The 121,896-nt window shown below is 39.6% G+C and overlaps 1 protein-coding gene and 1 long non-coding RNA gene across 3 annotated transcripts in view; both read right to left on the bottom strand.

Moving 5' to 3' along the window:
- The window catches only part of LOC121944542, a 13,910-nt gene extending 7,761 nt beyond the window's left edge, over nt 1–6,149 (bottom strand). The window contains exons 1-7 of one of the 2 annotated variants that reach the window (XR_006105915.1): nt 5,938–6,149; nt 5,359–5,434; nt 4,468–4,536; nt 3,162–3,257; nt 2,416–2,596; nt 485–579; nt 86–156 (exon numbers count right to left, since the gene is read on the bottom strand). This is a non-coding gene — a long non-coding RNA (uncharacterized LOC121944542). The remainder of the gene's footprint in view (nt 1–85; nt 157–484; nt 580–2,415; nt 2,597–3,161; nt 3,258–4,467; nt 4,537–5,358; nt 5,435–5,937) is intronic. The other variant, XR_006105914.1, reaches the window with a different exon arrangement.
- A 46,331-nt stretch (nt 6,150–52,480) lies between these two features.
- Nucleotides 52,481–121,427, bottom strand: commd10 (COMM domain containing 10). The gene is made up of 7 exons (XM_042488431.1): nt 121,320–121,427; nt 119,591–119,681; nt 118,463–118,573; nt 117,189–117,344; nt 112,528–112,638; nt 52,935–52,994; nt 52,481–52,632 (listed from the first exon to the last, which is right to left on the bottom strand). The coding sequence occupies exons 1-7, from the start codon at nt 121,346–121,348 to the stop codon at nt 52,594–52,596; spliced, it is 597 nt and encodes a 198-aa protein (XP_042344365.1). The 5' UTR covers nt 121,349–121,427; the 3' UTR covers nt 52,481–52,593.
- Between the last annotated feature and the right edge of the window lie 469 nt (nt 121,428–121,896).

The following is a 121,896-nucleotide window of genomic DNA, read 5'->3' on the forward strand; positions in this document are numbered from 1 at the left end:
GAAATGTTTAGCTTCTCTTTTAGAGAGCTGTCATGTCATCCATCTTTATTTTGGCTGAAACCAACAACCCGACATTAAAACCCACCTCATGCAGTTGTTGCAGACTTCTCCGTCAAGCTCTTCTCTGTCACCTTTTCATGTGCAAAACGTGGTTTCCTTTAAAGAGAGATTTTCCAGAGGTCATTTTCCCAATAAACACAATAATCATGCCTAATCGCTGAGCAGCTTTTTCATTGGAACAGCTCTAAACACTTTTGCCCTCAGAACAGGTGGTAGTCTCTCTGAGACCCAAAATGTTCAATTTTACTTTGATAAATAAATCATCATAATCCACATTATAGACTCTCGTAATCCATGGCTTCTGGTTGTGGAATGATTTAACTGTCCACATATCGACCACCATATGGTCACTTCTCATAGCTCCCCTCCTTCACACTCCAGAGTCCTCTACTCCGTCAGATTGGCATATAAAAAAAAGAGTCACCTGGTTGTGTAGATGTGTGGTATCCTCTCACATGAGGAAATCTTTATCAGAAGAACTTCCCCGATGATCTTGACCCAGAACTTGTGACGGTGTGCCTGCAGTCATTAAAAACATGAGAGGAGGAGGAGGAGGTCAAAGGAGTAGTGTGTTAAAAGTCTCACCTCCCTCCCACCCTCTCAGGCCATTGTGACAGGGGACAGGAGTAACAACATGTTTGTGTGAAAGCTGCCACAGAGCTGTTAATTTGCTGACAGGGTTTTATCTATCCACTCTGAAAGAGGGAATCGACTTAGTCATCTTATTTTGCTTTTCCATTGTGCGGAAATGCAACATCTTAGCTACGTCACCTAAGAAGAGAGCTGCTTTGTTATGCTCTGTCTGGGTTTATTTTGGTCCTGTCCTTTCTCTTGATTTTATATAATCTTTCATTGTATATTTATTTTAGTACAGCCCTTGCCCTTGCTGTTGCGTCAAAGAGGTTTTTGTATGGCCTCCAGATTAACACAAGCGTGCAAAATTAATGAGTGTGCCATCAGCAATAGAGATTCATAAATGTTTACTTTTTACTCTTCTCCATAAGTGCTGATCATTTAGGAGAGATGGTAACGAATGTATGATGTTGAAAAATAAGCAAAGGATAAAAGGGGTCTGTTCATTATATTTGGCTGATGAAGTGGTTTCTACAAAACATTTATCGTCTTCACTGAAGACCATTTAAGGACAGATATTTTAAATGGACAAATACATTCTCGCAACAAGGGTACAAACAGTTGTACACTCTGAAAATGACTGTACATACGCATCTGACTTGGAACTTATGCAGCGCTACGCTGGGAGGTTTTACTTTGCATAGTGGAGCTTGAAGCTTAATGGCAATGTCACCATGCTAACATGCTCACAATGACACCTCAGGCATGCTGATGTTCAGCAGGTATTATGTTCACCATGTTCATTATGTGGAGCCCACGAGCAGATTCAGGCAGTCAACTAGAGCTGCACTGACTCACACACATGCATGCCTCACTCTCCATATTATCTGTCCGTCTGTCATCAGTCTTGCTTTCAATTTTTCCCAATGGCCACTCGTGGTATTGCTGTGAAAACATGGTCAATTATGACTCTTTCTTCTAAGAATTGTTGATCCATGGTGGTTTTCTATTGGTCAAGCTTTCCTGGAGCTGAGAGAGCAATTTAAAAGTCTGTGACATTGTCACAATGTAAAGTCTATGAGCCGAGCGGGAACTCACGGGAGGAGCCAGTGAGAGAAACACGACTGTGCCAAGGGCGTAAATATAAACGGTGCAGTTTTAGTTTCACCATCACTCCACAATATCTCATGTAAATAAACTCTAACTTTTGATGTGTAACTGTAACTGTTCTGCTGAGGCTGATGAAAATGTTAATATTGCAAGTATTTGATGAGAAGCAAACTATTAGATAAATCAAAACTTTGACCCTACAATTGAAAAGTTTGAAAATGACCCTTTGGTCATTTTCAAACTTTTTATTACAGTTCATCCTGTGGGAACATGAATTGAAGTTTCATGGCAATTCGTCATTGTTGAAATATCTTGAAAAAAAAATCCACAAATGACAAATGTCTTCAGGGGCACTAAAGGAAAAAGGCGATCACCATAGTCATTTGTTTTTTTCCTCTAGTGACCATGAATGTCTGTACAACAATTTGTGCCACTGGAGACAGATACTCCTACACCAAAGTGATGTACCGTCAGACTGGCACTGCCATCCCTGGAGCCATTCCACTATGTGCCCCAAACTATTTTTTCTTTCTTTTTCCTGCGATCAGCCACTGAATTTTAAAAAGTGCTAAATTCCAGACAGTTAAAAAGACAGAGACATCTATGGAATGAATTGCACCAGTGGTAACAAAAAATGGACCCACATTTGAAAATGAAAACATGTCAACTTACCAATGATAGTCATCATCCATCCATCTCACAGGCTGGTCATTCAACCAGGACCTTCACTGACGTGGCGCCTGATGGCTGCTGATAACTGTTGTCATGGGGGATTGTTTGGACTCGTTGGACAACAGTAAGGAGAGACGTGTTGCTTGGTGAGTGTGATCGCGCTTCTCTTTCAACAGCCACCCTGAAAACAAGAACATCTAACTGAGATCACAGAGGGATCTGTGAGCATGTTTTAACATTACCAGTTACCTCTGACACTGGGTGGGTCAGATCAAAGACAAATGTGGACACCACATTGACTGTGTCAGCCTGCTATGATACGTCGCTGCCATTAGAGAGAGCAAGACTTGTCTGTTAACAAATGCAAGCAATAGAGTACCCCTGGAATGAATCCTAAAACCCAGACATGAATAAGCATTTTAGCTCAGGTGTTTGATTAGAAGCCTTTAATAATGTCTGTGGCAAACACCCCATTAGCACATCTTGAAGCTTTATGTGTCTTAAAAAGGCAGTAAAAAGGCTGACAAGTGGCTAAATGAGACTATAGAACGTCATCAACCAAACTGCGCCAAACATGGCTTTATAGCCTTGTAGCAGCGGCGAGGCAACTGTAGTGTAGTTTGTTTTAGCCTAGCAATAGCTTTTTACTTCTGGTGGTTGCATAGGCTTCAAAAAATACTGATAGTGATGTTCATTCGTGAAGATTATCTTGCTGAACAAAACTTGTAAGTATAATAAATGTTTACCAAAGAGCTCATTTTCTGCAACAATCCAAAATCCAGTGGAAAATCCCATTGGCTTTTTGATGAGGGAACCAGGGCGCTGTTAGCTTCCGGGTCGGCCTACAGAAAAGAGCAGCAGTTTTTTCTAAATTAAAATCCAAAATGATGTTTACAACTGAATTCAATGAGGAACTAATATAGGGACGTCTCCACAAGTATTAACCAATTAAAGAAAACTGACCATGCTTGAGAAACATGATTTTTTACAATTTCTTGAGACAAACTTAACCACATAAGTAATTCAGTTCATGTAACAGCAGTGATTAGTCAAAATGTCTAGATTTAACTGAAGACAAAATAAACTTCTACTCCACATAGATCATAAATCCTTGAATAGAGAGACATACATATATATAATATCATTGCAATCGGTTGAGAAATGTAAACGTTATGATGCTTTTTATTCCAGAAAAAAACAGTGCTCCCCTGTTTACTTGCATTTGTTTTCAGGCAAGTCTTGCTCTCGTCGATATGGCTGCGATGCTGATGTAGCTACAATCGAGCAGTCAATAAAGCATCTGTGTTTCTATAGCCTTTCTATGGGTCAGATCACCCAGTGATGTTAACCTAGTTTCTCCAAACTATTTCATTAACGAGGATCATGAGTGTCTGACGGTTTTTATATTGCTTCAGATGTCTAAAAGCTTGAAGAGAAAACTGTCTGACCTCATAACACCTGTTGTTGTCTGAGGAGATTGTCTGGTTTGTGTGATTCAGACATGCTGGCCTGCATTAGATGGAAGTGAAAGACTTCATGTGATAATCATTTCTGTCTGTCTCTATATCTCACCAAACCTTTCACTTTCCTATCTACAATCAGCTCAAAAAGGACAGCCTTGACATGGAGATAGATAAATAAATACTGTATCAAGTTTATCTGAATCTGCAGCATAGGCAGGTGGAGGTGGATTATAAACACATTGCACATCATCTGTTTTTTTGTAGTGAAGCCAGATGTCAGCCTGTGTACAAAGTAAAACATCCATACAATAGTATTATCTGTGGCTCAGTGGAAAAATGGACCCAGAAGGTTGAATTATTTTAAATGTGTCCTCAGCAGCTCACATTTGAATGGAATTAGAGCTAATGGAAGAGACAAGCATCACCAGCTTTGTGTATCAAAACAGCAACAGGAGTGAGGAAAAAAATCACTGTACGTGGGAAGAACGGATGCTTGTATAACATCTTTGGCTCTGACACAGTCAAGCAGAGTCAGCCTCGGACTGAGGATTGAGGTTGCGCTGAAACACGCCCACAAGATTGCACTTACTTTAATGAAAGGAGAGGAGTGCAGAAGTCGTCGGATGTTGTTTGGCTCTAAGAATCTTGAGGTGAGCATCTGCAAGAGACGAGTGAACCCAAGTAGAGAGATGTCATATGATCACAGGTAAAGCCAGAGATATTATATTGCAGGTATATAGTGAAAGCAAAATCAGTGCACAATATAGAGTGCCCCAGGGATGATGTTTTTCTGTAGGCCAACGCAGGAGCTAACTTTGAGCTGGTTCACTCATCAAAAAGCCTATGGGATTTTTCCACTGGTTTTTGGATCATTGCAGAACATAAGCTCTGTGGTCAACAAACATTTCTGATAGATAAATGTTTTGATCAACAAGATAATTGTCACACATTAACACCACTATCAGGATTTTTTAATCCTAAATGTAAACCCCAAAAGGAAAAAGCTTTTTCTAGCCAAAAAAAAAAAAAAAAAAATCAAAAAACCGTTTCGTCACCACCGGGACAAGGCTTTAGAGCCGTGTTTGGTGTGGTTCAGCATTATGACGTTCTGTAGTTTCATTTAGCCACTTGTTAGCAACTGTCTGTAGCGAGGTCTTCATGCTAAGAGTTACTAATAGAGTGGAATAACTCAGGAGACTCCAGGGACTGAACAGGAGGAACTTGTAGACTGATGGGCAGAATTAAATGAAAACCCAGTACACAAGTGTGATGAAAAGGTACCAGGTATTACTGAGATCAACAGAAACAACAAAAACACAAAACAAAAGCAATTGAGCTGATCAGTTCAATTCCCTTCCACAACAAAAATGGGCCGTCCAAAAATACGTGTGTGTGTGTGTGTGTGTGTGTGGTTGCGCGGGTGTTAGATTGAGCAAGTGCAAAGTGAGGGGCTCAAACACTCAGTTGGGGTAAATCCTACCATGTAGGCATTAGAGTTGCGACTGGTTTGCTTCATCGATGGTTTTTCGGATTCCTCTCACTCGCCATCAAGGTTCCTTAGTGAAAAAAAAACAGCCTGTTAAAAACAGACGAGGTCAGCTTTAACATACATCGCTCTGTTTTCATTAACTAAAGACTTCCCAAATACCTCACAGCTGTGCTACTTAAAAACAAAACAATATTCAACTCCCAAAATATCAATTTTCTATCAAAATACGGTACTGTCACAGAACAATTATCTAAACAACAAACATGATTGACATATTTACGTTTTATAGCAAAACACTGCCACAACGTCATTTCCGGTTAGCAGACTAGTGTTAGCCAACATGCTAACTAAACCAGCGTTAGCCGCTAGGCTAAAGAAGCCGGCGGTAGCCGCTAACGCAGTTTTTATCAATATATTACAGTCCCGGAGCACAGTATTCATACAAAACACCCTCTTTGCAATGTGTGGCTAGCAGTTAAATAACAACACGTGCAACCTTTACGAAGAGCAAAGCCAAGGCTAAATCATAAAGAGCAGCCTGCTAGCAACAATAGCGCTATCGCAACTCACCAGTTCAAAGATGCAGTTTTCTCTCGCGCTCTCTGCGCAATGGCTCCACGTCCAGGGACACATCTGTAGACCGGCATCAAGAGACAACCTATGCAGTGCATGTTTGAAAGCACTGAATGGCGTTAGTAAGCGGTCTACTATTTTCTGATAGCAGTGGCACTGTGCTCTCGCTGCTCTCGCGTCCATCCTTCAGTTTCCGATGCGTTCAAGAGCGTCTCCCCGCAGGCCTCCACTGTGAGGACACTTCCGGTGCAGGTTCCGCTCTCAAGTCACCTCCACTGTCAGAACAGGAAGTAACACAAAAAGTACAAAATAAATGCACGGAAAAAAATCAAAATAAAATCGTATAGACACAGGAGGCGATGTTTTCTTTGATGAATCTTTATTTAAATAGTCAACGATGTGACATGAAAACCATTATTCCTCAAGTGTAGATATTGATTTTACATTTTGATTTTGTCTATTCTGCTTATGTAGAATGTAACGTGGGGATTTATGCCAGTATAGCAACATATAAAGATTAAATCATTTTAAAAGTAAGTAAGTTATCTTATTTACATGCGCCCATACAGCCAAGAGACATTAGTTCATTAAAAAAAACATTTTGCACAATTGGACAATAATTGAACGATCTCTTTCTCTCTCTCACACACACACACACACTACCCATTCATAATTTCCAATTGGAGAATATACGACGGCATTTTACTGCAATCAGCTTAATTTAATATGAATTGATAACTGTGGGTATTTTATATGACACAAGAAGCTGATGTGTCTATTTGTACAGGTAATGGTGTAGTGTGGTCTAACTCCCGTGAGTGTCCTCTGTAACATCCACGGACAATAATAATACACAGACACGAGACTGTTGACGGAACCTTTAGTTGCGCCGACATGAGCAATCGAGCCCTGATCACTAGATCACAATGGCCCTAGTCTACAGAGCATCGAGTGCTCGATCAAAGTATATCATAACCTGTCGATCTACTAAAGATCAACAGGTTCACTGAACGTATAGCCAACACATATCGACTAATTGTGTCATATAAAATAGCCAGTTATCAATTCATATTAAATCAAGGGGATTGCAGTAAAATGTCGTCTTATATTCCTCAAAGGGAAATTATGAAGGAGTAGTGTGTATGTAAGAGAGATTGTTTAATTATTGTACAGCTGTTGAAAATGTTGTTGTTGTCGTTGTTATTGTTGTTGTTTTTTAATGAACTGATGTCTCTAGGCTATATGGATGGAGTTTATGTCCCATTTTGACCCAAAAAAATTAATAGCACATGTAAATGAGATAATGTTACCTTTAAAATTATTGAATCTTTATACTTTATGTTGCTACAATGGCATAAATAACCACGTTATGTTCTACGCAAACAAATTAGGCAAAATTAAAATGTAAAATCAATATATACATTAATGGATTTCATCTTACATAGTTGACTAATTAAGTAAAGATTCATCATAAAAAACATTGCTTCCACCATAAGTGTCCATTGTTTATTTATTGAAATGTTTATTTTAATTTTTTTTCCATGCATTTATTCTGTACATTTTGTGTTATTTCCTGTTCTGACAGTGGATGTGACTTGAGAGCGGAGCCTGCACCGAAGTGTCCTCACAGAGGAGGCCTGCAGGCAGACAACTCTCGCCCAATCTATGGCCCGATCCATTCTGCGGATGCCGATTTATAATAGATCCATGGCGCATGCCCAAGCAGTCCACCATCTTGGACAGCTATCTATGGCAGCCTCACTTGGACAAACAGGTGCATCAGTATAGTACTCAGTACTGTACTCAATCAGTACTCCTACCTAATGAGAAATTATGCTTGAAAATCGGTGTCCATTTTATGGGTGCTTTTGGAGGCTAGGGATAAAACACCTGTTTGTCAAGTGAGGCTGTCGTAGGTAGCTGTCCAAGATGGTGTACTGCCGGATCAGGCAGGCCGAACGGCTCGGGTACTGACACACCCTCAGCACGGCAGCCCATCATCAAACTAGTCTGTTGTTGCTACTGCCGGTTAAAGCCCTGTGGCTGCTCTGATTGGTCGCCATAGTCTCATGGTATTTTTTGCACAAGATTAGACAGGTAAAGTCACATAATGACACTGTAAATTTGGCCTGGGTTATATGTCTTTTTTAAGACACTTAAAAGCTTCAAAGTCTTGCTGTCTCCAATAGCAGCAACATAGACTTCTGGGTTTTAGGACTCATTACTGAGGTTTTCTATTGTGATGTGATGCAGATTACTCAGTTTGCTGCCAGCAAGTACTGTATGCACATAAAAGTTGAATTTCATAGCTCAGATTTATTGAGCATATGAAAAAATGATGTGGTAGAATACAAGATGATTGTCTCCACATTCAGAATTATGGATGCTTTTGAAGATGAGTCACTCCTATTTTTCTATTCTTCTTAAGTATATGTGCATATGGGACAGTTTTAGTTTGTGTCAGTCAACAGTTTTCTTGAACCACAGGACTGTGTAAGCACTTCCTCTCTGCCAGATGAGCCTCCTCCCATATCTTCACACATTACAGCCTCTCTGTGGTATCAGCCCAGCATTCGGTCTGTGAGTGAATGCAGGCGTAGCTGTGTGTAGTGGTGGCTGTCGTCCTAAACTGCAGTTCTGATATGAAAAAAAGGGGATATCTTACTGAGGCACAGATGTGGCCACTGAAAGCAGTCTCTGTGCTCCCCAGAGGAATAGTTTTTAGAAAATCCTGCAGAAGTATTGCAGCACTAAGAAATGTGAGAAGAAGCTGGCTAAGCACTTGATAGCAGGTGTGGAGAGGGTACAGAAGTTACAGAGAGACCCATTTAACAACAAATTACTGAGCTTCCTGTTATATACAATAAACATCGATAATGACTTTATTTTTATCACACCTTTCCAGAAAAGATGCAGCTCTAAGTGCTTTGAGTAAAATGATTAGATAGTAAAAGAGGCATCACAACCACAATTATCAACCTATTTACAATGAATGGGCTAAAGAATGGATAGTGTAAGAGCTACTACACTAACGGACAGATGTATTGCTGTTTTCAAGCATTCAGTTTTACATTAAAAGCTTCATCAGAAGTTGGTCGACGTTCAATAGCCAAGGTGCCGGCTGAATGTTCAGTTGCATTATTCAAAGCTCAATGTTTATGGTTATTTTGTTGTAAACATTTTTGCCTTGTGCTGCCACAGGGACTGAGCTATAAATGTTGTGGAAGGCCCATAGTACAGAAAGCAAAAGTTAGGAGGTAGATTTATTAGTCTTAGTTTAAAAAATGAAATTACAATTCATCCTTGATCCTGCTACATCTTTGGAGTTGATTAAAATCACCAGCTACTATGAAATTTCAAACCAAGTGCTTGGGCATGTTGCTGCTGATGGCATCATACAATTCCTGAAGTGCATTTTTTTCAATTTGCATTGGAGTCTTGTGTCCTGTCGGCTCTGAACAAGGTCCACCCATCCAGTGCAATTGCTTGATCCAGAATGTTAGGGGTTAACCATGTCTCTGTGAAGATGTGCGCAGAGCAGTCTCTGATTTCCCATTGCTGAGTGATTTATGTAATTTTTTAAATATATTTCTTTAATTTAATATTAAGCATCTAACAGTTTAACACGTTTTTTGTTGTTGTTGGGTTTTTTTTTTTTCATTTTTGGGCAGGGGATTGTTGTTGTATTTGTGATTGTATAGTTCCGCTGTGGGAAACTTTAATTAAAAACAGTTTGATAAAAATAAATAAATAGACTGTTGATGCCATGGGACTAAACAGTGTGTAAGATTGAACACATACACCCATAGGTTTTAACAAATGCCAGCGTTTTAGACCACTATTCAGAGCATTTTGTATGTATGTACCCTTTATATAGTAATGTAAGATGACCTAGAATTTACTTTGATATATCATTGGGGTGTTTTTGTATATTGTCTGCGAACTATTGTCTTTTTCAGTGTTTATCTTCAACTTAATTTGGGTCCTCTTGCCGGTTTACTTAATCGGGAGATTATTCAGAGTTCAGTTTTGTCTCTGTAATTAGCATCACAGACGGGATATTTGAAGCGATATACAACAGAACTTCTGTGGCTACAAAGTATGGAAGTAAGTCACTATTTTTGCCTTTTTCCCAACATTAAGAAACGAAAAAACTTGAAAAGTTTCATGCTGTGATTTGATATCAAAATACTTTTGACTTTTGGAGATTTTTTTAAGAATTAGATTTTTGACATGGTGCCATTGGATTTCTTGATTCTTCTACTCTCACATGATAGCAGTATCATCACTCTAGCTTCAAAACTCAGGCCCCAACAGCCTCTGAAAGTCAGTTATGTCGGCTGAGGACGTCGGTGACCTAGCAGAGTGGAAGAGGTTGAAGTAGCACCATCACTATCATGCAATTTTGGCATCTTACAGTCGCTGCTGATTGGTTCTGGGTGTGTGTGTGTGTGTTTGGTGTCAGCGTGTCTGAGCTGGCTCAGTGTCCTCTGCTCTCATATCAGCTGGGATGAAGAGCTGTGTACAATCCATCAGCTCACAGCTGTGACTTACAGCCTGCTGGCTGGTCAAGGTCGCCTGACACACACAGTCTCTCACGCACACACATGCCGTCCTTGCCTATACATCCTCATGACACATGCAGCATGTCTGTGTTGTAACTGTGCATCACTGAATCCTGACATGGCAAAACAAAACACACGTGACAAAACTCATTCCCCTTCATGACAATTCAAAGAAACTAAATCATGTAAATTTGAGTTGAAGGAAATCACCTCTGGGATGTCCTGTTGGCACGCTGATTTATGCACCAGTAACATTAAAGGTCATGGGGTCACATGTGGTTAATGATTCATTTATTTCCCTGTTTCTCTTGTGTGTGCTCATTCTCCACCATATGTTGTCTAACAAAGCATAAAAATAGCTGTGGAAAAGTAGATGAACATGTCCTACTTTGAAGCAAACAGCTGCATGTTTTGTTTGGTTGTGAGAATGTTTAATGTGTCGTCTTTTTTCTGGAGTCAGAGGACACAATCACCTTTCAAGAGGCCACTAAAGATTAAGTGATCTCAAGTGAAACGGATAATATTCAGTCAGAGCATGTATTCCCGCTGCATAAAAACAGAGGAATAGCTGAATCCAGTCTGAGGATGCCCCCAGTCTGAACAAATTGATTGCTTGTCATAATGTCCGTCCAATTAATTTACCTTTCACAGCTGAGGCTTTGTGGAGAGGTTGGCTAATTGCTGCTCCCTCCATCAGAGCCATCACAGCGCTCTGCAGAGAGGAAAGCCAAACACTGAGCCAGAGTAGGAGCGGCCATCTGGAGAGACTTTTTTAACAGGATGGTCAAATAGTGGGGCAGTGGCGTTTTCACAAACACTGATATGAAATAAGTCCCCAAAGTTCCATGCTGCTCGATAACTTGGCTGTAGGCCTCCTCTCAAGAGGCCAGCATCATATTTGCCAGGACAAATTAAGCCCTTTTTAAAGATTTATGTGTAAAAATTTCAAAAGCTGAAAAACTTTTTCTTTAAAGGAAAAAAGGATAAAACAACACAACCTGAACTGCGCTTGAACTGTTCTTAACTTTGAATGTACAACTGATTTAATTGAGTTCGATACTTCTAAGCTGTTATAATTGTCTGTTTCACAGGAAAAACAGATGGCAATTCGATTCTAGCACTAAAATAGTTCTCATTTATGCTATTTGTTTGCTTTTGTGAACACCTGGAATGCGAGGGCAGTTCAAATGTACTCCGTTTAGAGATTTTAACGCATAATGAGGCATGTTCTAAAAATAAAATCACCGCTATTTTCCCTCACACATGCAGGTTCACCTTTATCCCTGCCCATGCTGACGTTGTGTGGTCCTTGGTGGGGCACACACACCCTGCTGTTGTTGCCATGATGCTGCGTCTCTATATTTAATTCAGACCTCACAACTCTGTGTTGGTAATAATTGCAAGGATTACCTGCAGCCATAATCACATGATGTGTGACGAGGAGAAGGTAAAGCACGAGCCATCTGGTCTGCCTGGGTGCGGCTGAGCCAACACACACACACCGGCACATATTGTATGTATAAGGGCCAGAAGGCAATACACAAACACACACACACACACACACACAAACACTGTTAAAAAGGAAGGCATACCTAGACAACAGGCAGGAGCAGCATTATCCTGATTTAACCCGTATTAACTCGTAAATTAACCTGTAAATGCACTTTGAAAACATGTACATCATGCCAATAAATCAAGCTGATGGTGACAGTTTTTTAAAAATCTATTAAATAATTGGCTTCTGTTTATTCAATGTCGTGCATTAACATCTCAAATTCAGGGACTAACTAGAGGGGCACTCAGAGAGCGCAGACCTCTGCCAAGGCTAAGTGCCCTATGTTGCAATGATGAAGGTGCAATAAACCACATTAGATCATTAATATAGCAGCAAACAACAATTTGCTATGTAAACATATTTTAGAGTAATGGCATCTTGAGCAAAGAATGAAGTCACACTCACTCATATCCCCACTTGCTAGCTAATCACTGCAGCTCTGCTGTGTGCTGTAAACCAATGAGCGTGGGAGAGCAGTTCTTATATGAAGATTACTGCGGTGGGGGGAAACACAGAGCGACCAATGTTTGCACTGCCAGCCATCGCCATTTTGGCTCAGGCACCTCCACGTTTGCTTGTGACATCTGAGGTGAGAGTCCAAGAGCATAGGTTTAATTTCAACTTTGGAAAGGGGAGACATAGGAAACTAGGGGGTTGGGGGATCTTCCACCAGGAAATTTTAAGCCTAAAATGAAGCAAATTTTAATGCACCAATTTGCGTCTTTTCCTTATGGGGTCATGGTGTAAATGTCTTTGATTTTGTCAAAATAAAGAGTCCTCTACTACTTTCATGTTTTATTGGGGTAATCGAATGCACATAGTTTAAATATTGAGGGGAACATGTCCCCTAAGCCCCCCACCCCCACGAAATCTACACCTATGTGAGTGAAATGAATGAAAACTTTAATGGGTTCTTTCAGTGACCATGCTATACCTTTCCACCAAGTTTCATGAAAATTAAGCTGGTTGTTTTCTGTAATCCTGCAGACAAATAAAAGACATGCAAACAAATAACACAGAATACATGATTTCCTTGGTAGAGGTAACAATAATGTCCTGATTTCATCTATATACACTGTAAATCAGCGGTAAAACCTACAGAGAAAGTGCGCTCTTTGCATTCTTTATTTATTAAATTAATCTTTTTCTTTAATGTCTTCTTTTTTGTATTCTGTCTTCATTTTAATTTACCCTGGCATGAATACGATTCTTATGAAATACCCAAGATTTAAGCCTAAAATTGTAAGTGTTGGCTCTCTAATACCCTTACTGTTCAAACTCCAACATATACCACACATTATGCATATACTGTAGTAACATAAACATAAAGATAGCAGCCTGTAAATGTCCTTCAGTGCTCGTTTTTCTCGCCCTTCACCCCTTAACAGTATCTACCTCCTTTGTCTCTTCCTCCCTCCTTACCTTCCCCCACCACTGTTGCATCATCTCACATCTTCTCTCCTCTCCACGCCCCTGCACCCTGCTATCAAATCGTTGCATCTCTCTCCCCCTCCTGCCTATCAGCCCAGCCACCAACCTGTCACTTAAAGCTCAGAGCTATGGGACACAGCTGCCGGATATCTCTAACCTCTATGCATACATATACACACACAGACACACACACATGAGATTGTCCCCTGCTGCCTCTCTGGACTATAATCAGTGGGGTCTCAGCTGCTGGTCTGACCGTCTCTTCTCCGAGGGCTGCAGAGATCAGTCGGTCCTCCAGGGGAATGAGTTCTACTGTGTGTGTATTTCTGAATTTTCAAACATTTGGGGACAAATTTGGAATTTAAACCAGTTGATTGGGGACGGCTTGTCTAATTAGTGACAAAACTGGTGCCCTTAATTTGTTTTCAGTGCAGCTGCATTCAATGAGAGCTTAAACTGTTTCGACCTGTGGGACATCAGTGAGTGTAAGCAGCTGAACAAAATGGTTTTACAACAATGTGCAATGATGTTTGATCTCACATCAGACCGCCCGGCTGACTCAATGAAGTGTGTGTGGCAGGTAATAAATTAACCACATCTCATGACCTTGCCTTGCTAAATTTATGTAAATTTTGCTTTTTATACTGTGCAGTGAGTCGATTAATAAACTGTCACTGATTTAACCAAATGGATCAACACAATGTAACTCAATGAATGCTGTCTTTAGGGGCACATTATCAAAAACACAATAAATCAATATAGAACAGACATAAGAAAATAAACATAAAGAATGGTGTAAATGCCGAAATAACACATTTTCAATGATTGTTATCGCCCCATTCACACTGGAAAAATCACCTCCAACACTCTTTTGCTCTTAATGGGAAAGATTAGAATCAGTATTCTCAGCCGGGTCAAATGCACCTTCTGCAGTAGTTTTGGGTATTTATCATTTCCAGCTGTGATTGGTTTTGATCGACAGTAATGGAAATACAACACCCAGGTGGATGTGCTCATTTTAGTCCCTTTGCTGGTACAATGTAATGATATGCCCCACAAAATACCGTACATCTCCATCCAAGCAGCGCTCAAACATGATTCGAAGTTTGTTTCTTCTACCTGGTTCTTGTCCCCTTTATTTTTATGATTTGTCTTGTTCTTATTTTATACAATCTTTTGGCGATCTATGTATCCTTATCGGTTTTTTTTTCTTGTTCTGTCATCACTTAAGTGCACAATAAAAAAATTAACCATTGAATAACAAAATTCTAAACTTAGTCGGCACTAAATTTGAATAAGTAAGAACTATATTTTTTAAAAAGTTACCACCATAACATTTTTACCAGCCTCCATGATGCTTTCTACAGTTTACTAACTTGTTTTCATGCCTGTCAATGATGTCAAACGTGACAAAACAAAAACAAAAACAAAACCATAAAGGCATATTCATCTCCTGCAGAGATGTGTACACGTTCTGGTACTCGCAATGGAAGAGAACTCTCTTGCCTATTTTAAACAATTGTTTGTGCTACTTAAAAACCCATACATGACTAAATTTTGGTGGAAAAAAGGTTTACCTTTAATTTGAACCCATATTAACTTATTTTTTGGCCCAGAAGCAGAAACAGCACCACAATACAACTCTGACAAATTGTCCCCTTTCATTCATTTGGAGTCGTGTTTCTGGCTACCTGATGAATGAAGGTTCAATATTCACTGTCTTTTAGCGCTGTATTTAGTTCTGTTTCTGCAAATTCCTTGTGCATGAAAACCTACTTGGCAATAAACCAGATTCTGGTTTTCTTTTTTAGCTCTACCAACTCCTGAGAAAAATATTTAGCCTTTTGGCTGCAAAATGATCCACCAGTTTTTCCACCAACTGTGTCTGTCTGCCATTTGGTGCTGAGCAGGTACTGTTCAGTGCTTTTTTCCTTTTCTTTTTTTTTTTTACAAAGAAATCCATGCCTGCTGCAGCAGAAAAGCAGTGAGATTAAACTAAAACAGTAAATGAGCTGAAAGATTATGTTTCGTAGAGCAGATTTGGTTGTCAATCCTCTGAGGTTTCATTGCGATGAGCGACCCGTTTCTCATACAAGTAGTGATGGTTCTTTGTTGATATATTAATAGGAAAAATAAGCTTTTTTAAGATAAATTTGTAATAAATGTGTCATCTAAGAAGCACATGAGAAGCAGGGTGTAGGGGGGTGTAGGGGGGAGTATCTGTCAGTTATGGATCGGTCAGCGTCTATTTTCACTTCCCTACACTAGCATGTATGCAATGGTTAGGTCCACAGAGAATTAATTTATAGGTCAGTGCAATGCCCCCAAAGGAGACTTAAACCAACAGTATATTTGTATCTGTATGTGTGATTGTGTGTCTGTGTGCAAAAGCAGCTCGATAATCGGTGTGTGTTTATGTGTGTGTACCGGATATTTGTCAGCCCAACCATCATGTGTGAACATGTGCCAGCTGTTGTGCATATGCTGTGCTGTATGTGCCTGTGTTTGTGTGTGTGTGTTCTCGAAAGCCCTGAAGGTCAGCACTGAGGTGATTATACTTCAGCTGCATCCAGGTTTGGAGCACAATCTGCTGCACTTCCACATTGATTTCCTGTCACTCCAGATGGAAATTCATACTGTACTGAACTCCCCTCTCTCTCTCTCTCTCCCTCTCTCTCAAACACACACACACACACACACACACAAACTAATCATCCTCAAACTGATGAATGATTCCAAAGTTAGCGGTTAAAAGGTGAGGGATCAGGCTGTGTTTTTGACAGGTCACTGATGGTTTCAGTGAGCGGTTGGAAATGTATTCTCTGGGATCTGGACGAACTGTCAAATGGGGTTATAGGAAAAGGTTTCATCTGGAATTTTAATTCTCAAATTTAAAACGCCCGACATGTTATTGAAATTCAAATGACCACCTCCCCAGTTTTCTCAATCTTACTGCATGAATATGAATGGAGTGATAGCCTCCATCTGATTCTTCCTTAATATGCATGAGAGGAGAAGACTTGATGAATAGCCTAAATCTGTGTACTGATCTCCATTTGCGATTATTGGACCAAGAAACCAATTGTTCCATAATGAGAAGCATTTACGCCGGCGCTGGATGGACTTTTAATGTTATATGGGTCTGGCCTTGTTACACAAGGGGTCAAGGGTCGCACATCTCGTGAAGGGAGCATCCGTCACACTTGACATTTTGCGTTGACCTCTGCAGCGAGTGGAAGCTGTGAGGGTGCTGACAGTTCATCAGCAAAGGTGCAACGAATGGAAACGCACTGAAACACAAGACAGGAAGCATGTTACATATACACACACACAAACACACACACATACACACATATTCACACACCCTTGCCAATTTCACCCCACACTTCCCCCATCCCACGCACACATTTAAAAAGCTTTTTATTTCAGGCAGTGATTGCTGGCTTTGAGCATTACTTGTGAATGGGGACTACCATTAAGGCTTGTTCATTGCTGTGCTAACAGCCCCGCTGCCAATGACAGGTCAGGGCTGCGGAGATGGAGTCACATGAGTGATGACATCAATGGCTGGTATTTATGCAAAAAGCTGCCACAAATGAAAACCATAATCTGGCGCAATGCCATGTGATGGATGTCAACCCACCACATTTGGCCTGTACTTTATATTTCTCTTTATTTTCTGATTATTGTATGACTCATTCCTACTTTCACAATCTTTAAAAGCAGCTGTGCCATTTTGGATTGAAGAAAGTCTTCTTTAGAACAAAATCAGTGTATTGAGCTGTATTTGTATAATTTTACTTTATTTTACAATGCATTTTAGAAGAAAATATTGTAATTTTTATTCCATTACATTAATCTGACAGCTAAATTAAGTAGGTACTCTGCAGATTAAGATGTTAAAAACAAATAAAGAGCATCTAAAATATGATGCATTGCTATAAAGTAAGTTATGTACTGTTGAATAAATTAAAAATAGCCTTTTCACTTCAGCAAGGTGCAACATTAAAATGCTGCTCTATAAACTCAGGATGGGTACTATAGGTTTATATACAACTAATTTTGAATAAGGACATGTAATGCCAAGCAAATGACATTTCCATTATAATAATAAGGAAATGTTGCTAACTAATATATCTGGCAAGTCACAAAAATGTTGACAAGATATTTCACTTGTTTTCTGCAACCACAGGTAATCTTGCAATACACATCACATCTACTTGCAGGGACATGCTCTTACTTCTGTAAAATTTGGAATTAAAATTGGAGTATTTACTTGTAACACAGTATTTTTCTCATTTTGGTATTACAGTACAACTTTTACTAAAGAGAATTATCTGAGTACTTCTCCCCTAATGCACACAATAGCAAATGTGTACTATAATTCTATTATCTGTTGTATCTATGCTGTAATTTGAAGTATTAACCAAAGAATGAGTTTAATAAGATAGATGAGTGCATTTGTGTCTGTGCAGAGAGTGCTGGATGAAAATCACCATTCCTCGAGCTTGTTTTTCCAGCTGCACGAATATTTTTTTGCTGTCTCCAATGCACGCACACACACACACATGCTCTCTCTCCCTCTTTCTCTCTGACACACACACACACATACACTTCCATAATTGATGTGGGAGATGAGGCTCCCAGGGGTCATCTCCTCTCTCTTCATCCCTCCCATTTTCCCCAGCTGTTCGTGGCTGTCTCCTGCTCACCTTCTCCTCTCCTCCTTCGTTACTCCTCTTCTTCTCCTACATCGTCTTTCATTTCACCCCTCCATCCCCTGCCTTTCATCTTGTCCACCCATTTACATGCCTGCTGGCCCTCATCCATTTAATGTGCTGACGGCGCTGGGGGTTACCAGCTTGGTTCCAGCAGAGCACTCATAGCGAGATGCCTTTCTTTTGCACCTCCTCTCCGCTTGCCCTCCTCCTGTGTGTCTCTGTATCTATATCTGTATCTCACTACAAATTCAACCCCCCAAACACACACACACACACATACATACACACAAAGCCTCACTTTGCAATTTGTGCACACTAACACACCTTGTGCTCTGCTTCTCTGTTGCTCTCTCCCCTCAGAGGCTTTTATCACAACGTACCTGGGTCCCTCTCCAGATGTTAAGTGTCTTCCTGGCTGGTGGAGATAGTAAGGAGAAAGGACGCACACGCACACACACACACACACACTGGATAGAGATGTACCATGGTGGGAGAAAAGCTGAATTACTCTGAGAACATCTAAACCCTTTTAATGAAAAGTCACACTTTTCCACACACTACGACATACATTCATATAAGCTGGTCACCCTTTGGTAATCTTATATTCTAATATACAGTACAGGCATTATATTTCGCCCCACATAACGAATTTACATACAGCATGTTCCAATTTATCAAACATGACACTTGTTCTAGGTAACTGTAGCACAATGTGACTTTATGTTGCATTAAATTCATTTTTAGTGGATTTATTAACTGGGTTACTGAAATGGAACGTGTTTTATTGCTGAAGGAAAAAAAAGCCTCTTCATAAAATCACTCCAACTGTCCTATGAAAGAGCAGGTCTTTAATACTCTTTGTGATACTGAAAAATATTTTGTTTTACAACCCATGCACAGACGCTAATCAAATGTCCTGATAAATGCAAATCTGTGTGAGACCAGAAATAAGTTTTGGGAGATGCAATAGCATCAAATTCGAAATTAAACTGATCAATTTTCAAGGGACAGGAGTGATTAAAATCATGCTATCATGACTTTTACAAAATGACTTTTTAAGGTCTCTAAAAAAAAAGCATGATTGGTAAAGTTCAGTAAGATAAGAAAACACTAAGACCCCTTTCCCACTGCAAAAAAAAATAAAACTCCCTAAAGCATCTCTCTTTTGTATTTAATGAGAAAGGTTACAGTCGGTATTCAGGCCCAGGTCAAACTCTGCAGTAGTCACAGGTTTTAATCAGCTCTGGCCCCAATCAGCAGTGATGGAAATAAGCAACAAATTCTCATCCCGGCTCGTCACATGGGACCTTTGTGGGACCCATCCACTGTCCCTTCTGCCCACCCTATAAGCATACTCATGCTACTTATATTATGTTGTTACCTGACGCCATCCTTTCACGTTGTATGTGCATGCGCCTGGTTCTGTCCGGCCATCAGCCGGAGTGTAATAAGAGTGGCAATAGTTCTTTCCAGGCGCGTTCTCATCTGACGCCATCCAGCTGCGTTCTGAGTGAAGTCAGAAGGCATCTGGCTTTTGGCATCATATTTGTATGCTAAAAGCACTGACACAGCAGTCGTATTTGACAAGTTTAGAGTGGGAATGGACTGAAATAATACACCCAGGTGGATGCACTAATTTTAGCCCCTTTACCAGCGAGTTACCATGATGCACTCCCACAAAATACCAAGTCCAAGCAGCGCTAAAAAAACATTGCTCCAAATTAGTCTGCACCAAGTTTGAAAGAGAGACTGAATAAGTTTGAGATATAAAAAGAAGTAACCACCAACATTTTCACCAACCTCAATGCTGCTTGCAGTTTACTAACCTGTTTTCCAGCCTGTCCGTGACTGCCAACATGACACACAAGTTTAAAAAATAACAGAAAGGCACACTTGTCTGCTGCAGAGCCGTGCACACAGCTCTGCTCTACTGGCAATGGGAAAGGAGACTATTGCCTACCTTTAGCAGGTCTTCCCATGTTTAAAAAACCTGAGCAAACATGCTAATTATGGTGAAAAAAAGGGGTATATAAAAGTCTCAAACCACCACAGAACGTTACTCATGTAGCTGATGGTGCCTGATTGGCACATGGAGTGTTACATGGGTCACGCTGTTGCCTAAGGAGGCTGTCTGGTGGCTCTGTCTGGTTAGGGTGCCTTGCAGGCAGGCCTGGAGCTGAGAGAGGGCCCCTGCTCCCTGGGGAACATCTGACCATCCTCCGATCATTAAACCAGCAGATGGCGAAGGACTAAGGACTGATTGGCATGGACTGCTCTATAAAATGTTCTCTGAAAACAACAGCATCATAAGTGAAAATACGGCTGTATAGAGGAGCAACAATGAATAAAACATTGGACCCTGACTCCTATTTGACTCCTCCGTGTTGACATTTTCTTCTATTTAGAAAAAAAACAAACAAACCACAAGCTCTTTGACACATGAATCACAGTCTACAGATAAAGAGGAGACTGGATGGATTTACATGCAGCAGATATACTGAGCTGATGGTATGTGGCAAGAGAGATAGACTATTTTGAGACATCTCTGCTTCAATACTAGACAACATGGGGGAAAGTGACAGGGAAGATGGGCAGAGACATAAAACAAAGTCTGTGGGCTGCAGCACCCAAGAGTGTATGTCTTTACATTGTACACAGAAAACATGGTCTGTTTTGTCAAAACAGGAAAAAAAATCACGCTGAGGTGAAAAGGAAGTGTTTACTTTTGTCTTCAGAAAGTTAGCAGTGTCTTTACTCAGCATGTCATAGAGCCATGAGAAGTGATGTGATCTGTTTTGTCAAAACAATAAAAACAAACACGGTCACGCTTCATTGCTTTACATAAACTATTAACACAGATGCAGTTCATTTAAGGATAATAGTATTGATTGGATATATGGTTAACAATGTGACAAGGGTGAGGGTTAACATTTTATGAGTGTAATTGCTTTCAAATGCTAATATGAACAAGGCTGATGTCAGAAATGCAAAATAGTTTTTCCATTCTCTCTCCTTTTCTTTAGTTTTTGATTAGGTCTATCCTCCAGCTATTCTGGCTGTGTTTATGTGTAATTTGGTCCTGCAAATGGTGTTCAGCTGTGCCCATTTTTCCACCATCATGCCCATCATTGACACAAACAAAATGCTTTTGGGTGTGATTTTAGGGATTATTATGAATACAGAATCAGAACTACAAGACATACAAACAAGTACTTAAAGTTTTTCTTCCAGCAGTTTTTCGCCATGCCAGCCGCAAGGCTCTGTGGATGCTTCTAGGGACCACTTTGGTCCAGACTGGATTTTTTCAACAACTATTGGATGGATTGTGTTAAATTTAGCACAGACTTTCATAGTACACAGAGGATGTATCCTGAGAACTGTAGTGATATGACTCTGAAGCCAAATTTGGATCCAGTTGTGGTTCCAAATTTGTGATGTTGGCATTTAGTACCACTTAAATACAGTCTGATACCTATGCAAGTGTGTTATAGACTATTATCTACTTTATGCCAAATTCAGAACATGTGGGTTGTCTGCACACTGCTCTCAACATGGAGGTGGATGAGCTGGCGACCAACAGCTAACAGTTCTAACTCCATAAACAGAGCTAATCATCGTCAACAGTGCTGACAGAGCTAACGGTCTTAACCAGGGGGAAAAAAGGGTCAGAGGTACACTTCTGCCACATCATCAGCCCCATATCAGCGTTAACCACCATATGACCGCAGTGCAAGGCAGCAGCAATGAGTTAGCCGGCGGGATACACACAGGCATTAAAATGCAGATCAGCTTACCACCTATCACAGAGAAGCTTGGTTAACAACCCACACCGAGGGAGCATGACTTAATTTTCTGCTCAGGACGTCATTGTTTCACTATATCTTTACAAAGCAAATAGTGGTTTGCTGCTATATTGATACTCTGAATGTCGCATACAGAATATTTTGAAGACTTATATCTAAGTGTAGAAAATGCCTTAGACAGAGACAGAGTCAAGGGGCAGGTGCTTTCGGGGCTCTAAAAGCTATGATAGAGGCTTTTAGAATGATTCAATCTAGTTACAATGCATTACACTGACCTCAAAGAAAGGAAAGGATTATGTTTATCTCATCATGACAACAGACTCTAGAGATTCATGCAAACAACAAAATAATTCACTGAAACAACTTCTGTACACTCAATCCAACAAGTTTCTTTGTCATCTTAATGAAGGTCAGAAAAACAAATTAACTTTACCTTAAGGGTCTTCTCAAATCAGCATGCCAATCTGGGAAACAGAATATCTGATGCTATTAGTAATGACCTATTCAAGAGATTGAATCTGAAAATTACAATGAGCCTGACTTGAATGGAAACTAAAGATCAGCATAGTTTTACATTCATGCAACTGTAAAATAAAGTCATTGTTATGGATAATTTTTGTCAAAAATGAAAAATCCTCAGTATTTTGGTTGCCTCTACAGTATGATATTATATCAGAGATCAAAATATCAACATAAATGTGAATGTTCTTAATGTTTTAACAATGAATGTTAAAACACATGTTTAAAGGAGCACTGTGTAGAATTTAGTTGCATAAATTAGTATTGCAGAATACAAGTAGCTAAAACTTCTCCCATGTGCCAAGCGTGAACTCCTGAATATGATTCCTTCAGTGTTCATTGTTCAGGAGGTTTTTACTGGAATCATAATTATCAGCAGAGGTCTCTTCCCTTTTCAAAACAAATGCACCAGTCGATTAAAACTAGTAAAAACACTGAATAAAGGAGTTTCATATTACAAATCAGTGTTTTGTAACTTTTTGTCTGTAACTACTTAAGATCCAGAGGCCTCTGCAGAGGTCCCTTCCACTCCAAAACAAATGGATACTGTGATTGAAACAGGTAAAACCACTGACTGAAGCAGTTTCACGCTAAAAAACTGTTTTTCCAACACTGTTTAGTTCATAGCAGTGGAGCTGCTAAATAGTGACCAGTGCAAAAATGCAATGACCTTATCTTGACCAGTCTTAGATTTGTCAGACGAGGTCAAACTCATCATAAGTTCTTTTTTTCCTCAGCAGTAGTATGAGTAGTTTGAGTCGATCCCGTCAGAGCTGATCAGATCGATGGATGAGAGGAGCAGCTGCTGCAGAGGTAGTGAAAGCAAAGTTTTGGATCCAGCGAAATGCACAATTCAGCTTCACTTTTACTGTGTCTGCCGTTCTGCTACCCCATCCCAAGGTACACTCTGCACTCTGAGAGGTGCAATAAATAACCAAGCTTTATATTTGTCCTCCTAATGAACAAAACAGCTCCAAAAATGTAAACTCAATACATGGTAGGAGATGTTTTAATCATGGCAGACGACTACAAAGTGTTGTGTGGTGCAACATGGTAATCTGAGAGCCTGCTTTGTAGACGTATGTAGAAATAAACAGCTTACTCTAAGGTAACAAAAACACAGCAATTCTTATTTTCAGTTCATTATACACTATAAAAAACATACTTATATCATTTTCCATATCTGCAGATATGTTCCCCTAAAATCCTTCATACAGGACCTTTAAGTGTGTCTGTTTGCATGTTGACACCAATGAGCTCCTCAACAACATTACCAGCTGACAGCCGAGTCTAAAACATATTGCAAACATACATACTGGCACAGCAGCATGTGCTCCCTCTGGGTTTAAAAACATGGCTCCTGCACATGCTGCACATTAGGCGATGGATCACACGATTACAGCAGTTCACACCGGTTGAATGGGTGGTAATCATGCATGTTGCAAAGTGTTTTTCATCATCATGAACCCTGTATTACTTGCACGCCACGCATCTGCTAAGCCTGAGAGAACAAATAGCTCGATCTGAAACATTTGATCAGACACACGCACTGCAGACACACAAATACACACACACACACACACACACACACACACACACACACACACAGACTCAGAGCGAGACTCAGTGATGTTTACTCCTCTGAGACAAGCTCATTTACAACAAGTGCAGAGCAGCTTTTACCATCTCTCACATAGTTCATGATCATGTAAATATTGTGACAAGTGTGTGAAGAGGACCACAGCACGGTAGCACTGATGGATGGGGTGAAGCCCAGAGAATCCTTCTTTCTATTTGATTAAGACAAACACACACAAACACAGCTTCTCTAACCACTAAATGGTCCTTTCACGTGTGATAAATCTGAAACAACCAAATGCAAAGGAAGTGATGACTTGATTATAGCTGACACCAGCTTGTGTTGTTTTGATCCAATGATGGAGAGGTGAAGTCGGCTTGATATAATTTAGTTCAAATAGCCATTTATCTTCCTCAATTTACCACCAGTTATCAGTGAGAATTTTGTACCTCCACTGCAGCTGCCATGCACCTAATTAATTAATTTTGCAAAGGTTGATGAAATGTTTTAGCTTCAACAAGTTAGTATGCTAAACTCTTTTTGAGAATCAACCACACCTGCAGGGTTTACTGAGATGAAAACAGTTGAGCTTGTTTTTATCTGACTCTCTGAGTGAAAACAGGTTAAAGGAGGTCAGACAGGTTAATGAAGGAGGCGGAAGACTGAGTGTGTCAGTGTGTATTTGTGTGTGTGTGCATGTGTGCCTGGAAAAATTTCCAATGTTGGCACCATATTTTTTTCCATCTCACTTCTGTGGTTTCAGTTTCATTCACTAAAGAGTTCTAAAGTTTGTCCCCTGACCACACAAATGCCAAAAACCAGATGGTAGAAGCTCCAAGTTGATCAGTTGAGTTGCTCTCAGATATTACTTTGTGCTCAAAGCATTTAGACTTTACAAGCAGAAGGCAACTAATATGCAGACATTTTTGCCTCTCAGGCAAAACACACAAGCTGCCCTCCAGCAGACACCACTCAAAGCTGAAAAAAGTCCCCAAACTGTTTTACATTTTTGAGAAAAGTTAATAATTAGCTGATTTTATTAACAAATTTCTTCTCTATCTATCATTGATAATGCATTAAAGGATTCTTTGTAGTAAACACAGAAACAACGCATTATTATTGAGTTAAAAGCTTAATTTTTGTCATTAAAAACACCGGTAAGAGTTTTTGGAAATTTTTTATAATATTTATCAACTAGAATTACTGCCTCTGCAAACCAGTCAAATCACAGTCACAGTTTATATCTGTGACTGTCCAGACTTATATGTTGCCATGAGAGTAGACAGTGCTTCAAATATGGATGTTACTGCAAAGAAGCTACAAATTCTAAAACGTGGATGCATTACACACATCTTTAACCCGTCAGCACAAAAGATCTAAATATTCAGCACAGTTTCAAGGTGCGCAAACAAGATTAGTGTCACCAATTCAGTTTCTGACCAAACATCTCCCTGTCTGTTCCTGAGTTATGTTACTGAATAATGTAAAGAGAATAGTTTTTACAGAACCTTATGGTGCCACAGTGAAGTAATCATTGAACTTTTGGATCTTTTTGGATATAAAATATCATAATTTTATCCTATTATTCCACGTTCCCACCAAAATTAGAGCATGCATGCAGGTTTTTCAGACACGGGTAAACACGCTAAATATTGTATTCCCACTGCCAGTAAACACTGCACGAGTCTGCCTTTCTGTCAGCTGTTGTGTGTATGTGGGTAGTTTGTCCATGCGATGTCACAGACAGGCAGGAGAACAGGTAAACAGTAGACAGCAGCAGGAACAGAGGCCTTTAAAAAACGTCTCAGTGTTTTCTTCTATTTCTGTATCCCTAACTTATTCAGTCTCTCTTTCAGGCTTTGTGCAGACTATTTTGGATCAGTGTTTTAGCACTGCTTTTGGAGGAAACGGACGGCAATTAGTGGCAGCGCATCACTGCATCTCGCTGGTTAAGGAGCTGAAATTACCGCATGCACCCAGGTGTTGCGTTCCCATCAATGCCAATCGGAGCCAGAGGTGATAAAAACCTGTGTCTAATGCAGAGTTATTCAACCCAGGTACGAATGCCGATTGTACGAATTCCCATTGCATTAAAAAGTCAGATGTTAACGGGTGTTAGTGGGTTTTTTGGCAGTGGGAATGAGGCTTTTAGACATTTGTGTGAAATTTTGTCTTCATATGAATTCTTGAGCCAAAAACATGTTTTGGCAGGTCACACTGACCTTTGAACAACAAAATGTAATCAGTTCATCGTCAAGTCCTGGTAGGTGTATTGAGATAAAGCATTCAAAAATGGAATGGATGGCCAAACAACCCAAAAAGATAAATCCTCCAACCATGGCTGTCGTTGACATGGAGGCATAAAAAGTATCAGGTCTTAAGCAAGTTGTGTGATTATTGGGCTGGAGCATTTTAATGCAGTGATTTATGTGTCTTTTTCAGGATACTAACATAATAACTGACAGTATTATAACCATTTTATTCCTTATCTATTTTTTAGATGATATACATTTGTGTAAATTAAGGAAACAACTTATTTATTCCTTACTTGTATAAACTTTGCCCTCAACTTTTGAAACTTTAACCTACGTCCTTGTGTCTGTGTCTTTGTCTGTGCCATCTCAACTAGCTCAGCATGCAGCAACAGTGGTCCTACCTAGTGTTGTTGTTAATCTCATTAGAGCACACACGCTTTTCTACCACACGGCAAACACACACCTCTTTAATCTGCCCCTCTGCCCAAAGGAGCCTCTCTCCTATACACACACACACACACTGAGAGACAGATGGTTAATTGCAAGCACACGACTACACATGCAACCTTACTGAAATCCCACGATGACACTAAAGCACTTACAGGTATTCAGTTGAGCACAGAGCACGGAATATCCATCACACACTCTGCAACACACTTATATATATATATATACACACACCCACACACACACACACACACACACACACACACACACACACAGACAACTTAATCCATGCTGTTGGCAAAAGAGTCTTGGAGCAGCTGCCTTGCTACACACGATGAAGTAGGCATCATCTGGCTGCTGAGAAAAGCCTGTCAGTTATCACACATTTGGATGAATGTACAATCCTGCACTTGCACACACACTAACCCACACATGCACATGTTACATACGCAGGCTCCCACAAGCACACACGTCACACAATTAATTATAAAGTGAGCCATACAGATTGAATGGAGGTGATCCGACAGCTCATCCTCTCCTCTCTCTGAGTAACAAACACTCGAGTTGCGCTGCAAAGAATACGGCCTCATGAATTGTTAACTATAACTCTATCAATAAACAAAAAGAGCATAAATAAACCACTAAGTTAGTTACAGCAAAACAACAGACTGGCAGGCAGGCGGGCCGAGAAAGGCGGCGAGTGTCCCCTTTGTCTGTGTGTTTTTGTGTCTGCCTGAGATATTCTGCACAACAATGCGTGCTATAATAATCTTGAGACATTGTTGATTATGGATGGGGTGCAGGGATTTAGGGGGTGATTTAAGGGAAAAAACATCGGGAAGGCAGGCTTGAAGGAGACAAAGGCAGTCTGGAGGACAGTGGATTCCTGTATGCTAAAGCGTATGGAGAAATGCGCAGCACCAATAGGATTTTCTCAGTGGAGTCCAAGGTACCGGGATTTGGGAAACAGGATTAGCTGCTGTGTAATAATGTGGATGTGATGGGGGGCAGCGTGCTCAGAAGAGTCAAGCCATGTGGTGTGTGTGTATGTGTGTGTGTGTGTGTGTTTATGTATGTGTGAATTGGGGGTTGAAGAGAGCAGTCAAAGGGATTAGAAAGGTCCCAAGAATGAGATGTTCTTCTCCCCTCTTTCTTTCCGAGTTTAAAGATTAGATTTTTTTTAGGGGTGACGGCTGTAACGAAACATGAACAGCGCTGGCTGGTTTAGCAGATGTGGGACCTCACTTACTCTTTCTCATTCATGAACACACACAAACAAATAAACACAATGTCACACACAGGCATAGTCCTCAGGAGAAGATGACTAAGCCTCTTCTGATTTGTATAATCGCTATTGTTTAGTTTATTATGAAATGAAAAATAACTTTGCCGTCTGACACAGTCAAAAAAGAAATGCATAAAACAATTAATCAAATGTTTCCAAATTAAACAATTCCCCCCCATAAAAGTCTTACTCATCAGCAGCATTTTAGTTAAGACCATTTAAATCAAGACCAACTTCAGGATGTCTACAACTATAAACATGTTAAATCTAAGACTTTTAAAGACTTCTATAATAACAAGAAAATGAAATTCAATAGAAAGTGAAAGGGTTAAAAGTAAAAGTAAGCACATGAAAAAAAAAAAAAGATTTGTCCAAATGAGGGAGCAAAAATAGTGGCATATCATATGTATCAGCATACATACATAACCCTTTTCTCCTGTTATCATTATACTTCATGTAACCCAACTTCCAACGCATGATTAAAAGCATTTAGGACCTAACCAATCTGAAGTTAAGACATTAAGACTTTTTAAGTACCTGCAGTCTTATTAAAGTTACGAGCAAGACCAGAGCATATCGAGACAGAGACAAGACCAAGGCTGAGGGAGTGAGACTGAGTCTAGACCAGAACAGTGTGAGTCCCACACTGCATGACACACTAACAATAAAACCTGGAACATGCAAACCCTAGGCAATCCTAAAATTGATTTAAAAAATCAATAATCCCATAAAAACCCCACAGAAAATAAAGATTTCTCTTCATTCACTTCTGTCATCGCCATACTGTATGTAAGTGCACCATGAGAAATGTCTTGACCAAATCATCAAAAAGCATTGCAGAGGTGGAGTTTTGTGTGGGAATTTTCTCTAGTTTTCTGTGAGCAAACAAATACAAACAAACACTAAGGAGCGGAAATCAAATTTACCATCTTGATTCAAAGCTTCTTGTTTGCACAGGTAATTTAGTGGTACACCTGCAGTTGTGGTGTTGACCTGCCTTGAAACAAAATCCAGAGTTATGACTGAGTAAAAATATGGTCGAGTCGAGACAAGACCTTCAAAAGTGGTCTGGAGACCAAGACCAGAGAATACTACAACGCTGCTCATCAGTAATTTGTCTTTTTGATTATTATGCTAAAAAACATTGTCCAACACTGAGACAGATTTTTCAAAACAAATAATTTTGCAGTCAGTCTTTTCACAGCGCGATAATTACTCATGTTTAACCCTTAAAGTATTTGTATATTTATTATTCAGTGAACTGAATTCTGGGCAACCAGGAACAACATGGCAACATTTATAGACAACATCTGAGGCATCCAGCCAGGTGTTTCACACAAAGCCTTAGGATTTCCGAACACGTCCGAGGATGCGACCACAGACAGGATGATAATGAGCGGGTACCTTTTTTTTTTTAAAATCAAAATCCTGTTTCTTCACCTGTAAAACTACCCGAGGCTCAAAATCCTGCTCAGTGGGGTTTAAAGTGAGGCAATAAAAGCCTGAAATTAAACAGAAAACTTCAGCACAGCCAGTCCTGTCATACACCATTATAGCCACAGCTGTTGTTATTCCTGCTGTCGTTCCTGTTGCATCAGCTTCTTTAAAACTGTGATTGTTCTGTAACAACTGATGCTTCTTTATAGCTTCCTATCATGACATGTGTGTAGTTGTACGGCTGTCAGGTTTTAAGCGAAAACCCCCTGTTGTAACTCCTGAGATTTTGCACATCAAGGTCTGGTTACAGGTCTGGGGGAGTATTGCATATGTGAAACATGTTTTATAAAGTACTCTGTGGCTCCAGAGGGAGCTTGGCAAAGTCTGATAAATTGTTGATAAAGTCTGAAAAACATCGGTTAGGACTTCAAGTTTAAACATGTAAACAAAACTCTGGTGGTGTGGAGTTAGAAAGTTAGAAACCTTTTTGACCAGATTCTCATACCTGCTTGACGATAGCAGCTCAAGGCTACATTAGCCACTACAAACATAACACTCCATCGTGAGTCTGACAATGTTACAGGAGTGTAATGCTAAATCAGTGAGGAATGTTTTAAGACTCTCCGGGTAATGTGCACTTCATACAAACTGAAGCAGAAACTGAAGACTCCATGTTGATGATCTCAGTGGCAGAAATCCCCTCAGTAACTCTAAAATCCTGATTTAACTAGAAATATATTAACTTATGGAAGCAATACACCGTCCACATGCTCATCCTTTTTTACTTTAAGTGCATTTAAAGCTCATTAGAGTTATTAATAAGAAAGGCTGGATCCTTCACTGATAAGTAGCACTTTTAGAACAGTTAATCTTAAAGCACTGGATACTTTAATACATTAATTCAGTACCTGAACACATACATTTTCATCCCGTTTTCATCCCCGGGGCTTCAAATACGACAGCTTGGTCAGTGACCTGGATGTGTGATACCAACATACTGTCTGTATAGGATGTGCAGGTCTTTGAACTAAGTCCAATGTATACCCATCCGAGGCGATGGCGTAGCATAATGAGAGAGAAAACCTGATGGGAGCAGTATCTGATGTAAGCATAAAGCCAACAACCAAGCTGCCATATCTGGCATGTTGGGAGCGTGCGTATTTTATTGTGGCACATGTCGCATCACTAATGAAACTTAAGACAGAAATGGCGAGTGTCTGGATACATTTTTTTTTTTTAAGATTTTGTTTGACTATTTGCCTTTATTTGATAGGATAGCTTGAGTGTGAAAGGGGGAGGGAGAGGGGATGACATGCAGCAAAGGGCCGAGGCTGGAATTGAACCCGCGGCTGCTGTGACAAGGACGTAACCTCTGTCCATGGGGCACCCGCTCCACCAAGTGAGCTACTGCGTGCCCTATCTGAATACATTTTGTCCGAAACAAATCTACTGTAGTACTGCAGGGTGTACATGGTCTCCCACTCCACCACTAATTTCAGATTGTGACATTTTTAGTAAAAACCTCCACTACTCTGTCCTGATGTCTCTTCCAGACAACACACACTGGTTTATTAAATTATTTTAATCTACAATGAAGGCTGAACTAACGAATTGTGAGTACTTACTCAACATATCAGAGGAATGTTATTTGTTTAGCTCTTGAACTTTGCATGTTACTACATTTACTTATTTACACTTATTACATTTTTCTATCTTCGTACACTGGAAACAACCAAGAAGTGGAGTGAAGTGTTGTAGAAGAATATAAATCTTAAAATATCAACTTACTCCCTGCCTCTCTTTTCATACTTTTGTTTACTATTGCCTCTGTTTTGAACAAAATATATTAAAGTAAGAGAAGTCGTGAGGACAGAATTTGATATTACAACATTTTCACCTTAAGATACCTGCAGCAAAAAAAAAACCCAACACACACAAGGAAAGTAAAACCAGATGAATGGGGAGGAATAAATAAAGGCATGTCAGTTTGTATTACTGTGGTCTACACAATAATAACATGGCTGTCGCTGTCCCTGGATTCACTCTACCTCTCCCCTCATCTGCGCTTCATTTAATGTCACTGCTGAAGAAACAGAGCCTTTTTCCAGACAGTAGATTTTGGGAGCTGAAGTACTGCAGGGCTGCACCACTGCCCTGCTGAACACAGATCCAGAGTGACAGGTTAGGAAGTGAATAGTTCTTCATTTCTGCTTACAGCCCTGACCTCTGATCTGTCATCTCATATCTACAGTATGTTGCCCGCACAAGCCTGCTCCTGTTCCAGATCACCTCTAGTTCAACTCTGTTGTCTGAGTAGCCCAAAATATATTTTTGCATGTTTTACCCGTTTTAAAAGGACCAGTGTGTAGGATTATTGGCATCAAGCAGCAAGGTTTGTCTGCTCTGGGCTACATTAAAAACATGGCAGTGCAATGGGAGTGTATGTTCCCAAGTTCAATATTCTGTTCATACTAATAAAATATTTTGTTTGGGCAGAATTAGTTTAATTATTTAATTAGTTAAATAATTCTAAACAATATATAAAAAACTGAGGGGGGGTTACAGTTGCTCTTCTTTATAAGCAACGGGAAATTATAAGAATACATAAAAACAATAAGAAGTATGCAAGAAAAGAGACTGCATTATGTATAATTCTGAAAAGAGGAAACTACAAGTTGGAAAAGTAAGAAAACAAGCAGGAGCAACTGCAACAGGCTGCTTGCTTGCTTCTCTGTTTTTCATCTTTGTTTTACTTCCCTGTCTGTCTTTTCTTTCTCACTTTTGGTCACTTAATTATTTGACTAATTCATACAATTTTTAATATAGGGATGAAATATGTTTGGGAGTGGTTTGCCATACAAAAAGAGAAACTACTGGGGCGCCCTGGTAGTTCACCGGATAGAGCACGTACGATTAAGGCCGAGTCCGGTGAGATTTCATGACTCTAAGAGACAAAATTTTAGTTCCCCTAACGTAGTCCATGTCATATTTAGCAAACACAGAGCTGGGGAACGTCTTTTTTACGTTTCCTTTATGTGCTGCGTAGAGCTTGGGTACATACGGGTCTCTGATAGCAGAGGGATATAGGAATAACCGGCGATGCAACAAAGCGGACTCCATTGAGGATGAACTGCTCCCTATGTAGATATAATCAGCTCATTCTAAGTTAATGAAACAACAACAATTTTTAGTTTCAAGCATATTATACACTATTAAAAACATAATTATGAATATTATATTACATTTCTGCCAACAGATCCCTCTAAATTCTATACACTGCATCTTTTAGTGCATTTTTAAAAATTATACTTTCATTTCATTGACATTATGGCCTCTTAAGGACCTTATTTTCCTAGTAGACTTCTTTGTGTTTACATTATTGTTAAGGTTATCTCACACTACCCTACTTTTTGCACTCTTTATATTAGCAATCTTCCCACTTTATATTACGACTGCTGCAAAGCAATTTCCCTCTGGATAAATAGAGTTTAATCCTATCTTATCTTATTTTGAACACACTATAGCAGTAGTTCCTAAAGTTTGTGTATTTATTTAATCTAAACTTTTAATAATGTTTGACCGAATGGAAAATCAGGCAATAGGTACACTAACATCACTGTTGCATTACTTTTCAAACATATCAAACTTGAAGAGAAATCATCACATTGAAACCCTAAATATTTGATTATGGTGTAGCTAAGATTGGTGACATGACAACTGTATAACATTAAAACTAACTACAACTAATGATTACATTTATTATACATTCATCTCTTGGTATTCCAGTAAATGTTTATTAATTAAATATCAGAAATTAGCGTCCAAAAGTGCAATCCCAATCAGCGAGTAGCTGAACTTTTCAAATTATTGCTTTTTGTTTGTTGGACCCATAACTCATATCCAAAATATATATAGCAAAGAAATATAAATCCTCACATTTGAGAGGCTGGAATAAAAAGTACAACATTTTTGCTTAATAAATGACTTAAAGAAACAATGTATTATCAAAACTATTATCAGAACTGCTCATCTCTCTCTCAGTTAAAAGATGGCTCAACTCTTCATGTCTGGACTAGGGATACATTGATCAAAACTAGGCTCTTAATTCAATACAGACTGTAAACACAATGATTCATCCTATGATTCAGTGCATTGGTTGCTGAGTTGATATATTTCCTGCTTATAAATAGCCACCGAGTTGTCTCATTCCTTCGGTAAAGCAGAGAACAAGGTCGAATGTGAGCATGATGTGTACTGTGCTTTCTGTGCTGGCCAGGCGGTGAAAACCTGGCCCAGAGCATAATACACACACAGAGGATTTATATGGATCTCTTAATTAAAGAGTCAACAACAAAATAAAAGGTCCGTCTTGACACCATCTAATCAGACTTGGCAAGTTCTACTGGAAGAGAATTCATCACATGACAGAAAACTTAATTCCCCATCCGTAACTGCAGGACATCTGTGCTGAATTGGCTGAATTGGTTTGTAACGCACCGTGTTCACTGAACTGGGGAGCAGAACTTCCCCATCAGGTCCGACACAAGACCAGCTCCGGCTACAAACTACCCAGAGGGCTGCAACAGTCAGTCATCTCTCTGTCCTACTTTCCCTCTTTTCATCCTCCTCCTCCTCTCATATCTTCCCACCCTCGAACTTCATCCCCCGTTTCACTCCTCCATCGCAGAAAGGGAAAGCAGCACTGGTTTGATTGCTTTAAAGTGCTATCGATAAAAATGAAAACACCACTTTCTGGATGTATCTGAGAAAATTCAGGAGTTTGAGCGTTGCTCTGGTGGGCTTGGATCATCGGATATCATAAATTATAGTTTGCCTCTGATAGGAGAGACATATATTCAGCTATCTACAGGATGGAGTTTCATAAGTGCAGTATTTGAATATGCAAAATGAAATGAAATGTAAACGTCTGCAAAGGACAGCCCAACCAAAATTGACAGATCTGGGTTTGAACATGCTGTAAAAGCAAACAAGATTCCAATTTTTCTGTTTCCTTATCTCCTCTCTCTATCATTGCAAGCTGACCAAAGCAAAAAGAATTGCAGGAAAGCCAATAAAGGCATAAGTGTTTTTTTACAAGCCTGCAAGGTGTAAAACTGGTGACTAAACATATTGTAGATTTCATGCCTGCATTTCATTTCTTCAGGTCTTAATTTACAGGCAGTTGGATGAGTGTGAGTGTGTGTGTGTGTGTGTGTGTGTGTGTGTGTGTGTGTGTGTGTGCGTGTGTGTGTATTTGGTAAAAGAGAGAAACAGGTGAGGGTGAATGAATAACATCACCCTCACTAAGATATGTGGACAGCAAAATCACTAAAGGAAGTCAAGAAAAAGGGCAAGAAAAATGTGCAGTCAAATGGTCGGACAAGTTTCAAAGTTTTGGTTTTTTTTTTGCCTATATTGCAGACAGTAGAGAGATGACAAAATAAATAACAATGTAGTTAAAATAAGAAAAAAAAAGAGGTTCTTAGGTTTGCTTCCTAAGGTTTGAGCGACAAAAGAATGTGGTTAGGATTAGGAAAAAGAATAATGGTTTGGCCTAAAATAACATTAACATTTGTTACTAACATGATGAAACATCATGTGACCTATGTTACGCGTGGTATGCTACACATACTTGCGCACTGTGTTGTTATTAAAACAACATGATTGATTTTATGGTTTATGGTTTTATACAAGACACAAACAGTAGGTTCCTGAATGAAAGTATGTTTCACCTATTTATCTGCCCTGAGCAAACTGTCTCGCTCTTTGTAAAACTGCAGTTGCTCAGAACGCTAAAGGGCTAAAACGCTGACGGTATCTGATGACTTAGGAGTGAGACTGGGTTAATTTTCCAAATGGCAGAAAAATTTGCTTGCAACAACTAAAGCGCGCAACAACTTAAGACACTCAGGTACACTATGTTCCGACAGTGTTTTTCTAAGGTCAGCGAATAATCCCGGTCTTGATTTAGTGTTTAAAAAAGTAAATAGTAACTTGAAGCACACAATGTGATTGTTTTTAGACATGTAAATGAAGTGCTCACCCAAGTGCTTTTGTTACCAAACACTAACCAGGGACAGGAGGCAAACCCCAGTCTCTGGTATCAAGGTCCTGCGCTCTACCAGCCCGTTTTCATTCCAATGTCATCAAATAGCGCTGCATTGACAGTGCTTTTGGCATCTGATCCCAAAGCCAAAAGGTACCTTTCATGTCTGCATGACACGCCCCTGGACAGAATCAGCTAAAACGTGGCCGGACAGACCCGGTTGTTGTTATTATATGCTGCTAGATGGCCGGACGGCACCTGCCACTTCAGCCTGATATGTCACACACCAGCGTCAGGTTAAAACATTGCCGGTAATGATACAATATAAGGCGCTCGAGAGCGCCTGTAGGGTGGGCGGGACCAACAAACCCCAGACCTTCAAGTGGGAGTCTGGCGCTTCCTGTCTGAATGTGATGGTTTTTTTGAACACCTGCAGCGTAATCCTGCCACGTGCATTTGTTGACATCAAAGTAAAGCCATCCCGGGACATCAATAGCAGACACAGAAGGATACCTTGTAATGTAATATGTGGATGCAGAGGTCCTCTGCAAAGCCGCAACATGTGATGGCTTGAAATGAGAACATGTTGGCTCTATACACCCATCTACCCTGACTGCCTCCCTACGACTTGCATACAAAACTGAAAGCACAAGTGTAGCACTTACCTTGCTGAATAAATGTTGGCAGGAAACATATTTCAGGCAGCAATAACATCTTTCTTCAAAACTGAAAAACCAATTTGTGGTATATAAATGTAATTTGTAGGACATAGCAGGACTGACTGTTTTTTGGAACAGCTTTTCAATGCAATACGGGGTTATTACAGTATTGACGATTTCAGTGCACTTTCGATTGCTTTTAGCTGTAACTAAAGTGGTAGCAATGTTGCTGTCTGTCCTGATCTCAGCAGTTACTTCGGTGGGAACAGCGTTATCATAAGTAGAAATAACGGCAGAAACTGAAAGTAAGATCAAAGTTGTGATAAAATGCGGCGTCACATTGTCTACAGCACCCATAAATATAAGGAGACATACAGAGGAAGAGACACAGGCAGACAGACAGACACAGAGACAGACAGCGAGGCAGACCAATAGAGACGGGTGCTGCAGGTGCAGGAACAGAAAGAAACACAGAGAGTGACAGACATTGACATACACAGGAGACGGGGAGGAAGAGAGAGAGAGGGAGGAACGGAGGAGGATGGTGAGCTCCCCGGGCTGTGAACCTGCCATGTGTAGAGGCATGCTGCACCATCTGTGTTGAGACTGTTTACGCAACACACCACTGCTGCAGACACCCTGCAGATACACACCCCGCACCACCTTGCCTAGGACATCACAGGGCAGGGCGGTGGCATGCTTCGCTTGGTGCAGAATTGAAAACAGCATCAAAAATAACAACTACAGCAAAAACAGGATGAAAACAAAACAGAGTCAGGGAAGGGCCAGACCACACGTCTGATACCAAACACAACATTTAGAAAGTTTTACATGAAAGAATAACATCAAACTTTAACTTCACGCAACAGCAATAACAGCTGTGCCAACAAAAATCAAACAGGATAGAATAGAGGGATAAAAATGAAAAGAAACATGGCAGCATGTTCGTGCCAGCGCTTGTTACCCTGCAACACAACACGACCCTAAACAGCAATGACAGCCATTGACTGTTCGCTGTCATGAGGCCCAGAATCACATGCAAACACTAATCATAACAAATTTGAATTCATCAGAACTGCAAACAATGAACCACGACACAGCCACCGCAGTGTCTGCCACAGCTACACGCTGAGAACAAAGAGAGGCAAGAAAGGACAAGACAGAGAGAACAAACAACAGAAGTGATGTCACATGTATTGACAGAGAAGGCAAGACATGATGAGGTTTGTGAGGAGGGAGGATACCGAGAGTGAGAGAAAGAGGCAGAGCAAGTGGGGTAAAAGGAAGGCCACGAAAGAATGACCGGGGAGACAGAGAGAGTCTAGTGCGTGGTGACAGTGCTGTCGTGTCTTGGCGGTGCCAGCTAGACTCCAGAGACGTCTTCAGCAGACACTGGCTGCTCAGAACGTGACCTCTTTGTGTGGAACCAGAACAGACCAAATGTCCAGAGAGAGTGGAATAGATAAGATAAAGATATAAAAGCATACGTTTTCCCAAAAGCAGTTTAGAAATATAAAAATATAATCAACTGACCTTTTTCCAAACCCCTCCCCCAAACAATCCCGGTCTCGCTCCCAACTCATCAAATACTGACTGGTTAGTGGCTCTCCGCATCAGATGCCAACACACCAAGGCACCCTTGAGCGGTGGTGTGAGACGCACTGGGCGGAAGCATTTTTTAATGTTCTGAGCAGCTGTCGATGTATAAAGAGCAAAAAAGTCGACAGTACTCGAGGGAGGGGACATGTTAGAGCCAAACTTTGGATTTTTACCCAGAAACCCACTGTTCATGTCCCGTTTGAAACCAAAACTCAGCAAAGTTATTTTAACAATGTGTACTAATAGGTGTAGCATGCTAGGGAGGTATGTCAAGTGATGTTACATTAGGTAAGTAAAATAATATTTTAAGCCAAAACTATGATCTCACCACTCATTCATGAGGAGAAATGTTTCTATTTGGATATAGATAGCATATGACAATTTTTGGGCTGCCCTGAACTTTTGATGGCAGAAGGTGCACGTCAGAGATTGTGCTAAAAATGCTTTTCACCACACTGAAAAGACTTTAGTTGACTTTAGCATGTAATAGACGTTTTAATTTTTATAATTTTTTTAACAGTGGAAATTTGGATTATTAACAAAAAATGCTGCTGTGATTCCGACTCAGTTTGGGCCTGGACAGAAAGTATTCAGGTACATTTAGGGATGGGCCTGACTTTTTTTTTTTGCCAAATCATAGCTCTACAACTCAAGAATGAAGTGGCATCGTTATCTCCATGTCCTCTACATGGATCATTGTCTGATGTCAGGATCATTTAGCACAAGGAATATGTGAAATGCAGCACTGCAGCGACAACACAACCTCAGAGCATGCACAGATACTAAAACTAAAGATAAAACTCCACTAGAGCCGATGACACATGCAGTATCAAGGCTTCTATATTCCCAGTGACTGATGCAGACCACAGCATGTCAGTATAACCTGCCCCAACAGTGTATATATAATACATCAGAGAGAATAAAAGTGAAAAAATAAACATTTTTTTATGGCACAGTAGCAAACTTAGTTCATTTGGGCCAGGTGCACTCTTACTGCGCCAAGGTCGAATCTATAATATCATAACGCAAGATCAAAACCGCAACTTGTTTATTGGAAAATCTGCCCATCTGGCCGAGCATCTCGGCTGGCAGCAGGATGAAAAGATGACTCAAAGAAATAATGTTGGGGAACGAGGGGAAAGCAAACGATGTGAATCATGAGTAAGGCCTGGCAGGTCCCGATTGGCTCCACAGTGGAAACCAGACCAGACTGAGCCAGACTAGGCTGGGTGCCCAGCGCTGCCACCTAGGGCAGCTGACCAACAGAGAGGCGCTAGTTGAATGAGTATGCCTATTCATTTTGCCAACTGTGCAGCCAGCTAGGCATGGAAGCAGAAACAGAGAGAGAGACAGAGAAAGATGAGAGTTTTAGGAAGACATCCTGGTCATTGCTGGAAGGGTTTGGAAGAGCAGAGACTTTAAAAAAATGAAAGCAGGAATGGAAAGGAGGATGGGAAGTTGGTCTGAGAGAGATAATGATGTATCTGCTTCGAACAATGGGGACAGCAGGACAGCAGCAGTGGAATGACCTCTGAATGACAGAGCCTGTGGTGGCGCTGCCTGTGCTTCTCACTGTAGTTAGAAAACCTTAACAACTTAAACTACAATACAGGTGCGTGCTTAGGCCCCTTTAACTATACATTCTGCATGCTTCGAATTACTGGCAAACAATTTTCAAAGCACACTTTACATTCACTGCAAGCCATTGTCATCAATTCATGTCAGAACAGTGAAACATAATTTAGTTGAAGCATTCAGTCTGCTATTCTGCCCTTAGTATGCATGTAGGTGCACAGCTATTTAGCTAGCTAAACAAACTGCCAAAAGTGGTTATAAACAGGCGCTGGGGTGTGAGGCTTTTACAGAAAGCAACTGTGAAACTGAAAACAGTAATAAACAAGTTCAAGGGACAACAAATTAGAAGAAGGACATATGTAATGAACAAAAGTTAGACCAAAGGTACCGTAAATATGAATTAGAAAATTGGAAACAGGTTTCACAGAAGTAAAAACTAACTGTCAAATAGGGCTGGGTAATTAACTGAGGTTGCATTTATATTATAATATAGGGCTTTATCATCTTAGAGCTTAGATATCATAATATCCTATGTTTTGTCTTTTTTTGGTTTTAAGGCTGCATTTAAGTAGAGTGATGTTGTTTTCTGAACTTACCAGACTTTGCTAGCTGTTGCATTATTTGTCTTTACTTAGTCATTATATCCACTTATATCCAAACCGCTTGCCCAGGCAATCTAGAACAACCTAATTCAACCACATAGCTTTTGTAATGTAAACACGAAAGCTTCCTGATGTGTCCACAACAAAGACTACATTATCCGTTGTGCGAAGTTTTGCATGACCATCCATTGTTTTAAAGAATGGAAGGAGATTTGAAAGAACCTGCTGACAACAATATCTCCGGCTGTACCGACACAACTGCTAACGTGACAAGCAAGCGGCTAGCAATTGTGTTGACATAACGTTAATAATCACGCACAGGCCCATTGACCTTCTAGTATAAGTGATGTAGGCAGTAATGAAATCTGAACACAAGTGGTCTGCTTGAGATGCATGAAGGACACGTGAACGGCGATGTGTCTCGGCTGTCCCAGCCTGTTCTCATTCTAAACTTGTCAAATACCTCCACTTTGTCAGTGATTTTAGCTTAGTGTGTGATGCCAAAAGGCACCTTGCACGTCCACATGTAACACCACTGGACAGCATCAGCCAAGTGCACAGCTGTGCAGAACCTGTGGCGTTGTTATCATACACAGGCGTATGATCAGACAGCACCAGGCACATCCACATGATGCGCCTGGTTTCAAAGTTTTGGGGGGGGGGGGTTTGCCTATATTGCAGACAGTAGAGAGATGACAAAATAAATAAGAATGTAGTTAAAATAAGAAAAAAAAGAGGTTCTTAGGTTTGCTTCCTAAGGTTTGAGCGACAAAAGAATGTGGTTAGGATTAGGAAAAAGAATAATGGTTTGGCCTAAAATAACATTAAATAACATTTGTTACTAACATAATGAAACATCATGTGACCTATGTTACGCGTGGTATGCTACACATACTTGCGCACTGTGTTGTTATTAAAACAACATGATTGACGTTCAAGATGAGAGCTGTAGTTCACTGAACTGTGATTCTATTTTATTTTTTAATTGAAAAACATCACATGTAATTCATGGCACAATTTATAAAAAATTAAATTTCTCTTTAAAAAGCTTATTTGTCTCTGCTGCTGCCATTTATTTATTGTCATGAAAGGCACACTTTGGATTATCATCATTATTATTTATGATTGATGTATTTGTCATTGTTTTATCCCATCAATATTTGTGTTTTTTTTCTTGTTTTAATGTTGTCTTCATGTTTTAACTTAGCTTTTATGTAAAGTTTTATTGCGTTTGTGTACAACTGTCAGCCTGACAGTAACCAAACATAGTTTCGCTGTACATCTACAATGACAAATTAAGTGTCTTATGTTGATTAACGTACATATTTTTTCCAAAATACAGTCCCATGAGGGACATCGTAAAGGGAGGGACTCCTCCACTCTATGAAATTATGCCAGTAGTGTTTGCTACCAGCAACAGAATGTTTAAGTGAAACTATGGAAACTCTGAGTTTTGAGTGTTTTTACGACCCAGATTCACGTCATACTTTATTTATAATGTCCGTCGCTCATTTTTGTCTCCTGAGTGTGATTTATTGAAACTCTTCCCAATGAATGCAGGACTTATTGGCTGCTGTCTCTAAAATGTAAGAAGTCAGATCTTCCTTGACAGCACCATATAACTTAAATGTTTCTTTGGCAAGAAATTAAAAGTGAATCATTGGCAAGTGTGATGTATCTCATGCAAGTTTCAAGCCTTTATAAGTTCATTTTTATATTGCACCATTAAGAATGAAAAAAAATGCTACCTGCAAGGCAGAAAACAAGTCAACAAACCCATGCTGTGGAAAATGGTTGGCAGTAAAATTAAGTATACATGATTTGAAGTTATCGGGTTAGAACAGTCATTTCATATTCCAGTGAAGAAAAAAAAACATTAGCATCCTGAACTCTTGCAATATGTTACAGTTTTATTGTTACAGTAATATCAATTTATTAGCTTTGCTTTTACTGACATTCAGTCTTAGTGCTTCGGCATAAGCTTGAACTCAAAAACCATTGCTGCAGCAGATCTGTTAGATGGACACGCAGCTCCTGGGGCAGAGAAAACAAAGACGTGGGCTAATTTTAGACATGCTGCAGCACAAAGCAAACGCCACCGAAAATTAGAAGCAGGCTTGTGCTTAATGAGATGACGACTGATGCTGGTGACATGTTTTGTAATTCGGTGAAATAGATTTGTGATACTGGCTGATGTCTCGTGGTCACATCTCCTAATGATAAAGACAACTAACTAAAAAAAACAACTTTATATATCGGAGCAATTAATATGATTTATAAGAGCTAAGATCAAGAAAAGTTGAGGGTCAGTGATAAAGAGTGGACAGTGAGGCTGAAGAGAACAGAGGCAGAGAGAGTTATAATAACCCCTGTCCAGAGGAACACTTTGAACCTGAAGATAGAGAGGAGAAAAGAAGCATTAAGTGCTGGGGGTAAAGTGTCTTTATCTGTACAGGAAGCGGCAGCAGCTGGGTCAAGAGGGGCTTGTGGCTGGGTAGAGTAGATAGTGAAGTTGGAAAGTTGTGGAAGAGTGTCGGTAGGATCACAGAGCTTTGAGAAAAGAAGACAAGTTTCCAAGAGAAGCAAGGTGTCCCTGTTCATTTCAAGAAAAATGAAACGAAATTCCATTCAAGTCAGCAACCCTTATATAAACATGCAGGGAAGACACAGGGGTTATAACTTTTTCTGTCTGTGCCCTGCAGCAAGAGGCAACTCTACAAGGATAATAACAGAGTGTAAAAATAAAAAAAAACAGAAACACGTAGTTGAAAAGAATACAATTTTAGAATAGAAAGGGGAAACTGATAATTTGCAAAACATTTGTTTGTGTGTAGACTGGCCACAGGTGTGTTATTGGGGCTGAAAGCAGAATGGTCATTTTGGCAGGAAAACAAATAGTGAGCAGTACTGAATATTTGATGCCGTTATTCTGCTGAAAATAAACAGCGGCGCAGAGAGATGAAAGCCAGAGGAATGATACGTGACCATTTTAGCCACTATCAAAACAAATACCAAAAAAAAAATCTGTTGTAAGTGTGTGGACAGACGTTTTCATGCAGTGCCAATTTTATGGCTGATGTTGTAGAGACAGTGTGTATGATAAAAAGTGTGTATGAAAAGGAATCAAAGGGAGAAGAGGTGTCACTGAAGAGCTTGAGTTAACAACGGCAGAGTTAACAGAGCAGCACAAGTGACTGAAGTGCAAAGTTCAAAAGAAAAATGAAGAGATTTCATGAAAAACTATCAACCTGTAACTAAAAATAAGAGAGTGGGTGTAATCTTTTTAGTCAAGCCTTGACAAAGCAAGGCAATGCTGCCCTAATGACATGACTTATAAAGCTGTGGCAAATCGAATGTTGGTAGAGGTGCAAGCTGTTTTTTAATTGGTGTTGTGTAGAAAACATCCATCTTAGGGTTTCATTTTGCTAATTTGCTAATGGCAACTTGAGGCTGGTTCCAGAGGTGTATCAAACTTTAAGGCAGAAATAAACATGTTTACAGCTTGAAAAAAAATGGTTTTGGTCTCTATAGCTTATTTTAATATTCATGACAACTGTACAGGGGGATGATTTTTTAAAAACTTGCCTCTTTACACTTTATTGAGGCTTAAAGTTAAGCATGATTGAGGGCAGGGCTGCTCTGAATGACAGGCTGTCTACAGAGAGTGTCCTTGGGTTCTCAGACCCACCCCTCACTCCTCCACAACTCGACCCCCTCACGCAAATATGCAAATATGGTCACTTCTGCCACCCCCCCAAAAAAGAAAACGAGATGGCAATGTCCAAAATGACGTACTTGAGGCTGTAAAACCAGAGTCCACAAACCAATTGGTGACGTCAAGGTAGCTACATTCATTATTTTTTACAGTCTACAGGCCAGACTGTCTCACCACAACAAACCACAGAGAAGCTCAGATTACAACACACACAGAGGGAGTGTGACATCACCCTCTGCTCAGGACGCAGATACTCCACTGTATCTTTAAAAAATAGTTAGTAAAAATAGTAAAAATAGTTGTTTGCTACTATATTAGTGCTGTTAAGGGATAGACAACCTTTAAAGAAGAACATCACCTAAATTAAGACTTCCATCATGTTATTTCCATGGTATAAAAGAGTTCAGTAAATATTTGTGAACATGAGCTACTCTCTCTCGTCAGAAACCAGAGAAGTAAGGCTCAAACTTACTGATGTAATCAAGTATAAAGTCTGCAGCTGCTCCATAGACAATGAATAGGAGACTGATTTTGTGCATCCACTGAACGTTTGTTTGCTTTTTTAATGCCAAAATGATTTTTAAATTCCTCTCGGGTGTCACTGAGAACATCTTTTTCAATTTATGTCTATGGAGCCGCTCGAGCCTTTATACTTGATGACCTCACAAATTTCAGTTAAAGCACTCTAGGTTTTGGATTTGTTCATGTTCAGACAAATTCTTGGACTCTTTTAGATGTAAGATGAATTCATTTAAAATGGGCATAGTTCCCCTTAAGGACTGACCACGTTTTTGATCCGCACCAGTTGGGCTGGGATCAGTTTTCATGTTAACGCTTTTTTTTAATGTTCATAGCTGGCAGCAGGCTGCTGGATTTGTCCCACAAAAAGCCTAAAATATGTCACAAACATGTTGCAGAGGTTTCTGATCAAAAGAGATGTCGGTATCCACTTTTTATTACTGTGCATCAAGGTTAGCAGTACCCCCATTTCTAACCCCAATTACTGCAGGGCCAACAGTTTCCAAACCTCCTCGGACAGGGCTGGTTGGGTGCCAAAAATGTTTCAATAATTTAGTTATCCAATTTAAAAAGTATTGCACACAGATTCTGTATTACAGGACTTATTATACATATAATCAAAAAAACAGCGTTTATAACCGGTCCAACCTGTTAACAAGCTTGGCTTACATGTCAATCATTTGATTTACAATGGCAGCCACATGGTACGCCTCTTCTGATTTCTTTTCAGTGGTTTCATTCGTTGCAAGATGCAAAGCACTGTTTCCCTGTAGGCTTCCATACATCCTTTCGGGCAACTGTCAAACATTCATATGAACTGGGAATAATGGGGAAATTGGATTCCCGTGAACCTCTGAAGCATGAAAATGTTTTACCTGAACTATTACCTTTATCTGGTTATTCACAAACTGCCTGACAGTTTTAGGAATGTGGGGAAGGTTTAGCAAGTTGGTCACATTTTCATTCAGTAAGAGTCCTATTGTAGCTCTGCTTTCTGATAGAGAGCACAGTGATAAATATTTTAATAACCAAGCACACATAAGAGACAATGGCATGCAAAACAGATTGTTCTCGAAACAACAGAGATTTATCGTGAGTAGCGCTGTGCTATTGTTCACTTTTATTAGCTGCTCTTTGCTTGCTCGTCCATTGTGAAGGGTTGTTCCTCATAAAAACAGACTGGTGCTATCTGTGCATCTTAACACTGTTGTTGGGACTCTTAGTTGTTGTTCATCTTTTACAGAAGACACTCATGATCGTGTCTCCTTTGTCATTCGAAAGTAGTGGTTGTCACACACGCACGAGACAAGCTGTGTTGCGCAGATGGAGAATACTGCATAAACACACACCAGCATGTACTTTGTCTATAGCCCACACACACTCTGATCCACACACACACGCACACACACACACAGTCATCACAAGCACTTATGAATGTGCTCACAAATGTACACTTTTGCTAATGGCAGAAGGCCTTGTCCACACTAATGTGGGTACAATTGAAAATAATCTGTTTGTGTGTCAGTTCACTGTTCACACTAAAACACCAAAACAGTTATAGGCAGAGGTGTTCACTAAAGTATGAACAAGTCCATTGTCACTGACTACATCGGTAGCTTTTGGCAGGAGTAGATCCATGTTCCAAGGGTTCTATGCTTGACCCATTGCAAGAGAAAGTATTTCATAAATGATATCCAGTAAACCCTGCCCATAGTGGAGCACAGCCATTCTGATCAACTGAAGCTGCAACACTAAACACAGAAGCCGCACTTGCTCGCACTGGCACCCAATTACTCAACTCTAGTTTTAGCTCTCTGTGCATGGCTCTTTGTAACTCCAAAAGATAAAAACTAAATAATATTGTGTAAAAACGAGCACAATCTGTTTTAAAATTACAAAAATGTATATCTAATTGGACCAGAGGAAATGCAAAGCAGCAGAGAAACCTTGTGGGTGGTTTTACATTTCACATTAAAATAAATCAATCAAAGCAATGCATCCTTTTGTTAAAACAATCCAGTTGATTATTTCAGTACCAATTAATATAGCCTAAATGGTTCCAAACCCTTCATAACCAATGTATTATCACTTGGCAAAACTCAGTAGACACACAATCAAGCTGGCGGCAACCACACTCTGCAGAAACAGAGTCTGTGTAGCAGGTACAAAAACTCTCCTCTGCTCAGCATACATGACATACCATGTCAGTGCCACATGTATTTCAACGGTTAGAAAGGGCTGAACACAAGGTAACGCAATGTGTTTGGCAAGAACTGACCATACAGCTGCACACATGACACTTGGATTATATAGCATGAGTTGTGATTTTTTGATAAAGGCTTTCTGTTGTTAAATTTCTACTTCCATTAATCAATAACTGTTGCCATATATTTTGGGATTCTTTATTCACCAGAGGCATGCCAGAAAAATGAAGTTTTCCTCTCCAATTGTGGGTAACATGGCATGGTCATTTAGGCAAATACAGAACCAAGAAACCCTTATTTTAGATTCCTATTATGTACTACAGAATATAGACCCAGGGAATACAGAAATGACTCTGCTTTGAGCAGTGGCGCTCCATATTGTTAACTTGGCCTTGATACATGTTTTTTTTTTTCATTACAAGGATTTAAAAGCCCACAAAAGCCACAGAAAAAAATCATACTCTGGTAAGTAAGTCATAAATAATAGGCAGCTGAGCTATTAACTGTATGTGCAGTGCTTGTATAGGTTAGTTTTGTACTAAACTAAGCAGGACAACTTAGAGCAAAAACAGACTGAATGTACCCACAAATGCCTTTGAAGGGGGATGCCTTCAATATCTATTGTATGTACTAAAGTAAAGTAAAAGTAGTACTAAGGTAAAATGATTGCTTAGCTTCAAGGGAAGAAAATGATTCATATTCTATGGTCACAAATGCTTGGACTGAACTGAACAAAATGAATGTATCAGCAAGGTAATTTTCTATTTTCACCTCAGTTACATCTCGTCTCCCTTCACTTTTAGTTTGAAAACTATAAAGCAGTGTAATTCCGTCATCACTTTGGTAAGGACAGAAGCTGGTTGGACAGGAAGACTATTTTAGCAAACACGCACGGGTACTGTGCTTGTTCTTCGACAATCAATCTATTTACTAAGATGGGATTGCCGCAGCCAGTGCATTTTCCAGCAGAGCTTGAGTAAAATTGTGTGGTGCTTTCACATGGAGTTCAACTTAGGTAAAATGCAAATTAGCAAGAATGACCACTTGCAAACAGTCGTGACAGTATAAGCAGATCACAGAGTTTAAAATTGCATCCAATTTTATGTAACCCTGTCCTGCTGAATAGGAAGCACCGTCAATTTCTTATTCGTATCCATTTTGCCTCAAACGAAACTGGCCAAATCCAGTGGTGGCCCCTGCGCAACCCCCAAGTCACTATGCCACTAAGCTTCAAATTTTCCATTTTCTGGTGTGACCAAGCACTTAACAGGGTGAAGCTATGTTATGTTGCCTCTGACTCTCTCTATGTTTACTCGATTTGAGTTTCTGTTTGGCTTAACAACAAGTGTTATCATGGATACAGCTTACTTCTAAAAGCTTTTCCATCCACAGTACATCATGAGACCCTGCAGGGGGTTTTCAGAAAATCAGTTTTCAATGGTGGAAAACACCTGCTTAACATAAAACACCAGAATGAGTAAAAGCAAAGACGTTCTCAAATATATCCACATCATTGTGGGCAGTGAACACTGGGTTCAATTGTTTGCTTGTGTTTGCATGGTAGAAGTCAGCTCTCAGTGTCTGTCATCTGTGGCCAAGCTCTGTCAGCCCTGTAGGACCGCAGCCACACACTGAGGTAAGTCCATTAGACACTTATTAAAGCTGGAAAAGCACAGCAACCCCCGACCAACCGCTCAGCAAAAGCCAGCGAGTATGTTTGTGTGGTGTCCAGCTGAACTTAGTTTGCCTCATCACACACACCAGAGCACGCAAACAGCTTTGACAAGTACATGCGGAGACAAACTCACCAGACATAAATACACAACCTCAGACACACACTCCCCCTATCGCTCTTGTTGGGACTCCGTGTGTTGTGTTCTGCCGGATCTCAGTGTGAGTCTCAGTGTGTGGGTCTCTTTTTTTTCCCCATCTTCTATTTTTTCCAGGCGGCCATCTCTGCTCGGCCTTGCCATCTGTTCTCCATGCTGTGGAACACGGCGCTCCCTCTGGCTGCAGGCGTTTTCAAATAGTGGCAAAAATTGTCAATTGGAGTAAAAAAAGAAGCACTCAGGACAGAAGTGGTTCAGTACGTGGCTTAGACTGTTTTTTGGGACAGCTTAGTCATCCAATGAGTCATTTTTTTAAACAAATGTAGTGTTTATGTGTCAATATGTTTTGTCCAAATTTTGCTTTTTAATGAAATTGTACGTGTATGTGTGCTCATATATCATTCATGTTTATTCTGAGTCAACAATAATGTAGGAGAAAACTAATATTTGTCTCTTTTTTCAGTACACCTTTGAATAATTTTAGTATCTGTAGGTGGCAGCTATAAGTAGTGTTGTGTTTTTATGTACCAATATATGCATACCGTTCAAGAAGGTTAAAGGGTTACTCTGAGTCTACCATAATGTAGGAGAAAATCAATGCTTGTCTCTTTTCTCAGTGTATTTATTACCTTTGGACATTTTGAGTGACTGAGCATGGCAGCTGTAAGTAATGCATGTCCAAATTTGTGCTTTTTCATGTACCTGTATTTGTGTATGAGCTTGTATGTATGTATATATATATATATATGTATATATATATATATATATATATATATATATATATATATATATATATATATATATATATATATATATATATATATATATATATATATATATATATATATATATATATATATATATATATATATATATATATATATATAAAAATGTTCAAAGATTACTCTGTGTGTACCATAATGTAGGAAAAAAATAATAATTGTCTGTTTTCTCATTGTAATACACTACCTTTGGATATTTTTAGAGACTCTGAGGGGGGCAGCTGCAAGTAATGAGTGTCCAAATTTGTGTTTTTTATGTACCTATATATGTTATGTGCTTGCATATTACTTGAAAATGTTCAAGGATTACTCTGAGTGTGCCATAATGTAGGTGAAAAATAATGATTTTCTCTTTTCTTAGTGTATTGTGCTACCTTTGGATATTTTTAGTATCTCTGAGGGTGGCAGCTGTAAGTAGTGTTCCCATAGTAAAGTAAGTGGTGAGTTCATCCATTTTACAAGGCAATGTGGAAGTGGGAGTGATTTTGTTGTTTGGCCTAGCCGGTATTTGGGTTTTTATATCCTCTCTACATGCCAATTATCCTATTAAGACAGCTTGCCACCTGCTAAGGTTAGACAATAAAACAATAAAAGTAACAGAACCGCATGGGAAAACTGTCTGCAATGACTCTGCTGACTGAGGGGCAAGTTTCTGAAAGGAAAATATAGTTTGTGAGGAAATTTCAAGAAAGCAAAGAGATAAGAAAGTGCTTAAATTATACAGTGGACCAAATCTGTATAATCTCATATTTCCTTTGATCTATCCATCCATCCATTCTACACTGCTTATCTGGGTCTGTGAAGCGGTGGCAGCGGGCTAAGAAAAGTAACCTTAATGTCCTTCCCCAAGACCTCAAGCTCATCCTGTGGGATATAATAATCTCTGCAGTGTGTTCTGCTTCTGGACGTGTCAAGAATACCTCCAAAATGAAACATTCAGGAAGCATCCTGATCAGATCCACAAATCACTGGCTCCTTAGAAAAAGCTGAGCTCTCCAACCTCTGCCTGTCAGCCCAGACACCCAGCGACAAAAAGTAAGCCCAGACATCCAGAACAGAAAGCTCATTTTGATCTCATTTTTTGAATCAATAATTGTCACCATAACATACACAGGTATAGTTTGTATCATAAGCCAAATGACAGGTAAATTGAGGTTCAGCTTCCTCTTCAAAACATAAAGCAGGTAAAACACCAGCAACCATCACTCCAGCTGCAATACAGCAATCTGCCACTTAAAACAAATGTTGCACAGGAATGTAAAGTAGAGCCCCTACCCTAATTTCTATCCCTCTACTTCTGGTGCCCTCACTTGGGCCACACCCATCTTCAAACTCTAGCTTCATTTTAATTTCAACTACACACCTGCAAAGTTTTGTGACTGCATCTTGCACAATTGTGGCACTATTGTGTTTAGAAAATCTGTCCACAGACTGACAGACAGGCGTATAAATACATGGAAAAATGCTCAGCTGCTGTGGTAGCTGAGCACACAAACACACAAGATAAAAACAGTACCAGCCGTCACAAAGATGTTGCAGCTGTTGATGCTGACCTTGCTAATGAACAACACCTTGAGATACTTGGAGCAGCAACTTGCTGCATAACCAAAGCGTGGTATTCGCCACTTTCCTGCAGAGACTCATGGCTTCAGACTTTGAGGTGCTGATGCTTATTACATCTTCCTCATAAATTTATCCTTGAGATGAGACTGAACTGGGGGGGCTGTGGCTCAGGAGATAGAGCGGGTCATCCCCCGGCTCCTCCAATTCTCATGCTCCAGTGTCCTCAACCTCAAATTTCTTCCAATGACTGTGCCATCGGCGTTTAACTGCATGTAAATGTTTAACTGAGTAGCAGGAAACACGTCGCATGATAGCCTCGGCCACCACGGTATGAATGTATGTGTGAATGGGTTTATGTGCCATGTTGTGTAAAAGCACAGCGGGTGTCGAAAAGGCTAGAAAGGCGCTAGACAAGTGCAGGTACATTTTTCATTCACTGCACCATCAAAACAGACTTTCTCCAACCACTGTAAAAATCACAAACAGAATCATGACAAGGTACAATCTTGCACTATTTATTGCATCATAAATGTACACGATAACTGATTTATAATCTGAAAAAGTCATGTAACAAATAGTAAGTCTGTGGGTAGGTGTAAATACAAATAAGTAAGCAGGTAAGGGTAAAATACACTGTCTCTGGTCAGCATTGGCTACTGCCAAAATATTTTCCTTAAATCGCCACACTACTATATTTTTGTGTTTTCTGATTGGTTTTATACATGTGAATGAACTGTTTTGGGTTTTTGTGTTTCCAGACCAGCTTGTCTTAAATTTGCCCTTGACGAAAAAATAAAGTACTTTGAATAAAACTTAAAAGTTTGTACAGAAGTAAGTATTGTACTAACAAATAAAAGTAAGTAAAAACTACACAGTAGAAAGTGAGCAGACTGGGGACTAACTGGTTTTCTGAGCTTGTAAATCTTTAAGTCCCAAACATTGTGGGTTACAAATTTAAAAAGTAAATTATTAAATTTGATAAAAAGCCCAGCATAATCCATCTAATCAGCAGACTAAGAGCAGAGCCATGGGGTGGATCTGACAGGGGTGGGTTTACTAAATCTGCATGGGGGGAAAACACCTGAGAGACTGGGAACGTCTCGAGCTTGAATTCAAAGAGCGGAAGAGAGAAAATATGCACAAACACATACACAACTAAGGACAGATGCACGAACAAGGACATATTCATGCACCTATCAGCACACAACACACACACACACACTGGAGGTCCACTGTGCCTCCCAGAACTCCCATCTGTTGAACCAGCAGTCCAGGTTGGTCTTAATGAGAAATAATGAGCCTTCACTAAATAACAACAGCTTGGATGGATTTCACCTCCACTTCAGATTTTATTAGAATGGCATGGACACTACTTCTTCCTCCTAGGTACAAAATTTGTTTCAACTCAAAAAACATTTGATTTCATATAATTTTACTTGTAAGGGTACAAATGAACTTTATAGATAATTGACGATTGGCTTATATAACTTTCATAAATTCATAGGGTGATCAAACACTGCAGGGTATAGAAAATGTTACGAAGAAAAGTGTTTTAGCACAATGTAAAATGGCAAAAGTAATTTTCCCACTATCTCCTTAATGAAGACATAAAAATATAGAGAACAATCAGATTTATCACACCGGCCTCTCCAAGTTATGGGCACAAACCTGCGTTAAAGGAGCTCAAAGGGTGAAGAAACTCCTCCCTTCAAAGTTTGACATTTTTCTCTAATAAATCAGAACAAGAATGGAACTGCTAGACCTCCAACAGCTGGCATAGCTGTGAGCAAAAACACTAGCTGTGTGTGTGTGTGTGTGTGTGTGTGTGTGTGTGTGTGTGTGTGTGTGTGTGTGTGTGTGTGAGTGAGTGAGTGAGTGAGTGAGTGAGTGAGAGAGTGAGAGAGAGAGAGCAGGAGAGACAGAAAGAGTGTGTTGTTTGTGGATGTACAAAGAGCACCAGGCATCAAGTCAGGGAATCCAACTGGCCTTGCACGATTTCAAGCTGGAAGAAAGAGGAGAAAAGGTTGAGTGTTTGGAAAAAAGAAGTACACAAAAGAGGTACACAAACACACAAATACACACACATAAAAAGGGAGAGAAAGTCAAAAAGAGAGAAAAAAAAGCTGTAAAATGTATCAAAGAGTGAGGGAGTCGGGCAGGCAGATGGATTTCGTCAGGCAGTGTCTGTCAATCAGGATGAAATGCAACATGGAAGATAGGTACTGAAACACGAAGACATGCATCATGACATAAAAGTGGACGCTTACATGTACTTACACACACTCACACACAGAAATAACAGACCTTGTTGTAGAAGTCAAGCAGCTGCTGGTGGTCAAACTCAGCGAAGACATTTTCCTGAACCTGCAGAGACACAAAGAGAGAGGGGCAGGGTTAGACGAGTGAGGGAGAGCAAACAGCCTTAAACAAATACGAAAAATAAGTTCAGAGAAGTCCGAGAACAACAGAGCAAGGGATTAAAAAGGCAGCAATAAAAGCATATGCGTAAGAGTAATGACCAAGACTTCTTCAGTCGGCTTTCTTGTGCTTTCTATAAAAACCTTCATTAATTATTACTGCTCTCTGGCCAGTACGTACTATCCTCTAAGTCATATCCATCAGAGCGTTTAAAAATACACCAAAGGCAAAGTCACTGTCCACAAACACACGGTGGGAAAACCCATCACTCTTTCTCTGTTCTGTTTGACTTTATGTTTAAAAGAGAGCAGCTGTATCATATGTAGCATGATGATAAAATATATGGTCTGAACACTATATGCAGTTCACCTGCAAAGCATGCAGTGTAATATACACTTGGGGAACTGTGTTACACTTGTTCCTGACAAATTTTAAACACACAGTCTCGCTCATCTGAATGATTTAGCACAGTGTTTCTCAAACTATTTTAGTGTCAAGGACTCATTACGTCATGGGCCTTCATTTGATAAGATTTAACGTCATGGACCTCCATCTGAAAAGAGTTTGGTTTTTAGATATAATTAAGATCAGAATTGTAGAGTTGTCACATCAGGCTCAATTAAATGGTGAAAATAATATATTCCCTATTTTTTTAGGGACCCCCTTGAACTCCTCCAAGGAAACCTGGAGGTCATTGGACCCCTGATTGAGAACTACTTAATTAGCATTCAAGGAAAATGAAAACCTAATAAGTGTCTTGTGGATTTTGAATCTAACTCTGAGTTGGAATGAGACGAGGGAAATAAAAAGCATTGAAAACAAGGTTTAGAAATGTTACATTGAATATCTGTAAGTATTTAAGATTTATAAAAAGGCCTTGAGCAAAAACAGGTCCTCTTTTTTCTGTTTTTCCTTTCTTTTCTCCATTTTTTTCCTCTTCTTATTAAAAAAAATGTCTTCCTTCCTTTAAATTGGAGCTACAGAAGTCAAGAATTCCAAGTATCTGCTGAAATTATATAACTTTTTAGCAAGATTTATTTCGACAGAGTGAAAAGAGACAAGAGAAAATAGTGCCCTTAATAAAGTCAGGAATTAAATCCATATTAATACAACTTTTTAATTAATACAATGAATAAGGAAGCTTGAGACTTGTGAAGTTGAGATCTGTAATTAAGATTTGCAAAGACTGCTTCAATTTTCTCTGTATTTCATAATTTGATATTTTTGAAGTTTGTTACATGTGTCCTAATGCTGTGTCAACTCTTGAATAACAGTTTCTTGTATAAGGATGTCTGTACTGTATCATTATGTGCCCACTCTTGGGTTCACCTGGGAGCTTTTCACTGTTTTTTTTTCTCCTTTCTCAAAGACTGTTGACTCGACAAACTATCGAGGGAGGCGAAGTCTTGCAGAAAAACATAAGAAACCAAGGGCAACCATCAATGGACTGCTGCTATCATCATCATCATCATCACCCCATCACAAACAAAAGCTGAACAATAATCCAGCACCATGAGTGGGCGTAATGGTGAGACACTTTATCAACACCCATCATTGAGAAAATAGCTATAATATGTGAAATGCTTTCTGGGTAACAGGATGAGAGTGGCAGTCTTGTAGCCACCTAAAGTGCACTCAATGCCGTCACACCGACTATTCATAATGGCACCAAACTCTTGACACAAAAACAGGAGGGCAGGAAGAAAGAAAGAAGGGATGAATGTCCGATTGTACACCAAATCTAACATAGACTCACGTTATTTTGAACACGTGCTGCCGTAAATTTGCTTTGCCGCGTTAATACATGCACACACAAGCTTTACTGCGCAGTTTAAAAGTTTAAAAGATACTTTTGGATTGATCTTTCAAGATAAATCATTAAAAAAAACTAAGAGACATGATGACAATTATTATCATTTATTGTCCGTATTTTGGACATGTGCCATTTTCAACTCCCCGACAGCAGGTATTTCTAAATGCTCTAAAAGCTTGAATTTATTTTATTTGTTTAATAAAATGTTATTGAATAAAGTATAAATGTTATCAGAAAACACATACATGTAGTTATGCTCCTTTTTTTAAATTGTTGTTGTTTTTTTTACAGTGATATGTCGGGCAGAGCGGTGTTACTTTTAAAGTTGTAAAGTTGAAAATATAACTATAGTATATAGCTCTATAGGACAACAATAATAATAATCATGAGTGAAATTTAACATTCAGATTCAGACATTTTATAAAAATTATTCTTTGAAACTGTTAGGTTGCAAAAACTTAATATGACCATTTACATTTTTTATTTTATTTGTTGAGCTTTGTCGTGATTAAAATCACCCTAAAATAGCGTTTTCTCGACACAGGCCCTCCCCTTCTCAGAGCTTCCAGTAACGAAATCCTCCCCACCCTCCACGTTCGTGTGGCTGCGGGTGAACATTGGAAACTTGCCCTAATTTCTCTGAAATGAATGAAGATGCTTGGTCAAAAGATGGAAAAGAAGGAAAAATTATGAAACTTATATTTTTGATTCAAGACCTAGAAGTATCTGTTTTAATCATTTACATCAAAAGGTCATGTGTCCTGTGATGTCCGCAATACAGTGGGTCTATACGTTACAGGTCTCCTCGCTGCAGTTTGGTGCTTAGAGACAAAATAGAGCTCTGGGGCTTAAATCTAACTGGCTGCTGGTTGGGTGGGTGGAGGGAGGCCAAGTGTCACTGCAAATTAATGACAGAGATGTTAATTCGAAGCAACGTTAAAAGTCCATAAAGAAGAGCAGAGAGGAAAACCGTTATCTCTCATCGAAGCCACCACACAAGAGCAGCTCCACAGCACATGAAGAATGTAGGACAGCCTTGAATTAAGCTATGTCGGAGGGAGCACTCCACACCACAGGTAATGAAACAAGTTATTAAAGTGTTGTTACTGAGCAAGACACAATGTACAGAAGATGCACATCAAAGTAGTTCTGCGAGGTGATAACTAATCTCTCAGAGTAAACAAGGATGTTGTTGGGAAATGATCTGATTTGAAATACAAATTGGGCATGCAGTTGAATCTGTTGAATGATCAACGCACCGTGTGCTTCCAACAGCACTGATCTGAGCCTCCACTCACTCACTCCATTGATCTTCACTGTGGCAAACACTATTATAATGAGGAGAAACCAGCGCTGCATAATCAGTTATTTGAGTTGATGGTCTTTGTTTGGGTCACAGTAACAACGCCCGCCGAGTTGGAAAAAGAAATAAACAGTTGTCAGCTAACTGAGCTGTTTCTGTTATTGTCTGACAGAGGTGAGACAGGGGGCAGACGAAAAATGCATTTTGAGCATGTGAAATATGATGTCGATCAAAACTATGGTACAATAAAGACAACAAACCCGACTGTAACGCTTCCTGTCTGTTACACAAGGGTTGAGGATGAAAGTGTGTTTGTGCTTATGTGGATGTGAGATTGACAGTGTGTGCTCTGACGAGAACTTCCAGGTAATGTCGGGTATGTGTATACGAAACAGAGAAGCATTGTTTTGTCTTGGGAACATATGCACAAGGGCGTGCGTTTGTGTGTGTGTGTGTGTGTGTGTGTGTGTGTGTGTGTGTGTGTGTGTGTGTGTGTGTTTGGCCCATCCCATTGTTCCTCAGGGTTGAGATTTTGCCAGGCAGTAACCCAACAAGGCTCTGACAGATCTAGGCTAACACTAATGGGGATAGGATGCATCATCCTCATCATCACAGCCCTATACTACCAGAATACACACACACACAAACACACACATGTCTTATCTGTCTCAATGCCAAAATCTTGTGTGTCAGGATACAGAAGACAGGATTAACCCATGAAGATGATCATGAATTCACTTGCATCTGCCATTCCATATGCACTACATGTTGGAAGTGTGTTTTGACAATATAGGCTACACACTGAGGGAGACCCTACACATGAGAGAGAATAAACTAACAAATAGAAAATCAACTGACAAAGGGAATCAAGGAAATTTCTCCAAAAGTATCTTTCAATAACTGTCAAAATGATGGGACTGAATATTCTGTTGCAGCTCTCAGTACAAGCTTAATAAACTTCGACAAGGTTACTTGTACAATTCCCAAGATGAGCCAACAAAGTCAGGGAGGGATAATTGTGAAAGAAGCTCTATATGGATTACAGCATTAACCCTCAGACACAAACTAGAGATACCACAATGTGAAAGAAATTCTGGTTTATTGCAACATAGGTATTCTGTTCATAGCCTTCATTTTTATTAGTAATAATAACACAAGACTTATCAAGATAGTTTCTGTGACAGCCAAAGACTGTATATAAAGATGGAAACCATGGCAGCTCCCCAAATGTGCAGCCAAAACATAACCCATAAACTTTGCCCCTTCCATGTTAGTGGATAGGACATAGACCAAACCTAAAACTCACAGTACATGTCATATAATTTTTGCTTCATTTTTGTACAGTGGGAGGAAGTGGAGATGATTGTTCATACGTACTTGGGTGATAACATAGCTAACAGGATGAAAAAGCATGAGCAATCAGGTATTTAACAAACCCCACAGTTAGCCAAATTTCTTTGAAAAACAAAACCGTTGAGACTGAAACGTCTGACCAATTATTGGCAGGACATTTTTTACAGATATTCATGGTCCCCAGAGGATAAAGCTTACTATCTTTGTATGTATTTCTATTTGTAGAGAATTTATGTCTTGTTAAACAGTCGTTTGGTTTATCAGCATTTAATCATTTTGCCACCTGAGCACAAGCAATATGTTAATCAAATTTGGTTGATAGCTGTCATGTCTCCTCAGGCTTCCTCCGTCCATGTGGACCAATGAATGATATTATATATTTACCACACTGACAATGAATATTTTGGTATCTTATGTGCCTGAAATTTAAATGTAAAAGCCTTGGTTAACCTGCTACACAACAGCTTTTCTGAATTTTTTTTGTTTCTCTCCTTTCGTGACATTTTCTTCCCCAAAAAGTTGGCATGGTAAACGTGAATGTAAACGTGTATCACATGCACAGCGCATTGCAAGATCTTAAATTAATGATACAAGGGACATATTTCACATTTTGTCAAAAATATTTGGGGATTTTTATGAATACATGTTCAACAAAAGCCAAAACAATGAATATTCAAAACTTTTCCAAAACAATTCCAAAGCATTCCCAGGCCTGGAACACAGTTTTTCTAATTTCATAACATTTCCAGGAATTTTACGACTGTGGACACCCTGACATGTTAAAACTAGAAATAGAAATGATGGTCTACACTTCAAGCAAAATTCAAGTCCCAGTACAATAAATAGGGGCAAAAGTAAAGTCTACTATGCTTGAAAGCTCAGAAAGCAGCTCATCTGGTGTCTGTCATCCATCAACAACCTCTAACTGCTCTACTGATGTTAAGAGGAGACCAATTTTATGCCAATTTTATGATTTTAAGCTTTAAGAGGTTCCTTGAGTGAACCAATAAATGTATCGCAATTGATAAAAAAATGACACCTCCAACGAGCGGCGCTTTTATCCCATCAGATGGTTACTGGTGTCAGTAATGTCAGTTTATATAAGACCACATGTGCGTGGCATCGAGCAGTGGTATTTTTCATACCACTGTGTGAATGGGGCTGGATGGACGCAAAAAGGCACTCTTCATCAATTATTTGCCTCAGTGCAATAAAGAACAGCTTGGATTTGAAATACTTGTCAAAGCAGTGCATTTTTTTTCTTTTTTTTGCTGAGTGCTTTATAGAAACTGCTTTTATCAAGTAAGAAATTCAAAGAAAGACAGGGAGGGAATAAGTAAAGGGAGAGGGAGTAAAAGATGACAAGGAGGGGAGATTGACAAAAACAAAGAGGGGAGGGGAGAAACAGATATGAGAGGAATGCGCTGCAAAGTGAACGACAGAGGAAAGGAGAAAGTGAAGAGACACAATGACAGAGAAGGGGAGCTTAAGTAAAAGAATGAAAAAATGTGATAGCCCAAGGGAGCTTTCATTGTAACAAACAACCAAAAGCATCTCAAACATCAAACTATAAAGAATTCTCTGACAGAGGGAATTTGTCTTATATCCAGAAATTTAACTTCAAACTTAATATAACAACAAAGCTGACTATAAATTCACAGAGAGAGAGAGAGAGAGAGAGAGAGAGAGAGAGGAATAAAAAATGGGACAACACTTTCTGTCAGTGTGAGACTGTCTGCCGGGTAAGGCAATCTTAAAATATGCATGGCAAAGTCCAAACGAGACAGACTAGAAGTGAAGCAAATCAGGCTCAAGTGTCGACAACAAGTGTCAATCAATCTTCTGCAGTATAGTCAGGCGTCATGTGTACTTGGGTGAAAGTTAGTGGGTGTGTTGGAGAAAGGTGGAGAAGTTTCTGAGCTGTACAGTATGTGTGCATAGACAGCTCCATGTAGATTAACATTAGAGGATTCAAAATACCGCTCTAAAAAAGTCTTATATCTCATTACATCTAAAAACTCTGCTCCACAGAACAAGGTACAATAACATGATTCATTTTTTAATCCCATGTTCTTTTATCATTGTTTTCTTTGCATCTCTCTTGCTTCCACACCTTTTATTTTATACTTAAAGGCTATTTTTCATCCTAGACCCTTTCCCCATGTTTTTGTGTCCAGTTGACTATAATGGAGACAACTATTTTTAAATTGGTCCAGTTCTGAGGGTAGCAAAACAGGCTGCAATGTAAAACCTACGGGAAATTGTGCACCTTCAATTAATATTACATTGAAATTACACTGAAAATGTTGTTAGACTTTCAACACTAATCTACACTTTCCGTACACAACTCTTGCAAACTCTCTTGAACTCTCATGAAAGCGTATTTCCTACTGCATAAAAAACCCAATTAGACCCGCTATTATCTGGCCTTTGTGTGTAACAGGAAAGGTAACAATTGGCATTCACACCTGGGTCAAATGACTCTGCCGTAGTCTGGTATCTATCTGCTCTGGCTCCAATTTGCTGATTGATGTAAACACAACACCCAGGTGAATGTGGTTATTTTAGCTCCTTAACCAGCGAGATGCAATGACACACCATCACAAAATACTGTCCATGTCCACCCAAGCAGCATTCTCAGGATTGGGTCATAATAACAAACAGATCACAAAAAGGGAGGCAAAAAGTTCCCTTTTCAAGGCACAAAAACATGGGAATTAGGGTCTGGGGTGAAAAGAAATCAAAAGTTTCCATTCATTCTGCTTATTTTGATATTGTGTCTTTAATCTCCCTCTCGTCTTTTCTTGTTCCTCTAAAGAACATTGTAACTTTGGTTCTGAAAAGTCCTGTATTGGTTATTTGCTTGCATGCATTTAGCAGATATAATTTTTTGCTAGTTGATGCTGACTCTCTCTTTCAGACTGTTACTAGCCCTACATTAAGAAAACACAAGGTGCTGTGTTGCTCAGGAGATAAAAAGGGGCCCAGGAAGATGTTTTTGAGTAATACATCAATGAATTTGTTGGCTTATCAGATATAAAAACACTGGACAGTGATTTGTTATACTATTTAAAAGTCTAACCAGAGAAAGATGCTGTTCATATTGCAAAGTAATTTATACATATACTTAATCGGGATGTGCTTAATTGCTGAATGTGCTCTGGTTTAAGACATTGCATTGCAGTAAATTTTGAGCTCAGTTCAACTTTTTTGTCAGATGAACCTGCATTGTTGTGTTCTCTCGATGTTTGGACCCCTGCTGGTCAACAGCTAAGTGGTGCAGCGACTACTTCATGATTATCCTCATCAACTTCCTACCCTTCAAACACAGTCGAATGTGTTTGTTGGAGCACCCCACCATGTCAGAAACAACACGAAAGCAGGTCCTTTTTAGTGGTGGAAAAGTGTTTTTCCTCTGTGCTACCTAAGTGCACAAGTGGGCACAGGCTGTTCTCACAAACTGTTGGTACGTTTTCCAACGAAAAGTAATGCTCTGAAATTCTTCCATGTCCCACGTATTTTGAAATGCTGTGATCACGTGACCAATGAGCTGACGGGAGTAAACAAGAAAGCAGTCCCGAGCAGTCTTGTAAAGAGGAAGGTTGGGGATGTGGAATGGGTCTGAAAATCTGAAATTCCCCCCCCGGGACTTCCCACCAGAAGACACGTGTTTGGATGGTGTGAACTTGAAGTCATTTTAAGGTCACCTCACCATGTTTCTTTTACCTAAACCTAACCATAGCATCTTTATTGTCTAAAGCTCACCTCCGTAACTGCACCTTAATTATGTAACTGTATGTTAAGGATGTAACGTGATTCATGGGGCGCTAATTCGTTTGATATCAGGCTCCTCTTTTGTGGAATCATCTTCCAGTTTCCATCCAAGAGGATGACACTGTCTCAACATTTAAGAATAGCCTTAAAACTTTTCTCTTTGATTAGGCTAACAGTTAGGGCTAGCTCGGGCTTGCCTTAGACCAGCCCCTAGTTACGCTGATATGAGCATATAGTCTGCTGGAGGGCTTTCTATGATACACTGAGCACACCTCTCTCTTCATTTGACAACATGCATGTCCTTTTACTGCATATCATTAACTTGATTTCTTCTCTGGAGCATTTGAGCTCGCTTGTCTCATAGATTTCTCAAATCACAGCTGTGCCTGGATCGTAGGTTGTGTTTGCTCTGATACTGTGGTCCTGCCTGACGCCCACTGCTACTGCTATTATTATTAGTCATACCGCAACTATTAATATACACATATGATAATTATTGTCACATAAGTATATATACAATAATATGTGCATGTAACATACATTCTGTCATAAACTACATTTATAAATCTGAAATCCTGAAAGAGGTATCCTCCTCAGTTGCTCTTCCTGAAGTTTCTACCATTCTTTTCCCCATTAAAGGTTTTGGGGGGTGGGGGTATGTCGTATGCTATAAAGCCCTCTGAAGCAAATTGTCATTTGTAATAATGGGCTTTATAAATCAAATTGACTTGACTTGAATTGACTTGATATCATATGAACTGTTGTGCATTCATTTTCATGGAATATCGTGCAAACCGTCCTGTGAGAATACTTTGGTTGACAGCAAAGAGCTTTTCACCATATCCAGAAATTACATTACATTCACTCCAAGCTCTAATTAGCAACAAAAAAAGCGTGTTTGTTCTTTTAGGCCTTGATAGATCCCAATTGGCATCACAAATGGCATGAATGTTTCAACACATGCATAAAATCCACAGATTTTGGCAACATTTAAAATTAAAATATTTGTGCTACCCCAACACACACTTCTTCCAAAGATACACAATACACTGCACTTTATCCCTGCTCGACAAATATGAATAAATATAAACGAGTTTGAGTGCAAGTTCAGAATTAAAACATGTTATCCTGCTTTTCTGCTTATTTTCACGTGACACAAGCACAGCATTAAATCCGCATCAAAAGAATGGGTAACTGTAATTTTTCCAGCTCAAGCACTCTGCAAAAAGAGGATGAGTTACATTACGGGTCCTCCGTGACTTTGCTACATTATATGTCTTCTGTGACTACGAGCTCTTTGACAGTTTGTCCAAACGCAGCGTCTCCGGCACTGCCTGGTCGGTGACTTTTGCCTGACAGGGAGGGATCTTGACAGTGAAAGACAAAGAGGCAGAAAGGGAGACGCCATGCACAGGAGGCTGAGCTGTCGGCTTTCGGCAACCCTTTATCCCTCAACACACTCATAATAAATGCATGTCTTTTCCTGCATGTTCTATTGTAATTTACACAGAAAAGCACACACTCTTCTATGTTTGTGGCTTCACCACATATTCCAACCATCGTTGATCAAAACAAAAAGTACAATACTTTTTGTTACACTCTTATGTTGCCATGGGTACATATATCTTTACAAAATACTGATGACTGAATGACTGCTGGTTTATCTTTCTATCTGGTCGATCAACTTTTCTGCAGGCTTGACGGCTTCTCTGTGTCTCGCTTAGCTTAAAGCAGCCATAATATTCGTGCCATTATAGTTTGTAAAGATATATTACAATACACACACGTCTGCCGACCTGTCTGCATGTTCTCCTCTCTGTCTTTGTGCCAGCACACATTCACAAGTTTCCCTGGCTGTCTGAGCAGCATTCTGCCATCTTGCTGAGGTATGATCAGTGGGGGTTGTTTTATGAAGACATGAGGAGAGTTGTCTGTCACTGGGCGTGCACGCAGGTGACAGCACAATTAAAACTGTGGCATGAATACACTGGGTAATATATTCAACAAACATTAATTATGGGAATAAAGTGGCATCTCATCACAAACACACATACATATATATATATATATATATATATATATATATATATATATATATATATATATATATATATATATGTCTTTTAAAAGCATTGTGCTTATTTAATGTCCGGTGGGAAACCATTTCATAAAGTTCCATTTTTATTTCTACACAATACAGCCAGTATCTTCAAAACTTAACTCAACGCAACTCACATCATAACAATCTATTTTAAAAAATAGCACTACAGGTAAGAGGAAAAATGTGTATTTTGACTCTGGGGGTGAACTGTCCCTTTAAGCAAACAACCATGACAAACCACACATCTGTAGCTCTGATGCAAAAAGAACTTACTAAGACATTACGGAAACATGGGCACACTTGTCTTGTATATAAAAGTATGTTTGGTGTGCTTGAGGATGCATGCGTTTGTTCAGCTGTATAACTGTCTGTCGCTAAAATCAGACACTGAAAAAGGCAGCTGTGCTGTCAAAACAGTCTTTTAATGTCTCAATAAAGATTTTCGGTATTTGCGTCAGTGCTACAGGTGTGCTGCCTCCTCTTTTATGTTGTAAGTGTTTCTGTCCATCTGTCTATACCTCATCAACACTGTTGAGGTTTGTCTGGTTTGTCTCCACCTGACGCACTGTGGTGGAGGAGGAGGAATTCAGATGGAGAACTGGAGACAGTTCAAAGATTCATCTAACGAGAATAACAAATCCAAAATTGTCCTAAGCATTATGCTGAGTTTAATAAATAGCTTTCTACTCATTATGGTACACTAATAAAACTAAATGTAATATAGCATGCATCTAATATCTTCTCCAACTATGTTTTACAAACAAGAAGGGAATGGCATTACAATACAGTTACAGTTTGGCGACTACTGACCCCCGAAATGTTCAAAATGACACAATCTATTAGAGCCAGCATTTCTCAAAATCAGGCGTGCTGCTGGCCACTTAGCCACTAAGCTGTTAAGACTGTGTATATGTACAGTTCAGACTAATGACTAATAATTTGATTTTCATGCACGCATCCAGTAGTAGGTGTTATGTCAATAAACCTTTGTATTGATCTAATTACAATTTTTAAATTTAATGTATTTGGTGTCTACACAGTTATTATATTTTTTTCCACATACAAATTAATATTAAATACATAGATCACTATTTTCCAGTGACAAAAAATTAGATCACTTTGCCCTAGTAGTAGATTTTGTGCCATATATTGGTTAGGAGAAGAATTAAGGGGATAGGGGCATCTTACCTCATCTTACCCTATATTTTTTAACATCAATATTCAGTTCCTCTTATGTGTCAGTTTCTTGGAATTATTTAGCAGCAAGCAGCTTTACACAAAACTGTAATGTTCCAGTCAACAACAACAACAACAAAAAAAATCAATGGTTCAGAAAACAACCATGTTTAATCTTCCCATGACCCTTTGGGCCCAGAGCTGTTCAAGAAAAAAAAACAGCTTTTAGAAGCCACATACGCACTTTGCATTGATGTTGAAAGGGGTGCACCATGAACTGGTATCCACATCCACAGCAGTGCCCTGTAGTCATCGCACAGTGACAGACACGGAACCTCAAAACGTCAGCCATTCACTAAAAAGCCTGTCGACTACAACAAATAAGAGCTGTCAAACCCAAACACTGGAAACTGTCAATCACCCCTGGTATTTATAACAGCAATGAGCACAAGCAGATATGTGCGCACACATGCAGGCCCACACAAACATATCCAGACATATCCCTATTCTCCCAAATATGAGAAGAGAAGAGAAGAGAAGAGAAGAGAAGAGAAGAGAAGAGAAGAGAAGAGAAGAGAAGAGGAAATAGAGCCCGACCGATTTATCCCGATATTAGCCTTTCACAGACATATCGAAGCATATTGGCATATATTTTTTACGGTATGCGCAAATAAGACAACTCTTTTACAGACCATATAATGCAGAAAGCAATGCTTGGGTGGTTTAGAAATGGTTTCATTATATAGTTAGTCCAGCAGAGTTCGTTCTGACTCCATTGCTTACACTGCTCTTAACACTCTGAAGCACATGTAGCAGAGCTAGCTCACACCGGAGCGGACGGTGGAGCAGGGAGTTTTCACGGTAAGCCACATTGAAATAAATACTGTTCAGTTAATAAACAATGGTCCCATCATTCTGAAAAATCTAAGGTCCCAGAGTGACTGAAGGAGAGGACTACTAACATGCTGACTTTATCGCTATTCAGCAGCGGCGTTATATTTAAAAAGCAACAAGAGACAGATTTAGCAACCTATTTAGATCAACAGGGAACAAGGAGGAAATATACTGCCATTTTTTACCATGCACGCTGCAGTCAGTAACCGCAGAACACCACTGTCAGCGGCCGACAGACCAGCGTCTCCCCTCTGTCTCTTCCTGCGCCAGGTGTGTGTGTGACGGTGATAGGCGAGGGGACACCCCGCTCGCACTGTGAATTCAGATGTGGTGAGTTTCCAGCCTGGTTATGTTGAAAGAAAAACTGATATCTGATGTTTGATTGCTTCCAACTCCCAAAAAGTGGAACAATATGTAAATATGCAGAGATCACAACAAAGCTGTAAGGCCATCTTAGGGACTGTTCTGTGGCTGTGGTGCTTCCTGACATTTTGGGGAATGTCCCATACTATAGTTCCACTATAACTCAAACAGAGTACTCGTCCACTGTCCTCTGTCCCCAGTGAGAGGGTCATTAGCACAATAGGGAACATTTATGATGACAAGAGGAGCTCCCTGGCAGGTGTAAATGCTGAGAAACTATGCGTCTTGTTTTAAAACCTATCCCTAATTGACTGGCAGTATTAAAATAGTCAACATTTGACTGATACTGATACTGACAGTACTGATGTTTATTTAGCTATTTATTTTATTTATTCTTTATTTAAATGATCAGCAAAGACCATACAGTACTGAAGTGTATTTTATTTTTATATCCTTTATTTGAATGGTCAGTGAAGAGTGATGCTGAACACATACAGTACGGATGTTTATCTTTATTTTTTATTCATTCTTTATTTTTGTTTGTGTGTAATGTTCGATAAGTAAATTGTTAAATAAAAGTTGTTTTATGTTTAAGAAATCAGCTTTTTCAGCATTTTTGCATAGTCATATCAGTGCAAAATCAGTGCACATTCCACATAGAAATTATCTATTTTAATTCCAGCTCAAAAATTCACTACATCAGTCAGTCGCCATATCAGTAATCAGTGAATTTTTTCTACTATAAAATCGGCATCGGTATCAGTCTCGAAAAATCACATATTGGTCGGGCTCTAAAGGAAAACCCTTCCTTTACAGGCCCCCAAAGGACCTCCAAAAACATGTGAAGGCACCAACATGTCACTCAATGTTTCTAATTGCTATGGTTTGGAGAAAACACTTGGGAACGAACAGGCCTAGTACATTCCATCAGTCTGAATATTTTATCCCTCGTAACTTTGCTTCCTTTTTCAACAGGCCTTTTGATAACGCTCTCATTCTATCTAAACTCTGAAAACCACAGGGAGTAAATAATAGCAGAGAGGAGAGGAGTGTACGCTGCTACCCAAGGGGAGAGAGTGGGAACTTTGACAACAATCAAAAGAAAAACAAGACAGGCAAAACAATAAACAAACCGGGCTTTTGCTTTGTTTTTTTGTGGAGAGAGAGGCTGAGAGGAGGCAGCAGGTTCCATGCCTGACAGGATGAATTCCTGAAAACACACCAGGACACACACGGAGCTAACTGTCCCACACACACACCCACACACAAAATTCTGCACATATACTGTGCACATATGGGCATGTGTATACACGATCTTCCAATAATAATCACACAAACACACACACACACACACACAGAGAAAGAGAGAGAGTCAAGAGTATAGGTGTATGCCATTTCACTTTTTCTTTTTACTTTTAGTAGGGACTGCGGCTGTCCTTGCAAAGTACGTACTGTTGCATGCAGTATGCACAAAATCGGGACATACTACTTCTTTTTAACACTTCATATATCTATTCCAACGGCGATACAATGCATCACCATTCACTGAGCTTGAAGGTATGTTTCTTAATACCGTCAAATGCAGGCATTCGACTTTCTATTAAACTCATTGTATGTTGTGCACAGCATGCATCACCAGAGCTCAGTCTCCCGTCCCTACTGGTGGAAAAGGCAGCTAAGCTGGAAGACACGGCAGCATCTAGTGGTGGCGGGATAAGTTACAGGACAGTAAACGGCTGGCGGCCAGCAACGAGAGACCGTGGGAAATAACGGCATATTTCTAACATCTAACTTGGTGAAGTAAGGATTTATTTCAACCAAACTGGAGCTTGTTATTGTTCGGACATTGTTGATTATAAACTGGGTGTTATTCAACACTATTAATAATAAAAGGTTATAATCACACCTATCAGAAGCCAGACATTTTATCTATTTCGTTCCCTATTTAAAGCTAAAACTATTCCAACTGTTTATTCATTTTCATTGGTATTTTAACTGTTTATCAACCAGCCTGCTTTTACCTAACTAGGTCACCATTTTATCCATTACTCTTAGCTATTTATTTCAACTGTTTATGTGTTACTTTTAGTTAATTATTTTAACTGTTTTTATTATTAACTATTTCTAGCTAACTATTTGAACTTCTCTGCTGTTCCTTGCTGACTAGTTTTCATGTACTCATAATTGCAATGTGTGATGTTGACACCTCAAAACTGACTCAGACTTTGGGCAGCCTACTGGTTTCTGTGAATTAGGCTACTAGCTAATTCTCTGAGCTTTCTAAACACACACACACGCACACAGATATTAATTGCTGCCTGCTATGACCTCCCTTCTGTTGCATACACCAAGCTTAGTCACAATTGCATCTTCATCTCTCTCTCATCTCGTCTCCATCTCTCATTGGCAAGATGCATCACCCTCTTTTGATTTATTCCTTTTCTTTATCTCTATAACTTCGCCTCAGCTCCTGTCTCCCCTTGCATTAAGTGACGCCTTGTTATAAACAGCCCATCAGTGAGCTGTCCATCCATAGCCTGGCTGTAGACTGGCATTTATTAAGAGTCAGCTTTGCCTGCAGTCTCCCTGCCTCTCTCAGCATCCCCACATGAATACAGAGAACCAATTAGAGGAGGAACAGGGCATATGTCTACATGCTCGGAGAGGATAGGCCACAAACACAAACAAACACCTAAACAGATATGGCAGACAGATGGAGGGATGGAAGGAGGAAGTGAGGGAGACAGAGGGAGAAAGAGGAGCGGGTTTAAATATATCTCCCTAATAGCTGAGCTACTTAAAAGAAGCTCCTTTGAGGAGCACTTTTAAATTAACAGTTAACTTTCACTGAAATGGGAACACTACCTACTGGGCTAAATGGATGCTGTAACAAAGGCAGAAAACAATGAGCGTGTTGTGAATAAAAGCAACATAAAAAACTTGCTTAATAAACAAACAGCACCTTTATTCAAAGCATTAAACTCAATGGGACGCCCTGCACAGTCAAATTGTGCAGCAAACTCCCATTCAACAATGATGAGGCTTGACATTTATGAGCAGCAGCAGGTAGCTACCACGGCTAAACAAATAACATCCGTGGTGGTGGGCTAAATAGGACGATGGCTAGTTTGCCTGTTGGTTTTGTCTCACACAGATGAAGTCACCTGTGTCCTGTCTATGCAGTTTGAGTGTTTGTGCTCATTCAGTATTTGTTTGTGTGTGCATATTGTCCATCCACCTCCGCAATCACAAACCACCACATCCTGTGTTGTGGTTGGGGACAATGGGAACATAACTAGGCTTCCACCAGAGCGTACTGCTCCCACGTCCGCCTCTTGAGTCATCACATGCTATGCAACAAGACACAGTACAACAGGAGTGACACATGATGATCCACATGTGTGGGATCCATTCATTTATTAATCACTGGGAGGAGACAGGAATTAATTTTTGCCTTCCACACATAAGCCGACATTCTGGAAAAGTTCCATGTTGACTTAAGACAGAACTGTTATTAACAGAGCTGCAATGTTTGTGCCGTCTGGCATGCAAGATTACAGTGGGCACCACAGGAAGTTTACTGCATGTACAAGGTGAGAGACTGTTTATGAAACATGGCACTCGACAGTCATGTTATCTTGCCTTCGACAAGGAAGGACTCCTCAAGTAGCGGTAGCAGCAATTTACAGTCATTTTGACAAAAGCAACTCCGGTCATGTATCCTAGACGAGTCATATCGTATGCTTTGACAATGTTTTCACAATCAAAACACAGCATTTACTTACTGTATCTCATGATTGGTTTGGATGTAACGCAGTATATATGAATACTATAATCTTATGTTTGTCTAGAGTTATGTAGACAAATGCAAAATCATTGAGGCCTATGTTGCTGTAGAAACATTTTCAAAGAAAGAACTTTTTTGTGGTAGTGACCTGACACTCCAGATAATTGGACAACTCTGCTTAATTGACTGCCTCCTCATGCTGCTGTTGGTTTTGTTGCAACTGTTAGTGTGGAACATTTTGCAAAGTTATCACTGGTATGAGCAAAGATGCTCTACAAAAGATGATGCATTACAAGCTGTGCATATGGTAAGAAATGGTACACACTTCCTGTCTCCTAAGTGGGCACACATTAACATTGTGTGGATGGATGAAAGCAGATTCAAAACAAACCAACAGTCTATACAGTTCAAATTTAATGTTTGCTATTTATTTTTGTGGCTTGTTTTTATCTGCTAGCTTAATATCTGATATCAATAAAGTACAAGATTAAATAAGTTGTTGCCAGATCTTACAAGAGTGTGTTGCTGAGACAAAGACAGGTCTCAAATAAAGCTAATTTTCTCCTGATTTATCTGTCTGAAAAAATGTCATTTTAGTGTCAATTTTTTGGGAAGATATGTGGCTTGGCAAATCTTAAACTGACTAATTAAAAAGCACGAAGAGGAGAACTTAAGGATATTATAAAGCATGATGAAAAGGGAGGAAGTCGACACACAGGCAGCAACAGTAGTGTTGAGTCTTGGAGAACAGAGTCGCCTCTGCTGAGGGTCATTTGTCAGGTCATTAGGTTCCTCAGTTAATGAAATAATAGAATAATAAAGAATCTTCTGTAATGTCCAACACAGAGAGTTGTTGTTTCCATGTGGAGTGTCCTCTTTCACCCACCACTTCCCACCCTACACACATGAATACACCCCAACACACATACACATAAAAGCACTCTTTTTCTCTCTTGTGCACACACACACACACACACACACACACACACACACACACACACACACACACACAGCTGACAGTCTCTAGGTGGGCAAGGGTGGGATTTTCACACGCCTCGCTCCCCAGAGCCCATTCAGTACAGTACGCAGCATGGCAGCAGGACATACACACAAAGCCTGGGATTGTCTGCACCCAGTGGGCCACTCACTGAACTAGAATGACAGAAACACACTGAAGCACGGATGCAGATACAAACACAGGCTCACTACAGACATGCCTAGCACACACACACACACACACACATGCACGCTCGCACGCACACACACACACACACACACACACACACACACACACACACACACACACACACACACACTCTGCATTCAGAGTCTTATTTCTGAGAAGTCGAGGCCTACAAAGCGAACACTTAAGAGGCCCACTCTGAGAACAAACACAAGGATGAACAGAGTCACTATCTGATAAACTAACTTCTTGACTAACCAACTTATCAGAAAAATTACATTACTGGGAGAATGCGTAACTTGACTACAGTTTTCTCACAATATCACTCTTGTTAAGCCCGTCACGTAACAGTTCTCTGGGTTGGACTCATTTAACTCAATTTATTTTGTTCAAAGTTTAACAAACTTGGTTGCAATTAGAGACATTACTGTATAAATAATACTTTTATCAACCCACAATCAAGCTTTTGCTAACTTAAATACACTTTGATGCAAGTTCAGCTGTTCCACTTTGATCGCCCTCCTGCGGCGCCATAAAGGGATTTTTTCTGGCAATTTTAGCAGTTAATTCATAAATAATAGCCAAGGCCACCACTCGGGGACTTTACAGAAATAAACATTTGAATGCCACTTACTGTTTTCTTCATAAAATATTCTGTCCTGCTTATTTTATCTGGTGTTCTCTCTTTCTCTCTTAAACATGCACTGATAGCACTGTGCTAAAAGAAATGTAGACAACGTGCAAATATTCCGGAGAGGCATATAAGTTATACTTTGTCATTAGTTGTTCTAATTCTGTTTTTAAGAGCATTATGCGCTATGATTCCTTTTAATATGTGCACACACTGGAAACTTAAGTGTTTTATTTATGCAGCATATTGTAGGAAAAGGCTTCTTCTTTCATCTTATCTCAACCCAAGTACATCAAGGTCTCTCTCTTTTTTATTCTCTCCCTGTCTCTCTCTTTTTTCTTTCAAATCCTCTGTCAGCCAACGCCAGTAGTGCAGTCTTAAAACACATAGCCTTTGTTGGGTTAGTTCTGCCCTCACTATATATTGAGTGAACAGCTTCGCAGCAAACGACACACACTTCCAGTAAAAGTTTAAAACAGCAGTTGGTCTTTGAAGTCTTTACTGAAAGCAAAGTCAAACTGTGAAAACAGTAATGGAGAACACATTTAATAATTTGTGATAACAAATCAGAAAGAGCAAGGGTTACATAAAACATAGTGCCAAGAGAAACAAAAGTGAATTACTTCACCGGCAAAATGGTATTTGTACATCAATTAATCAATGCATGTTACCTTGAATTTCTGGAGAAAATATTGTTTTATTTCATGCCTCCATGGTGAACTGATAATCCAAAAAAACATTCTTAATGAACTGAAGTTATTGGCAACCAACAACAGAAAAACTATTTCCAAACTGTTTACAAACTCTCATTCTCATGCAGATTAACCAAGTCTCACTTATGACATTACTCGGCCATGCCAGAGACAGTTTGTACTGACATCTTTTATTTAGTAAGGTTTTAGCAAAATGCATGTTTGAGAAGAACTAAGAATATGAGTTGATAAATGAGACATGAATTATCCTGCAGGAGTTGTTTGAGATTTTGTAAATGGATGTTTTGATATAGTTTTAGTGTTGTTAAATGCTGTTACCTTAAATTTGTGAGAAAAATTCACAAATTTGAGGTTATATGAGGTGAGTAAAATACAAAAAGGCCATGCTAGTGAGGTATTATTTTAAGTTCCAATAGGATGTACAATGCCATAATTAATCTAGTACACATACACAAAGTTTCCACAAGAGCAAAAATACAATAAAAAATAATTGCATCTAGCCCAAAAGCCTCCAACCAATAGCTAATGGCTGATCACAGAACTGATTATAAAGAAATTAAATTCTACAAAGTCACAAATCAGCACTTGTCTGACAATACACTTTATACAACAAGTGCTGCTGGAGTTTTGACCTCTTCTGTTAAACCATCTAAAAAATATCTACTGTGAAAATTCATACTGTAGCTGCCTTGGATTTTTTCAACTCATGTAAATACTCATCACTCTGGACAGATGCTATAGATTTACCAAATTAAAGATCATTGCAGAATAAATAAATACTCTTCAAATGGGTTCGTTTAAAAGGAGTTCAAATTGTCGGGGTGATACAATACTATTGGGTAAAAAAATACACTAAATCACTTATTGTCTAAACACCAAAGTTGCCATAACACTGAGAGTCCTGAGAGAAATCTTATCGCGACAGATTATCACTGAATATTCCAGATTTTTGTGTAATGACTTCACTGGAAAGCAAAGCTACCCCCAAATTGACTCTGATTTTCCTTAAGTGAGTCAAAGCTGTAGCTTGTGAGGATGTGGATTTAACACCAGTATAAATACAAGCCAAAAGAGACATTTGTTAGTGAGTGATGAGACTATGGGTTTCCACTGGTCTTTGTGTAAAGGCTAAACAAACTAAACAAACCACCAAAGTCCGTAGAAAACTCGTTCTCATTGCTTCCACACTTTTAAGTATATTTTTATTCAGGGTGAGTGTGACAATTTGGGATATATCTGGTTCACATCTTGCAGGGAGCGTGCATTCACGGTGCTTCAGAGGCAGCATGGTAACATCTGTGCTCGTCACTGGCCTCTGTGAGCTAACTGTCGATGACTGGGACGACCGCACCACCGCCACATCCTTCATGCTAGCCTCTCGCTGCTTAGCAGCCCTAACTTTAATGAAAAACACAAAAAACATGCATGCACGCATGCACACGAACCACCATATTTCATGGGGCTGAAAGCACTGGAGTGCTTTTTGTGGTGCCAGTGACACTTCTGAACTTCTATGACAAATGTTCTATGACCAATTCTTCTCCTCCCTCTCTGCGCCGCGCGCCCTCGAACTTCTCCTCACCGAGGTAGAGCCACATTATTATTCAACCGCATGGGAATCTCTCCCTCTCTTCCCGGGGGAAATATGACAGCTTCTCAACCCCTCTATCCTCCTCTCTCCCTGCTGTGGTCAGTGTCGAATAGAAACAGAATCTGGTTCCGATCAGCCCTCGAGTCGACTCGGCACGTCTGCAATGCGTCATCTGCCATATGCTGCGGTTGCTGGTTTCTTCATGGCCTTACAGTCTATAAGCCTAAACCAATATAAGAGGAATAAGTGCTTCTCTCGTTGATTTGATGCATTGCAATTGCTTCATGTCAATAAGTGCTTATGGTGCCTGAATATTATGACAGAAATCAATCTTTCAAACTTTCTGTCATGAGTATTTTACCTTACAAAAACACTACCACGTCAGTTTAGGTTGGCAGTGTGTTTGCTGGGTCATTTTCTAGACTAATAACTGCTCTAAGATCCAGCTTCATGTATCAGCCAGGTTACATTACAGATCCAGCCAGCATCGCCCAAAGCTGAGCCAACGGCAGCAGGAAGAGACTGACACACACCATGCCATGTACAAAACAGTTTGTAAATTTTTAATAAGTGAATCTGGGGCACTTTTTTCATCTCTTAGAGGACTCCGAGATACTTATTGATGTTTGACATCAAAAACGTCCCAAACCACTGTATATATAATACATCTTCATTCAGTATTTTCTACTGCAGCACATTTTTTTCCTGACACGTACAATATACCGAGGCAAAATTCACCTTTTAAAGCCCAGTGCATGATGCATGACTGATAACTACTCATAATAAAAGGAAATAGATGCAGGGGGTCTTTTTGGATTTCTGATTAAACTTCTCCATATGAGGCGCAGGAAGGAAGCCGTGAGAGCCATTAAGCTTTGCCGACATCAAACCAGTCCCCCGACCTCCTAAGCTTGACAATCTTAATCTGAAAAACTGGTGCGGTTCATGCCTATTTCATTGATGTATGAACTTGAAAACTTGTAACAAAAGCCTCCAGAGAGTCTTTAAATCCGAGCACACCCATAAAGACTCATCTGAGACAAGGCTCAGACATCTTTTCATCATCTTAAGAGGAATCCTAAGGTTTCAGCCCCTGTGGTGAATTTATGTAATATGAGCAGCAAAGTGCAAGATTTTTTTTTTTTTAGATACACCTCTCTCCAACATCCCTCCAAACCTCCCACTCACACATTTTCACTTCACTCTCACTTGTTTCTTCCAAAAAATAACTTGCACCTTTTAAGCTCCTGCAAAGTGTATTCCACTCATTCATGCTGTATTGCTGTGGTGCTTATGACTGTGGGATTCAAAGAGAGCTGTGCACTGATGGGAAATTGCTTGAGATAAGAAAGTCAGCTCAGTGTCAGCTTAGCATGAGTGTAATCACATCTTTCAGCATCAGGTAGTGTCTGTGGAAGGTAAAGAAGATAACTGCAGAAAAGCTTGTCCGCACCTGACTAGGGCTGTCGGGATAACGGTAATATTGCAATACCACGCTACTGAAAATTCAAACGCAGGGGATGGCAAGCAACCGCCACAACTGGTATGTTCATGTTTTTCTTTTTTTCCTGGAGCGCCCTGTATTTACACTATGCTACAAATGTCAGCAGCATGACGAGGTGCTGTGCGTCTTGTCTGCGCTAAACGCTAAAAATGTTAGCTATGATTCAAATGCTGCAGCAACAAACAACATAAAACAAATACCACAAAACAACCATCACATCGCTGAACAATAACAACAACAACCACAGAGGTGAACTAAATACTGAACCCACACAGGCCAGAGGAACCGTCCTCTCTCCATACGTGCCTTAGTTTGTAGCTAGATACTCTACCTTGTGCTGACAGTTTAACTTCCGCAGATATCAAAGCAACCAGACCAATCCAAAGCATCTCAGCTGAAAAAGTCTTGCGCCCCTTATGATGTGTTCACACTGCAAGCTGCACAGCAACAGGCTACTCATCATTTTCATTGAAAGAAAGTAACATGAAGCTACAAAGTGATGCCTGACACTTGGCACTGCGCGCCAATGTGACGCTACAAACGACGTGGTGAAGCTTCAACTAATTATTTATTTTGTTTTTGACTGTGATAACATTTATGTGTTATTTAGTTTAGTAAGCTGACACTGTGCTAGTTTTTAATGCACACAGGGATGAAATGGGGTGGCAAAATGCGATGTTGAAATGAGGCTCAGAGATTGATCAAAAGCAGAGATATTTCTTTGACCAAATATAAACTTTAGTTGATGTTCACTTGCGCTTTTTCAAAAGTCGCAGACACACACAAGCCTGTGATGACGTAATGACGTTAACGACCACTTGGGTAACACTTTGACTGCCACTCGGCTATAACATAGCTGGGCACGCAGTTATGTTGTTGTGCGCAGTGTGAACACAGCAATAGGGGCCATGTTCACCAAAGCGTTTTTCTGGAGGCTAACATTACCTTAAAAAAGTCAGCAGTGCGATGAAGTTCTGAGTGTGAATTCTGCACTAAATGCTGCTTGTTGTGTTCAACTGTGAATAAAACGCTGCATTCATCACTGTCGCATTTCACTTTTTTACAGAGCACTAAAATCAGGATAAATTAAGTAAATCGCAAAACCAACAAAAAATAGGGGTAATACTGCAGATCACACTGTTGAGTCGCCCTTAAACACTGCAGGGGAAATTCAAACTCTGCGACAGCCCTCCACCTGACCTCCCATTTCCAACATTTACCAAACAAAGTGACTCACGAATGATAAACTAGAGTTTATAAATATAGCACACAACATTAAATCCTGGAAAACATGACAAAGACTGAGTGAAGAGGATTGTGAAAGAAAGAAAAGAGAAAACAAATTTAGGGAGGGGGGACAAAGAGAGAAGCCTAGAGATGAGCAATTTTGAGAGTGAAGCAAGCCGGAGAAGTTAATCCATTTCATAGTCACCCACCACACTAACCCTTCATATGTGGTCTGTGGGAGTGGCAGGGGCTGGGCTGGCCTAGATACATGCAAAATGAATAAAGCCATAATATCCTTTGATACAAGTCTTTGAAAACGTGTTCAGCTCGGAGCAGCATCTGTTCCTACTTTTAATCTGGTTAGGGCGTTTCTCTAATTCCAGCCCAGTGTTATCGTCATCAGCAGGCGTTATGGATAGGAGGATGTGACATGATCAATGGAATGCACTCATTCGGTGTAAAAGAATGCCAATAATCCCCGTTAATTCAATTTCTCAGTGTTCATATTTAACTCAGACGGAGACTTTGAGCCGTATAAAGCAGCACCTGAGAGCAAAAGACGATATGAACACAATAATGTTGATAATAAAGCAGCTGACTTGGGTGTACATCTGAGAGAGAGAAGAGGTTTGATACTTAGCTCTCTATCTCCAACAATCTGTCCTGTGTGGCCTATTTAGCCCGACCAACATCCAGCATCTGAAAACGACCAGACCTCAAAGTGTGTGAAGCCTCTCCCCATGCTCGTCATTACCATGTTTGTTTATCTACTGCTCGCTCCCTCAGAGGAACACCCAGCCTTGTTAAGGAGGGAGAAGAAAGCTTTAAAAGTGGAAATAAGGCATACATTTCAGCCCGGTCCCAGGACGACGCACGGTACCGAGCTATTTCCATAATGGTAGCTTAACAGGAGCTAGCCGGCTGAGCGAGGGGCACGTCGCCCTCATTAAGGCACTCGCTCAGGAACAGATTAGCGCTTCATTAACATACAGAGAGAAGCGGGGGAAATTACCACTCTCCATTTCACAGTCTAAAAGGCAGGCAAAGACCAGAGTTAGAGATAAGTGGTGGGGAAAAGATGGACTCAATTTGTGGAAAGATAAAAATCGATGTACAGTATAAAATTTGCTATTAAGGCATCCTAAATGTTTCCAAGAATGTGCGAGACTGAGCTTAGTTACCTCATCGTCTTTTAGTCTTTGTCAGTCTTTGTCAGTCTCTCTTTCATTCTCTCTGCTTTCACAACCTCTGTCACTCTCCGACATCCCCACTGCCCCTTGCATCTCAGAAAGACGCCTAACTGGGCTTCATTATATTAGTTTAAAGAGTATGAGTGTGGTCGCCCTGGCGTGTATTGGTCTTTGTTTTCCTAATAAGTCCCTGTGCCACCCGCATCAACAAAGCCAGACTTCCCTCCTCCTAATTAGCCTGATGCTAAAGGGTAAGGAGACCCAGTCGGACAGTGTGGTGAACAACGAACCGGCCTCTAAAGCAGTCAACCTGCTGGCTTGGCAGGTCACACTAAAGCTACAAATCCAAAAGTTTATTTATAAAAAGCTCCTTAAAGTACACCAAGAATGCACTTTAGAGGATAATTTAATGTTATATTAACTTGGAAAACACGCTGGCTGTAGCTGGAGCTCCTCTCTGTCCGTTCACATTCAAAAGTTAAAGATCAACAAGCAAGCTTTGCAGCAAAGATTAATTAGCCTTTTTTTGCAGCATGAGTTTAGAAAAAGTGCAAAGTGGTCAAACAAAGCCGCTGAGGAAAAACTGTGATTAGGGAACCTCAAGCTAATTCTCCAAATTCGTGTGGACATTGTGTGCAACAAATTCCTGAACAGTGAGCCTGCCCTTCACCTCCTCATGTCCTCATCTTTAAGTCAGAAATTCCACTGAAGTGTTTTTAACCTTTAGATTTATTGGGCCTAATTAGTGAAACTACCTGTCATAAGAAAGCAGAAATACCCTGACTCTGGCTAGAAAAACCAAAACTTAACTTAGGGAAGTGTCTAATTAGGAAAGCTACCTGCAATAGGACACTGGCAGAGGGGAGTTGTGAACTTTTCTAACCTCTAACTGTGTCTTGTGACTTTTACACACCTCTGTCTGAATGTGTCTGACCCTAACTTAACTAAATATTTTAACCTTTCTGGGATGTTTAATTGGGTGGAGATCTACCATCACACTCTGTCCCATTAATATTAGGGAGATTTTAACTCTTACGTATACCTGTACCCTGAATGATGCAAACTGAAACAGATGATCTAATCATAGACCTTTGTGATGTGATGAATCTGCTTGCCATTGGAACATGACAAGAGAAAACCATGGGAAGCCTTTACATTAATTTTCTTTGCTAAGTCTGTGCTCTCCTGCTGTTTTTTTTAATGGCTAAGTTCCTTACCTAGTCATACAATACATATGCTACTGACACTTTGTCTTTCTCTTTCCTGGACTCTCTGGGGAAAGCTGATTATCTAAAGGTTGGCGGGGTTATTATTACAGACATACTTGGAGCTGACTTTGGCCAGGAGGTACTCAGACTGAGCAATGAGCACTAGGCTAATGAGCTGTGCTTCGTTCCATAAAGAAAAGAATATGTGTCAAAGCTCTGTGAACTCGAGCTGACTGAAGCCACATTAACCTCACAGGAGAGTCATATTACACCGGAACATCTCTGCAGTCGCAATTTCAATTTTTTTTCCCCAGAAATGTATCCCTTGACACAGGTTTCACTTCAATCTAAAGTAAGAGGAAAGGTCAAGCATGAGATAAAAGAGGAGAGGCAGGTTTATTAGACAGAGATCGGTACCAGAGCCATCAGTTCCTGCTGGATGTTTAAATTCTACAATATGCCTTGTCACTGTCAAGTCTCCTCCCTAAATGGGTCTCATAATTAATTTAAGGAACTGTACCATGTACAATAACTATCAAAGATCTAGTCAACTACTACAATATGTCACTGCCAGTATTTTGAAGTGAGAATTAATAAAAAGCAAACTGAATAGAAAAAAAAAAGGAGAATGCTGTTATTCTGCTGCAGATTAACCCATACGTCCCTCCAAGTCATTAACAATGCGATAGACTGTGAAATAGGGCTGCAGAGTTAATCAATTAATATTATCGGAATCCCATTATGGCCAAGAGCATTATCCAAATCACAAGAGCTGCAATTTTTTGTTGAAGGTAAAATGTGTCACAACATACCATTAAAAATGAAGCACTGTGATCCCACAGAGATGCCCTGGCCTGCAAATCATAATTCAGACATGCTTGTTTGGTAATGATCCCAGCAAAAATCACATGATCTATTTATTTTTTTATTTCAGTGAAAATAAAATGCAAAAATCACCATCACCACTAAAATCATGGATCATATCGCAAACCCAGAATCTCGCAAATATGCTCCTGTATAGTACTGCTCTCCTTTCCTTAAAGCACCTGTGCAGTATGTCAGTGTGGCTACAGAAAGGATTAAATAGTACATGAACTGTACAGACAGGAACATCACTGCAGTGGGAACATTGAGTTACAACATAATGAGCTCAAGTGTGTGAAGTTCAGTCACTTGTGAAACAATCACCCCATTATCCTGCAGTATAACTCACGTGTCAGAGTCAGCCACCGAGCTATAAATTGAAGTGAAAGAAAAGAGTCACATCGACTTGTAGTCTTGTTGAGTAATATTACAGGAACAGTCTGTGTCCGAAACCCTACACTAACATGCTATTTCGCAGGCTTAAACAGTATGTGAGATGTTTTAGTATGTCTAAAACCTTAGTATGAAATCAAAAGTATATGAAATGCAGTCTATTTCCGGTGAAAAATTACAGCATGCAAACACTGGACTCTGTGCTAGCATAAATATCCCACAATGCAGTGCTCTAGCAATGACTGCGTTCAGCAACTAAGACAGCTTTGTAGTAAGCTAGAAGCTAAAAGGGTGAATAACTGGTCATGTGTCTGAAGTCTGACATGCAATGTGGGAAACAATATATGGAGTACTGTGGTACTTCGTATACTCATTTCATCCGTCGCCATCTTGTTTTTTTGGAGCAAGAAGTGACCATATTTGGTCAAGATGTTGGAGCTGTAGGAGCGAGGGGTGGATCTGACTGAGAAGCTGAGGACACAATCGACAGACAGCCTATCACTCAAAACGGCCCACCCCGAATTATGCCTAAATAAAATGTTAACGTGTGAGTTAAATTAAAGTCTCTAGCTAGTTTTTTTTATATCTAGTGTCGCCATTTCATGAATGCCGCTGTCACACTGAACATCCTACGGAGCCCCGTTCAAACTGTAAAACTTTGTATGGAAAACTAAAAGAATTGTCAAATATTTGTGTTGAACAGCCAAATTATTATTATTACATAATTCTGAATTGTATAATCCTGATCTGTTTTTAAGGTCAAGACATTGTGATATAAATCAATATCTGAAACCAATACTATTACTAATATGGTAATGATTTCAATCATTTTACCTAGCCTTTGATTCAAGATCAATAATTAAAGTGAATAATTCAGACTTACTCAAACTAAGAACAAAATTCACATTTTTGCCAAAGCACAAAATCTGGTGCTATAAAGCAATGCATTCCTGAAATAAAATCCAACCCTTGCAAAATAACATCACAGACCTAACTCATCCCAATGCAGTAGCCGAGATTCCTTTTCTCTCTTTCAACCTCTCACAGAGGGGGAAAAAATGATATGAAAGCTTTGATTGTACTTTATCCTTGAAGTGTGAAAAAGTAAACGAAGCCCAAGCAAAGAGAGAGGAAAAAAAAGGTGGAAAAGAAGCTTCAGGTGTCATCCAGATTCCACAGCTATCCTTTACTCTTTCATGACCAAATCAAAACATACCCAGTGTCTCTCGTCTTCATTGTCAACCCCTTTACTGCCTCTCCCCCTGCCCCGGCTGCTCCATCCATCCATCAACCCATGTTTTTCTAACCTGAAAGCACACACACACAGACATACAAAACACACCACTGCTCGCCCATCCATCCCCACACTGACATCACACACATATTACACACACCTGCACACCCACCAACAGACAGGCACACATCATCGCCACCTTTAACCCTTTCTGTCTCCACACTTAAGTCGTGATAGCCTGCGAGATGTGAGAGACAGCAGAAGCGTAGCCTCTGCTGAGCCTCCTGAAACACTGGAGTTGTTTTTGAGCCGCGCTTTCGCTATTTCGGGTCAAAATGCTTTCTGCTGAAGGAAGCTCATCATCTCACAAACTTTGGAAAAGGGCTGTGAAAGGTTTTCCGACGTTTGAAATCTAGGTTGCGTGCCGTCTCCCTCAAAAATGGATGACTTCTGTCGACTTAAGTGCCGTGCTGAAAATGCAGTTTCAAGCTGAACTTCGCCATTTACCTGTGGGGGTACGGTGAGCTGCCATCCAACCTTAAAACTCTTAGTGCTGCATGTGTTAATAATAAACTCCAGCCCATGTTACAGGTATGTGAACCAAAACGTCAGCCTAATAGCTACAGACACTTAATTTGGGATATTCGAGATAAGCATGAGCAACACAGCCGCTAGCAAGACTGAAATATGCCTTCAGATAGAATTAACTAGCATTAGTGACAAAGATGGACCCATAAAAAGCTGGTGTGTGTATGTGTGTATGCCGGTAACTGTCTCCCTTTGAGGGCTTCTCCCATCCCTGCTGTGACTAAAAGGATTGTGGGGATTTTTGACGTAATGGCAGCAAGAGAAAACTTCATTTGGAGCCACTGCCAAAAGGCAGAGGAGGATTTTTTTCTTTACATCCTCACCGTCCCTACCCCACCTTCCCTCCCGTCTTCTTCTCGCCTTCTCAGTCCTCCTTCTCACTACCCTATCTCTTCATTCTGCTCTCCACACCGATGTCTCTTTAGCGGCTTCAGAGCCTGGGTGCCTTATCAAGGCTTCCCAGGTCTACAGGCAAGGCTGAGGAGAAGCTACTGTCAACCCCACTCTCTGCTATCAGCCCCGTGGCAGTCACAATGAGGCTGACATGCATACTCAAGCAAGCACATTCACACAGATATACACATGAAAATAAATGCGCACACGCACAAACACACACACGCATAGGTTTATCAACCCCAAACAAAAGTCTGGTTTTAGACTAGAGTCATTTTCCTACAGGGGCTTTGGTGCAAAGAAAAAAATGTGCTTAATGGACATAATTGTAAAAATGCTTTATGAAAACTGTCAAGAGGAACCAGACCAGTAAATAGAAGCTGGGTGAAGCTTACAACAAGCTGACACCTTATTCAGATAAGATGCTGAACACATCTAAATCCTATCCAGGCGGTAAAAGGTAATGCATATGAAGTGCATTATTGCTAAAGTGATTTTAGGGTATAAATGATGATAGTGTTTTCTGCTATTCTGTCAAACAACTATCTCGCTAAATGTGCTTTTGTTTTTCTCGGTTGCTGAAACAATCATAATATTTCTCTCCATCACCAACTGTTTCCAAACCATCAATCAGCTACTCGTTTCCCACGCTTCACTCCCGTCACTTCTCGGCCAATTGTCATGTTTGTCACTCTTAGACAAGAGGACTCATTGACAAATTGAGACTGTGTTTATTGTTGTAGAGCGGTTAACCTAGAATGTGCGATGAGTCACGTCATGACACACACAAAAAATATGTTGGAAAAACATTCCTGCAAATCAAATTTGCGTAAGATGTGTGACAGACCGGGGAGAGGGAGAGACAAATCAAGAGAGAGGCGACATGAAAAGGCATGCAAGCTGTTTAAGTCTTTGTCCATTGTTCTCTCAAGCTTTGCAGGTGTGATCAGGGAATCTGAATCACCCCCATTGTTTTAATTAGTGGCACAGGAAACACACACAGACACACACACACACACACTGAAATAACTTATGACTTGCCTTGAGGTGAAAATATCTTTGCAAAACCACAGAAGTTTGTTTGCATTTGTGTGTCTGGGGGCGTGTGAGTTGGAAGGAGGATAAGGTGTGTGTGCTGTAGCATGACGGAGAAACACATTTCCGCATATTAAAATTACACCAAATGAGCTTCGTTTAGAAGAAGGCATCTAAAAATGGACAGGCATGCCAGAAAGATGGGCCAGACTCATCCATTTATATTTTACTGACATGAAGGTCTCCTGGCTGTCAGAGTTTGTCACTGACATTTGCTAATATAAGGAGACTTTAGGTTAACATTTATGAGATGTGTGAGACCTTTAGAGACTCCATAAGTTTTTAAGTAATGTTTAGGTATGTTACTCTTTCCCTTAGGGAAATTTGTCCTCTTCATTTGACCCATCCTGACTAATTAGAAGCAGCAGGCACTGCAGTGCAGCACCAAGTGACTAACTTCACTTCCTTGGCCAAGGGCAACAGCAGGAGTATTCCCAATATCTAACATTTTTGGTTGGAAGGAAAAAGATAGTGCTGTGCCAGACTCAGAATTATCTTTGACTGTGCAATACAAATATTTGACTATTTGAATCCCATTTTTAAATACAAAGTTACAAGTTTGAACATGATACGGCTGAACATTTGGGGTGAGAGTGACATTCAGGCAATATATTTAATACCAGAGGGTGGGCATAATGTTTCCGTAGCAACGTGTTCTGCCACTGGGATGGTGTTACCAGCTGATTGCCAAATGAGTGTTGCCGCTGGCTAGCTGATGTTAGCTCCCAGTTAACCTGAGTGGTTCGCAGTCCAGAGTGGCAAAGAAACCAGCGGAGACCAAAGGTTGGGCAACGGGCATGTTTCCACATGTTGATGCAGCTAGCCGGCTGTCTGTCGGCAAAGCCAACAGAAAATACAATCAATACAGTCAAAAAAAAAAAAAACATAAAAATTTCACCACCTCTTAATAGATTAATAGATAATAGATAACGTTTTAAAATATAGCTGTAAAGCTTGCTTAGGAAATGGACCATCAGACTAAAAGGAAAGGCCTCCTTTATTTCACATCTTTTATTTTTTTCCTAAAAAATGATCTAATAAGTTATCGGTTAATGAGTGTCAGCCTTTTGAGAGCTAAATTAACCAAAACTGACATCCTTACTTACTGTGCTAATGATGGATCATAAATGTGCAACTACATTTTTCTGACACTAGATTCCAAAACCCAAAGACTGTATCATATGACGTTGTGAGCTGTAATCCCCACTTCAAAGCAGAAGGCAGAAGACAACGTTGTTTTGGAGCCTGATGGGGCAGAGCCTCTCTAGACCGGGGCATCTGTCTTCATCTCACTGAGACTCACTTTTGGTCTGGTTTCACAGCTGCCTGTACAGACTAGAGCAGTGTAAAAGCAAGAGGTGCTAAATTTGGGGACCAAAACACCCCCAGAAGTACACTGCTCAACTTGAAGGAATCTCAGTTAACTGAGGGGTCTCCTGACTGATGTTTCAAACCTTCGACTTTCAGAGGGCAACTCTTAAAACAGCACGCTCAGAGAAGAACCATGCAAATGCAGGAGAAACAGGATTGGTTCCAAAAAATGTTGTGCAAAAGAACATACAGGGTGAAGTTTTGCAGAGGCTTTCACACTTTTCTTCCTCTATTTGTCTTGCTTCTGCTCTTCATCCATCCTGCATGGTGCACAGGCTGGTGAGTCTTCTCTACATGCTTATTTAACACCGCACAGATCATGTTCAAACTGGTAATATGAAATAGCAGAGACTTTATATCTTTGGAATTACTTTTCAGACAAAAATGAAAAAATACCCACTGTACCTAAATTGAGAAAAATATTGCCTCGGTGAGTTGGAGCATGTGACATTTTCCTCTGTTAACCTTTGTTTTCTGAGGATTTTCCCTCACAGCTGTGGGCAAAGTTAAATCCCAGCTGTTTTACACTGAGTCCAGCTGTCCTGACATACGCCACAGGATGGGATGGAAATCACCTTCAGGATGCAATTTCTACAATAGTCTGAGGATGGTTGTGTGAAAGGGTGTGCACCAATATCATCTATGTATGTGTTCGAGAAAGAGTGTGTGTTGCTGCTTTGTTGCTTGCACACACTTAGATATGTGTATGATGGGGCCAAAGCCTCTGAAACATCGCGGCAGAAGACGCCTACATAAACAAGTGGGTTCCGACACTTGTACTAGACTTCGAACAATGAGGATTATTTCTCTACACCCACCACCACTGGCATGTTCTGGCCTATCTGACAAGCTGTCATCTTCAGCATTGTTCCCTCTGTGCTATTGCATAGTAACAAATGGTACGAACAAAACCGTTTGTGTAGGAGAATAGATAGATTTAAGGAAAAATGTCACACTGCAATACATAATCTCTGCCATTGGCAATCATTTGAACAGCCAAGACAGAGCTATTTGTATTGAATCTACCTACACTGGTGTTAAATCAAACACAGAGCTGAATGCCTCATCAGCACTGTCACGAATCTTAAATGGTAGTCCTTTAGCATTCACATCAAATGTACAATGCTAATGCTAATGAGCAGTGCCACTGGCGACCACCCCTCCAAAAACAATAAGTTGCTTGTCTTTAATGTGACAGTGTCAGTTTTATTTGGCTTTCAATATCACATTATTCAAACCCAAAATGAATGCAACCTTCAAGCTGTTGAACCGCCACCAAGTCACAGCCGGGAGCAACTTGGAAGGTTTTTAAAGTTGGTTTGAAAATTTGGGGATAATTCAGATCACTGGGGGGAATGATGGGACTATAGCTGCGTGCTTGTGTATTTATGCATTTGTGTGCGTGCACCTGATGCATGTACAACATGAGAGTGCTGTGTGTATATGAGTGTGTGTGTGTGTGTGTAGCATCATTAGAGGAAGGTCAGTGTGACACTCGTAACACTGCTTCATAAATAATGTAAAATGATACAGGAATTAGACTTTGTAATTATACCGCTCCATGGTACTATGGGTGCAGTTTGCATGTATGTACGTGTGCATTGTGTGCGTGAGTGTATGTGTGTGCATGTTTGTATAATCTTTAATTAGCTCCAAGAGAATACCAGTGGCTATTAAAGTGTTCCATTAGTTAGAGCTGGGGATGAAGAAGGCAGCGCTGGGCTCAAAATGCCTTAGTTCATTAGAATTTGTGTGGTTTTGTGTGGGTTTTGTGCGTGCGTGCGTGCGTGCGTGCGTGCGTGCGTGCGTGCGTGCGTGCGTGCTTTCATGCAGGCATGTGTGCGTGTCTGTGAATAAACAGAAGGAATATGTGAGAGAAGGAGAGAAAACAATGACAAAATAAAAAAAAGATAGACAACATTTAAGAATATGCGTGCTCACAGGCTTACACTATATTTGAATGAATAGGCATGAGTGAATGGCTCATGTTTATAAAGTGTGTCTGGCAGTGGGTGTATGTAAGTGTTGTACTTGTAATCATATTCATCCCTGTCAGGTCGGTCACAGTTTACCGCCACTTCAAATCAGAGACTCGGTCTCAAACAGCACATGGTATTTGGCCGCTAGTCTAATGACATTTAGCGCTGACCGATAGGGACTGTGTGTCACTCCAGTTAGAAGAAACACTCCCCTGCACGGCAAGCTGTTAGACAAACCTCGACTCCTCCCCGCAAATTTGGGGATGAATTATTGAAAAGGGCAAAGCTGAGCACCTTGATGAGGTTGGCACATTTGGCTGGCTGAATGGTCAAACTGACACAGCTTGAGGAAAGAGGAGAAAGGCCACTGCTATCTCAGCAGCTCAGAGCGAAGCTGGCCCGACGGCTCTGTCGGTAAGCTGGGGACTTATCACGCAACCTACTGGGCCTTCACCCAGTGCAACCTGAAGTGACAGAACTGAACACAGTGCAGGTTAAAACAGCAGGACTCCAACAAGTGCCCTCACGGTTGCAATTTATCAGATGTAAAATGAAGATTTTGGTATTCTGTATGCAAAATTAAAGCTCAAGTTGCTCCCAAGAGTCCAGAGTCCAGTGTAGGAAAAGCTTCAGGCGGATGACTTTTCATCTCTTATAAACATCTCACTACAACTAGTCTGTGGCCAGCATTAGGAAGGAAATGTAATAAGCTACAGATTTAATGTTACCCAGTTGAACATATAATAAGTCATGTTACCATTTTAATTACTTCATCAAAGTAATGTAACTAATTAAATTTGATACTTTTTGATTGCTTCTCTTAGGTTATTTTTAAAACAGGGCAATAAAGCTGAAAGGTCTTAAAAACATAAGATTAAACCTGAGGTGATTTTGCCTTGGTGGTCGGCTGGCCACAGGCATGGCAGACAGGTTGCTGTGCGTTATGGCACAGATTGACTTGATTGGCAGAAGAGAGGCATAGCAAATTCAAACAAGCATTTTGTAATCACCAACATTTTGATTTGTAACTGTAATTTAATTACTTATTTTTCACTAAGTATCTTTAACGGATTACAATTACATTAATTCTGCAAGTAAACTGTGTAACTCAGTTACATTTAACTAGTTACTCTCATGGCAGCAACCTCCAGGGATGAAAAATGAAGCCAACACAAAGCGTAAAAAAGCTGCAGTTCTTTGAATGGCCACTTGAATCAGGAAGCCCGTCAATCCCCATAGACAGGCTTCAGGTTAGGCTTAATTAACAGCAGGAAAATTTGAGTGACAGGTTGTCTGCTGATAGTGTCCCTGGCTTCTTAGTCATATCACCTCTCTCTCCTCCACAGCTCCAGCCTCTCGCCAAAATATGGTCACTTGACTCCAGACGACGACAGCTGTAATGCTGAACTAGAGGCTTCAGAACAGGAGTTCACAAACCACTGAGTGATGTCACAGTGGCTACGCCCATTATTTCTGTCTGTGGTTACTCCCCAGTGCTGTCTGTGACTATACAATAGTTACAATATGAGTGACGTTACACAGCAGAATTTAAACCGTGGAAATCTTCCTGTTACAGTGAAAATGAAGCCTCAGTAAACCTGTTGTCTTATTTTTAAGATTTTTTCTTACAATCATGTTTTGCGGCCCATTCGGACCCAAACTCGGCTTTAGCAAAGTGTTTTCATACAAATCATTAGATAAGATTATACTATTACCACATAAGAAAAAAAGAACACAATAATGTAACATGATAGGTTTTATACAGCTGAGTATCACTGCATGAACGTTGAAATTGGATCTTGTTATCCTGAAATATCACAGCAAAGTGTGGCTCAGAAAAATACAATATCTGACTACGTAAAAGAGCGCCCATCGTGAAAGCGCAGCCGATCAATTGTGCATTAGTGTTTCGAATACATGCATTGCTTTGTTTTCACTGGCAAACACAAGAAAACAAAACAGCACTATATCAAAACACTCTTGAATGAGTTTCTTGATTTTTTTTTCCATGCACAGCCACACCAAGTTCCACTGGGACATTTACTTAAATGACAAAACCAGGCTGATTGAAATTCAATTTACATTTTTTTTGTTACATTTCAAAGGCTTTCAATTCACTTGACAGCTGAATGGAAACAGCTACAGATTCCCACTCAGATAACTCAACTGTTCAATGCTGTTGTAATTCCTGCCTAAACCTCTTTCATGTGTGAGGCCGTGTATTAGAGAAATCAAGAGTTTGTTAGCTGTCCTTGAGTGTTGACTGAAGCTGGTGATGACAAAAACGGTGGCACTGGGTTCTTTTCTTTCGTGCTCCCCTGGCCCCTGACCCACCTAATTGGTTTTCAGTGTTAAAAAAACCAAACTATCCAAAATGCTAGTGACAGTTTGACTGATTCCACTTTCGGGTTCAGCTTTCTCTATTATTAATAACTGACAAGCAAAACTTTCTGCAATACACTCGACGAGAATCAAGACATGTATGCACAGAGACGTATTCTGTAGAGAAGCACTTTTAGGTGATCATGTATGCACACTTATGCTCCTTCTGCACACATACACACAGTGCAAGTGCATTCAAAGACAAGTCAGACAGCACACACTGACACTGCAAAGAGAATATATGACCAAAAGGGGCTGCATCAGTGTGTGTGCTTGGGAAAGGAAAAGGGAGATGGACAGTGTGTTTGCATGTGTATGTGCTTCAGAAAGAGACAGACAGACTTTATGTGAGACTGTGTGTGTGCATGTTCAAAGCCTTCATATCTTGCCTCTGCACAGAATCTGCAGAACAGTTCTGACAGTGCAGAAGTACAAAAACTGATACAACTTCTGTGGGAGTTTTTGCTCCAAACAATACAGAAAAAGGCTCATGCTAGTGATCAAAGTTATAGAATAACCCAAGGAAACATCACTGCATAATCCTAGCCATTAAAAATAGGCTCATAAATTCTTGTTAAACTTTGTTGTGCACGAAAAAATAAATGTCAAACACATAATGGACTTGGAGGCTTAAATGTTAAATTTAAATCATGCAAGCGTTTGACATGAAGCCTAACACATAACAAAAAGGAAATATGTTACTGAGCTCTCAGTTGCCTCAAAATGACTTTTCCGGCTCCACAAATAGGCCAAACTTCAAGAACTCCTGACATAGCTAAACAAACAGCCTCCTGCTCAGCCTCTTTCACATCAAGATGTCAGCTAACGTCTGAAGAAAAGAACTGAAACCACAACAAACAAGGAGCTTTTCCTTCCCTTCCATGCATTGCATCTGCAGCCATCTCTTATCCCCCGAGCTTTGTTTTGACCAAACACATTTCTTCATCGCCACCCAGCTAATCTCCGACTATCTGCCATGCCTCACCATCAAGGCTAAGCCAGATATCAAGTCTGACTTTGATACAGGGGGGGCCTTGATGCTGTGAAGCTATCTACTCCGATCTGAACTCGTTTTTTTTCTTGCTTGATGGGACTCCATCTCCACCAGCCTCACACTTGCTGGATGCAGCTCAAACCAGGAGAGAACCTGGCTCCACCCACACATGTTCAGCTACACACTACAAAGACTGTACACACACAAACTCAAGACACACACTCTCTTTTATCCCAGGCTATGTTTTCCTCTTTAGGGTGCCAATCAAACATTCATAACAACTTGCTTTTGGACTTTCTACAACAACATCTTTCTCTACCTGCCTGTCTGTTCCCTTTCTTCTTCACAATATTCAGGAGGAAAGAAAAAAAAAAAAAGAATCACAATATGAGTTTTGTCAATATCGCGCGGCAGCCTCTCTTTACTACTGTGATACTGCTCTGAGCGATAAAGCCTGCCTCTATTATTAGCAGTGTAATAGAGGGCTGTGGTTGTGAGGATCTGACAAGGAGATGATAACAAAAGTGCTTACTCCTCCGTTCTCCCTGCGCTCCTCCTATATCATTTAGAAAACAGTCGCAGTGCAGCAGCAGATCACGGCCGGCTAATGGCCTTAGAATATTACCGCTGCCAGAGTAAGCAACACTTACGATTACTCAATTTGTACAGACATTAAAGAGAACATCATTAAATTTAAGAATGTATCTGTGACCCCACTGCTTTACCATGCTCCGATAAATATTTGTAATCATGCACAATAGCCAGATGCCAAATTAAGAAGAGAAATTAAGAAAGAGTTGGACTTGTCAGAGCAGTGGAAGCCCAGAGGTGCTCGCAGGATTGAGTCTCCTATTATGGACTCAAAGCTGCTTTGTTTGAGATTTCATACCTGGTGGTTTTGGCAGTTTCAGCTAAAACATGTAGTCCAAGAAAATGCCCCAGGGTGCTTTTCCAGACGCATTTATCATCTCCTCTGAATTATTATCTTTGGAGAAGCTCCAGATTAGACACCTGGTGACATCATGAGGTTGAGTCTAAGTTCAACCAGTTTAGACTTTGGGGGAGTGTGTTCCTCTTATTTCCAAATATAGACTCTGTTTAACTAAAGGTCTAACATGGTGGACTGAACTGAGCTGAGATTCTTCTTAAAGGAAAATTCACACTTCAATTCAATTCAAACACTTAATTACAACTAAAGCAACTATAATAGGTCAAAATAGAACCAGGATATGTTTTTAAGAATTTGATGGATGTATACAACAGAAAGTTTAGACATAATCTTTAGCGCTACAATGATTCATTGTGTAATCTATTAGCCAAGTGACAGAAAATTAATCTGAAACTTTTTTCATTTCATTTTTTCAGTCATCTTTCAAGCAGAAAAAACAAACATTTTCTAGATATATAAAATACAGCTATTTGCTGTGTTTCTTTGCAATATCATGACAGTTAATTGAATAAACCTGAGGCTTCCGGCTGTTATCAGACAAAACAAGCAATTTAAAGACATCACAGTGCCCCCTGATAAATTGCAGCACAGTCACCAGAAGGAAATGTTGACGTTTTATTTCTGCAAACCACTGATACGTTTCATTTGAACTTTTCATGCGTATTATATCATTCTTTCTAAAGTGATGTTGCACCGTTATGGCAGCAATATTTTAAGCCAAAGAACTATTTTTTCCTAACCATAAGTAAGTGGGTCTTGTGCCCCAACATAACCATACATAACCAGAGCGGTGTTGTAACGTTAAGTTTCAACATATCTATGACATAATATACAAATATGTACAGATGTTACACATCCATATTGCAAAAACAATGCCAACATATATTCTCTGACTATTAGTCACAAAGTTCGAATAATAGGTTATTCTGATTCTCTATTTGTATGATGTTATGTTTTAAAATTGAAAATGCTATTAGTTTTACATCATGCAATTTGCATTTTTGTTTCTTACAGATTGTTTTTCTCATTCATATATGTTTCGTTAACCTTTGGTTTTGATTAAAAAGTTTTATCATGTGATCACTTGCTTTATTTGCTTCGTCTGACTTCTTTCCAGCAATGCCGCCACATTTCCAGATCTCAGCAAATAACTGGTGAGTTGGACAAAACTACAAAAGTCACACCAAAGTTGTAAGGAACCAGACTTCTGATTGCAGGACCAATATGCACTGTATAACTTCTAGCAACATACACACACTTGCAGGTAGACACCTACACAAAAGACAAAACAGTGACGTCGAACAGCAGAGGAGAAACAGATATGAACAGTGACCAATTAACATCTCTGCAGACACCAAAGCTTACCATGGGCCCTATCCAAGTTTGTGAGAACATGTGTGAAAACCTACTGCTGAGGATATGTGTGAGTTTTCTCTCTATTGAAAAGATTTAAAAAAAGAGAAACAATAGAAAACAAGACAGAACATGCTAATCCCTATAGGCTAATGTGACAATATGATTATAATATTGCAAGTTTGTCTATTCTCATTCTGAATCTGCAGGTGAGAGTCAGTCACAGCCTATTCCATGAATGTGTGCGTGTGCATGTGCGTGTGCGTGTGTGTGTGTGTGTGTGTGTGTGTGTGTGTGTGTGTGTGTGTGTGTACTTGTAGTGAATTTGAATCTGACTGCAATAAGGGCAACAAAAGCCAGACTATATTTTAAGGTGTGTATGTATTTGGAGCACTGCGGGCGACTCTAAAAAGCCCTCAAATAAATAAAGAACAGTTTCCTAGGATGCCACCTGATGTGAATGCGTGTGTGTGTGTGTGTGTGTGTGTGTGTGTGTGTGTGTGTGTGTGTGTGTGTGTGTGTGTGCATTCATGCCTCTGTGTATTTGTGAGCTTCCACATATGTGAATTTGGCTCTCTACATTTACATCAAAATGTACACCTTTCTGTATGCAAGTGTGTGTGTGTGTGTGTGTGTGTGTGTGTGTGTGTGTGTGTGTGTGTGTGTGTGTGTGTGTGTGTGTGTGTGTGTGTGTGTGTGTGTGTGTGTGTGTGTGTGTGTGTCTGCACTGTGTCTACTATTCTCCAGCATGTGTGTGTTCTGCCAAGCCTAAGAAAGTGACATATCGGAGCAGCTTCCTATATCTATAATTCATAGCGCAGGCTCTAAACAAAGACCAGAGTGTTCGGCTCCCATCAGACAGGCTACAGGGGAACCAACATGGTTGCTAAAGCTGCAAACAAAATATAACTGGATAGCTAGGACCTGGAGCTAATAAGAGATATTACAGACTGTGATAGTAGGACAGAGCACACAGACTGACAGGATGGCAGGCTGACAGCCACACGTGGAATAAGGGATAGTATTTTTTCTCTGTCTTTTTTTTTTCTCCCCGCCCTGATGGATTCTCTCTGACCCACATTATCAGAAAACAGACAGGCAGACGTGTAAACAGGTTCAAATATGACTCAGTGTGCTGTCTACGCCGAAACAAAGGCTCTTTCAACACCGTCCCATTTTCATTTTCTTTTGTTGTGATAGACACCTGTAATCACCCCACACTCACTAGGAGGACAATCATGCAATATTCAGGCATGTGACTGGCAAAGGACAAAAAGCAGCAAAATATCCCCCACCCCCAGAGGCTATTCTACGTTCCTAAGTTTAGCACAGGAGAATAAAATGCACATTGCTGAATTAAAGGAGCAGTCTGACTGATTTGGGTTGCAGCCCAGGTAAATGGGCTGTCCACTGTTTAAGAGGATATATCATTTTACTTTCAAGTAGCATTAAAGCTTGCTCCCTGGCATTCATCCCACTTGATCTCACTGAGTACTTATTGGCACTAACAATATGTTGGCACTTTAGACACATAAGTATGTAGTTTCACTTTAAAGTATGGTTCATGCATAAATAAATATGTGTTATGAGTTTGTCACGCCAAAGAAAACTGTGTCACTAACCACCCGGCCAAACTGCATGATCAAAAAAATCGCCAAGTATAATTAGGTTTAATAATCCTGCAAAAATAATCAGTATTCTCTGCTCTGAAATACTGAGGGGGTGTCCGCTAAAGGAGCTAGCCACCAACATCATTAGAAGTCGATATTTGGTTGAATTTCGGCTGTGATGTCAGATGACCGAAATTCAATCAGGACGTCTATTGTCATATTATTTGACTTAGAATGACGCTGGCAGCACTTTTCATCTTGTGATGTGGCCCGGCCCGTGGGTTCACAGTTATTAATAACTTACAGAAACACTGCATGCAATAGTCCACCTTCTAACTCCTTCGCAGTAGCATTAAGTTCCATGAGAGACGAGTCAGGTCAGGTTGAGGTTAGTGTATATGAACATACAGGTCCTGTCGGGTCCTGTCAGGTCCCGTCGAAGTTCCCAGGTAATCATCATCGAAGCTTCAAAGCCCCACAGAAGGTTAACGTGACAGCACTAAACCTTAGTTGCATCTCTTAATCTCTTCATCTAGACCATGAAATTATTATGTGGGCGTTTGTTAATCCACTTATAAAATAATGCACCCCTAATTCCCAAATTTTCTTTTGAATACGCCTGTTGCTCTCAATGTTGACATCATGTGTCAGTTCCAGCAGCATTTACAAACTATCAGATGCCGTCCACTTAATAACACCAATGGGACAGGCTGTTGCGTCTACAGTATTTATTCAGTACATTGAGATGTTATGATGGTTCCACAGGGGCCCACCTTACATCTGCTCCTGTGAGCCTCAGTTTCAATACCTCCATTATCAGTGGGACATGTATGTGCTGTAATTAAAATGCTACATACTGTTAATAGCAGGTGACAAATGCAGTGTGATAAACACAAAAATTGTCATGGGCTTTAGCTATCAATGTGATGCTCGCTCTAATTATCACAGACAAATGAGCCAGGCAGAGGGGGTGGGGGTGTTCAGATGTAACATAAAAAAATAAGGGATAGAGAGTCTGAGAAAAGGTAATAAATATGGAAATAAGAAAGATGAGCGATTAGACAGATGGCAAGATAATGACACAAAGAATAGGTATGGAGGTAGCAATGATGGAGTGGGAAAAATGGCCATTTGTAAGTGATGGAAGGATCATTTCTTATCTATGTGTACAATGCCGTGACTCATTCTTTAGAGCAGCCAAAAATAGCATTCTCACCCTCTAACTGCACACCGGGTATGTTCATCCTCTCATTAATTCTGCTGAACTTAAACGATGAGCAACAATCAGAGGATGTGCAGCAGAAGGTAGAGGAGTATTAGAAAAGCTGAGTGTTATGGTACACAGGTAATATCAAGCAAATGTGTTCAAAAGAGAGAGAATTAAAGGGTAACTTCATAATTTTTTAACTTTTTTTGTGTCAAAATGATAAACAGGAACAAGATTTTTGAAATTGGTCCAGAATTCAGGGAGACCTCTGCATCCTGCAGCCACAAAATAGGCTGCTATGTAACCTGTCAGCATATTTGCACCACAAATTTATGTCTACTAAGAGTGCATGTTTTTGCCACTTACAGGCTCGGATTATTATTATTAAGATCCCGACAGAGACAGTGCTTTTTGTCAAAGAGGTAAGTTCTTTTTGTTGTTCCTTTTTGTCTAACCAGAAACAGAAATTCTATCGCCAAACCCACCAGACTCTATTTAAATAAACAGCAATTTCAGCATGTATAGAGCCAGCACCTATTTTCTTATCTAACTGGGTGAATTACAGGGGTTGGTAATTGCTGAGACAGTGTAAAGATGATCCAAAAAGGCCTTTATGAGTTTCATTATGTTTCTGATGACATTGAATTAAGTGTGTTTTATGATATTTTTTTTTTAAATCACTGATTTATACAGATTCTGGTGTGTCTGGAGATGGCAATTTTAGGGCCGTCTCTGGTTAAACAGAAATGATCTTACTCTTTAAAAAATGTCTGTTTCTGTAGGGATAATTTCCATTAAGTTGTCAGACACTTGGAATAAAAATTTGAGCCTGTCAGTTACAAAAACAAGCAGTTTTAGTGGATATAATTTGACAGCATGCAAATGCCCCAAGTGATTACATTGCAGCCTGTTTTGCAGCACTCAAAATTAAAACTGTTGTTTCCATCAGTCGCTTAGACAGGAAAACATGGGAAAATAGGGTCTAGGTTGAAAAATATAAGTTACCCTTTAAGTTTAATAAATGGTTCAGCATTGATCATTGCCATGGCTACATGCTCATAATAGAGGCCTGAAAGTAACTCTATTTTACTGTATCTGTAATGGAAAAAAAAAAACAATCTGTCCACTTGCCTCAACCTGTTATGTGGGTTCACAGACCGTCTAACCCTCCCACCATCATGTTTTATTGCAATGACAATAGAAAATGTTTAAGCTATTGTTCCTCAACCAGGAGCTATTTACAGTTCTGAATATCTGCTGCCACTGTTGGCGTACTGTTTACAAGAGCACTTTCTGTTTAACAGAATGTAAACACAGCTACTTCTGTTTGTGTTTCTATACAGTATATACTGTATAGTACAACAATAAATGTTTGCAGTGTCCTCAGCGCCTATAGCAACATGTGAGGAAGGTCTCCTGCTAAATCCAAAACCTGGGGTGTTGTTGTGGTTACATGATATGAACCAGGGAAAAACCAGTGGGCTGCCAGGATGCCTCACTACAATGAAATAAAAAAAATAACAAATAAAATAATCAAGCTGCTATAAATATTGAGGAAAACTGGAGTCAGAGACATTAGTCAAGAGGTGAAATACAAGGTCACACTCCATGAGAGAAACTCATCAGCAAAGAAGTAAAAAGGAGCACAGGAAGAAAAAGAGAAACACTGAATTACAGACAGGAGAATCAGGGGAAAATGGAAATTTAAAAGCAGCATTTACAGTATATTCTATTTAAATGGCATCTGACTAAGGAAAAATAAATGCCTGTAAATAGCCCTGTGCTTTCACATTGTTTGTTCACACCTCCCACACTTCCTAGATGGAGGGTGCAAACATTGAAAGGAGACAAATCGTATTAAGCACCTAAAAACTGCCGAACCCTGAATTGGAATGACTCGAGCTGGCAGTTTATCCGTGGGCAGAGGGAGCTCTGCCTCTGTGGACTATTTATCCAAGGCTTACTGTTTACAAGACTTTCAGCTCAACCCTCAAGCCTTTTAACTCTTGAATTTAGGCCATGCCCACACCATGAGGATACATTTGAAAATTCTCTAAACATGTAAAGCAGGTTTTTTGGCATAGTGGCAGATGTATTCTAGTCATTTTCTGAAACCTTGCTGTCCACATTGAAACATCAAAACAAAGGCAAAATATCTAAAAAAAAATGCCATCAGCACCTGTATTTAAGTTGAAATATAATATAATAAAACAATAACAGGATGTGAACAGGTATTGGATACGTATATAAATGTAATCTTTTCAAGTGAATTTTTTGCCAGATTCATTCTTTATCTTTGTCTTGTTCAAACTTTGTAGGCACATGCAAAAGGTAAGTGCTATATATGTCCTGTGCATTACATTATTTGAGTGAGTTAGGTTAATCTACATTTTTCCAACAAGTAAGTGTGAGTATAAAGTAAAAAGACAGTATTAGATCCCGTGGTAGGTTTAAAGATTTGTAACATCAGAAATGTAGAAGCAGAAGAGCATGACTCATTTTGACAAAAAGAACTTCAAAGATGAGTTAATACAATTAAATAATAGGCTTTTGGCAAATAAGACCTAATTTTTGTAGGATAATGTGCAAATTGCCACACATTTCAGTGGCATTTATAATACAATTTAGTTATCAAAAAATTTGAAAAAATGATTTTAAATTATTCTTTTAATATAGTCAGTATTTTGTTTCTGTACATTTAAGCTTATAAATAAATTTTTGCAGAATTTTGACTATTTGTCAGCATGTTCAAACTGTTCATAAGGAAAATCCCTAATGTTCACAATACAAAATTATATCAGTCTTACTTAATTTTCCATCCTGGAGAGACAAAAATGAATATTCATATTAATATGTTGCTGGTGTGTTTAGTATTGACAGTTCATTATCTTTTATCAGCCCCAAAGAGCTGCAGTGCGCTGCAGTGAAACACTAACCATATTTTCCCCCATTTACTGATCTAACATTATTGCAAATTTTCTAAATTTCATCCCCGGGTCTTTTTTAAACCCAAAATACATCCTCATGTTTAAGAGCCTCTAAATCAGGAAGCTTGACGCTGCAGAGCCAGAGAGAATGGAGACACTCAACAGCTCCAGCGCCAAGATAAACAAGCCAAGGAACACAAGCCGTGTGTGAGCCATAACAAGATGATTATGGTGGTGGCAGCTAGTTACCGTCGCCTGATACGGAGAAAGAGGGAAGGTGCCATGTCATGTACCAGCCTCTGCTGCCAAGCTCATAAACTCTGTCTATTATCCAACAGAGATGGGAAATGATGTTCTAACTAAAGAAAAGCCACCACAGGAGAGCTGTAATGGCCAAGTATCAAATGCAGCGTTGCCTGATGTGAACTAATACTGGAAATGGCTATTTCAAATTCAGGTCTATCTTAGTGAATAACAAGTTTGACAAAGTTTTTTTCCTTCAAACTTCACGTTCACCTCTGAATCTGCTTACTACAATGTGAAAGCATCTGAAAAAAGCTGTGTCAAACCTTAATCTTGTAAATGTGTGTGGGGTGGTTTCAATAAGAACTGAAGCTAGCCAGCAGCTTGTAGTGTGAGCCTTAACTAACCATCGGTGTGCCAGGTTCTAGGATAAGTGGCACTCAACCCCTTCAGCCAAGGGCTCCATTTTGAAACAGTATGCATTTTAATGTATTAGGTTGGCACAAGGTTGGAGTGGGGGTCATGGGCAACAGAGCTGTGTGTGGGTTTGTATCTGTGTGTGCGTAAAAGACAGAGAGAGTGCTCGCACAGGACGAGTAACGGCCGCTATTCACAACTGTAAGGCCCCGTTTTTTCCACTATGTGGCAGAGCTCGAAGATTGCCAAGGCAGCCAGCCTGTGCCCCCATGGTATGTAGACACTGTCGCTCCCATACACAAGAAAGGAGAGAGGAGGGGGAGACTGAAATGTGTGTGTGTGTGTGAGAAAGAGAGATAAATAAAGAGAGAGAGAGAGAGAGAGAGAGAGAGCTGGGAGAGTTTACAGTACAGCTTGCTGGAGACGTCAGCTGTCCCTCCAATAAAGCAACAACATTTCATCACCAACCGAAAACACAAAGCCAGACATAAATATGGTGTCATCAACAAACACACGGTAGTTATGATAAGAGACAATGATGTTTTCCACTTCTGTGCAGTGTTTTTCAGCCAGTTTACTGAGCAGTGCTGTGTGGAAGACTAAGATGATGTCATCTGGTCTAAATTATAATCTCATTTACTTCACTCAGATATTTGATCATTTAAATCACAGTTTTGCACATTTTTGACTTAAAGATCTCACATGCCTGCTTGTCTTGAGTTTGACTCCTTTTAGGGACAGCCGTCCACACAGGCGCAATATTTGACGCTTTACTCACGCTTAATAGTCATGGGCGCGACCCAAATTGTATTTTAACACATCAAGACTATTTTCTTCACTTTAATGCTTGTTACTACAGTGATTGTGTATTCAGTGACAGTGATTGACCTGTGCAATTTATGGATACTATACTGATATTAGATATCTTAGATATTGTAATATCATAAATGCTGTCTTTTCCTGGTTTTAAATTCTGCAATACAGTAAATTGTAAAGAAAGCATTCAGTTCCTTAACTAAAGCAATAGTACTAATATCACACTCAGAAAATACTCTGTTACAAGTAAAAGTCGTGCATTGAAGATGATAAGTAATTAAAAGCAAGTTAGATTAAGAAAAAGAAAATGATCAAATGTTTATCAAAAATAGTTGCCAATTAATTTTCTGTCAATTGGCTAATTGACTAGGTGTTTTATATGTACTTGTATTAATTGTTGGGTATTTTAATTTACAACAAAACATCATATTTTATAAACTATTCTTTTCCTTTGTATGCAAAAACCTTGATTTGTAAAGTAACTAGTAGCTAAACTTTCAAATAAATGTAGTAAAGTATAAAGTGTGATATTCCCCTGTGAAACAGTGGAGTTGTATTAAGTGACATGAAAAGAACAGACTCAAGTAAAGTACCTCAATTCACATTGAAGTGCAGTACTTGAGTAAATACACTAATTTGCAGTCCACTGCTGCTCAGTACTGTACCTGAACACATGTGCTGCACTGAGGACTGCAGCTGCTGTAAAATACTGAAAGACAAAGTGTAATGTATTGAAAGGTGTCAGTACCGAAACTCCCGTCATGTGACGCCCGGCCCTGTATACCCTTGTGTCCAGTAGACCAAACACATTCCACTGTGAAACTAAAGAACATTTTCTAAAGCAATAATTAACCTTTCAATAAAACAGTCAAACACCAGCATAACATTAAAGAGGATGGGTGCTCAGTAAGACACTGGTGACAATTTGTTGATGCAGGCGGAGGAAGCACTCTGTGCCCTATCATTGCATGTCGGATGACAACAGTGCCAGGCTCCAACCCACTCATTATAATCATTATTTCAAGGAAAGGAAGAAGCCTAAAGCTCATATCCTTTCACTGCCATTATATCTTGTCACCATGTGAAGCACACAAAGACAACTGTTGTCAACATGAAACGCAGCGAAATTCAGAAAACAAAAGAACACTACAATAGCAAAAATCACAGGAAATAGACACCTTTATATGTGTGATAATATATCGGCATTGTAAAAAATATTTGGCATTTGATTTTTTTTAAAAAAACAGCCTTTTTTGCTTGTGCATGCCTATCAGCCAACTTTCACTGGAATGAATGGATGTGATTTGGCTCTGTGCTTCTGCAATCAGTGCGTCTTGTTTAAACTGAAATAGATTTCTCACCCCAGCATAGTTCAGCCAAGAGGCAGAGCAGCCTCTCTAAAATAAACTCCGACAAAAAACTGAAACGAAGAAAGACAAAAAAAAAAAAAAAAAAAACACACATGCACGCACATCTAAAAATCTCAGTGTTAAGCACTCTTTTAACATCGCTACCGGCTATGGCAAAATTGCATCGCATTATCAGGGGATTAATGATTACTTCACAAACTGGGTGCGAAACAAAACAGGCTGAATAACCAGAGAGAAATAAAAGCTGATCACAGGAGTGGGAGATGTGAGAATAAAAGAGGGATGTTAAATCAATGAGATTTAAATGGAGAGTTGCAGTTGGATTTGCGGGGTTGATGGCTTCCCTATCTGGGTGTCAAGCATGTATCGTGGGTGTGCTAAACAACATCCAAACATCCCCAAATCCCCCAGGCGCCTTTAGACAGGCAAAAGAATCTGAGAAAAGGACTGGCTGAGGAAAACAAGAGTGGAGGTTAGGGGAGGTAGCGGGGGGTGGAAGAGGGAGATATAGAGAGTGTGTAATAGGGAGAGAGAATCAATGGGTACCCCCGGAGAAAATAAAAGCCATGACATCATCGTATGGCAAGGAGCAAGGAGTGGGGTGGCGTGGAGTAGGGGGAGAGTGAGGGAGAGACGAGAGCACCCACAGTCACCCATTCTGCCTCTCGGGGCCCATCCTCTGGAATGGATAAGAGCCGAACAATGTGCTCCCAATGAATGGGATCCCAAATCCCACAGGAGAAAAACAAATCACCAGTGGGAAAGGGGGAGGGCGAGGGAGAGATGGAGAAAGAGACAGAGAGATGGAGAGAGAAAGGGAGACCCTTAAAAAGATGTGCACACAAAGCAACAAAGCATCTCGGGACATGTAGAGCACGGCAAGTAGAGATTGAGACAAAGCTGCCTTTGTCCCTCCTGGCTGGTGGGTGGCTTGGTGCGAAGGATTTGAACGTGGTAGCATTTGAATCGCAGCTCTCCAATATATTGATTGGGCCATGTAATCCCCCGAATGATCAATGAAAAGGTTGGATAAACTTTGGGTTTGTTGTTTGTTGAGTTTACATGACAAGGGCATGTGGGAGGCAGGAATCGGGTTTAACGTCAAGGGAGCTTTGAGTTGCGTTCAAAGTTTGGCCTGCTGCTCGAGATGCCAGTTTGACGGAGACACGTGAGGCAAGGAGGGATGTTCGGGGAGCCTCTGATCACAGCACCTCCTTGCAGAAGTCAAAATGGGATGTTTAATTGCATTCCTCATCACACAGCGTTAATAAATAAAGCCGCAGCCTTCACTGGGAGGGCTCAATCTGCGTGCACGAGTGTGTACACGCCCGTGTGTTTCCATGCATGTGTGCGCTTTCAAACAAAGAGCTCCCGTTCCCTCCGTGATTACAGCATTGGTGCTGTAAGCCAGAACAGAGGAAAATAAATTAGAATCACAAGAAGAAAAGTCTTTCATGTCTGATGCTTTGATAACAAAAACAAGCAGGTTCCCACAAACTAGAATAAGTTGGCTTATAATTCAGAGCTAGCTGGGGACAACTTGACACAAAAATTTCAAACAGCGAACGGAAGATTTGCTCATGAATAAGTCACCAATAAAATAAAAGAAAGGAAGAATTGTGTTATGATACTTATTTTTGGGATCAATGAGAAAGGAGGATGCAGCGTTGAGGTGGAGTAAAGCTAAAGAGTCAAAGAAGTCGAAAGACTCTGATCTGACAGAAATGTGATCTTTCTGACAATTTAGAAACACTCGTGCATGAATGAGCACAATTAACAGCAGGGTTTCTATGATGCTTACAGACGCTTGTCTTATGAGAAATCTGAAACAAGATACAGCTGGAGCTGTTATTCAAGCCCCACATTTGACTCAAAGCATACTGAACCGCTGCTCTGGCATCAAATGCATCAGGAACACTGGGGGAAAGAAAACTTATTTTCTTTTCGCAGGGGCTACAAGGAATGGACAGTTGACAAACTACAGTTTTGTGTTTCAATATATTGATTTGTTAGTGCAAAGTGACATTTAACAAAGGACTGTGTGCGGTTAGGATGCAGGAAGGTTTACTCTTTAATTTCTTTTGTATTGAAAAAGTAGAGGTAAAAGGGAGAAAAAGAGATACCAGACATCGACTAGAAGTCTCTGAGTCAAAAATCATTGCCTGCAAGGACACCAAAATAATCTGGAGCCAAACACGTGTTTCTACCAGTTCAAAGGTGCTGACACTGACCTTTCCCTCTGCCCTGTGTAAAGAGAGGGAGGTGGGCTTCAACTGATGTCTTGACACTTTTTTTAAACAATAAATTAATTGATCAACCCATAAAGTTGAGATATTATGAAAAATGCCCAAAATGAAGGCTTGTAGTTGCTTGTTCATAAGCTAGGCATAGGTTTTTCAATTTGAGCCTGTTTCTGCCTCAAATTTTGAGCCGCACAAGTCATTGTATAATAATTTAATTTCAGCTTCGTCAGGTGTTGTTTGTCATGCAGTGTACAGTAGTTAGCGAGGTCCAGTCATGGTTGTTAAACAACTTCTATCCACCAGCGCTGACGCTCTGATGAATTTCTTACATGTCAGAAATTTTAGTCAGCCGTCATCGGGCTCTTGCACAGCTGGATCATCGCTATGAACTAAGATTAGTGCCTTTTTTTATCACTCAAATGATCGTTCAATGTACACCCAGCCAGCAGTTTGGTAATGCTAACTTGCTGACTTGTGTGTATGTGAGAAAGAAGAAGTGCAGGAGAGATGGAGAGAGTGAAAACCTGAACTGACCCATTTTTGCAGAGACTGACTTTAAGCTCTTTTTGAGACCTCTGTTTCTACTTTATTGTGAACCATACTTACAAACGTCTACCTGCCCTGGACCTTTCAAATGAATATTCACTGACAACGGGCAATAGTCAGAACAGTCCGAGGGGACGATGCGTCATTTTATTTCCTATTTTACACTGTGGTAAAGTGGGAGTTTATGAGGTGGGTGTACTACTAGGAAGATGGATAGGTTACTGAGTTGTATGTGGGTAAACTCCACTATTTAAGAGGGGCTGTGGCTCAGGAGGTAGAGTAAATCGTCCTCTAATCCGAAGATCAACAGTTCAATCCCCAGCTCCTACAGTCTGCACTGCAAAGTATGCTCAAAGTACCCTTTCCCAAGATACTGAACCCCAAATTGCTCCCAGTGGCTGTTCCGTCACTGTATGAATGCGTATGAACGTTTACTGTAACTCTGTGGCAGGTGACACCCTGTCCACTACTGTATGAATGGGTGAATGTGTCATATAGTGTTAAAGCACTGTGAACAGTCGGAAATGCTATACAAGTGCAAATTCATATATTCCAATTGTTTTTTTGCTGATGAGTGGATGAAAAAGGGATGGGTATACCCCCTTTACACTCCACTACACAACCGATTTTACTCTAACAATGTGAGCACTTATGTCGTGGCGTGACGATTAGACCATACAGTGTGAACACATAAAGTTTGTGCTTTGGCTTTACATCACAGATGATTTACTCGTACTGTGGGAGTTAAACAACAGCATTTCAAAAACAGGCTCAAATCAATCAGTGTATGCCCAGTTTGAAAAAAAATCAATTTGAAATGATACAAAACAGACAAAACAGCGAATCTTCTCAAAAGTTAGAAACTAGGGGACTGGGGATGAAACAAGTACTTGGGTGTTACTATTTTAATCAAAATGCCAAAAAAAAGTCTTCAAAGTCATTCTCAAGTTCATTATCAACTATCAACTTTAGTATCCTATCAAGTAAATTGGGGACTCCCGCTCTGGGAGAAAGCTGTCCTTGCTCACAAATGTTGATTGAATGTTCGAGAGCCAAGAAAAATCTGTTTGGGATTTTGTCTTGAAGCTGCATTTAGTTCATTTTTCCCTTTTGCGGTTTGAAACTCAAAAGAGCTTTGCTTTATCAATTCTCATCAAGTCTGTCTGAAGATATCAGTTGAACATATCCTTTGAAGTCGGAGCCAGCATGTGGAAGCTACATTAGCTCACTAGTTCTTACCCCCATGCCTTTGCGGCCTAGTGTGTCCACAATAAATATTGAAATCTGCTTTGCAAGTGGATGTTCTGTATTATAAATGTCACCCTACTCTTCCCTGCTGGTCGACGGAGCAGTGGCTCATTCTAATGCCACAGGACAGAGACACAGACAGAGAGAGGGAGACACCATGACTGGAAACGGGTTTCAACTCTCAGACTCATCAAATAGACATCAGTGTCTACTTGCGTGTTTATGAATAAAAAAGAAGATGGATACTGTGGAAAAAAAGAGAGCTAAAACGATAGAGGGACACAAAAGGAAAGAACAGAGAGAAAGAGCGAGCCAGCACTCTGTTTGACCATACCTTCAGGCTGCCCCAGGCTCATCACAGAGTTTTATACAGAGAAGCACACAGAGAGGACTACAGAAGACTTAAAGTGGACACAAGAAGAAAGTGAAGGCTCACAACATGATCGACAAGAAGACCAAAGGCTGTAGCGTGGTGCAGGAATGAGTCCAAAAAACCCTTAAATGAGTTATCATTTCTGTACATCAGGGTTTCTTTCTCTTGAAGTCAATGTTTTTTTTTATGTATTTTTTGATTAGATCTGAAAAATTAAGTCTGTGGTTAACACAAGCTTATAAAATTTCATGTTTTGTTGTAAGACAAAAACTCATTGAATAGTAAATACTCCACTCGTGAATTTTTAAGCTTTTACATTCTAAAAGACTGTAGAGGCTGACGCTGAACACAGCTTTACACCTTATTTTGGTAGCAACGTTAAGTGAATCCGCCCACTCCACTGAGTTCAAGTTGACCAATTCATCCAGCATCGTGACATGAAACAGCAGTTTACTGACCAAAATAAAAATCTATTTTTCTGTCTCTAATTATTGGGCACATATATGCATATGATATGGGAATGCCCAGGGGTCCACTCATTTTAGGTTAATGTATCTGTTATTCATTCTGACATAGTTGAGATGAACATGCCATGTTTACCACACACTATTATTGAATGTTGATACATCTCTAAGCTTAACCCTTCACATGAAGAGAGTATTGTTTGCAGGCTAAACAGCCGCAAAGAAAATGTTAATAATGAGATGGAAACCTCCCCTTAAGCTCAGTATATACCAGTGGAAGCTGTCATTTTATGAGGTTCTAACAATAGAAGCATCTAGTGCTTTAGCACAAAGGGCAAATACAGATAATATACAATACCTTCAGATTGCAGCTCTGAAGGTCAAATCATTACTCTTGTTGAAATGCTTGCAGGGCCTGTGATTGATCCACGGTTAGCACTCACCCCAGCCAACTATAAGTAATTACCTGTACACTTATCAATAGAAACAGCACATTCCTATTCAATATCAATTTAATAGGCACAACATATTTTTTATAAGATGCACGTTGGTGCATGTTTTATTTATTTTTAGAGGGAAACATTATTTTACCTTAGTGAGAACCAATGGGAGAGGTATAAGGGTTGTGAGAGAGTTTTGTTTTTGTTTTGTTTGTTTACAGTTTATGTCTGCTGTTTTATACTGTCCAAAGCCATGTACTGCCGCTTCCACTTGAAAAGTGAAATCATTTTTTTTTAAAATTGGTCACAAAAAAAAAACGATCCAATAACAAGTTGTGAGAATTGTTCTTATCACAGATAAATTAAAGAACCACATAAATGCTCATTATAAAAGGCTTCAAATTCTATAAAATGACACCTGACAAGGACTAAAAAGAACAAAGAAATATCTGCACACTGGTTTACTTTTACATGTCATTTACAGGACAAAAAGTTTGGGAACCACTGAGACGACTCCTTTTGCAGACTATGCCCAAAGATGGTCCCTGGTACTTTCCTCCAGATATGGGATGCCTGCCTGCTGCATGATGCTGGATCAAGGTAGCTCTTACAGTAAAATGTCAGCTTTACTCAACCATATCTGTCTTCCCTCTAAATGATTTGCAAGTGCTAGGCAACATTTTAAAACAACAAGGACAGACTATACCAGCTGCTTTAAGTACTGCTAAGAATATGAAGTCCATTCATTAAAAGCCTCCTCATTCTCTCTCCATCAGACAAGAATTTGCTCTTTTCTACCTGTCAATTATTATACCTTGAGCTTTCTACTGCAGAAATTAACGGTGTGATTAAATGTATTATTAATGCTGATTCTTTGTCAAATATTTTGAAATATAACTAATAGTGCTCATGCTTACTTCGATCATAAAATGAATGTTTTATTCACAATGGCCCTTTATTATGTTATTTTTAGCTACTATTTGCCTGGTTTCATCTGTCTTATTTGTTTCATATATCTTCTATGTTTTATAAGGTTCAATAAATAGCTGAATACTAAACGATAATGGGCCTCATGCAAGACACTATATACAAAAAAATTGTTGCTGTTTTTTTTCTCTTATTCAGGATTTGTCCTTATTTTGTTAGTAAACACTGATTTCTGGGATTCACCAGTGTTTTCTTTTTTAACTCCTACAGAAGTTTGTCTCCAGTCTCGGGCATGTGCCCGAGTCTTTGCACACAGCACAAAACATGCCCTTATATAGTGCTCAAGGAGCATTATCTATGCTAATAGGTGACAAATGATAAAGTGAGATTCATCATTGAGCACACCTGGGTAAGAGCAAATTTGGGTGGTTAAGAAAGTTTGGTGCATCTGGAACTGACTTCTCTTATATTTTTTCTTACCAGAAAAGAGGAATATAACAGAAATTTAAGAGAATGTTGCTGCATGACGCCCAATGATTGCCCACAAAACGCATGCTCACTACTTTGCTCTTTGATATCAGACTGTTAGTTTGCTGAACATTGTGAAGCTCAGTCAGAAATATATGTGACTTGGAAAAACCTTTAAATTGCTGTCCACCCATGCAGGCTTTCACCTCTCAGGTTTGTTCAACTCCGCTGCAGGGAATTGTGGTGTGAGTGTTTCTTGGTGACTTTGCCGCAGGAGGAAACATCTGAACATACAAAACCAATCATTTTGTGTCAGTTTTTATCTCTTGCATAATCCTTGTGTGTCATATTCTGAGGTCTCTTTTACCTCAGCCAGAGAGCGTGAGCAGCAGCACAGACATAAAGTGAGAAATTAACTACAGAGCAACTTCAAAATTTAGTGTAAAGGAGATGTGTATGTGCAAAACACTCCAGCACCCAAGAAAAGAAGGTTCACACGTACCAGGTAGCAGGCAGAAAGCCACCGACTGGTGTTTATACTTCAAGCACTTTATCCCACAAAGACTAAACCTCTGCTGACAACACACACTGAATTAAAATGGGTAGATGTGTACTTCTATTTGCTGTGGTCTGTAGAGTTGGAAAAAACAATTCTAGTTATCTGCAGTCTGAATAGCATGTTTTCTAAAAACTCTCTTAAAACACAGATAAAAACAAAGACACTTGGTGGTTTTTTTTGTCTGTGTGTTGATGAACTGTAAAATCTACACACCATTAATAACAACAGTTGTTGCTGCCTGAGGTCAAGAGACATCTCATATATACTACTATTATTACCACCACTGTACTGCCATTAATCCACACTTCACATGAGCTAAGCCTGGGTATCAGTACTCAATACCTGTAAGTAGGGGTGCACGATATTGGGTTTTTTTGCCGATATCCAATATGCCAATATAGAACAACTCATTTGGCCAATAACCGGTACCGATATCAATATATCCACTTTTTTATCCACCTTATTTTAATGATCATCAAGTCTCTTCTGTATTGTACATCATATTATGCATAGTCCTTTCATGATGGTCCACCAGCAGATGGGGATATGAAATACAATACTTTTCAATGTATGTAATATTCATTCCTTGTGCAAAATAAGAAAAATACTTCAAATTAGGGTTGATGTTTTGTACAAAAACATATATATTGGTTTGCCATATCAGCAGAAATCAGAACACCTAATGCATATATTTCATTTTAAAGCCAATATCTGCCGATACCAATGACAATACTGATATTATCTTGCATCCCTTCCTCTAAGATACTGACTTGAAATAACCCAGTGCCAAGTAGTATTGAAACTTCTCCAGTCAAATGATACCTGCATTCGATCTTTTTTGTACAAGGATCCAGAAAAAAATGGCTATTTTAATGGTTTTGCTCACTGTAAGCTGTAAAGGTGTATTTCTGCTGTAAAGATGGGTATTTTAACATGGGTCACTATGGCCATTCGAAGAATTGCACTTTTTTGCACTTCGGCATTGGCTTCATTTTTTGAACATTGCCACTTAGATGTATTACATGCCTGTGTCGTCTGTTCACACAGTGGGTTCCAAATAAAGTAGGATAAAAATTTATCAAATAAAGAACTCTATTGGTATAGGTATCGGTATCAATTTAAAGGTACTGGTATTGGTATTTGTATCAAAATCTTTTAAACAATACCCAGCCCTTTAAACACAATGAATTGTTAAGGAAATTTACACAAATCTCCCCCACATGTTTCATCTTTGTTGACGCCTCCTCATCCTTCTCTTCATATTCATCCTCCCCCGCTGTCATCCTCTTGTTTTCCTCATCCTCTTTCCTTTATCTTCGTCCTTCCTGTCACCTTTCCCTGCATCCTCATCTTCTTCCTTCTATCGCATTCTCTAATCCTGTTTCTTTTCTAACTTTTTTTCCCTTCTGACAGCAGATCATTTAAGTCCTTTTCCATCTCAGCTGCTTCTCCTTCGGGATAACAAACAAGCTAGGCAACAGGTCTCATGTCATACTCTACGATGAAAGAAGCCATTCCCACCCATCCTTACGAGGATAAACTACAGATCTTGAGACATCAAGGGGGCGGTGTGAGAACATTTACCTGTGTGCAGACGTGCTGAAATGCTTCCTCAGCACACTTTTCGCATAGGAAACTTTCAGATGAAGCCGATACAAATTCAGTTAAGGGAAACAGCAGCTCCCCTGCGTGAGCTGCTACACTGCCACAAAAAAGCAGAAACACTGATTTATAATTTCAATATATGCTGTTGGTCCACATATTGTGGAGACGGGGGGTGTTATAAAAAGAAACTCCCCCAATAATAAATATCTCTATGAATAAATATCCTAAAAAGCAGTCCAAATATGTCTTGAAACTGTACTGTAGAAACACTGTATGTCACATATTGTTTGGTGACGGAGATGTGAAGCTCCCTGGCAGTCGTCCTCCTCCACCTCCTCCTCAGGGAGAGTGTTAATGAAGCAGGAGGCTGGTCAGATGGGAGAGTCTGTGACTCTCCACTTGGGTTCCAAGCAATCAATAATATACAGACGGCCACCCTCGCCTTCCTCTCCTTCTTTTTCATTTTCTTTCCTTTATCCTCTTCATCTTCATTATTTTACTCCCTATGTGCTTTTGTATGTGTTTTCACCTCCTCTCCCTCTCCCTCGCATCGCCCCTCCTTCTCTCCTCTGACCTTGGTCACCTTTAATCTTCTAATTTCTCCTATTTCCAGTTTTGCCTCCCCCTTTCTTTTACAGTTAACAGTGAGAATGTTATAAATCTGCCTTTAATTAGTATGACACTTGCAGCTGCATTTCGCTTCGAATCGCAACTAATTTACTTCTCAGTCATCGCAGTGTTTTGACATTCCAGAAGTTGCACTGTGCAATTCTCAGAGAGTTGGGAGGAAAACAAACTTACTGTCAGGAAACTCTAATCTGAAAATACCAATGGAAATAAAAAATAAAAAAATACTGTGCACACTCAAACTGCTTTAATACAAAGTTAAACGAGGTATCCTTTTCATCTCTCAGATACTTCACTGCCCCGGAGGGACGTTTTTCTAACCTGTGAGGCAACAGTGCCCCCTGCAGCTCTCCAGAGGACGTGCAGCTCAATAACGTTCAGGGAAGTTGATCCCTCTACACTTTTAACCAGCCTTGTTTTAGCCCCCCAGCTATCTCCTCCCACAAGGGGAATTGTGTAAGTGGATTTAAATAAATTAATGCTTCTGCTAGCCTGGGGAAAACACAGCAGAAAATAGTCCAAAAACAAAAAAATTCAAACTGCTGTCGCATTCACAAAGATAGAGAAGAACATATATTTTTTCTGGCTTACGCCTATAGGCCCACATGGAAGACGGCTGTAATTTGAATATGCCATGCCTAATTCCACATTTAGGCTGAACTGGCGTTCTCCAGGGACTGAATACAAAGCAGCGTGCAAGAAAGACACTTGACTAGTCAGCTGGAACAACACTATCTGGGCTCGGGGGATAATCAGTCCCACCATTTTGAGACCAAAACTGCTCTAAAAGAAACCAGTCAGAAGTAAGATTTCCGGTATCCATGCCAACAAACAGCAGTCCTGTCTGTGTAGCATTTACAGAATGTATTTCAAACAATTGTCAAAAGCATCAATAGCACTTGATAAATCTTATCGCACCAAGTATGTGGGCATATTTGAGGCTGCTAGAAGAATCAAAACATAAAGATTAAAGATTTCAATCAAATGAAAACTTCAAAAGGCTGGAAATCATTTAATGGGAAAAAGAAACAGCCTACTGAGTTTGTACTCCTTTTGCTACAGCAACAGAGCGATCTTTCTCTCAGTGGAAAAGAAAGAAATGAGTGAGGGAGGCTCATGAGGTCTTGGCTATTAAAGTAACTACATAGCATTAGCTAATTGGGATCCAAACAATCTGCTGAATACAAATGAAAGGGGAACAGGGAAATGCTGCAGAGAAAAACTCAAAACCATATTTGTATCATGTTCCTTAGTGTTTTCCTTTATACATGCAAATATTTAGGGCAAGGCCTCATTAGGATGCTGCACTGAAATCCTTTATTTAATACTTTATTTTAAATTAACACTTATAAACATGCAAAGAATAAGTATTAAGAATATAAATAAGGAAACTAATCATCACTAATGACCTCAATATGGCATCTACAACATGCTGTAAACAAGCCTGGATACTGTGCATAAACGGATACAGTTCAGTTACAATGCAACCCTTCAATACATGCACACACTGTCCAATTCTAGCTACGGAGAAAGTCTCTCAAGAGAACAAAGACACCCTGGAGGTTTCAGATAACAAGCTCCCTGATCTCTGGTCTTTACACTACAGTTACTCCGAAGCCAGATGTACGCCTACCTCTGGGTCAAGACAGACACCAGTGGGATTACCATCTATTAGCAGAGAAAGAGGGACGGATTGGAGATGCTTCTCATTTGGCATAAACACAGAATAGGTCTTTGTCTACAGTGGATAACAAATTGGCTTTTTTGGTAGTTTGTGTGAGTGGTAAGAGAAGCACAACTCGGAAAATAATGACAGGCATGTACACTGTGCATGTGTGCATGTGTGTGTGTGTCTGTGTGTGTGTGTGTGTGTCTGTGTGTGTGTCTGTGTGTGTGTGTGTGTGTCTGTGTGTGTGTGTGTGTGTGTGTGTGTGTGTGTGTGTGCGTGTGTGTGTGTGTGCGCGTGTGTGTGTTGGTTCACACCTCAGAGTCTTCATTGCGGAGTCCCAGTTGGAGGACAGCACTGGGAGACTTCAATCTGGCTTGGCTGGACTGGGCCATCTGCAGGTTCAATTGCCAGCCGACATACTCGAGCTGCGACACACAAATGGAGCCAGTTTTTCTTTAATATTGACATAACTGTAAAAAAAAAAGTCTTGCACTTTAATTTATATAATTGCCCTTGACAAATTTTCAAAGACTCGGTGGTGGCATTGTTTGTATAATAAAAATAACATTGAGTAGCAGTGAAATATTTTTGTATATTTATGCGTACATTGATTAAATTGATTTCCCCCGTTCCTCATTATGTTCTCACTATCTGACCTAGATTTGTGCTATATTAATTAATTTTATTTCAGTATAATTAGCACAAATTAAAATGTGCAAATAGAAAACACCACCAATCAAACTGTTAAAAATAACTTTGTATCCTTTTCTTCCACATCCCAGAGCAGCAGTTCTCAACATTTTTTACCCACAAATCTGATACAATTTAAGTGATAAGTGATAAGATTTTGCATCCGGAACCTCCATCTCAAAAGATTTTGGTTGTTAGATATGATTAAGACCCTAACCCTTGATTTCTATAGTTGTCATCTACAGTTGAGGAGAAAACCGTGACGGAAATTAAACCTCTGGTCAGAGTCATCACTCTCATGACTTATTCACAGTGGGCGCTCTGGTAGAGTGAATCAAATAGTAAAAATAATATATTCCCCATTTAAGAAACAAACCGAGGATGTCACATAGGGTTCTGGGAAATTGTGATGAGAATTTTTCACAATTTTTGACATTTTATAGAATAAACGATTCACTGATTAATCGTTAAAGTAATCAGCAGGTTGGTCAATGATGAAAATAATTGTTAGCTGCAGCCCTAATTTATAAAATATCACAGCATCCTAGATTTACCGGTGATGTCATCAACTGTCATTGCCTCTACGAAACCCAAAAATATTACTGTAATGTAAGACATGAACAGTAGAAAATTCTCACATTTTATAACCTGGAAAGAAAGTTTTGACATTTTGCTTTAAAACGCATTTTAAAAAATGAATTTATCAACTAATTGCTGCAGCTCTAAGTTGTAGCTTATTTATAAGTTGTGACTTCCTGAGATTTGTGTTCCTATTTCATGAAGATGAGACTCTATCTCAGTCTTAAAAGAATAATGAGGTCCTTTAGTTAAAAATGCAGTGTACATAAGATATTAATGGCGTGATTGCTGACCATGTTCTCACCAGATGACCTAAAGTCAACATCATTAACAGAAGCCACTGTATTATCACACTCATGAATATGGTAATTATCATTGACATTAAGATTTACTTCTGTAGAACTTTTCTTAATCTTCTCAAAGTTTAAGTTACCTTGTTTCAGAGCTGCAGCTTGTCAGACTAATACTCGGTCTTAGTCAGCTGTAGCAGTGTGATGGATTAGCAGCACTGAATCAAGGCAGGGCAGTTCAGTATTTTATGATGCAGAGAGAGGCCATAACAATAAACCATGTGTGACTTATTGGGTCTGGATGCTTCCACGGCATCACAGGGCAGGTGTGAGGTGAGGAAAGGCTGGACCTCATTATTCATGACTGGAACAGCATCCTCATTAGCATAAACAAACATCACAACTCCGTGATGTGCTACTTATTTTGCATCTGGTATTTGCAAACGAATCAATTTAAAGAAATCAATCAAAATAAATTCATTGATATAAAAATCTAAGCTGTAGGTTAATATTATGTCATACATAAATGCATGAATAAATGACCACACATAAAAACAAATAGCACAGTGCCATAAGGGATGATTCACCTAAACATCAAAAATAGATTTTTTTTCCTCTTATGATGCTATTTATCAATCACTGTATTAGCGTGAGTTGCTGAGTGTTGGAGATATCGACCGTACAGATGTCGGCCTTCTATACAATATAACAGAATTAATGAAATTAATGGTATAATGGCACTCAGCTTGGGGGCTCAAAGCACCCAAAAAAAAACACATCTAGAAAAACTTAACAGCAATGTCTCTCCCCGGAAATAATGACCCGATTCCACAAACAATCCATAAACCTTGTTGGTAGCAATTTCTGGAAAGAACTAGTTTCTTTCTGCAGAACTACACTTGCCAATCATATTACTGCAAGGAAGGAAGCGTGCATTTTCTTCTAGCTCACCTTGCACCTCTGAGCTCGTTAACGTTACAGCTCAGCTAAGGAGGACGCCATTAATGTTTACATCCTGCGCTGTCACGAGCCTCTCATCCGTGAGTAGATGCACGGTTCCTTCTGTGTAGTGATTCGTTTGGTGGGTGTAGTTAAACAGAAAGAAAATAGTTCCTACATAAAACTGCTCACAACACTGTCTGTGAATTATCTTGAGTAACTGAGTCGTGACTTTGCTGTTTTTTTTAAATGTATGTTTTGGTGCTTTGAGCACCAAAAGTCGAATGCCACCTAGTTCCATTATATTGGAGAGAGGGCTACACAGCCAACACTCACATCAATACAATTTATATTGATAAATAGCACTAAAGGTAAAAGGAAAAATATGTATTTTTTGCTTTGGGGGTGAACTGTCCCTTCAATAACATATGGTGGTTTTGTTTTCTGGCAAACTCCAAGTGGTTCACTCATTTTAAAAGGAAAAGCCAGCAATCAGAGGAATCCTCACCGGCGATGAAGATAAATCTCTTTGAACAGCAGCATTAATTTAAACAGCAACTGGGCTAATCAATCAGAAAACTGGCAGTCACCGACATAAAGACTACCTAGGACATCCTTTCAAGTCCAATTGAGTAATGAAATTCAAATGAGCAGTGCACCTAAACAGTGATCATAACCGAGAGATATAAGTCTAAGCACTGGTTACAAATCAATGTGCATCAAAGTCTGACATCCAAGATTTCCACCAGCAATATAACATAACATGCATGTGTGGCGTGATAAGAGTCAAAAACCTCCTACACACACAAATGTAACCTAACACATTAGGTATTCCACAAATCAAATAAAAGCAAAAATCTTAACAAATGTTTCTAAACATTTAGTTTCAAAAGGAAAAAAATCTGAGATTAATGAACTTGAAGTTGGAAATACATGAGTAGAATACTGACATTTATTCACATTGAGCTGTATTTTTTTACTGAACGCAATCAAATGCAATCATTACACACTGTTCATACTATTTATAATGCTATTATATTATTTCAAGGTCCTCTTCAGTATACACAAAGCTCTAAATGGGCTAGGACCAAGCTATATTGCAAACATTTTTGTTAACTATTTGCCTATAAAAACACTGTGATCATCTGCTGCTGATCTACTGGAGGTTCACTCCAACAGCAGAAAGAACATCAGGGATGCAGCATAGTTAGATTTTCTTTGAAATAAACAGCTGGGTTTCCTAAATAAGTTACACTTTATTATTATTATTATTATTATTATTATTATTATTATTATTATTATTATTATTATTATTATTATTATGCACTCTACACTTTTTGCACTTCTGGTTAGATGCTAAACTGCATTTAATTGCCTCAGTGGCTTTGCTCTGTGAAATGACAATTAAATTAAATCTAAACTACTGATTAGTAAAAGTGCTTTGCATTTATTCAAATTGGTAGGTATTTGTTTTTGGATTGGAAAATGCATTTGTGAACACCGTTTAATTACCCACAAATCAACACTTTTGTAAATCTTGATTTTAGGAGTAGATCATGAAACATGCATTTGATTCCAGTTCACTCCCTTAATTTGATCAATGTTTAATTGGTAGCGTAGTGGAACAGCAGGTGAGTTTTTTATGACATATCATATTCAGTTAATGTGAGAAAGGAAGTATGAGGTGGCAGTGAGTGTGTTTACTGGTTTCTTTAATGGGAGATCCTATGAAAGAGTTGAAAATCTCACTCAAAGACTACAAAATGACTGAACACAAAATCCTGCCTTCTATTCAACAGAAAAAGCCGACGAGAAAACACCTAAACTATGAAGTCAAAGCAGCAGCAGAGGTTATGTTGTGCATCAATGGCTGTCACAGCCTCCTGCTGGCAGCAACAAATTCATGGGGGAAAGAAAGACGACTTGCGAGACCCAATCAGGTGAAACGTCTTCATGTATGACAACAGCAACAACTCCAGCTTAATGTGACTGAAGCGTAAATGCTGCTTATTTACTCTGCGTTAGATGTTAATTCCCTTGACTTTGTGGGCGATGCTGTTTGAAGTGTCAGCGCTTAATCAAGTTATAGAGAGGAACAAGTTTTTAAAATCTACGTGACAACTTGCGTGAGCTGCGAAAGAACTCTTTGTAATCCGAACAGCTGGAAATGAATTCACACAAAAGCAGGTCAGTCTTAATATGGATAGTCGGACGTTGATTCTCAATTTAGTATCAAGACACTATAATGTCTCGCTAAACAGTGCTCAGTTCAAAGGGATGAAACAGCGTTAAAAGTAGGCTATAATTACACAGTGTCTGGGAGAGGATTAATCAGATGCTTCAGAAACATGGTCAGGTTTTGGTTGAAATGGTGTGATGGTTAGTGTGGGCAAAATTCAGAGTTCCAGCAAAAAAAAAAAAAAAAAAACAGAAAAAAATCAAATTTATTTCAGCCCTTTCTCTAACATTAGCCTTACCTTCTTTGGGGCAAAGGTATTATGCTTTAGCCTCTCCACCAGCTCAGGTCCGGCGGCGGTCCAGGTTTGAGAGAACACCTCAGCTTTGTCTGCGTTTAGATTGACCGCCTCCAGCTGTTGCTGCAGAGAGATCGGCTTTACATTATGATACACCGCCTGCAGAGGAGAGGAGATATGGGTTAGAGCAGTAACTGTATAATAAATGCTACCATTAACCATGTTTTACAAGTGTAACAGATCAGTCCTATTTACTCCCAACACTTAACATTGCTACAATATAACAATTCACGATACAACAGTGACCCCAGCTGGAGAAATGGACTCACAACGTGATCCACACCAACAGGCACCAACACTACAGACATCATGCCGGTTTCTCTTACTGTCTTTATAGTGAGTCTCTGATTAAATATCTTCACATATAAAGCTTTTGAAAACATACACTTAAGCAAAGTGAACAATTTCAACCAGCGATTTGGCAAATTGTGGTCATCTGTTTTTTTTATGAGCCTGGCCATTTATGTGTGCATCACTTTGCCTGGCAGGCAAAGTGATGCGCACATAAATGGTATCTTAGGAGCACCTGCACATTCACCGTAGACAGTAATAGTCACTTTGCATGGTCATATTTTCCTCTAAATGCTCCTGTATAATGTTAACAACCCAGGAGGTAAATACAAAGTGGACATAGACGTCTGTGTCTGCACTGAAACAACACAAGTGGATTAGATCCAAAAAATTTCTTATTTCTTCACATCTAGAGGAATGGATATCTTCATACAGAGTCCTAAAGTAGGTTTGCTGTCTTTTGCTTTCCTTTCTTTCTTTCTTTTTTTGGAACCCTGAATTTGCTTTCTTGTCAACCGTCGGCTTGGTGTGTCAGGGTCTAGCTAAACCATTTTGTATCTTAAATGGGTGAGAGAGCCTCCAGTATTCTTTAATACAAAGTCCAGTCTTTAAACCAATGTTTTCTCAGCCAATTTTAATAAAGTTATGGCACTCATTAGTTAGAAATAAAAAAGTGCAAACAAAACCCAAACTTTTCATTCCAGTCTTTTTAGGGCCCCACTTCTCACTGGGGCCCTGTGTAATCAGCTCTACTTCTCCCTCTACATTGATGGCCCTGCATCTAAAACCTAATGCTGACTAAAGATGCACAGTAATGCAGGGTGTAAGACGAATCTCCACAGAGCTGTACACATCAGCAGTAGAGGAAGACATGTCAGATAAAAGCGGCACAATAATGTAACAAATGTCAGATGACCAACTCTCACCTGCTCTAGAATAAAGGCAGCAGTTTCCAGGACAAGATTGAGAGCCTGTTTATCCAATGAGAGAGCAGCCTGAAGTTTTTCCTCCTCCTCTTCACTGAATGTCCGCTCTCCCTGTGCAGAAAACATAATTTACTGTGAAAAGACCCTTAAATAAATCACTGTTTTTAAAAACTGAATCATAAATGAAAAGCTGTTTTATGCTTGAGAGTAAACAACTTTTTAAAATAAAAATATAAAACATTTTAGGATTACATTACATAAACATTGAGGTTAGGGGCATGTTTTCCAACATAATATAATTATGTAAGTATATGAACGTGCCCTTTTGCATGTATGAGTGCAAATATTTATCTATGTGTGCATGCATGTGAGCAGGCATGTATATGTATGTTTATTTGTTCAGATTTTGCTTTTATTCAAATATGATCTTTACCTAGCTTTTTGATTTGTTTTTGTTTTTAAGAATATTTTGCATCCGGTAGACAAAAATGTATTTTGTTTTCTAGTAAAAAGTTTATGTGAATAAATAAATAAATAAATAACGTGAGTGTCAAAGGCCAGCATATGTATGTGCAACCATTCAAATTCAATTTAATCTGACGTTTCGGACAACAACAATGGACTTAAGGCAGTTTATCCGCTGTGAAAAGCTATTTTCACAGCATGACTTGACAGAGCAGTAAAAGCACAGATTAAACTAATAACAATCACAATGGTTCCATTGTCATTAACTGTGACAGGAAGCCATGTCAGTGAGCAATCATGCAAAATAATAATTGATAATGATAATAGCTACACCAGTACTTTTCATGCCATGACTTTTTAAAATGCTTATTAAATTGTATATTAGTATTAAACAAATATTACTTAGCAATCAAAAAACAGAGCTAAATAGACAAATTGTTCTTAGAATAAATGACTGACACCCTTTGACAGTGAGCTAAGTCTTCTGAAAAACCAGTGTGATCAACAGGGTCAGGCATGTGTGTGCATTCATTAGAGCCGAGTGTGACTGATGCTCCAATAAGTCATTATGCATTCACTGCTCTTTCTGGTGCTACAGCTTTGCAGCAAAAGCCTCAAAAGCCTCTTGTCTTTGGCACCGAGAACACTGTGCAGTCTCTGTACCTTCAGATGAAGCTTTTGTATGATGCGTGAGATCAGCCTGGAGAACTTGTTCACATCAATCGCATTGATGAAAGTCACCGCTTCCTTTATGCTGTTTGGTAAGAACAAATGTGAGTGTTAATGACAGTGGCGTAAAAAAGCACTCAGATCTTTGAGTTAAAAAAAAGAATCAGAGTTTACTGCCCAAGTATGATGCCACACATGAAAGGTACGTCACGCTGGCTGTCAGCAAATTTCAAAGGTATCTCTATACATTGTCAACCAACACACATAAACTATAAACATATAGCAGTGACAACATACAGCATCAGCAGACAGTAGTGTCTTCACTTCATTGCAATATGTCCCACAGGGTAAATAAAAGCATCAGTACAAGTGTGAAGATTGCATAGCAGCCTTAGATGAGGTTGTGTGAACATGAATGTGAGTTTAAAGACTATTATGTACACAATGACATATTCTACGAGGTACTGCAGAGTAAATATGCTATGTAGACAATTTTTTCACTGGCTGTACATGCGTGCATTAAAAAAATGACCTAAAAATACAACAAAGCTAATATACTAAAGTAAAGAGGGAGCAATACAAACACGATATATTTGAACTCACCAGTTCTGAAGAACAGGGGATTTTAGGCAATGGCTTTACATCTTATATGACAATACTGGTTTTACAATTTAGCTTTTGTATGTTGTTATATCTAAATTTTCTACGAAATTTTATTTTGTACTATGGCATACGGTCTTGATTTTTGATACTAAACTTACTTACTAATATTATTTCCATCAAAAATTAAAGCTTCTATAACACATGAACACATTCATTCAGAAGAATGGTGACTTTTGAGACTTTTTAACTCAAATGCAGATTACAACACTGCATAATGTGACTTAATTTTATTTAAAAAGCCCAATATTACAAATCACAATTTGCCTCAGAGGGCTTTCTAGCATACAGCATCCCTCTGTCCTTAGACCCTCACAGCAGGTCAAGTAAACTACTCTTTCAGTTTCCGTGCAGTGGACAGAGAAAAACTTCACCCAAAAAAAAAAACCTTTAACGTGGATAAAATAATAGCGACCTCAGGAAGAGCAACTGAGGAGGGATGCCTCCTCCAGAACATAAATATGTGCAATAGATATCTGTACAAAACAAAATTACAGATAGATGGATAGATAGATAGATAGATAGATAGATATACATTAAGAAAGTGAGACATTAGAGTTACATGCCATGTATTTATCATGTTAGACATGGTTTGATTCCAACTTAGTGTGAAACTAACACAATGCATCACAGTCACAATAAAGTAACAAGTATAAACCAATTTTCTGCAAAATAACTGGTGAAAATGAACTTAACACGTGGGCGGCCATTATTTTAAAATCTGACCACAGAACTAAAGAGAAGAACTTTATTTTTTAAATTAATTTTATGTAAATGTTACTGTGTGTACTGGAAGAAATTGGCAGAGGGCAGGTTGTGTAAAATGTTTCCCCACTCAAAAGAGCAAGAAAACCTGGTAAAGACACCGTTTAATGGTAACAGCAGTAACATAAGTCCCCCAAAGGCAACTTTACCGTGTTTGCTGTTTGCTGATTTACACACCAAACCACAATATCGACAACTTTCGTAATGCTTCGTGTCTCGTTATTTTTGCTGCAGGTAGCTTTACGTTAGCTAAAAATGGATTTATTTCCCTCTAAATTGTATATAAAAAGCGACTCACCTTTGTGTTTCTTTAATAAAAGAAGTCATTGTTATCTGTTGCTTTCCGAAAATGAAAATTGAGGACTTTCAAAGCACCAGCAGCGGCATCCTCAGTGTTGTTATTCCTACTTCCTGCTGTCACGAGACGGCTCACATGACAGTCAAAGCTGCGCGATAATGCGCATTAAGAATAAAATACAGAAAAATAACTCGCTTTAAGAATTTAAACAAAGGTTAAAAGTGTGTCAGTGATGAATTTTAACACAACTGTGTCAACATTTTTTTTAATCATGAAGCAACCGTGACCACACAATAAAATACCAACGTAGTTTGCGTAAAAGCTGCGCACCACTAAAGTGTCTGCTACAAGCGTCACTACGGAATAAGCGATGGACAAATAGAGCCGCAACAAATGCGAAACTGCAGAAGCATCATAACTTGTTTTCTAGCCGTGTTTAAACCTGTATTAAGATTACTCCAGCACTATCATATGCCGTATAACTAATAACTAATGTTTTTTCTATGGTTCATAAATCTTTTATTAATGCGTATTATGTCTGTGAATCCGTTAACAAAACTAAATAAATTAACAGGAA

Source organism: Plectropomus leopardus, chromosome 6, assembly GCF_008729295.1.
Source record: "Plectropomus leopardus isolate mb chromosome 6, YSFRI_Pleo_2.0, whole genome shotgun sequence".
Lineage (NCBI taxonomy): Eukaryota > Metazoa > Chordata > Actinopteri > Perciformes > Serranidae > Plectropomus > Plectropomus leopardus.

Coding starts and splice junctions, on each gene's coding strand:
- commd10 (XM_042488431.1), bottom strand. CDS start 121,348: ATGACTTCTTTTATTAAAGAAACACAAAG. Junction 117,345..118,462: donor CTGCCTTTATTCTAGAGCAG/GTGAGAGTTGGT, acceptor TCTCCTCTGCAG/GCGGTGTATCATAATGTAAA. Junction 52,995..112,527: donor TCCGCAATGAAGACTCTGAG/GTGTGAACCAAC, acceptor GTGTCTCTGCAG/GTTCAGGAAAATGTCTTCGC.